This window comes from Mustela nivalis, assembly GCF_964662115.1.
Source record: "Mustela nivalis genome assembly, chromosome: 10".
Lineage (NCBI taxonomy): Eukaryota > Metazoa > Chordata > Mammalia > Carnivora > Mustelidae > Mustela > Mustela nivalis.
Genome location: NC_139029.1, coordinates 77,854,423 through 77,998,601, shown reverse-complemented (window position 1 = coordinate 77,998,601; position 144,179 = coordinate 77,854,423). Strand labels below are relative to the sequence as shown.

The 144,179-nt window shown below is 39.5% G+C and overlaps 2 protein-coding genes and 2 long non-coding RNA genes across 6 annotated transcripts; 1 reads left to right on the top strand and 3 right to left on the bottom strand.

The window, feature by feature from the left end:
- Window positions 1-31,939: 31,939 nt before the first annotated feature.
- LOC309843338 lies at window positions 31,940-32,679 on the bottom strand. Its single transcript, XR_014300074.1, has 2 exons — window positions 32,451-32,679; window positions 31,940-32,166 (listed from the first exon to the last, which is right to left on the bottom strand). It is a non-coding gene; the product is annotated as an uncharacterized lncRNA (long non-coding RNA).
- Window positions 32,680-32,691: 12 nt separating this feature from the next.
- F3 (coagulation factor III, tissue factor) lies at window positions 32,692-44,662 on the top strand. 2 transcript variants are annotated; one of them, XM_082688745.1, is made up of 6 exons: window positions 32,692-33,016; window positions 34,197-34,308; window positions 38,781-38,971; window positions 41,245-41,423; window positions 41,971-42,118; window positions 43,677-44,662. In XM_082688745.1, the coding sequence occupies exons 1-6, from the start codon at window positions 32,917-32,919 to the stop codon at window positions 43,811-43,813; spliced, it is 867 nt and encodes a 288-aa protein (XP_082544871.1). In that variant the 5' UTR covers window positions 32,692-32,916; the 3' UTR covers window positions 43,814-44,662. The 2 variants fall into 2 exon arrangements, with proteins under 2 accessions (XP_082544871.1, XP_082544870.1); XM_082688744.1 differs by having other exon boundaries at window positions 41,971-42,130.
- A 20,703-nt stretch (window positions 44,663-65,365) lies between these two features.
- Window positions 65,366-141,339, bottom strand: ABCD3 (ATP binding cassette subfamily D member 3). Of its 2 annotated transcripts, XM_082688740.1 has the most exons (24): window positions 140,819-141,318; window positions 140,415-140,639; window positions 115,564-115,600; window positions 108,884-108,982; window positions 105,031-105,119; window positions 97,948-98,017; window positions 96,535-96,632; window positions 96,055-96,178; window positions 93,893-93,949; window positions 91,614-91,756; window positions 88,820-88,889; window positions 84,053-84,122; window positions 83,865-83,962; window positions 83,654-83,745; window positions 81,997-82,088; window positions 81,840-81,915; window positions 81,651-81,714; window positions 79,757-79,834; window positions 79,585-79,650; window positions 79,399-79,488; window positions 78,837-78,956; window positions 72,479-72,583; window positions 68,808-68,864; window positions 65,366-66,852 (listed from the first exon to the last, which is right to left on the bottom strand). In XM_082688740.1, the coding sequence occupies exons 4-24, from the start codon at window positions 108,908-108,910 to the stop codon at window positions 66,775-66,777; spliced, it is 1,764 nt and encodes a 587-aa protein (XP_082544866.1). In that variant the 5' UTR covers window positions 108,911-108,982; window positions 115,564-115,600; window positions 140,415-140,639; window positions 140,819-141,318; the 3' UTR covers window positions 65,366-66,774. The 2 variants fall into 2 exon arrangements, with proteins under 2 accessions (XP_082544866.1, XP_082544865.1); XM_082688739.1 differs by lacking the exon at window positions 140,415-140,639 and having other exon boundaries at window positions 140,819-141,339.
- LOC309843346 lies at window positions 117,049-121,366 on the bottom strand. The gene is made up of 2 exons (XR_014300089.1): window positions 119,219-121,366; window positions 117,049-119,000 (listed from the first exon to the last, which is right to left on the bottom strand). It is a non-coding gene; the product is annotated as an uncharacterized lncRNA (long non-coding RNA).
- Window positions 141,340-144,179: the final 2,840 nt, after the last annotated feature.

Sequence of the window (144,179 nt, the reverse complement as noted above, 5' to 3'; positions counted from 1 at the left end):
ATGGAGCACTGGATGTGGTGTATAAACAATGAATTCTGGTACACTGAAAAGAAATTTAAAAAAAAATTTTTTTAATTGAGCAGGAAAAAACAAAAAAAGAAAAAATGAGATCATGAACTCTTTATTTGATCCAATGAGGCTTAAATCAGGCCCCATCAGACTAACCTTCCTGTTTTTAATAGTGATCTGACCAAACGCTTTCTCCGGCACATACATTCCTAAATACTTCCTGTTTTCTTCCTTCTCCAAGATCACAACTACCCTGCTTCAGATCTTCAGGGCTTCTAAAATACTAACTGCTCACTAGGTTTCCAACAATTTGAGGCAAAGCTAGTATATTTTCAGACAGTCTCTCTTTATCTGAGTGCACTGGTTTAAAATACATCAGGTTGCCCTCATTGGAGGTTTCAGTAACCCGTGGTCTGGAGCTAGAAGATCCTCCTAATGTATCATCAGAAGGTCAGTAGTCGCCTAACACTGTGTCACAACACTGACGTCATTCACCTTGCTTCATCTCCTCATGTAGGCATTTTATCATCTCACATCACCTCAAGAAGGAGGTGAATGCAATACAATAAGGTATTTTGAGAGAGAGAGAGAGAGACAGACCCCACATTCACATAACTTTTGTTAGAGTTACATTATAATTATTCTATTTTATTACTGTTCAACATTGTGAATCTCTCACTGGGACTAATAACTTATAAATTAAACTTTATCAGAGGTGTGTACGTAGAGGAAGAAGCATAGTCTATCTGGGGTTCAGTACCTTCACAGTCTGTGCTTTCAGACATCCACTCAGGGTCTTGGGACATATCCCCTGTGGAAATGGGAAACTACTGTATTCCTAAATACTTAAGAGAAGAGACTCTTAATATTTGACCCTCCAATCACCAGCACATAAATCCAAAGTGCCTTTGGGATCTAGAGATAACAAGAGTCCTCATTTGAAGGAGGAAGGCTGGGAAAATAGAAGGAAGTAAAGTGTTTAGACTCACTGGTTTGGAAAGACTTTAAAAATTTTTATATCAGTAGCAAGAACTTATTTATGTTTTATTTCTTGAAAAAGCTTTGGAGATATTACATGTAAATCTTCAAAGATTTTAAGCATTATTTCATAAAGAATGTGCTACTGTTTATAAATACAAATGTATGAGATGGGAGCAAATATTTTTTAAAAGAATTATGACTTTTTTTTAAAAAGATTTTATTCATTTATTTGACAGACAGAAATCACAAGTATGCGGAGAGGCAAGCAGAGAGCCGAGCAGAGAGCCCGATGCGGGGCTTGATCCCAGAATGCTGGGATCATGACCTGAGCCAAAGGCAGAGGCTTTAACCCACTGAGCCACCCAGGTGCCCCAAGAACTATGACTTTTAATGATCTTTTTTCTTCTTGATCTTCCTTGACTGCATCCATCTTTTGACTTGTTTTTTTCCAAACTTTCTAAGCCCTCAATGATGAGGGATGCTGGTTTATGGGACTTTCTAAAAGGACATCTAAAAGACAAATTAATGATTTCTTGGGTTGCTCAAGTACCCATGATTCACAAGCACCTAAATCTCTTGATGATGTTAAAGTACAAAGGGTTAAAGTATGTGGATATGATAATAATATTTAAAATAATTATTACAGTATTATAAATTATTATAAAAATGTAATAAATATCATTGTTATAGTAGGATGTATAAATCTTAAAAAAGTAAAAGAAATACAAAGTTCTTCCTGCCCATGACTTTCAGTTCTTTGAGCTAACATTTTCTGTGCTTTCCACTTTTGTGCCCATCCTTGTGTACTTTCATGCCTTTTAAAAACTGATCTTCATGGGGCACCTGGGTGGCTCAGTGAGTTAAAGCCTCTGCCTTCAGCTCAGGTCATGATCCCAGAGTCCTGGGATCGAGCCCCGACCTGGGCTCTCTGCTTAGCGGGGAGTCTGCTTCCTCCTCTCTCTCTGCCTGCCTCTCTGCCTACTTGTGGTCTCTGTCTGTCAAACAAATAAAAATCTTTTTTAAAAAAAATAAAAACTGATCTTCACAATGACTCTGAGGTTTGAGAAAACTGGACTTCAAGAGGTGAAGAGCTCGCCAAAGTTCTAAGATTGTGAGTGACAGAGGCAGAGCTTAAATCCAGCACTGGTGCAGCCTGAGCCTCCCTCCTCTTGTTAGCTGCTGCTGGCCTCGTACCTACAAGCTGTCCATGAAGGCTGATGCCAAGGCAGTTAGCCTGAATACTATGCTCTGGGGAGACAAAGGCTTAAACTGTTAACTCCCAAAGTGAGTAAAATTTCCACTGAATTTATTGAAAATCATGAGCTCTAGATCTCCAACAATTAAAGGGACAAAGTCAGTATGAAAATTGGATCTTGATTTTGTCTCTCTTTTTCATCAGGTAACATAAAGAAAATTCCATTTGGAGAATAAGGACTATGATGTCCACTGAATGTCTGTTCTGTCTGTGCTGTGTGGTGCTAGGAATAGAGAAATTTACAAAATGTGGCTCCTGCCTCAAAGTACAGTAACATGAGATTACTGTATCTGTGACACTGGGCAAATGAAGGTTCTGTCTCTTGACTCTGAATTTACTTCCTGTCCATGACTATCAGGGATTAATAACCCACAATGGATCCTTCTTTGTCTAAATGCTAAACTGAGTTCTTTCTTACTGTATGTGAGGAACTTATGAATAACACCATCAAAAGACAGCCTCAGAGTGCACATATTTTGTTCCTTTAAAGGCTCATTTCCAAGTTTTCTCCCCCAAACATTTATCCCATGTATGTATCTCTCTGCTCCCAACTTCCCAACTGGAGCATCTTGTGCTGATATCAGCATTAAAAATACAGATTCTTTCTTAGCCAGAATCTGCACTCCACTCTCAGTGGAGATTTCTAGAAGATGAGAGACAAAAATGTGGAACTAACCATATAGAACACCTGATCTGTCCTTTCTTTTAAAAATGGAATAACTAAGACTCTGAGAAGCTAAGTAGCGTGTCTATGGTCAGAGGTAAATAAACAATAAACCTCAGACTTAAATTCAGGCCCTTTTCCCCCTATAATGCTTTAGTACATGCCACAACCTTTGGTCAGAGAAGTTTCTGATAGGAGCTCTGGCCCATCACTTGGCACAATTCTCAGATTCTTGGTGAAAGCTGGTTAAGTAAATACATGTGAAGGGTCTCCTAGCTTCTGGTATACCCCTTGTTACCCCACCCCCACTAGGCCTGTCCTGCACTGCCTCTTCCCTTCCTTCCTGAACTATACTGCCCAACAATACTACTACTATTCTTGCCTGATCAGCAATAGCAGGGACAGCATCTCTGCAAATACGTATATTACGCAGGCAGAGATGGAGAACACTCAGAACTATTTAGTCAGTACATTAACCAGGATACATTTTCCTAGTGGACCCCTACATGTGCCACATAGAGCTGAAGTAGGATGTTTTAGTAGGAGGGGTCAGTGACAAATCCAGGGCCTAGAGGGTAGAGGGACATGAAAGAGAAGTGAAAGAATACAAAAGCTAGAGAAAAATCAGTGAGTTAACTGACTTGCTCAAGGTCACACAAACTAGCAGGTATCAGAGTGGGAATTTGAACTCTGGCACTGAGATTACTCTGGAAGCTCCACACAGTGCTGCTCTCCCAATGGACCAGAAACCACTGTGCCTAGTTTGAGGTGTTACAGAGGAATAAAGGACGGTACACAAACATAAATGACAAGGAACAAAAAAGGATGCATATCATCTATAGAAATGTTTATGGAGAACCCACTTATTGTGTTAGAAACTTGTTACAAACTGAACTGCATCCGCCCTCCCAACCATTCATATGTTGAAACCCTAACCCCCAATGAGACTATATTTGGAGACAGGGCCTTAAGGAGATAATTAAGATTAAATGGGATCACAAGTATGGGGCCCTAATCCAATAGGGTTGGTGTCCTCATAAGAAGAAGAAGATACAACAGGAGCATGTGTGAACAGAGGAAAAGCCATAGGACACAATGAGACAGCAGCCATTGACAGGCCAAAGAGAGACCTCAGGAGAAACCAAACCTGTTGGTACATTAATCTTGAACTTCAAACTTCCAGAACTGTGAGAAAATAAATTTGTTATTTAAGCCACCCAGTCTGTGGTATTTTGTTATGGCCACCTGACCTAATACAATAAAGATGGCCAAAGTGAAGGGGCTGCTGAAGACTACTTCAGTCTCACTCTGTTCCATGCTTACCTGGGCCCAGGGAGAAGATGCGGAACTGATGCACAGCTGAACTGCAATCCGGTAGTTTCAAAGTAAGCAGGTCCATGCTAAAATAAAAAGCAAAAGGACATAAATAACAGTGAAAGTTGTAGACAGACATGAACAATTTCTTTTTTCCTGTGGCTTATCAGTCTTTCATCCTTTAATTGCCTTGTTTCCATGGTAGTTTTATAAGGATAAACATTTGTTTCAAAAACCTCATTTCCTGACAATTTAGAACAAATGTAAACTATTTGAGACTTTAGATGGTCAATGTTTAGAAAATGTTTATGCCAAGGAAAAGATAAATTCCACTGAAAGAATCTGTGGAGGAACATTAGCAGAAGTGGCAGAGAATGGACCTCTGAAAATCTCCATAAAAGCAGTGAGAACATTTGTAAAAATTGTCAGAATTAACTTTTTTCAGAACTCTTAAAATTAATCAAAGGCTTATGGCAATCTGGGAAGAGTCTATTCAGGAAGAAAGGCTCAAACTCAATTAAGACCAGCAAGCTTTATGACATTTTAACTTGCTCTATCTCCATTACTTCTCTGCAACCCAAAAGTAGACTTGAAAATCAGTGGCCCTCAAGCACAGTGGAAACCAGCAGTGTGGCAACCACTGGAGGGGGCAGAATGGGGTTGGGGTTCCTTCAAAATTCTATTTTCAGAGAATTGGCAGTATTTGGTCTATCTGGTCATTCTTAGAAGACTCTGCTTACAAAACTGTCTTTACTTGGATTGACTTGCAACTTACCCACTAAGAAAAATATTTTCCCAGGATCATTAGTTGAAAACATGACAGCTGCCCAGGGTGGCAGATAAGAGTTGGGTCAAACAACAGCCTAACCAAAAAGCTTAAAAGAAAAAGGTGGGAACTGAGATATCTATAGGGAGCTTTGAAAAGCTTTCATATATCTGTGGGAATCTAGAAGGCTTCATGCATGGCCAAAGTCATGAACATGTCAAAAAAGACCCGAGAATGGGCTTAAATTCTCACCTCTGACTGACCTTCAGGCTTTACATAAGCAGAAAGTGAAGGCTAAGAGTTGGAAACTGCCAGGGTACATGGGTGGCTCAGTTGGCTAAGTATTCAACTCTTGATTTCAACTCAGGTCATGCTGTCAGGGTCATGAGATCAAACCCCATGTCAGGTTCTGTGAAGATCATGGAAACTGCTTAAGATTCTCTCCCTCTCTCTCTCTGCATCCCCCAAATAAAGATAGATTTGGAAATCACCTATCTGAATGTTGAAGGCGTGCCCCCAAATACTCATACAGAGCTCCTCAGAAATCTCCCACACATTTAGTGAAATTTCTATTGAATCACAAACTGGCCACTAAGTTAAATGAGCAAAGAATTCAGTGGACACACATGACAAAACATACAGAATTCAACTGCAGACTCAGTTCAGAAAAGCCACCTAAACAAATCAACGGCAACAGCACATGCTGGGAGAGGACAGAATGATTCTCAGCCTCACAACATTATATTATTTAAACATAGAATTTTCAATAAAAAAAATATGAAACATGCAAAGAAACAAGACCATATGGCCTATATGGCCTTTTTTCAGGGGAAAAATGCAGTCAGTAGAAACCACCTCTGAGGAAGCCTAAATGCTGGGCTTACTAGACAAAGACTTCAAATCAGCTACCTTAAACATGTTCAAAGAACTAAAGAAAACCATGTCTAAAGAACTAAAGGCAAGTAAGAGAAGGATGTCTCACCAAATAGATAAGAATTATAAAAAAGAACCAAATAGGAACTCCAAAGTTATAAAGTACAATAACTGAAATGTAAAAATTCACCACAGGAGTTCAATAGCATATTTAGATTATCAGAAGAAAGAAGCAATTTAGGTTGGCAGAAGAAAGAAGAAAGAATGAATTTTAATATAGGTTAACTGAGGTTATACAGTCTGAGGAAAAGAAAAAACATAAAGAATGAAGAAAGACTAACAGAGCCCCTGGAGACCTACGGGACACCATCAAACATATCAAGATATGCATAATGACAGTTCCAAAGAAAAGGACTGAAAGGGATAGGGAAAATTTTTAAAGAAATATTTACTGAAAACTTTCCAAATTTCATGAAAAACATAATCTACACATTCAAGAAGCTAAAAAGGAAGGAAGGAAAGAAGGAAGAAAAAATGTTCAAGTAGAATAAGCTGAAAATGATTAACACTTAAATCATAATCAAACTGCTAAACTCTAAAGACAAAGAGAGAAGCTTGAAGTCAGCAAGAGAGTCTTGGTAACATTAACAGCTGATTTCTCATCCATGACTATAGAGACCAGAAGGCAGTGAGGGATGTCATATTCAGGGATGACATTCAGAGTACTGAGAAAGACCATCATGAGAATTCTATATCTAGCAAAACTATAAAGAAATTGGGACACTCCCAGATAAAAACTGAGAGAATGTGTCACTAGTAAACCTGACCTACAAAACACAGTCCTTCCTTCAGGCTTAGGTGAAAGTACTCTAGACAATAACTTGAATCCATATGGAGAAATAAAAAGCACTCGTAAAGATAACTGCATTGTAAATACGAAAGACAGTATTTATGTATTTTTTTTGTAACTCGTTTTCTTCTATTTGATTTTTTAAAAATATTTATTTATTTATTTATTTATTTATTTATTTATTTGAGAAAGAGAGTGTGGGTGGGGGGAGGCAGGGGCAGAGAGAAAGGGAAAGAGAGAATCCCAAGCAGACTATCCACTGAGCCCAGCACAGGGCTCAATATCACAACCCTGAGATCATGACCTGAGCCAAAACCAAGAGTCAGATGCTTAACCAACTGAGCCACCCAGGTGCCCCTTCTCCTATTTGATTTAAAAGACAACTGCATAAAACAATAACCATAAACCTTTGCTGATAGGCATATAATGTATTAAGATATAATTTTTATGATGATAATAGTAAAGGAATGGGAAGAGAATGAAGCTATAAAAGAGCAAAATTTTTATATACTTTTAAAAGTATGTTGTTATTCATTCACATGAAAATTTTACAAGACGTCATTGTAACTCCCAGGGCAATCATTAAGAAAATAACTTGGAAGAATCCATGGTACAGATGGTTTACTTATATCCAGCAAAGTTTTACCGGTATATATAAAACAATGCTAGAGCCAGTATGAATTAGTAAAATCTCTGAAGAAAGGAAGTTCTTCACTGAGGACGTCATTTTTATTGATTTCTCAACATACAGTGATTAGAAAAGCAAACAAAGTGTCCTTTCATTCACTTTAAATCAATCTATTCTGTGGGCCTATTATGTGTCAGGTTCTGTTTGATGCTGTAAAGTAGAGGCTTAGTGGAGACTGTCTTAATGAAAAGCTCTCTATTTTGTTATTTTAATTTCCTAATGACTCAGATCTCTCTTGATCAGCTGTCTCATTAATCACCACCACACTCAATCTAATCTATTTATTCACTCAGCAAATATGTGTTGAGCTCCTGTTATGTGTCACCCATTGGAGATACAGTGGTAAACAAGATGGACAGAGTTTGTGTTCTCCTGGCCTCAGGAAATTTACATGTAACGTATTATAAAATGTATAGTATATATAAGGTAATCGCGGGGTGGGGGGGTTGGTGGGTGAGTGTGCTGGAAAGAAAAACAAAATAAGGGTACAGGGTGGAATGCTTCTAGATAATGGAGTCAGGAAAGACCTCTCTAAAGAAAGAACTTCTCGGAGCACCTGGGTGGCTCAGTGGGTTAAAGCCTCTGCTTTCAGCTCAGGTCATGATCCCAGCATCCTGGGATCGAGCCCCACATCAGGCTCTCTGCTCCACAGGGAGCCTGCTTCCTCCTCTCTCTCTGCCTGCCTCTCTGCCTACTTGTGATCTTTGTCTGTCAAATAAATAAATAAAAATTTAAAAAGAAAGAAAGAACTTCTGATAGATTCACAGAAACCTAAATGAAATGCAAAGATCTGGGGAAGAAGAGTTGCAGAAAGCCTGCGAGATGAGTAGGGAGGCCGGTGTCCTTGGAGAAATAGTGACCAAGTGGGTAGTGTGAAGTGGTCTGAGGTGGTTTGGAAAATCTGGGGCCTGGGTCTTTCTGGGAGTGGGAAGAACAGGTGCCAAGGCTCTAACATGGGCCCTTCTGGGGGAAGGGTTAGGGCACCTCCTGTGGGATGTGTCCCCAGCACACTAGGGAAACAGCCTACCTCTCCTCGGAGTGACTAAACACAGTGACCATATTTCTATTTGTGTGCCTGTCAACATAGTCAAGTTTGTCTCTCTCCGATAGGCTCTGGGGCCATTGACTATAAACAGCATATCTAATTCATATTATGCTCCCTGGAGCACTGTATGTCACTGATAAACATCCTTGCACATGGAGTAAATGGAGCTTAGGGTCCCAGCGTGGCAGGTAAAGCCATGCATTACTGAGCTCCCGTCCAACCTTCACTCACATTCCTGGCTCTTTGTAAGCCAGTGAGTGTCCTCACACCCTAGTTCTCTGTGGGTAAAGCCTGAAACAGGCATCCCCTGCCTTCTGAAAAAGCCTGCTTTGTTGTTTTTGTTTTTTAGGAAAAAACATATCCTCCACTATATTAGTGTTGTTTTTGTTTTTTAGGAAAAAACATATCCTCCACTATATTAGTGGAATATACCCTTGGCTTTATGCCATTTGAGCTTATGAAAGTTTCATAGGAACCCTCTACTTTCTAATAGCAGAGGATATCTGCATTTCATGAATATAAAATTCTGGAACATAAATTATTGTTTGCCTGGTTAGAATCACTTTCTTCTCAAGAATTAACATGGTTTAATTCCTGGATTGAATTAGTTGATGATCTCTTTCAGAAACAGTTTAAACTTTTGAAATGGATAGGAATCAATGTTTTAGCTTGATTTAGTAGTTTTGCTTAAAGATGTTGTTGAAAGACTGTCATTGATCTATTCATCCAACTATTGCTATTAGTAGTCAATATGATTTTATATCTCTCTACATGCTAGGTATATACATGCTCCTGGGTATATAAGGATGAATAAAATACATATGTTCTGTTGCCCTTATGGGCTTTATAGTCTGTCTAGTCAGGGACACAGGTAAGAAACAAAAAACCCAATGGATAGTAACTCCTACTATTCAAGAAACAAACAGCATACAGGAGCGAGAATAACGGACAATTTTGCATAGTGTGGTACAGAATGCCTGACATTTAAATCGTGACTCAGCTGTGCAAGAAATCTTACAACTTCTAATAAATTCTAAATACTTTCTTAATTCTGACAGGCAGTTTCTAATGTCCTGTGGCCATTAAATTTTTCTAGGTCCTTATAAAAAAAAAGGTGTTCGAGGTTTGTCCTCCACGAGTGAGCACTTTCTGTGCGTTCACTGTATCCTGTCAACGGAAAGTAAGAATGCCTACCAGGGAGATGACGCTCTCTTCTCGGCCTCCTAAGGAGCACGTGCTTAATCATGGAGCGCCCCAGGTTGAGATGCACCTGTGGCTGTGTTTCCTAAGGATGGTGTTCCTTCGAGTGGCTCCAAGCATGCAGACCTCTGTGGGCTCACACTGGGCCAGTCCCACAGCCAACACATCCACCCGTTAGGTTACGCGGTTCACCTGGTGAGAACACGATGTGTGGGGCACGCGTGGGGGGTGTTCAGGTTAGATGCTGGTGTGACCTTGTGAGTCCCAGGGCCACGGATTTCGTTCCACCCCTGACCCGCGACTTCGTGGCTCAGTGCTGTGGGCCCTGGAAAAGGCCCTGCCAGAGCGTAGGCTAATTAAGGTAGATACTCCACAACCTTACAGAGGTAAAGCCGGAGGGCTTTTATAAAGCCAGCTTTGGAGTTCATTGGTAAGCAGCTCCTGCATTCTGCTCGGAAGCGCGACAAAGGACACGCAGCAGCTGGAGGTGCAGGAAACTGGGGAGGCTGGCTGCGTCTGCGCATGCCCCAGCCAGACCGGAAATGAGCAGAGACCTGAAAAACCAATGTGGAGGCTTTCCCATCCCCCACCCCTGCATTCCGGAAGGGAATGTATGTAAAAACTAATTAATAAAGAGAAGGACCAGCAGTCACGGGACGGGAATTCTTTGACCGAGATTACTGATCCGGTTTTAAGCAATCTGAGGTGCTGTGAGCGGACACCCCGGCAACACAGCACATCCAAGAGTTTGGTGGCTGTCAGTTTGTGATTCATCAAATAAAAAACACAGGGTGTCTAATCTGGGCCTGTAACAGCTGAGAAGTGATAAAAGAGCAATACTGGAGTAGGGAGAGAGAGCCCGAGTGAGGCGGGGTGACCTTGGATAAGAGGCCCAACGCGTTTCTGTTCAGAGGAGTTCTTTACCACGGGGGGAAACGCTTGGTTCCAAGACTAAACTCAAATAAGTATCTTAAATATAAATCTGTTATTGTTATAAGAGCCTATAATTCCTGTACGCATTTCTTACCCAGTTGGATTCCTTCTTTTATCCATTCACCAGTGTTTGATAAACACCTACTACGTGCCAGATACTATTGCTGCTGGGACTTCAGCACCTCCAGTGGAAACAGAGGAAGTCTAGTAGGATGGGGGTGGGGGAGACAGAAAATGAACTAAGCAACAATTAAGAGCTAGGAAATAAGGCAGGTCATAAGTGGGTGAGGATGCAGAGTGATAAGAAAAGCCTCAAGAGAACCCCTCTTTAAGGGCTATTATATAGAATGGTCAAGGAAGGCTCTTCTGATAAGTGCCATTTCGTGGTGAACCCTGGGAAGATGTGGGGGAACGCATTCCAAGCAGAAGGGAAGAAGCAAGTGTAAAGTCTTGGGGCAGGAGTGTGCTTGGTGTGGTCAGGGAGCAGCAACAAAGTCATTTGGCTGCACAAATGAGGGACAGAATGGTAAGAAATGAGACAGAAATGGAGGCAGGGGCCAGTCTTGTAGGCTATGAAAAGACGGGGATGGGAAGCTGTGGAAAGGTTTTGACCAGAGGAGTGAAGTATCTAACTTAGACTTTAGGGGGATCACTCAACTGTGCGTGCTACATAGAGGGAAGCAGAATACCCCAGGGATGAGGCTAGAGTGGTAGATAACACATTATGAACATGAACTTCATCAACCATACCAGGAAGCCCTGGTCAAGGTGAGTTAATAAAGCTTTCCTTGAGCTGGAATTCAAAACCATGGAACTTCAATGAATCAGGACATTTGTGGGATGGAATAGTCTTATTATCAGACTGTCCAAGTAGCAGCCATCAGCCACATGTGGCTATTGAGAATTTGCATTGCAGCTGGTCTGAATGGAGACGTTCTAGAAGCATAAATTACACTGGGTTTCAAAGACTTGCTAAAAAAAAAAAAAAAAAAGAAACCCAAAAACCAGAATGTAAGAGATCTCATTAGTTTTTTTTTATGACTATCTATTGAAATGATGTTTTGGTTATACTGGGTTAAGTAAAACATACTTTTTTTTTCCTCTCCTCAAAACCCTTATTACATATAGTGTAAATGTCCCATAATTAGCATTTTATTAGATATTATGTTGTTTCCTTTTTTAAAGGTTTTATTTATTTATTTGAGAGAGAGAGAGAGAGAGAGCATGAGCAGGAGCAGAGGGAGAAGCAGTCTCCCCACTGAGCAGGGAGCCAGATGCAGGGCTCAATCCCTGGACTCCAGATCACCACCTGAGCTGAAGGCATTAACCCACTGAGCCACCCAGGCACCCCACCCCTATTGTTTTCTAACAAAAGCCTAACTCAGCAAAATGACAAGGGTTTGTCTTCTTTTTAGACATCACAGGGCTCAGCACACCTTTGTGTTTTGTAAATGCTTGATCTTAGGACAAAAGGAAGGCCATGAACGCCAAGCTGTTGGCAAGCTGCTCATAGAATTCTCAGGATCTGGTTAGCCTTACTACATATGGGCATTCCCACAGCAACACCTAGACAAGTTGCAATAAAAAGAATAATGTGGCTTCTCTTCTCAAAGGAGTTAATCTGACAAAGCAATGATAAAGGAAAGTAGTCTCCCTGGTAAGTTAGGACCACATTTTCCAAATGAAGTCAGAGGTTTTGATTACGGACTTTTTTCTTCTATCTCTGGTCCCCACGGCCTGCTAATCATTCCTTGCTCCAGAATTCAGTCCTGAATTTCCCCTGCTGTCAGTGATGAACATAGATAAGACCTGCCTTTGTCGCATGGAATCCGGATATTAAGACTAAGGTTTACCTCCACAACAGGGAAGAGGAAAGTTCTGCTCAGGACTGGAAAATCATACTTTTGAAATTAACTTTGCGTGTTTCTTTTTACTTTTTTCATATTTTATCTTTTATGACATTTAACAAAAGTAGATAGGAAATTTTCTTTTAATGTGACCACTAGAAAATTTTAAATCACATTTGTGGCTCACATTATATTTCTATTGGACAGCACTATCCAAACAAATCCTTGTTATTTCAAGACTTGATGAAAATGTTTCTAAATGTATCATCCTTTTCCTAGTTTTTATAAACAAAATCATGCAAAGTATAACTAATGTGATTAAATTTACTTTCATTTATGTAGTGAGTGTGTCAGTTCCCTTCCATCATCAAAGGTTTATTCTAAACATGACTCAGGGGCTGTATCCTTGTGAAAATGGTAACAGTGGCTCATCCACATTGGCTCTGCCCTTGGAGAGGCCCCCAGCTTGGGGTCCTTCACTTCACAGGTTCAGAGCATGAACTTAATAGGTTTCTCCGCTGAGACCATAGGGACCTATTTCTCAAGAGTTAGTGTGAGAACTGTTACTTCCCAGAAGGACAAGCTTTTCTGGATCATTCTATCTGTCATCTTGCTAATTCAGCTTTTAACCTCCCAAAGGTATATATGTCATGGGTTGGGCCCCAAACTTAGGCAGGGCCATGAAAACTACAGGGTGGATCCACCCTATGGGGGCTTAGACGTTCTTAAGGTGGGAGGAGCTGCATAAGCAAGAGGGGCTGTGGTGTGGGAATGGGGTGGGGAACCCGTGCAGAGACAGCCACTAATGTGAACCACCCTCAGGCCACATCTCTCTCAATCCTACGGTGACTTTCCAATGTCCCAGGAATGATCCCGCTCCAGAGGAAAAAGCTGAACTCACTAGAGGGGAGGCTGCCTCACTGAAGATGGCCATATACCCTCGAAAGACAACTTACTGGGGTCACCTGGGGATCACAGTCAATTAAGTATCTTTGGCTTTGGCTCAGGTCATGATCCCAGGGTTGAGAGATCCAGCCCCATATTGGGCTCTGCGCTCAGACTCTCTCTTACTCTCCCTCTGCCCCCCTCCCAACTCGGTCTGTTTCTTTCTCTCTAAAATAGATAACTAAATCTTGAAAAATAAATAAAAAATAAAAAGACAGCTTAATGACTTATAGGAAGAAACTAATCATCAGGGATCAAAACGTTTGGGTCAGAGAGTCACTTTGCTCTGCTCTCTGTGGGAGAGGTTGCTCAGGAGGACAAATCCATTAATATCTGAAGCTTACCTAATAGGCAAAGACTGTGAATAGCAGAGACAGAAGGGCAGCCCAAACATTTGGAAATGACAGAAATCAATACTCTCTGAAGAGTTAAACTATAAAGTCAAATCACCCAATGGTTAGAGAAGAGCCATTAGGACTGGTTAGCTGGGAGTGAACACTCATGCATGCTCAATCTAAGAGTTAGTGAGACAGAATGATTCCTAGGCCAGAACAAGACTTGACTGGAGCATTAACATATTTCATGGAGGAATGTGTTAATCACCCACAGAAGCACAGAAAAGGGGGGGTTTCAGAAATAAATTTGCCTGGCCCATCCACACCAAACCAAGAGGACAGGAGGGTTCCTGACTGGAGGTCGAATGGTGAAAGACATGTTGGAGTGTGGCTATCCAACATCTGAGTTCTAGAACTAAGTTCCCTGGTTCTGAACCCAGCATCCCTAGGCTGATCGTCTTCCTGGGCAGCTTTTCAATGGGAGCGACCATGCTCGTGAGCTTGGCTTCTTTATCTTGTCTGCCTGAGTTATGTTATGCCTGATAAATTAATTGAATTTATGATTGGAGATAGCAGTCTCTTACGAATTTTTTTTTAAAAGATTTTATTTATTTATTTGACAGAGAGAAATCACAAGTAGATGGATAGGCAGGCAGAGAGAGAGAGAGAGAGAGGGAAGCAGGCTCCCTGCCAAGCAGAGAGCCCGATGCGGGACTCGATCCCAGGACCCTGAGATCATGACCTGAGCCGAAGGCAGCAGCTTAACCCACTGAGCCACCCAGGCGCCCCTCTCTTACGAATTTTTAAGCATGGAGTTCATTTATGTAATGAAGCATGTAAATGAATTGTGTTTCTCAATCTATAAGATTTATTCAAGTGGCAAATTCACCAACTTCAGCTAGCATATCCCTCCCATTGAGAGCCCTCTGTGTTTCTGATTTCCACTGCCTTCCAGTACAATCTTCAGCAGTGAGCACAAAGAATCATGTTCCAATTTGGTTAAGATGCCCAACTTGGAATCTGCAAGTCCAACAGCTGACCATAGCCCCACATTATGGACAGCTGTATTGATCATAGGTTTAGAGAGGGAATAGACACTAAGCTGAATTTTTACTTACCCAGAGACAATTCTTGAATGTTTTATAAGTATAAGGCTCTGTTATTATCCTTGAGATATATTAAAAATATAAAACCAGGATTACATTTTATTCACTCATGCAACCAACAAATATTTATTGAAGATCTGCTATGGTTCAAGCCCTGTTCTAAGTTTTGGGGACATGTGTCAGCAAATAAAACACAAAAAGATATCTATTCTCAAAGAAATTATAGTTCAGGAGGGTGGGCAGGAAAGAGACCATCAGTTAACAAAATTAAAAAAAATATATATATGTAGTATTTGGAAAGAGATAAGTATTATTCCAATTTTTGAAACTAACAGTAGAATCGGGGAAGGAGAATCCAGAGTGCTTAGTTGTCAGACTGCAGAACTAAAAAGTCTACATCAGGGGTGCCTGGGTGGCTCAGTGGTTTGGGCTGCTGCCTTCGGCTCGGGTCATGATCTCAGGATCCTGGGATCGAGCCCCGCATCGGGCTCTCTGCTCCGCAGGAAGCCTGCTTCCCTCTCTCTCTCTCTCTCTCTCTGCCTGCCTCTGCCTACTTGTGATCTCTGTCTGTCAAATAAATAAATAAAATCTTTTTAAAAAATAAATAAATAAATAAATAAAATAAAAAGTCTCCATCAAGTGCTGTCTGGTTTAGGCCCATGAGAGTGAACACGTGACCGCATATGTTCCTCCAAGGTTCCTTTGCAAAACCTGCAGCCTGAGGAAGAAAGCTGAAAAGAGAAGCTGAGGGTACTCAAGGGTATTCACCACATCTACGCTACATAAGGGCCCTTTCCCTTGGGCTTTCACTGTGTTCTCATTAGGAGCTCCCTTAGGAGCTCCCCATGTTGCTTGTTGAATGATTGTTTTTGGAATCAGAAGTACTTTGGCTCTCTGCTGTTTATCCATATGCATTCCCACAAACCAGCAACTCCTCACACCCCCTGGCTCACTTTTCTCCCCTCTCCCCTTCTCAAAGGGCAAGAAGGGGAAAGGCTTCTTTCAGCTGCCCCAAAAGGTGGTCCCTGGACCACCCCCCCCCATGGCAAAAGCCCTCTTTGACGAGGGCTGAAGCTCTGTGCCACTTCATCTGAGAACATCTCAGTCGTAGATCTGTGATAACTCTTTGACAATGCTGTGCCCTAGATTCTTTCTCGGCCATGCCTTTCAAATCTATGTAAATCAGCACTCACTCAGAAGGGTGGTTTGCTACATGGGATTCCTCCTCCTCCACCTTCCTATTCATCTACCTGGGTTTGCTTTTTAGATCAGAATGTAGCTTGACTGGCTTACATTTCCCCTTTTAAATAGTGAAAGCACTGGCTTACAACATTTGACAGTTATTACATAAAATTAAGTTAACAGTGCATTTTGCCCATCCCCCCAAATGGCAGAAATTGATTCCTTTCAAGGGAGCTCAAAACAGAAGCATAACCATCATAGGATGTTCTCCAGCTTCGAGTCTGATCAAGCCAGAACTTAGACTACCTCTCATAACACAAGAGACCTGTCTAGTCCTTCCAGGTCAGATATTCGGGACCTGGATTCCTGTCAACACCATCCAATATTCACCAGGTCTGAAATCAGAGCTACACAAAGCTAAACATTCCTTCTCTCTTCCTTTTCCTATCCTATTTGCAAAGGATAAGCAACTGAATGTGTTTAATAAATAGGCAAGGCGAACAAACACAGAAAAGAAGTAAATTAAGGAGGCTGATGTTTTCACAGAAACAGAATTCCTATATCCATTAAAAAGGCTTTGGTTCTGGGCCCATCTGGATAGGGATAGACGCAGGCTTTGGGTTCTTGATAGACCCTACAGAACATGTACTACTTTACATAGAGCGTTGATGGGAGAGAAGAGTCAGCTCTCAGTAGCCAGGTCTCATGATTTGTAAACTCTGATTGCGGCCTTAAGGCAGATCTTTCTCTTTGAGACACCATCTAATGTAAAGCCTGATGTAAAACTTTCTTCTCTTCATTAAACATTAGGGGGGGAAAAAGGGTTTTATGGAAGTTTAGAAATTTTTCCAAACTTACACAGCTCTGGAGATAACAAAGCTGAGATTCAAACCCTAGTGTGACTGACCCCAAATCCATGTTCAGCCCAAACCCCTAACCCTGAGCCATTTGCCAGATACCTTGGGTTAGCTACCCTAAGTATAGGTTTGGCTGCTGACTGGCATCCAAAGCTGAGAGGATAAGTGGCTTTGGGACATATACAAGGTGACCCAGCATTGAACGAGTGATAAGTCAGGTACCACAGCTGCTCCCAGGCTTAGAAGCCAAGCAAGACCGTTGTCAAGGGAGTACCCACACCTCTTCAGCTGGGGACCGTTCAAATAGTTTCTCTTGTAAGAAGAGAAATTAAACCTACTTTAGTAAGCAGAGAATATTTGGATGAATGCTAATTCATGACCGATTGCACTTACTTATAACTTACAAGCCACTCCAGGATCTCGGAGCTCTTCCACAAACAACTTATTATGACACTATCTTGTTGAGGTAAGTTCTTCATTCCACAGAACAGTCAGAGGAAAAGCGAGGAGCCCACATGAAGTCTGCAGGAGTATTTGCATGCTGTGTCTATTCAAGTCTAGTAAAAAATCAGGAACCACCCTAGGTTTTGCAAGCAGAGTGGATTTAATACAGGATATTGGTTACAAAGGTCAGGGAAGAGCTGAGAAACCAAAGAGAACATAGGGAAGCAATCTCAAGAGGCACAAGAGCAGACATCTGCCACTCTCCCTGGGGATAAAGGGACAATAGATAGTGCTACCAGATCCCAGGGGTAGGACTGCCTTGTTGGGTCCCGGAAGGGGGTGCAGCCAACAGGAGCATGCTGACTGAAGTGGGGGCTGGGGATGGAGAGAAACACTCTGGCTCCTTGCTTGTCCTCTGGTCTTCTACCAGCTCCTCCCAATGACTGACCTAAGACTCTGGAAGGGAGTTTGAGAAACATACGTCCCTACCATACGGGGCTGGACAGAGAAGGACCAATCCCGAATCTAATGGCAAGTACATGCTATGCAGAAATCGACAATGAGGTGGTAGATAGCTGCAGATATGGCAACGGGTGGGATGGGCTGGGGAAAGGAGAGATTGAAAGTATTACCATAGGCCACTGATTAAAGAGGATTAGGTAGCACCTAAGGACTTTTTCCTTCTGGTCCCTGGCAAGCCTGATTATCCAGTATCTTAAAGCATTTTCAGGAAAGTGAGGAAGGGGCCCATAAGAACAGGCTGAAATCCAGGAAGCATGACCTCGAAGGGAGTATTAAAAAATAATACACGCTTGTGTTGCAAAATAGAAGATTTAGAAGCAGCACAGAACTAACTTCCTATGGACACAGCTCATTATAATAAAGCTGCTCTCGAAGGATAGAGATTGAAAGCAGCAGCTGACTAAGGAGCCACCACTGGAGAGAATCCGCCCCAGCTCTGGCAGATGATGGACAGCTGCATATCTGTCATCTCTGGCCAGGATCACAGGGGCAGGACCCTCGCTTCCCCGGGGCCAGGACCCATGATTTATTCCTTCCTTCCGCAGAAACTCACTGAACCCCTGCAGGATACCAGGCACTATTCTGCACACTGCAGTGAAAAAGCAGACAAATGGGGACGTCCCAACCCTTCCAGTGAGCCTGAGCTATACCATGCACTACATCTGGAGCAGAGGGAAGGGGGTTGTCCCGCAGGATATGGTCAAAGAGAATCTGAAACCCCTACTTCCTCTGTTATTCCTGGCTCCGCAGGACACATTTACGGCCGTCACTCACACAGAAGGGCACACATCTGTGTCATTAATAGAGATCTTTCTATAAAGAACAATGAGACTTCCTCCCCTGGATCCTAGTTTGTTTGGTTCAACAGAGCAAACCACGGGATGCCCATTGTCTGCCCGGAACAGGAGCCACAGAGATGAAGTTTATTAGAAAAGTACTGCCCCTGCCCTCTGTAGAGTAAGATTGGTGCATCCGTGCGATGTCCAATGCAGAAACTGCTGCTGGGGACCTGAGTCCTCCACAGATTCATGTGGAGGGGGAGACTGGTTTTGCCACCAGGGCAAAGTGGTGGTGATGCTGAGCAGGTAATGCAAAGCTGACCCGAGCCAGCTCTGCAGACCTCCCGTCACTGAGGGCTGATTTTTCATGAGGGAGAGCCTTTAAGATTTTGCCTCTTGAGATGTTCAGTGCTCTCCTCGGCTGCACACATACCGAAGCTAGAAGCATACAGAGGAGATCAGCACGGCCCCTGGGCAAGGATGACATGCATGTTCATGAAGCATCTCCTCTTTTTGTGACTAGGTTGAACACAGAGGAGATTTAAGGTAATGTAATTCTCTTTACGAAACCACAATATTGGATACGTGTCATGACACATTTGTCTGAACCCATATGATATATACCACCAGCAGTGGACCAAAACGTCAGCTCTGGACCTGGGATGACAATGATGCGTTGGTGGAGCTCTGCCTATTGTAAGAAAGGTACCATCGTGGTGGGGGGTACTGATGAGGGAGGAAGCTATGCAGGGGGTTGAGGGGGGCTGAGGGATGGGGGGGGATCTAGGGTATTTGGGAAATCTTTGCATCTTCTGTTCAATTTTGCTGTGAACCTGAAACTGCTTTCATAAAAAATAAAGTCTTAGAACACCTGGGTGGTTCAGTCAGTTAAGTGGCTGCCTTCAGCTCAGGTCATGATCCTGGGGTCCTGGGATCAAGCCCTGTGTTGGGCTCCCTGCTCAACAGAAAGTCTGCTTTTCCTTCTCCCTTTGCTATTCCCTGTGCTTGTGCTCTCTGTCAAATAAATAGATAAAAGTCTTTAAAAAATAATAAAGTCTGAATTTTTAAAAAATGACTAAATAGAAGGAAGAAGTTCAGGCAAGAAAGCAGCTGAGTAAACCCTGGACCAGCCAGACACACATGAGACAGACGCCTGAGCTGTTCTGCTGGGGCCTGAGGAAGTTCCAACAGTCCCGAGGGGCTGGGTAGGCCTCAGAGTCCTTCTCTTCCCATCTGGAGGGGGCAAGGAGTGGACACTGGTGTATCCGAGTCCAATTTCCTCCTTTTATTAATGCCTGGCAAAAAAAAAAAAAAAAAAAAGCAACCACCTAAGTAATTTAACTAGTCCAGTAGTACAATTTATTAATTAGAAAGAAAAAATACATCTGAACAAGATTTCTTACACTGCAAATCTTTTTTTTTTTTTTTTTTAATGTGTTCCTCTGATTTTTTTAGTGTGTTCCTCTAACAAGGAAAAACAAAGACTCCATTCCTTATTTAAGATTCTTGTCTCTCCTGGTATTATGCTCTCCTGGGACAATACTGTTGTTATCTTAAAAGTTTCTGTTTCATAAGAGAGTAATTCGGGCACCTGGGTGGTGCAGTTGGTTAAGTGTCTGTCTTTGGCTCAGGTCATGATCCCAGGGTCCTGGGAACAAGCCCTGCATTGGGCTCCCTGGGGAGTCTGCTTCTCTCTTTCCCTTTGCCCCTCCCACCTGTTCAAGCTCGCTCTCTCGCGCTCTCTCTCTCTCCCACCCTCTCTCTCTCTCAAATGAATTAATTTAAAAGAAGAAGAAGAAGAAGAAGAGCAAGAATAGATTATCTCCGAACTTGGACATCCTGGGTGTAGAATCTCTGCTTCCCTGTGTATCTGTTTGCCTTGAGTGAGAAGTTAAATTTTTTTAAAATTTTATTTATTTATTTGACAGAGAGAGATCACAAGTAGGCAGAGTGGCAGGCAGAGAGGGAGGGAAGCAGGCTCCCTGCTGAGCAGAGAGCCCGATGTGGGGCTCAATCCCAGGACTCTGGGATCATGACCTGAGCCAAAGGCAGAGGCTTAACCCACTGAGCCACCCAGGAGCCGCGAGAAGTTAAATTTTTAAGCATAATCAAGGCTTTAGCTAGCCATGTCCCTTTACTCAGACACAGGACATTGGGTGTCATGTAGAAATTTGTACTGTGCCCTCAACCCCTTTGTGTTTTCCAGAAAGGATAAGGGCCATTGGAGGCCTGCTGGCAGGGTGGGGCTTCCCTATCCCCACCCTCATCCAGACTTGCAGTCTGGAGCTCAGCTAGACTGCCCATGAAGTCTCTTCTCTTGTGACCCCGGGCAGACCTGCTCACCCATCCCACCTGTGGCTTGCTGCTGCCTCATTCTCGGTGAATTTGTCTAGAGACAAAGTTCATCTGCTCAGCCCCGTTTCTACTTTGCATCTTAACCATGACACGCAACTAAGGGATTTTGTTCCTTTCAGCACCTGGAGACATCACTGAAGTTTTTGGGCTTTGTCTCTAAGCTCAACACAGTGTCACTGCTGTCATTGGCTAGAGCACCAAGTCCACATCATACATTCATCCAGCAACTGTTTTGGAATTAACCTGAAAGCTGGGTGGATTTTCAGTTTATTTGCTTCTCTGGCTTGCTGATGGAAGCTGCTGGAGTAGTTTAACAGGTATGGGCAGGCAGGAACAGCTTCAGAGCTTGCCTTCCTCCTCAGTGTTAATTAGAAAATTTTATATCAAGGTTAATGCCTTGGGACGCAATGAAGTTAACTGTTGAAGGAAGCAGAATTCACACTTGGGCAGAATAGATCACACACACACACACACACACACACACTAATAATAATAATAATGAGGAGAATGATAAATAAATAAATAAACAGGACATCCAAAACTTCCTGCTGCTCACCAGGGGATGCAAATAAGGAGAAATTTTATTTAAAGCCATAAAATTTTTTCTTTTTTCTATTTTTGAGTAAAAGGACTCTTCCTAGTTTTCAAAGTCTGAGTCATATTTTTAATACACAAAAATTCAAATTGGCCAGGTGAGATAGAAAGATAAAATAGTTCCCCACGGAGAACCAAGGACTCTTTTCTCAGGGACCTGTAGCACTTTTTGCTCTTCCTGGGTCACCGACCCAGCGCAGTGTCTCCTACCTTAGAGTCTTCACCTCCCTGGGCCCCCTTGAGGGCAGGGGGAACATCATGACCTTCCTAGTACCCTGAGCTGGGGCACAGTGAGTGCTCAGGCTGGGATGCCAGCAGGCTGGGTCATGATCAAGTGTACACACTCTAGAACCCAACAACCAGATTTGAGCTCCCAGCTCTGCCCCATCCCAGTGTGTGATCCTAAACAAATTACTTTAGCCTGGCTACACCTCCCTTTTCTCCAGGGGGAACTTATAGTACCTGTGATCCAGGATTTTCATCAGAAGAAAATCAAGATCATCCTAGTACATGGTGATTGTGACTAAATCATGATGATCTAGACAGAAAAGTTCATGGTAGTAAAACCATGGTAGTAAACCATCCATGGTAGTAAAACAATTTCTTATTTACAAGTGTTTGGGCAAAAGGAAACCTACTGGTTTGGATGGCCCTTCAGGAAGATGGGAGTGTTCAAAGGTGGGTACTGGGGAGAAACCACCGACTTGTCCAGGGTCATCAAGAAGGCTTGAACATTCAGGTCTCAGGAGCTCTCAGTTGAGGGGAGAATCCAGTGAGTCTGCCCGGAAGAGTCTTACAGACAAGTAGGAGAATCTCAGAAAATTGTTCTGAGTCTCACTCTCAAGTTCTCTTCCCCAGAAAGCCCTTCTCAGAAGGCACCTCCCCGCTGACCTTGGAAGAAATGGACATGAAGAAGCAGGTGCAGAGCTTGTCATGTAATCAGCCACCAAGCCTTCCTCCAGGATGTCACCTATCGAGTCCCCTATGGGTAATGTGCCCTATAGGTGTACCTGGGTAATTTTTTTTGCTCCAAGAGTTGTGCATCCATTATGTACCAACTGCATGTCGAAGACTGTGCTAACCATACTACCACATATGCTGGTGCTAAAATAAAACACTCAGACCTGCAAGAAAATGGTCCTTAATATCTGAAGATTGCCAGTGACAAAGAAATGGTGGGTCTGAATTTGGTCTCAAACTCCCACAACCAGTTTGGCTGCTTTGAACCAAATCAGTTTATAGGAGGTATGTTCACAAAAACTATAAACAGTTATCCTTAGAAGAAGATAAATGCCCATTTAAAGCTCTTTTAAAAATCAAAAATAGTAACTGTTTGATAGAACAAGCATAGAGCTGCCATGAACATAAGCTCTGGTCCACATGTCTGTGTCTAAGATAGCAAAGCAAAGATTATGAGATCTGGACCACCGATCTATTGTGCCCCTTTTACAGATAGGAAAATGAAAAGCCTGAGAAATCCCATGGCTTGTGCGCATGCGGGGGCACACACACACACACACTCACCATATAAATGTCTCCTTCTTAGTGGAAGGTGTAGGTGCCTCTTTTCCACGACCATTTTCGATTTTAAGACTTGGTTACTTCACATGATCTCAAAACCCAGTACACTTTGCTCTTGGATTAACTGAACTATTTGAACTCAGGGCTTAACTTGTTCTTAATCTTCTCTTTGAAATGCTGACTTAAAGAATTAGTGCCTTGCCCAACAGGTCACTGGCCCAGAAAGAAGCAGGGAGCCCGCATGCACCCTTCTTTAGTGCCACAAGGTTCCTGGTCAGAGATCCGTGACTAGATTTTCTTGGACCCCATGTCAAATCCCGCATACCATGGTTAGAGACCAAAGCAGAGGCGGAGATAAGTGGAGGCTATCGGGAGAGGCACCAGATACTATCAGGAGAGAGCATGGTGGCCCCAGACGAGGCTAGACTGTAGGAAGCAGCTCTCTGGGGTAAGTCAGCATGGGTGGAACTCTTGGCAGGAGACCCACAGAAATGGCATCTTCCCCACTCCTGGTGTTCTTGGTGCCCATCACTGCGTGATGGCATGGTAACCATCCCTACCCCTCAGGGCTAAGCAGCAACTGTGAATCAGAGTTTGCAAGGACTGCCTGGTAGCATTAGAGTCATGTAAGCCATTCATAACCTGACATTTCTGCCCCACGTAGAAAGAGGCCAGGTGACTTCCTCGGGTTTGAGACAAGGGGTTCACATACCTTGAAGTACCTCTTGGAGGGTTCTGCAGTGGCTCCAGGGAACCTGGGGTCTGTGTCACATGGTCAGATCCAGACCCCTCCCTATTACAAAACAGAGTTCTCTCTATCTTCCCGCATGAGTCCCTAACATCACACACTCTGTCTCATTCAAATCCTGCAGCCCCCATGGCGTTTCTATCTCGTGGATGCCCTTAATGATCATTGGAACCTGACTGCCAACTGATACAATGTGTCCAATGAAAGGGAGAAGAGTCGTTGGTGGTTTTCTCCTGGGATCAGCTTCCGGTTTTCTCCTGGGATCAGCTTCCGGGATAGGTTCTCAGATAACATCAACATTTTTCCAAGATGCTTTAAAGGTGACGTGGAAATGACCACATAGGAAAGGCACAAAGACAGTAGCTGTTCAGCTAAGAAAGGGCCTGATTACCCCAGCACTGATGCCACCTGACCTGCTTCAGGCTCACAGGTTAGCATGAGGCAACCTGCAGTCGGGTTGGGGAAGTGAGGGACCACAGAGAAGTCAGGTCCATGGTGGGGATGACCGTCCTCCCCTGTGGGAGAGAGCTCAACTGCCTGAGCATCCCTTCTGGGCTCCCAGGGTTCATCGGACACACCGACTGGCAGAAATATAAATGACTCTGTGATAAGTTTCATCTCAAGCCTGGACACACGTATTCCGATGACAAATAGGATGTCATAGAATTCACACATGAGGAAAGGCATGTGGAAGGTAAATAGATCAGTGGAAGTGATTCTAGGTTAAACTAGCTCATCAGCTCAATTATGGCATAAGCAAGAAGTGAGTCAGAAGGGCTCTCCTAAATGCAACTCGTTTATTCATTATAATCATGTCCCCTATTTCTTAATGAGTAACAGAAATAGGGAAGAGCATTTGTTTCACGTTGTCAGGGGAAAATAAGGCATTTTTAGGCTAGGGTCTCCTTTCTTTTCTGCTCTGGAGACAAAAAGAATTTGGTTGTCAAAAAACATTAAGGACTAAATGAATTGGAAACAAAGCAAAAGAAAGAACCATTCATTCTCAACTAAGGGCTGGCTTTGGCTTGGCTTTCTATTGGAAATTCCCCTTATTTCAAAGCCAGGAATCCCAGAGAGGGCCAGCTTCCCAAGGCTGAAAACAGAAAAGGGGGAAAAAGAAAAAGGAGCTAGAATCCATGCAGTGGGAAATGTGCACACCTTAATGCTCTCACTGTGAAAGGTGGCATGGTCTTATATTGGCTGTGGACGTGCACCCTGAAGCTAACTGCCTGTGTTCAAATCCCAGTTCTGCCACATCCCCACTGTGTAACGCTGGGTGAGTGAATTAACCTCTCTGGGCTCTGGGTTAAATCTTGACCTGTGCTACCTCTCACAGGATTGCTGTGAGGATTAAATCAGCTAATTCCTAGAGGATGCTAGACTAGTATTTTCAGGTTGTTTTTATTGGTCACAAATAACAGAAACAGCTCCTGAAAGCTGCTGAAGGCTTCTTAATGATCATTTGCTTTTCTACTGGGAGCATGACATCAGCTAAGAATAAATAAAAGGCTCAACGTAGAGAGAACATGTTCTGGATGCTCAGAAAATGGCAATGTGTTAGGGCTATGCATAGTTTGCTGTTTCCTCATTTGGCAACTATCTGATGGTAGCGTCTAGGGGTTAGAGGTACTGGCCTTCAGTGAAGAACCAAGGCAGACGCATTCCCGCCCGCATGATGCTTAGACCAAAGCAGAAGACCATGACCCCATGATTAACTTCATTATAGGGCAATGACTGTGGTAGGAGGATGAGGATTCTGGCCACTGACCAGGCGAAAGGCTGGACTCCCCAGGTACCCAGCCCAAGTCAAGTGTACAGTAGGTGCTCCATAAGCATTCCTGGGATTGATGGACACGGCACATACCGTGCTTTATTGTTTGTTTCATGTTGTCCTTCATCTCATAATCTTCAGAGCAAGAATAGATCTCCTTTATTTTTGTGTCCCCGGCACCTAACTTCATGCCCTACATGTTGGGCGTGGGAGGGAGGAGACAGCAACAAATGTTTGTTGAATTGATCTAAATGACTGAGAAACCCTGATGCGTGTCTCCCCTACTCAGCTGTGCAGATCTTTCTAGTTCCCCCCCCCCCCCAAAGAAGTGAAAAACTTGACAAGATCAGTAGCCAAGTTAATTTTAGGAGTTAGGTGTTTTAGCACCCATTAAAATTCCATATATAACTGGCTTTCTGCTCATTCTAGGCTGTCATGACCTCTTCTTTCTTATGAAAACTCTGCTCCTTTAGTGTTAGGGTCCATCTGTCTTCCCCATCTCTCTGGACTTTCCTTTACTTTTTTTCCATGTCATCTTCCTTCTCCAGTCTCAGTCCTAGGCTCACTGGTAGCTACTGTTTCCATCCAACTGCTGACTTTCTCAGTCTGCTCCTGGAGGAGCAGACCCACTCCCCGGCCCCAGGAGCAGACACATGGCCAGACCTGGTATTCCTCTGGCAATGGTGATTGGCCAAAGGGTGGGCAAGTGCCCCAAAGACAGATACTCAAAGTCCTTCCCTGGCACGATGGCCGGACCCTGATGTGATGGAGCAGAGAAAATGTCACTCTGTGCTATTGGCCATAACCAGGCCCTACCACGTGGGAGTCCGTGTGCAGACACAAATGGAGACCAGCTGCATTGAGACATGGGAGAAAGAGCAGGCAAGGGCAGGAGAGAGACCCAGGCTCAGAAGCCCTGGTTTCTGCAGTCCTTCCACTAGACTATGAGCTTCCCAGTCCCATGAACTTATACACACCCCTTTGGTTGGAGCTATGGGATTTGCTGTTACTATAGACCCTCCTTTGGAGACCTTATCTACTTTTACATCTTTCACCAAACCTAGGCAAATGTCTCCCAGTTTCTAACACTAGCCTCAATCTCTTCCCAAGCCTTGGTGCCCCATTTCCAACTCTTCGTGCTGGGCAGCTTTCTTAGGGGTCCACTACACCCTCACCCTCAACACATGTAAAATTGACAGTTTCTGAGCTGCCAACCCTCTCTTCCAGGCTCTATCTTGACCTGTGCTGCCACCTTTCTCTGTCCCAAGACCTTACCACGCTGTCTCCTTTCTGCCCTCCAGCCACAATCTGTCACTGAGTCCCACAGCTTCTTCCTTCAGACTGTCTGTCCTTTCTATTCCTCAGCTGCCATGCAAGTTAGGGGTCTAGCTTCCTCCTGCACCCCCTGACTCAATGCTTCTGACAAACCAGAAGAGTGAGTTTCTTAAGGTACAGTCAGCTGCATCAAGTCCAGACTTGATGAAGCCTGCAGAGATGTCCATGAGCCAACGTTCCAGCTTCAAACAACACCTGTCACCTGCAGGATGCCTAAACCCATTATGTGAGGACAGGCCTCAGCTCTTGGCTCATCCTTTCTCCCCTCAGCCCCTCCCCTATGGTCCAGCTCAGACAGTGCTTTCCTCCAGGGAACCTTCTCTCATCACCCCAGTGAAATGTGAATTCTCTCTTTGGAGGTCCCAAATCCCTTCTCTATCTTTAAACAAAGCTTTATGGGTGCGGAGGACACACCACATGCTAGGCACTGTGCCAGGACCTGGGGATATTAGTAAAGATAAAGCATCCTCTGGCACAGAGCTCTCCATCTACTAGTGAGAGACATGGCAACATATCCTACCTCACTTATCGCGCCTTCTCCTGTGGAAGCTTCCACTTGGGCCTCAGTTCTCTGACGAGCTTGCAAGATATTTTCGCAAAAGGACACCTAAGACAGTTTCTGGTACATTGCCCTGTACAGGGTAATCCCTCAGTAAGTATTTATTAGCCTGCAGAAGGCAAGATTTTGGTTGACAAATCCATAAAGAAGATGTAAGACAAATACTATTCTTAAAATCAAGGGCCAGGGGACTCGCCTGGATGGCCCAATCCATTAAGTATCTGCCTTTGGCTCCAGTCATGATCCCAGGGTCCTGGGATTGAGTCCCACATTGGGTTCCTTGCTCAGCGGGGAACCTGCTTCTCTTTCTGCCTGCTGCTCCCCCTGCTTGTGCTCTCCCTCTCTCTCTGACAAATGAATAACACCTTAAAAAAAAAAAAAAATCAAGGGCCAGACTTGAGATCCATTCAGTTTGGTCATTTTAACAGCTGTCTTTAAGGTTTACCAAATTCTGAAAACCCAGTCCCTGTAACGGTGCCACAAGCCCTGTCTAGAGCATATATCCTGTCCAGCTCCTCATGACAGGGAATAGGAGGCATTTCATGGCTGGTCCATAGCTGATTTAGACCCGTGAGTTGCTGCCATATAAAAACCAGAGGTAGTGGTTTAGGGTGGCAGTCACCACTTCACCACTAGCCAAACATTATACACATGCCTCCAGTGTGGACACAACTTTCCTTATTCAGCAGTGACTTCCCAGCCAGCAAGCTCTGTTTGAAGGAGGCATTGGTGTCACAGGATGGAGAATCCGCCATGAACAGCTGCAAGTGGCTGGATGGTTTACGGGCTAAGATGTTAGAGCATCTGTGAACCATGCTGGTTTATAAAATGTCAACAACTGAATAAAAAGAATAAAGCCTCCAGGTGCAAATACTCTTAAACTGTTTATTTCCCTTTTCTTCTTTTTTTTTTCTCTTCATCTAGGGTACAACCCACTGCCACCACCAACCTAGCTATTGTTTGCCTTTTTCTAGAGTTGGCTTTCTATACTGGGATTCACTTTTTTTCCCCATGTGCTAAACTTTGAAAATTCACTTGTACTTTCAAATGGATAACGCACATGTATTTCAAGCCTAATTTTCTGAGTTGAAGATTTCTGTCTGACCATTACATTACATGCCTAACCTTGTTTTGGGGGTTTTTGGCATGCTACAAAATTTTTAAATAAGTAATATCATTTTATAACCAATCCAAAATGCTGACAGGAAATCATTCAAACAATTAAAATCAGGACAGTAAGTAGGAGTGCTGATATATTCAATAGGAAAGGGACTCTTGGTTTTATTCTGTATGCCCAAAGTCTAAAGAGAACTCAACATCAGGTAAATAATCAAGTATTTACTGAATGAATGGGTTTCTGTTCATCAAGTTAAGGAGCTACAGAAATTAGGAGTTAAAGGATGCTTACATAAAATTATACCATATTGAAACTTTAAAATTATATGTTATATTCATGAGATCATACATTATATGTTTTCATTTGAATGACTTTTTGTTACTAAAACAATATCCACAACTTACATTTATGATTTACCTATTTTGTCAAAATTGTATATACAGAGTAAGAATAATATTTACTGCCCACCAAAATGGAAGTTGACAGACTGTTTGAAAAGCCTTAGGTTTATAAAGATACTTTTGTGCTTAAAATATTAATCCTATCTAAGGCTTGAACTGGAAGCTTTTTCTCTAAAATTTTGCTTTTTAAAATACATGCTTTGTGATAACTTACTTGGTAAAGCTTCTTGCAAACTATTTTAGACAGCTAATAAAAGTATTTTCAAATAATGAAGATAGATAGTAGATCTCATTGTACAGGCTCTCCACTATTTAATTTCCATCCGAATGTTAACTGTTGGACTAGCACATAATTATTTTCATAAAATGCACACTCATGACTGCCAATTTTTCCATGACTAACTATACCCTGCCAGATGTTTTTTTAAGTTTTGCTAAGTCATATTTTCTTTTTCCAGAACTCTGTGTTCCCCACTCCCTAAGTCCCTCTGGCCTTTTGTCAGAGTTTGCCTTTTACCTGGATTTGGGGTAAAATGGATTCACTGCTCTTTTTACCACTTTTACATGAACATAATAGTTCTATGTAAATTACTCTCAAGTTCACAGACCCCAAAGCTTAACCTATCCCCTTCCCGGGGAGATATACCTTTTGTACAATTTACTCTAAAAAGTCAGGAAGCCTTGCCATGCAACAACAGCCTCATCATATGACTGAAAATCTTCTGAATCATCCTAGAACCAAGGCTATTAGAAAAATGCTCACCAGTTCCCAAACTTCCACATTTGTTTTCCTGCTATCCAGCTACCTCTCCTCGTGCTCACATTTTCTGGCAGTAGCAAGAATCATTATTTACTATTTAGCCCGCTGGAGCTTGCTGTCAAGTAATACTATGCAACCCATGACGGATTTGCATTTTCTTACCCATCTGAGCATTATGGAACACTCGCTGCCCAGCACTAGACAGAAAAATTTCAATGAAAAAAATTTTTTTGCCTCTTGAATGCCAATGAAAATATTTGGTTGCATGCACAGTTCTCAGAAAAATGTTCATTGATTCAAATGTATTAAAATAAAAGCCTACCATGTGCTGGTAATTGTGCAAAGGGTTGAGACACGTAAAGGAAAAAAATCCAGTCCCTAGTGCCCCAAGGAGCTCTAGGGCGGAGGAAAGACGACAAACACGCAGTTGAAATCAAGTGAAGAACTCGATAAAACCAAGTCAGTGCAGTTAGTGGGGGCTACCGAGGAAGCGCTGCAAAGCTGCCCAGTCATTTCTAGACTCCTCATCAAGCACAGTGCATCACTGTTTATGCAAAAGGAACACGACCTCTCCTACATGGATCCGTACATGCATGCATCAAGGAACGGTGTGTTCCCCAAACTGCCAGCGTTTTCTACACCGACTGTAGAGCACTGTTGAATGTCTATGGACGAGTAAATTAATCAAGTAAGCTTGGGTTTATGACCCAATCTTACTTCCATGTATTTGGAGTAGAAGAAAGCATGGTTGTGGAAAAAAAAAAGAAAAGTCTGTGAGGCCAGCAGACCAGATCTGCTCTGTGAGGCTGGTCATAGGCTTCTCATCCTTAGAAGGATGTCTGTGAGGTCCCCTCCAGCCCTCTGGTACTCTAAGATCTAATCATAAAGGGACTGATCAGGCCAGCCTGATTAGCATTATCGTTTAGGCATGTTTCACACTTCTCAGAATCTTCCAAGATACATCAGGTAGGAGGGAGTTTTGGTAACCACTAAGCTCAAGTTCACGGAAGGAGGTTTAAAAAAAAATGTAAGAATAGGGAATAATTTTAACAATTAATTTGTTTCTTCGTAATAAATATCAATAGTAAAACTTCAGGAATGTACTCTTAACAGTGCCAAGCAACAGTGATCTAGAAGTTGTCTGGCCACTGTCTGATCGACAGTGGTATCACAGAGATATTATTTACTATAGCCAGTCTGCTTCCTCTTTTTCTTGAAAACAGCAATAAATTTTTATAACATTTTTCAAACTTTTAAGAATGTTAATTCCACATTTACTCAAAAACCTCCCCAGAAACCCAAGGAATTCTTCTCTTCCTTGTCTGATAATTTTAGTGAATATGCAAAATAAAAATTTATCTAATTTATCAACCTTTACATCCCTTTTTGTGTCACCTTCTAACATTAAACATATTTTCCTTGCCAAAATGCTGATCTTGACATAACTTAAAGCCCTTTATAATTTCAGGACAGTCAGTGGCCCCAAATGGAACCAATTACTCTGTAGATAGAGCAACAGTTCCCTGGTCTTGGGAAGCAAGTATAACATTTTCTTGTAGGTACCTTCAACTTCAGTGCAGAGAATCGCATCCCAGGCTGGGCTAAATCTCTGTTAGGGAAAATGACTCAGGCCCAGAGACTACAAAAAAAGAGGCTTGCATGGTCTCATTTTGCAAATATAAATTCTGTGGGTTTTAGGCCTGGAAGAGGTCTCAAAGAGGAAACCATCAAGTGCAGCTTTCAGCTTCCAGGAAAGATGGACAAGAGCTAAACCTGGAGGTGCTATTTCAGTTCAGGCAGAGGGAGAAAAAAAATTTTTGCAGGATTTTATTTCTTTTAAAATGAGTGTATTGCTATGGCTCAACAGGCATTATGGAAATGTGTATGTAGTATGTACTAAAAGGCAAGGCTAAATTCCCTAGAAAAAAGTGGGAGACTCTGCTTGCTCCCTAAAACCTCTCCAGTCTATCTTGGAGGCAACTACATAGTAATAAAACAGAATGATGTCAAGTACTTTGACAACACCTCTAACAATGCCACTTAGAATAGGAGTTAACCTTCTCTTGCCTGACAATTTTACAGGAAAGCCCAGAAGAGGAAGCCAGAAATAGATTCCAAAAAAAACAAAAAAACAAAACAAACAAAAAAACAATGCTTAAGACCGGCAAAAAATAAAATAAAAGTCTGATGCTATTTTTTAATTTCATTTTTGATTTCTCTACACTTGGACGGAACTCAGTCCCACGACCGTCTTCTTCAGTGTGAGAACAATCCTTTCCGGAACCACCAAGCTGCAGATGTCATGCTGGAATTCTCCCAAGGGCAAACCGCCAGACTACCGCAGCTCTTCCTCGGTCACTACCCCTGCTGGGCTGGGCTGGGCTGCGCCTGGGCTAAATGACCTCCGGACCTGTGGGCAGACACCTGCATGAGGCCGAACCTCAGGTGGGAGAGAGCCCAGCTCGCCGTCAGCCCCTACTTGGCGACAGATTCCGAGGCTCGGCCCCAGGTGCTCGGCGCGCCGGGCGAATGCTCCCCGCCACGCCAGCGAGCCCGGAGCCGCTACGTGCGGTTCAACTTGTCAGTGCTGCCGCTCCCGCCGCCGGGGACAGCACCGACACCAGAGTAGGGGAGAATCCTTGCCTCCACCTTGAGAACTCCTCCCGAAGCGCCCCCGCTTTCTTCCCCACAGACCTGCCCACTCAGGTCGGACGTTGGGGTCGCCGGCCTGGGTGGCCCGGGGGTGACGGGGCCGGGAAGCCGGGGGGACCCTGTCCCCCGCCGCACCTGGAGCCGCCGGGGCCGAAGGGAAGCATCGCGCTCTGCAGCGCGATTGAATCACGGGTGAATCACCGCTGGGAGTTTCCTCCCCGGAGGAGGCGGGACAGGGGCGGGGACTGGCCTGGGGCCGCCCACCGCGATGGCCAGTAGCCCGGCCGGAGGCAGGAGTGGGGAGGAGCGGCGGGGGCGGACCGGGGGGCACACGAGGAGCGGGCGGTCGCGCGGCTCCTTAAAGCGCGCCCGAGCGCGGGCTTCCCCAGAATCAGGGTTCCCAGCACCCCTTCCCGCTCTAGCACGCTGCCACCGGCGCCTCCAGAGCAACCTCCCTAGTCTTCGGGGCGCAACGGAGTCCTCCCGACCTCGCCGCCAGCTCGTGGACATGGAGACCCCCACCTGGCCCCGGGTACCCAGCCCCGAGGCCGCGGTCGCTAGGATGCTCCTGCTTATCTGGGTCCTCCTGCAGGTGGCCAGAACGTCAGGTGAGTGGCACCCGCTCCCGAAACCCAGCGGCGCGCGGCCGGAGGAGGGGGCTCGCTCTGCTGCCCGGAGGTGCCCCGCACCCCCTTGAGGCGGCCGAGTCCTCTCTCAAGCAGCGAAGTCCGAACGTAGCCGAAGCCGGGCCCCGAGGCGCGCAGGCGGGTGATGGAGGGTAGTAGTTGGCGTCCCTTCTGCTGGAGAAGCTTGCTCCCGAGTCCGTCATTATGGCATACAGGGATTTGTGGCTCCCGCTTTGAGTTTAGGGAAGGTGTTTTCCAGTGATCACCACTTGGCCTGGTCAGCGTGCCGTGTTGGTATATTATCCTTCATTGCACGTGCACTTGCCTGGATAAAGATCCGCCCTTGCGGTCTTTTCTTGGACATCTTTGTTTTAGATTGAGTTAGAGGCAATCTTGCTCCAAAAAGTCGCTTAGATTGGAGCAGACACCACATTGTGCATGCCCCATATGCTTATTCCGTGTGCGCGGCATCGCAGAGACTGACCTGCTGAGTATTGGCAAAACAGACCTTAATAATAACGCATCCTAATGAAACCCATCCCATGGTGTGACAGGCCACACCTCTGACTAGCTGTCCGGAATTTTCTATATAGAGACATGTTAGATAAAAATGGAAAAAAGTCAAGATTTGGCTTTCTTATGGTATTCAGCCCTAACCTCTCTCACACGCGTGGGATCTGCCCTTGTCCATAACTTACCCAAACCCTTCTTACCTGGCCTTCCCTGGTGAGTTGAACCTCTGAGTCCTGTACTTCCTGGGCTGGGTCTTAGATATAGCAAGAGGCTGAAGGCTCCTGCGCTGTGGTTTTAGGTCAAGTTATCTCAGGGCTTCCCACCATTCTAACCCCACCTCCTGCATCCACACACACACACACACACACACACCCCTGAGTAATTTCAAACTAGGATTTTGAGATCCTTATCTTTTTTCTTAGATTACCAGGTAGATCTTGCCATGAGGAACTTCAAAGACTTTAATTAAGAAAATAAAAACTTGAAAATCTTTTTTGTCTTGATAATTCAGTAATGAAGCTTTTGTGGTTGGAAAAAAATTGATATGAAGTTAATGGTGATTTTGGGGGGGGGGAAGAGGTTTTATACCATCAACGTGAAATCATATGCTGAGTTCATGTAATAATAGTTGTTTCTCTATTGTTTAAAGGCACTACAGAGGTAGTGGTAGCATATAACTTAACTTGGAAATCAACTAATTTCAAGACAATTTTGGAGTGGGAACCCAAACCCATCAATCATGTCTACACGGTTCAGATAAGGTAAGCTAGGTACAAAAAAAAAAAAAAAAAGAAAGAAAGAAAGAAAAAGAAAATTAAAGTTTTTGATGTTTCCACTTCCCTGTGCTGAATACAAATGTCTTTAAAGCTGATGAATGGATGAGAGTATTTAACAGATGACAAAGGGCATTCCTGGTCATTTGCAGGCGAGAGCTATACTCCGTGAAGCCTGCAACATTGTCACAGCTTAAACTGATAGACTGTTTCACTTGTTTTTGGACACTATGGAAATATTCTTAAATGGAGTCTAAGCTGGCGGTAGATGAACCTTCTTGAGCCGCTGTGGTAGCATGGGAACATGTTGTCCTGAATGGATACTAATCCCATTTAAGCACACATTTTTTTCCTCCCTGTCTAGACTGAGCCGGATCTAACATGTTGTGGAGGGGGCGGGGAGGAGTCCAAATGTAGACATTGCCCTAAAGCAGTGTTTGATTCACTCATCTTTGGACACTGATTGAAAATTCGGTTGCATACATATACTCAGAGGAGGTCAAAGTTGTGACTCACTAAAGCCTGGAAGAAATGCTCCTCTGTCTATATTCTGGGTTGTTGGAGCCACGCTGCTTGGCCAAATCTGAGTGTCAGACGCTTGCTGCCCATCTTCCTTGACGGTTTTTACCATTTTCTTGGGGGAGTTTTTGGTTTCTGAAATGTTCTAGGAGGCTCAATAGAGTTCTTATTAAATAGAGGAGAGCTAGTTGAAAAAAGGCACAATGGAATCACTGGCTCCAAATTCAAGGTGTTTTGCTGTTTTGTTTTAGCTTGTGTCAAACCTTTTATATGGTATTCGGAACACAGCTCCTAAGGACAGAGAGTCTCTATGAGGTAGATGTTCTTTTTCAAAAATGAACTTCATGATGACTATTGCTAAACAGGGAAGAGAACTTGTGTATGTGCGTGCTGTGGGCACAGATATAGAAAGAGAACGACAGGAGTTTCAGAACCCCAGGTAATAATTATGGTTATGGTCCAACTCGTCCATTCAGCGTCCCCTAATTGAGAATTGGTAATTAATTCCTCTGATACAGCACTGAGGTTTACCTTAGTAAAACATCTTCCTTCTGGATAACAAAAATAGGATTTTAGGAGGAATGCTTACTCCTACATATATTCAGTCTTGGGTTTGGTGAATATGTGGCAACTGTTACCACCAACCTGATTTTTAAACAGAAGCCTTGATGGGCTCTAAGTTCTCAGACTTTCCAAGACTGCTGCTATTTCTTTATTTTTTTTTTAAAGATTTCATTTATTTATTTGACAGAGATCACAAGTAGGCAGAGAGGTAGGCAGAGAGAGAGGGGGAAGCAGGCTCCCCTCTGAGCAGAGAGCCCGATGCGTGGGGAGGGGGGGCTCGATCCCAGGACCCCAGGACCATGACCTGAGCCAAAGGCAGAAGCTTTAACCCACTGAGCCACCCAGACGCCCCGCTGCTGCTATTTCAGTAACACATCCTAGCAGAGCCGTGGCTCGCAGGTGCCTGCAGCCAGGGATGAGGGATTCCTGCCAAGACAGTGACCTCCCCATACTCCTGCCCCTGCACTAAAGGCCCTGGGGGCTGTCCCCCAACCCCACACTCTTCTTTAGCCTCCCCGTGGGTAAATAAAATTCCTGGGTGAGAAGGATGATGGCAGTCCAGGAAGAGGAAACTTGCCTGGGGGAGGAGAGGGATTGATTCTGACTGCCCCTATAGTGAGTGCTCAGGCTCTTCTGGAACTGGATCTCCCCAGTACCTCAGACCACCAGCTGCCTAGGTGGGTTGGCCATAGTCAGATGGGAGCCCGCAAAGCTGGGAGGAGGAAGGAAGGCCCTCTGTGGGTTTTCCTCCTTCCTGGCTTTCTGCCCCTAGAGAAAGCATTTTAACCTGCTGCTCTTCTTCACCCGCCTGTCCCCATCTCAGGGCACCCCTGCTGTGCCTGGAGCCCCTACTTAGAGCTCTAGCAGCGTTTGCCCCTCCCTCCCCAAAAGTTTTCAGTGGTAGCTGGGAAGTGCTATTGGCTCAAGCCATTGTGCCCAACCATCACCTGTAATATTGATTCTGTGGAAATGTTCTGAATGCTAAGACGAAACTTCCAAAGCTTCTAGAGAGCAACCTGCTTTTAAATTGTTGAATCTGGCTTCTGTTGGAATTTCTTAGTAATTCAAGTGGGACATTTATTATTTCCAAACCGGGAGGTGTTGCAATACCTAGAGGAAGCTTGAAGCCTTTTAAAGTGTTATTGCTGACAATAGCATTTAGAGGAACTTAGTACAGAACCCCTTCATTACCCTTTCACAAAACTTTACTGCTTTCGGGGATCTAGGCGCTTGTGCTAATTTCACCAGAAGAGTACTGTGATTTCTGTGTGTGAGCTGGGACAAATGGAATCCCTGTCTCTCAGATGGATGGAGGTCGCAGAGCGCAGCAGGCTTTCTCCTGTTAACCCAAATAGTAGGTGTGCCATAGCGATGGAGAAGAATCGTTATGTTCTCTCTCACTTTTTAGAATAGAAGTGATATTATTATTAAAAATGCATTTTGGTCATTCTGGAATTAAGACAGCCTCTCTACTTTTATCACAGAAATTTAGAGAAATGTAAGAAACCAAAATATTTCTGTATCCATCTCAGTTTGTGGATCTTAGGACAAAGAGTGTATTTGCCCATGCCCTCTTAGCCCCGAGAGTTAGTTCAGATTTAAAAAAAAAAAAAAAAATGTACTTAGGGCTCTTATGCATGAACTGAGAGAGCTGAAACCACATGGCAGTTTGTTTTCCCCTGATTCAGCCCACAAGTGCAAACCACCTAACACTCAGCAAGGCCTAGCTACATGAGCCCTCCGGTTTAGCCGTGCTGCTTCAGGGTGCATGGGCCACAAGGGCATGGACCCTGGTACCAGGTTTGTAGTAAGTGCTTCGTTGGACATGTCAGTGCTAGGGTACAGAGAAGGGAGAGGCCAATTGTGAGAAAGGAGATACGGAGATTCTTGGAGAAATCAGGATTGGAGCACGGTCTTGAATGCTGGGCAGGGCTCTCTGGTGGTCTGTGATGCTAAAGGGAAAAGCAGTGTGGCTGTCAATGTACATGGCACAGGTGTTTGGATCCAGTGGCTGGGACACTCATCTACAAATATTTCCATCCTTTAGAAGAATGTCGTGTTTAGCAGTTCCTTAAATTATTTCCTCTTCAATAATGTCTCGCAAAGGAAAGCTCTATCTTAGCCTCTTTGTCTCTCAGACTGTTAGATCCTACCGGTATTGTAATGTGATCATCTTTGATGGGCTGTACTCACATAGAAGTGAGGAAGGCATGTAGTATAATGAGACGGACACATCCGTTCTCACTGCATTAGCTATGTTACCTTGTACAAGGTACTTAATGGCTCTGAGCTTGTGTCCTTATATGTGAAAAAGATCCAATACCTTCTTGGAAAGATTATATCAAATGAAGTTGCCTGAGTAAAAGGCCCTGTATGATTCCTAGCATATGGTAGATTCAGTGATAAATAACCACACCAACAGTGGTCACAATCAAATATAATATATAGAATATACAGTTATGTAGTACCTAACCTATTATTAGTACATTGACTATATTTCACATAAAAATATATTGACTGTATTTCACATAGAATATATAATGTGATAAAATAAGTGTGTAGTAGGGACTCCTGGGTGGCTCAGTCAGTAGGGTGTCTGACTCTTGATTTCGGCTCAGGTCATCATCTCAAGGCCATGAGATCGAGCCTCACATCAGGCTCTACACTCCATATGGAGCTCCCTTGGGATTCTCTCCCTCTCCTTTTTTCCCTCCCCCTGCTCATGCTTTCGCTCTCCCTTTAAACTAAATTAAAAAAAAATCAGTGTGTTATAGAATGATATAATAAGTAGACTATAACAAATAATTGGGTCTTGATGGGAAATTGTTCTCTCTCCCATGTAACCATAAGAAATTGTCTGCATTTTAAGAAGGAAATTTCTTTCTTTCTTAAGAAAGAAAGCCAGCACCTGGCTGGCTCAGTCAGTTGAACATCTGTCTTCGGTTCAGGTCACAGTGTTGGGGTCCCAGGTTAGGCTCCCTGCTCAGCAGGGAGTCTGCTTCTCCCTCTGCCCTTCCCCTTTCCCCCACCCCATTGTGCTCTCTGTCTCAAATAAATAAAATCTTAGGAAAGAAAGAAAAAAAGAAAGAAAGAAAGGAAGAAAGAAAGGAAGCTACTTCATAAATGGTTGAGAGCACAGACCCAGCAGGCAAGCTGCTGTGTGACTTCGAGAGGGACACCCGTTCTCACCTTGCCCCATAGCCTTATCTGTGAAAAGTGAGTCATTGCAAAGCCATCCCTAGGCTGCTGCAAGGACCACTGCCTGCTTGGACCCCGTGTGGGGGCTGGTAGTATAACACCCAACCCCAGCCAGAAAGCAAACTGCCTCCGATGCAGGTCCTCTCCTTTCATTTCTCTGCCTCTTTTCCTCCCTGTAGCCCTAGACTTGGAAATTGGAAGAGCAAATGCTTCTACACCACAGACACGGAGTGTGACCTCACCGACGAGATTGGGAATGACGTGAATCAGACATACCAGGCGCGGGTCCTCTCCTACCCGGCGGACACCACCGATTACTCTGGGGAGCCTCCATTTACAAACTCCCCAGAGTTCACACCGTACCTGGAGAGTAAGTACTCTTTGTAATAACCTTTCATGCTTGAGCTGAATATTCTGTGAGCTTGTGACTCTTAGGCGCTATCACATTAAAGACTAGTATCCATACACAGATCCTCTTCCTCCGGAACTGGTAAGTGCCACGGCCCTCTTGGCTCACTCCTGGTGTGGTGGGAGGTTAAACTCTGCACTTGTTAACAGTGTCATCGTGTAACTCCCCTCCCCCCTTCCCTATCCCCAGGCCCAGTGGAGGGGCTGGGGAGGCATCAGGGAGGGGCCGGGAATGGGTCGGGGAGGAGGAAATCCACCAAAGCTGGAGATTGAGCATTTCCCCCGTGGATATTTAGGAGATTATAAGAGACGGAATCGCATGAATCTCCGGAATATTCTCTTCCATCATGAGACCAGAAGTCCCAGGTTAGGGTTTTCACCAGCAGTCACAGATCTCTGTAGGTCTAGTTCCCCTCTGAGCCCACAATGAGGCCTGCTGACCTTTTCAAATAACCTGAGCAGGCCTGGAGTCTCGGGATGCGGTGGTGGTGTGCCAGCCCTTGCCTGGCCCGCCCCAGCCTGCCTCCTTCATGCCGGCTTGGAAAATGAGGAATGCTTCCCTCCCCAGCCTTTGCCCCAGTAAGCTGACCTTAGAACCTAACAAGGGAATGCAGAGGATTCCAGCCAAGCAGGAGAGTTAGAATTTTTTTTTTTTTTTTTTTTTTTGGTCAGGACTAGAGTTCTGAGCTAGGTATTTTTAATGAACAGATGTAGCACATTGAGGAGAGGGAAATCAGCTGCTCTTTCAAAAGGAATTAGAACAAAAGGTTAGAATGAAAGGGTGTTGTGTTTTTTGTTTGTTGTTTAAAGTTTTATCTATTTATATGAGAGAAGAGAGAGAGAAAGAGAGCACAAGTACAGGGAGCTGCAGAGGGGGAGGGAGAAACAGACTCCCACTGAGCAGAGAGACAGATGTGGGGCTCGATTCCAAGACCCTGGGATCATGACCAGAGCCGAAGATGGACGTCTAACTGAGCCACCCCAGCACCCTGGGTGTTACGTTTTTTATCCGGTGCTTTTTGTATTGACCCTCTGACTGCCCAGTGAGGGAGATTGCTCTCTCCCAGCAGGGACGGTGAGAGGCTGAGGGACGGTCCACCAACTTTCCCCTCTGCTGTCTACAGTGAGAGTGGAAATAGAAAGTAACCTAAACCCCGAGTGAGTCTGTCTGCCCTCCCTGAGCCCCCGGTTGCCAGAGCCTGTCTTCAGACTCCTGTGTGGCCCTTACTGGTGTGTCTCTCACAGGGGCTCAGCCACAGCCACACTTCAGGGACCGTGCAGGGTCCGTGTCACTCATTCCCCCTTTGGTCAGATCCTCATGATTTCCTTTTATAGTTCTTGAGTTTTTTTGTAAGCCACTTCAAATCCTTTTTTGGTATAAGAGAGAAAATATTTTATAGGGGTGCCTGGGTGGCTCAGTCGGTTAAGTGTCTGCCTTCGACTCAGGTTCTCCCTCTTCCTCTTCCTCTCCCACTGCTCGTGCGCTTGTTCTCTCTCTATCAAATCAATAAATAAAATCTTTAAAGAAAGAAAGAAAGAAAAACAAAATATTTTATGTATTAATTTTGCATGCACACACACACACACACACACACACACACATACACTTGCTGGTAATTTGTGTTGAATTACTGGGATTTCTACAGTCACACAGCCTAAGCACAGCAGACTGCTGAGCCATTGCAGAGACCCTATGGTTGACACTGGCTCCCTGAGGTCCTGAGGACTTATCCTGCTCTTTCCCTCAGCCCCTAATTTACTGTATCTAAAATATGGAATCTTATACAACTGCATCATTTACTACAACAGCCACTAGCCACAGATGGCTACGGAGCACTTGAAATACAGCTAATGCCATACACCCTGGATTTTGAAAAATATCTCCAAAATTTTTTATATTGATTACATGTTAAATGATAATATTTTAGCTATTGGGGTTTAAACAATGTATTATTAAAAGTAATTTCAGTTGTTCCTTTTTGCATTTCCTGCTGTGACAACAAGGAAATTTAAAGTGACGTCTGTGGCTCCATTATATTTGCGCAGAGATGGCAGTGCCCTGGGAAGTCTCGGGGTTCGGCTGCAGAGCCACTTAGCTCCCGACCGCCGGGGAGCCCATTCTGTACGGCCACTCCACGAGGGATGGCTGGGCTGCTATTAACCGTGACAACTGAATGGGCTTCTGCTTGGTAGAGAATTCTTTGGTTCTAGCGGAGCTCATTTTCTATGTTTCAGCCAAGCTCGGACGGCCAACAATCCAGAGTTGCAAACAAGTTGGGACAAAGCTGAATGTGACCATACGAGATATGTGCACATTAATTAGGAGGAACGGCACCTTCCTCAGCCTCCGGGATGTTTTTGGCAAGAACTTAATTTACACACTTTATTACTGGAAAGCTTCAAGTACAGGAAAGGTGAGGATTCTTTCATCTGTTTTTATGACTTGTTTTAAATTATGGCTCCTTGACTTTACAGCCCACTTCCCCCTTAGTTCAGAAACTCCATAGTGGGATGGATGAGAGAGCAGCGTGGGCGAGGGGCGGGGGGCGGGCTGTTTTCCTGGGACTCCAGGCGGACCCCTCCGATCCGCAGGCTCCTCAGCCAAGGATTGCGCCGGGTCGTCTCTGAGGCTCCTGCCAGCCCTCCCATTTCTTTCTCTCTGGAGGATCCCAGAGACAAAATCGGTTTTCCATTCAACGATGATTGCTTCATTCCTTTTTCCCTTTATGGCACATCTCTTCTAGAGGAGCTCAATTGGGTTGGATGTACCTAAATTGGATATTTGTGGTCTTGGAAGAAACGCCCTTAGCAGTTACCAGGGGGAACAGAGCAGCCAAGTCACTTCTAATCCTTTCTATGTCAGGTGTGTCCCTGCAGGCTTTTCCTTCCACAGTGACTTAGTAATGGGGAAAGAATTCACTCTGAGCCCAGATGAATTCAGAACTCTTCATCTTTTAACAGAAAACAGCCAAGACAAGCACTAATGAGTTTTTGATTGATGTGGATGAAGGAGAAAGCTACTGTTTCAGTGTTCAAGCAGTGATTCCATCACGGAAGGCTAACCAGAAGAGTCCAGAAAGTCCTATTGAGTGCACTAGCCATGAGAAAGGTACATTCACAGGTGAGTGGCTCTGCCTAGCATTCACCTGGGAGGCACGGATGCCTTCCAGAAGACTGGTTCCACCCTCAGAACCAGGATGGATTTTTGTTCTGGGAAAAACAGCCTAGTTGTTGTTGTTGTTTGTTTGTTTGTATTGTTCTGGGGGTTCCCTTACAATTTTAGGCATTTAGAAATGCTTCTGTGTTGTCCCTTTATATTAGTGTGTTCTTGAGCCCCTGCCATGTACCAAGCTCTCCACTGAGCACTGGACACTCGATGCAAGTTTACAATTTAACATCAAAGCACAGATTTCTCTGCGTATTTTTTCATACTTAAATTCGATCCTGGGAGTTATGGGGAAGTGTCTGAACCAGCGGCAGCAGCACCCACTAGACATTTGTGAGCATGCGCCATGGGCCGTTGTCACAGGGTCTGGAAGTCTAACCCAGAAAGGAAGAGACTGAATCTACCAGATAGTCCCTCATGCAGGTGTTTGCACACCTGGGGCCCAGACCCCTTGTGAGGAGTGGCTCCTAGCTGGAAGTGCCATGGGGGGTTCAGTGTCCAGTGAAGCTGAAATCCTGAGTTGCCCTCCAGGCTTTATAGGGAAAGGACTCTGAGGACATTCAGGGAACAAAAGAGTCATAGGATAGCTCCTTGCTAAGGCGAGATTTGAGTATTTAAAAACACTTTTTAAAAAAATATTTTATTCATTTATTTATTTGAGAGAGAGCATGAGAGAGAAGGTCAGAGGGAGAAGCAGACTCCCCACTGAGCAGGGAGCCTCATGCGGGACTTGATCCCAGGACTCTGGGATCATGACCTGAGTGGAAGGCCATCGCTTAACCAACTGAGCCACCCAGGTGCCCTAAAAACACTTTACAGTAAATTCTCTCCTATTGATTGACCACGATGGAAGTGGGGAAGAAGAGGGCTCTCCTTCCATCTGGTCCTGCACCCCTCTGCGCCATCAGACCCCCAGTCCTCACATCCATCTCCCTCAAGCCAGCTGGGGTTCTGCTGCCTCTTGTCCTCATACACACCCAGATCACTTCTTCCCTGCCTCTTTTTCTTCTACTGAAATGTGTCCTTTAGAACCATTTCAGATGCCACCTCCACCAGGAAGCCTTCCTATTGCCCCAACCAATTATCTACTGTCCTTCACCTGAACCCCGCTAGCACTCTGTGTCTCGCTCTTTGCACTGACCTTCATCTTCTACGATTGTAATCCTGGCCACCAAACCAGCATTAGTTTTAGCCTCTTGTTTCTAACAATGGTTCCTGCTCCCACTTAAATGTACCCTTTCTAGGCTGTCAACATTATCCGGTTTATTAAACAGCCCATTAAATCACGTTCACCACCATCAGCAGCCCTAAAACAGTGAGGGCTTGACTCATTCTTTCCTAATCGAAATGTGTTGCCATGGAAAGAGCGGAGGAAAAAAATTTCAAATTACACAAAACATTAATTTGGTGTCATTTGGGGTTATTGCCCTCTGTTCTGCCCACTGATGAATGGGATGCAAGCTCTCCAAGTGGAAGTTGATTGGTACCCTTTGTCTTTCAGGAGCGCTCCTCATCATTGTAATTGTGGTGCTCGTGGTCCTCATCCTCATCATCATCCTGTCTGTGACCCTGTACAAGTGCAGGAAGGTGCGCGCGCGGCAGAGCGGGAAGGAGAGCTCCCCACTCAATGCTGCGTGAGGCGTGTGTCCTGGGAGCTGCCGTCCGCGACGGAGTGTAGGCGCACTGCGACCAAGAACTTGTAAGACAACTTCCAGACAAATGGAAACACAAATGAGTATCTTGGAGCATAGAGACTCGGGCTCAGAGATAGCTCTTGATCTGACCAGTTCTCACGATTAGGATTCTGGTTTCAACGACAGCATTAGACACTTTGGAATGTAACGAAAGGTACAACCAATTCCAAGATTTAAAAATTTCTATTTTAACACTATGGCAACTTTTGCACATATCATATGTTAGAATGTACATTCTATACCCCAAATGAAACCAAATCACGTAATCAAAACAGATGAACAAGAATCTTGGATAGGTTTTTGGAAAACTTTTGAGAAGCTGACTTCAAATCATAGGGGAGAGTGAAATGGAAATTGGGTGAAATTTTCTAACATAGAGAATTCTTTTGTGATATATGGTATTTAGGTTCTTATTTTCTGAGTTCTTTAGAGTTCCAAAACAATTGGCAACTTTTATATGAATGTGTTAAATGCAGAAGACTTCTGTTTTGGGGCACATTCCTAAAGCACCTTACAGTTTAGCACTTTAATTGACTCAGATGCTGTGGATTAAGCACTTGACAGCCGACTATATATATATTTTTTTATAAGACTACTATACAGACCACATAGAGGTGATGATTTAAGGTACTGCAAGTTTTTATGGTCAATATTGTATATATTTATATAATTTTCTAAAAGGTTTTATACATGGGGATATTCTATTTATAGAAGTAATATGGTTCTATTTGTATATATTGAAATAATTTATTTAATATACTTTTATACAAATAAAGGTGGCTGGGAATTGTGACTGTTGTATTTATTATACCTTCCATTTTCTTATTTATGATTTGGACTTTGTATTAGTTGGCTCTGCTGCAGGAACAAATGACCTGAAAATTCTCAGTGGCTCACATAACGCTATCTTAAAACAACAATAAGAACAACAACAACAACAACAACGCTATCTTGAATTCTCAATTACATTAGTTTGGTGGCTGCCAAGTTGACTGAAGCTCTTCTTAATTACATTCTCATTCTAGACCCGAACCCAAGGGGAAGACTCTATTTGGGTCAGGGCAGAGGGAATACAAAAAATGAGTACTAACAGCAGCCATGTCTTCAAGCTTTGAGCCACCTCTTAGAACTTCTGCTCACCCGTCACTGGCAGGCAACATCTGATCACACCTGACAACACTGCCTACTGGGGGACACCACCAATCACACAGCAATGGCAGGGGCACACGATGTCCTGGGAAGGGAGAAAATCATCCAGCAGACTGCAGATGGGAGGGAGTGACTTCTTTTTGTGGGCATGGGGTGGAGTTGCAGATGAAGGCCAGAGAGGAGAAAGGACCAATTCTTTGGACTATCATCTTGAAAGAAAATTGGATGAAAGGGCAATAGAAGATAGGCAGAGAGAGAAGTAGAGTCTCTGGAGTTCGTGAAAAGCAAACTAAATTGAGAGCTCTTTGTGGCTAGGACTGGGTCTGGCTCGTGTTCACAGCCCTTTGAAGGAGGCAGTGACAGTAGGCTCGCAGTCATCGCTGAGTCCAGCTGACCACGTTACCTCCCTCTAGAGTATAGAAATAGGGAGTCCACCATTCAAACACAAATAAAACACGGCAGAACAGTCTTGATCTCACAAGAGTATTGAAAGGGGATTCTAGCTAGACACGGAAATGAGGTTCCCGGCACCTACTACGGCCACAGCTGTGTTTGCTCCCCACTGTGAAAGGCTGGGCCAGTGCAGGCTAGAAAGAGCACCCAGATGGCCCACCCTCCTGGAAGGGGTCCTCCACAGACACCCTGAGCAAGCATTAAAATAAGAGAAAAAGCAGGTCACTGTCCAGTTGTTCATGAATTTCAAATCCCTCTCTTCCTCTGCTCCAAAGAATTCCAAGGGTTATCAACAAAACTCTAAACATGACATGTTTGATATAACATCATATTCTCTGGAAGGATGGGAAAATCAAACCTTTGCTGTCCCCTAAAAAATAGTAGCCTGAAAGGAAAAAAGTGGTAGAAACTTCAGAGAAATAAAGGAAAACAGACCCATAGTGTATTGGGTTCATTTTATTGGTTTGCTTGCCACGAACAATCGGTATCAGTATGGGAGAAGCTGTCATACACTTGGCAGTGTTTCATTATGCCAGAGAAAGAAGGCGTGCCTTTATACCCGAGTCAACAGAAGAGAGCTTGGCATGGGGGCGTGTCCTGCAGTAAAGTGTGCTTTGGCCATTACCTTGAATTCCTGCTCTCACAGGGCTCCCTGGGACAGAGCTTAGTCCACCATGTGGGGGAGGGGGTGATAGAACAAGTCCCAGAGAGGGCATCTGACTGCCTGTTTCCATTAGGCTGCTCCTACCTTGCCAGGAACAACTACGTCATTATGTGATTCTGAGGCCTCATAATCTAAGGAATGTGAATGGATCCACTAAAGAAGGGAAAGCCAGTCTGGATAGTAACGAGGTGTCTGGCTGTTCACAGGGAAGGAATGCATTTCAGATCTGAATGAGACCACACTGCGATGATCAGGAGGATTCCTGATTGCACTTTAAAAAAAAAAAAAAAATTATTTATTTTTTAAATTTCTTTTCAGTGTTCCAGAATTCATTGTTTATGCACCACACCCAGTACTCCATGCAATACGTGCCCTACATAATACCCACCACCAGGCTCACCCACCTCCCACCCCCCTGCCCTCCAAAACCCTCAGATTGTATTTTCAGAGTCCCTAGTCTCGTGTTTCTCCACCTGTCCTTATTGCTGAGACTGAACACCTGCTGCTAAAATCCACACTGTCCGTAGTACTCGGAGCAGAAAAGCCTATTAATTTTTTCCTGGTATCCAGAAACTGCTGCCCTCCTGTGGGCCAAATTATACTTCATTACTTATCCTGGCCCTTGATGTATCATAAAGCTAACTGTTAGTAAACAAACATTCAAAAAAAAAAAAAAATTCAGGCTTTGAAAATAGACCTTTATGATCTCAAATTATTGAATAAGTTTGACTTACATATAAGTAGTCAGTACTGGTGAAATCCAAAGACATTTTACCCTAGTTACAGCTAATGACCTATAAAAGTACCTATCTCTTAAGTAAAATAAGGAACAATTATCCCTGCCCATGAAATAGGAGATAAACTCATTCCCAAGTGCAATTCTTACTTGTTCTAAGACATGAGTATTTAGCAGGTGTTATTTCTTCTTTAACGGTTGTCTGATGTTTGTTACTGTTACCATGTAACTTTAGTTCAGAAACTTATAGTGGGCACTTGTTCCCCATGCCATAGCCCCTGCTTTTCATCTGGGGTCTAGGTGATTCTGGCTTTGCCATTCAATACATTCCTTCCTTGTTACTGCAGGCATTGGTTTAGGCACAGGATCTAACCTCATCTAGGAAAGATGAATCTCAGGGCTTTTTCTGGGACTGTGGGCACACTCTTTCTTGGGGAATATAATGAAGAAACCTGTGGCCCCCAGAGCTGCAGGCAGTTATCTCAAGACCACAAAGGGAGCCAGCTTCAGCTGGAGATAACACACTGGAGAGCAGTGCAGGGTGAAGGAAAGAAACTAAGTCACCAAGCTACTGGATCAAACCTTGCCTGAAGTTCTCCCTACCCATGGACTTTTCACAGGATATAAGCCACTTAATTGTCTAAGTAAGCTTTGGCTCAGGTTGTTTTTGCCAAAAGCACCTGAACTGAAGCTGGGAAAGCACTGACCATGGAGTATAAACAGAAAGAAGGACGTTTATACTATAAATGTCTGTGTTCATGCCCTCCCAACTACTAAATGATTTTGCCCTGAAATAATCCCTGCTTGCTGGCACTGTAAAGATAGCCTTTTCCATCCAGCTATTTCTATCAGAACACAAACATACTGTATTATTCTCTACCTTAAAAAATGAATCTTTCTTTGACCTGATAGAAGCCCTCATCTGGATTTCCTTCTCATTTCCTGCTTCTTGGACACCATCCTCAATTTGTAAATATTGGATCACCTTAGTGTTCCAACCTATTGTCTATCAATAATCATTCTCTGTGAAATATAGCCAAGCCCATGGCTCTATCATTTCACTCTATCCTGCTGTATGCCCTTATCATCTGTATGCAGATGACTCCCAGTGCCCCCAGGCTCTTTCCGACACTCCCGAGCTATGCAGCAGACCTAACTACTACAGCATCTCTACCCATATGTCCAATTAGCACCTCAATCTTAATATGGCCAAAGAGAATCTGTAATTCCGCCCCCTCCCAAACCTGTTTCTTCCCATCTTTCCTACATCAAAAAATGGCACCACTTCTGGCTCAGGCCCAAACCCTTTGTGTCACCGCTGACTTCTCTTTCTTCTCCCATTCAATCTATTAGCAAAGAGGTCAGCTCTACCTTTAAAATACCCCAGTTCCAGAGATGCCTGGGTGGCTCAGTAGGTTAAGCATCAGGCTTAGGTCATGATCAGGGTCTTGGGATAGGGCCCTGCCTTGGGGGGGGTGTCTATGCTCCGTGGGGAGTCTTCCGGTCCCTCTCTCTCTGCTCCCAACCCCCCTCTTAGCTCACCCTAGCTCTCACTCTCTTTCTGGAATAAAGAAATAAATCTTTAAAAAAAGAATACTCCAGTTACAAAAGTTAACCTCCTCCTCAGCTATCCCGCTAACGCCAGCCATTCTCATCTCCTATTGGATTATTTCCACAACCTCCTAGCTGGAGGCCTCCCTATTCCCACGCCGGGTCCCTATATTCCATTTTCCTCACAGCGATCATAGCTATCCTTTTAAAATTATATATTATGTTTTCAGGGGTACTGCTCTCAACCCTCCAAGAGGACTCTGGGGTGGGGGGAGTTGGAATGATTCCAGATTAGAGTTAATCAAGGGGAAATGCTCACAAGGTGTGAACAGGCACACTGAAGCCCCAGCCTGTGTGAAGGTTGGCGTGAAGGCCAGCGCGCTTAGAGAGGGGTTCGGGCCGGATGCCGCAGGTTCCCCTCGGTCCTCACCCTCTCCTACTCTAACTGGCTTTTCCCGCCCGACTTCTCCCTCTGCCACCCAGAGGCCCTGGGCCCTGCGCCAGATGCAGAGGGAACAATTTTCTCTAGGGTTTTCTACCAGGTCTCTCTCAGAGTTCAAAGAGAAAATGGGCATGGTCCTTTGTGTGGATTCTCGAAGGCCTCAAGGAAGAGGCAGGTGGGAGCTGGCAGGGGTCTCACCCCCCTCCCATCCCGTCTCCCTGGGGCTCCTCCTTCTCCCCGACTTCCCGGGGGGCTGCCCTGGCAGCAAGAAGCCCAAAAGGTCGTTGAGCTCAGGCACAGGGGCGCCTGCCCAGCCCGACCCGGGCCCAGGCCTCCACCCCTGCTCCACCCCTGCTCCAACCCCCCACCCGCGCTCCAACCCGGTCTCCCACACCCACCCCTGGCCTTGGTCCCTGCTCTGGAGCCGCAGGGCGCTGCGATGGTACAGACAGTGGGTCAAGGCCCATGGATACAGCAGTTGTAACTTTCTTCACTTTTTTAACCCTTGATATAATTTTAATTTAGGCTCCCTTTCCACCAGCTAGTAGAAACCCTTCTGAGTGATTTGGCGATTCCCTGGAACCTCCGCTTTTTCCCTGTGTCCAGTCTGCCACCCCCACTGCCAGGACCTGACTACAGGGCCCTCCACTTCCCTCTGGCTGGCCTTTCCCTCCAGCCTGGGAAATCTATGCTAGGCAGAGATCGCTGGGCTGGAGGTTGGGGGAGCCTCACTCCTACTTGTTGCCTGTCCTCAGTACATCTGCTGGCTGTGCACTAGTCCTGTCTGTCCAGGCTGCCCTGAACCAGAGCAAACCTCATGTCCCTCTGCTTTGTGCTTCTCTCTCCCCCCCTGAACACTGATCATACAACTTCGGACTAAGTGGGAAGAAGGGTCAAGGCTGAAAGGATCCCTCCAGCCACATGGTTGAAGCAGGAGCATTCCTCTTCTTACAGGGTGACCCAGACCCCTGGGGAGAGTTCTTTTGTCTCAGACTGGGTATCTGGATCAACTGTGGCCAGGGACAAAGATACTATAATTGGTCCACTTTGAGACAAGCTCTCACCCCAGACCAAGAGCAGCCATGTGGATAGTGGTAGGAAACAGGGCCTCTGAGATGACAAGAGGAAGAAATGCTGGGTAGATGATCTCGGAAGTGCCCTGTACATGTCCCAGACGAGGCAGGAGGTAATGGCAAAGACGACGACTTAATGAGAAGACAACAGCAAAAGCTGTAAAGGGTGGTAAGACAAGATAGTACAAAAAAGAACTGAGGAAACTGGCAGGAAGAAACCTGGTTAGGGCCTATCCTCTGTCCCAAGAGCTCTGGCAATATTCTGGGATGGCGGGGGTAGGGGGAGATAGTAATTAGAAAATGGAAATCAACTAGTATCTTGTGAAGATTTTTGACCATTACTCAAATGATCTATTAGAATTAGAGATACTGAAGCACAGATATGAACAGGAAGAAGTCCAGCCTAGTGTTACACATGTGGAACTAGAAACGTAAACTGATGGTCAATTTCTAACAACAAGTCCACAAGTCCACAGGTCAAGTGACAAAAATTCAAATTTCTGTTCTTTTCCTGAAATCAGCCTGCAAAATTCATACAAAATCTTTATAAGACACACTAAGTTGGCCAAAGCACCTCACAAAAATAATAGAGAAAATTAAACAACTGTAGTTAAAGCTATTATAAGAACTCTAATTTTCTCAAAAAAGCTCTTAGTAATTATATGCTGTTATGTCCATCAAAACAATTCTATATAAATATGCTAAGATTCAAAACTCAACAAATCAACTCATAATTTGTAAAACGAAAATTAAGAACCTTGCCTTACTAAGACTTGAATACAGATCAACTGCACCTTACAAAACTTTTCTACTTCTTGTGTAAGCAGATGTAATCCTTTTAATCAGGATTAGAGTCTAAATTGCTGAAGTCTTTGTCTATGTGCTTCTGGGTCTAAGAGAATTTCCTTGAAAACATATCCAATACAAAAGTAAAACTTCTAGATCTCAATATCATCAGCATTTCTATTCAATGTAAGCACTTTTAATATAAAAAAAATTATCAGTTATCAGTTACTGGAGATACTCCTCATAGAGGTATTTAGTTAGTCTTACTCGGAAGCATAGATTGAGCTCATTTAACTCAAACTTCAAGAAGTTATTAAGTACAGAGATCTGAAACAAACATCTACTACTGGTTTTACTACATTTCCATTCACAAAATTATAATTTATTGCTCTAGCATTGGCTCTGTCCCAAATCCTAAGATTTTTATAAATGATCGTCCAAATTGATAATGATTCGCTTCTGTTTTACTCAGAGTGTGCAAAGATACAAAGAGAACATCCCAAAGCAAATGCAATTGGCTCTATTATGCTGATATATTAAGACTCTACTTGAAACTCAGTTTTTAATATGTTAATAACACTAGTTATGAGAAGCATCTTGACACTTCTTTTGTCAACAAACAAAAAGCCAAATCTGTCCCCTTTGGATTCAGTGTAAAGGAGTCCTGACATTTATGTTTGTATCTTCTGTTTCCTTCTATAAGCACTACGACCCTAGACAATGAATTCTATTTGCATTTGCTAAAAAAAATTTTTAATTTCATACCAACTAATACCATAATTTCTAGAGTCATCTTTACTTCTTGTTCCCATCATTATATTGAAATCAAGTCTTCCATAGTTCCAAACTCAGATTTACGTAAACATTTTCTCAAGAAAACAATGGTTGCCCACTGAATCTCCATCTCTTAATGACATCTACAATTCTTATCTCAACTTTTTCTAAAGTCTAAAAGCCATGTACATGTATCCTCAAGCTTTATTTATTTTCTGACATATTCTCTAATTAGCTGGAGTTTAAAATCAAGCTTTTTTTTTTTACTCCCATATTTATGACACTAAAATTCTTATAGTAGCAATAAAAGAAAGAACCAAGCTGAGAATATCACTTATGATTTAACAAACACTGACCTTTATTTTTAATGAATTCAGATATTAAATTCCAATTTCACTTAAATGACATCAGTGGTTCAAGTTACTATAATAGTTTATGGCTTAAAGCAATGGTTCCCAGTCAGGGTGATTTTGCCACCATGCCTACCCAAGCCCTAGCCTTCTCAGGACATTTGCCAATGTCCTGGAGACATTTGGGGTTGTTAAAACTGGGGGGAGGGGCACTACTGCCATCAAGTGGGATGCTACTAAACATCACAGAAATCCTGGCCTAAAGGTTAGAACAAAATAACACATATGGACACATCCATATATGTATACAATGAAACTGAACCCAATCTAATTCCTTTTTTACTATCTCATATAAAGGTTTACATTGCAAAACTCTGCTCTAAGTTATAAAATGAAACTTGAGATAGGAACTTAGTACCATAAATCTTTAAAGTAAACTTAAGAAGCAAAAATCTCTGAAGGTTTTAGGAAGATCCAAGATTTTCCTTATGTAAAGATTTTTTAAAAATTACACTTACGAGAGGCATGGCGGCGATGAAGTTGAATAAGTATCTCTTGAAATCTTTCCTGCTATGACCAATGATACCACTGCAAACCAGCACATGCAATGCATTAGTTGCAAAAGAAGCAATATCGAACTCAAAGAAAAGCTCTAAAATTACTCTTGGAAGTTTTTATTGACTCAAAAGATTCAGTAAGGAAAAAAAGATGCCAAAAAGCATTTTCTTGCAGAATCGGGTTTCCAACTTTGAAATTTGACATTTGAAACAGGCTTCTTGAACATCACTCTATGAATGGCAAAATTAAATAACAACAATTTCCTTAGTTCTTTTCCTTCATAAAAAATGGTAATTTAAAGAAAGGCTCATGCTGCCACAAAAGGGATTTAGATGGCAAAACAATTAACAACTTTATAGAGCCAGAAATGGGTTATTATGGATGAAATAAACTAGTATTTGTTTTCAAATATTTTAATACCCTGATTCTCATTTGTATGAACTAATGGCAGAGATACCCCAATGACAGATCAGCAAACTCTCAGAGTAAAAGATCAAGAGTAAATATTTTAAGCTCCTGTGGGCCAGAAGAGCTCTGTTCCAATTACTGTGTTCTGCTATGGCAGAGGAAAAACAGCCAAGAATGAGACTAGCTGCATCCTAATAAAATTTTCCCAAACAGATGGCAGTGGGATTGGACCCATGGAGCCTTATCTGCTGACACTAGGACTAAATCATAGATCAGAGAGTAGACTAGTGGGGTCCCCAGAGCCTCGGAATGGTTCTCTAGCTGCTTCAGATCTGTTAACACACTTCAACTAGACCAACTCCTCTTTCACCTTTTTAATGTATTTTACGTATTTACCTGTTCTAAAAATATCCATTAGGAACTTATTTAAAGGATGCCAGTTTAAGCGGCTGCCTTCAGCTCTGGTCATAATCCTGGTGTCCTGAGATTGAATCCCACATCAGGCTCCTTGCTCAGAGGAGAGCCTGCTTCTCCCTCTGCCTGTTGCTCCCCCTGCTTGTGTTCTCTCTGACAAATAAATAAATAAAATCCTTTAAAAGAGAACTTATTTAAAGTAAGAATCCTACTTTTTGAAAATCTTAATATAATATAAGGAACTTTGAGTACCATATACTAGGATTTTAAAAAGATATAACTTATTTGATCACATACTGTTTTTTAAAAAAATATTTATTTATTTATTTATTTGACAGAGAGAGAGAGAGAGAGAGAGAGATCGAGATCACAAGTAGGCAGAGAGGCAGGCGGGGGGCGGGGGAGCCTGCTTCTCCCTCTACCCCTCCCCACTGCTCATGTTTGCTCTCCTCTCTCTCTCTCAAATAACAAAAATACTTTAAAAAAGAAAAGAAATTTCCCCTTGTGCTGAGAACTCTTAGGACCGACCCTCCTAACAGGGTTCTTGTGTATCATGCGGAGTCTAGCTAGTCAACCTGTCATGCATTGCACCCTGCCTAGTGCTGCCTCTGTCTTACTGGGACTCTGTGCCTTTTGACCACCTTCTGTCAATTCCCCTTTCCCCTCCAACAACCCTCAAGTAACCACAAGTCTGACCTCTTTTTCTACGATACTGGCCATGGTGCTGGTGTTAGATTTCACATATACATGAGATCATACAGTATTAGTGTTTCTCTGACTTACTCCACGGAGCATAATGCTTTCAAGGTATATCCATGGTGTTGCAAATGGTAGAATTTTATTTTTTTATGGCTGAATAATATTTCATTGTGCCACAACCTCTTTACCCATCCACCAGTGGTCAATGGACAATTTGTTTCCATGTCTTGGCTATTGTCAATAATCCTGCTCTGAACGTGGGGGGTTGCAGACATCTTTTTCGAGTTACTGCTTTTATTTCCTTTAGATACATTCCCAGAAGTGGAATTGCTGGATCATATGGTATCTCTATTTTTTTTAATCTTTGGAGAATCCTCCATACTGCTTTCCATAGCAGCTGCACTGATTTACATTTCCACCAACAGTGCACAAGGGCTTCCTTTTCTCCGTATGCACACCAGCATTTCTTATCCCTTGTCTTCTTGATGATGGCCATTCTAACAGGTGTGAGGGGAGATCCCATCGTGATTTTAATTTGCATTTCCCTGATTACTAGCCATGTTGAGCATCTTTTCATGTAATTGTTGATTATCTGTATGTCTTTGGAACAATGTCTTTTCAGGTTCTTTGTCCATTTTTTTAGTTTTTGGTTTTGGGGTTTTTTTTGGTTGTTGTTTTGGGATTTTTTTTTCCCCCAGGGTTGTTTTTTGTTTGTTTGCTGTTGCTCTGTATGAGTTCTGTATATATTTTGGATATTAACCCCTCATCAGATACATGGTTTGAAAATATTTTTTCCCATTCTTTTCATCTTGTTGATGGTTTCCCTTGTTGTGGAGAAGCTTTATATTTTGATGTAGTCCCAGTTGTTTATTTTTTATTTTGTTGCTTGTGCTTTGAGTATGATTTCCAAAAGGTCATGACTAAGGAGCTTTATTCCTGTTTTCTTCTAGGAGGTTCATGGTTTCAGATTTTACACTGAAGTTTTTAATCCATTCTGAGTCCATTTTTCTGAGTGGTGTAAGATAGGGTTCAGTCATCCGTGCTGTACTGAGAAGCCAAGTAATTTTAATGCCTAATAAATTTTGAGAACCACTGGCTTAATCTCTTTTTTACTACAATAAGAGTAGCTAGAGATCCACATGGCCTAGCCCTTGAAGAGGTCAGAATACACCCTCTTGTGAGGCCAAAATCAAAATAATACATAAAGCACAGATAAGATTCTCCCTCCGCAGGCTGTGCCCTGCCCAGGAGAACGTTTGTCACAGATGAGTCTGTCAGTATTTTTCGGGTTGCAAGGAACAGAAAGTCTCTCAAGAGAACTTCAGTGAAATTGGGAAGCCTGTTTTCTCTTTTGTCAAGTACACTAACTGGCCCAAAGCTCTTCAGCTCATTTAAGCCTCATTCAGTCATTTACAAGATTACCATTATTAGAGCCTCAATAATGAACAACTAAAAATAACACTTTTCCTGTGGAGTAATAGAAATACTAAAAAATAAAAAGAAAATACAGGAATTTGGAAAGTGAGAAATTTCAACTCATGTTGAATGTGCAAAATTTAATAAACCTTTAAATAGGGTTCTAAGAAAAAATCTTTAAGGAAAAGGTTCTTGACATAACATTGTCTCTCCAATGTAATTTTTCAAAAACTACCAAAAAAGTCTGCTCCATCTGCAAGGTAACTTTTGTTCCCTGAGCATTCACCAAACCAGAGAATTTAAAAAGTAACATTTAGGGATGCCTGGGTGGCTCAGTAGGTTAAAAGTCTCTGCCTTCTGCTTGGGTGTTGGTCCTGGGGTCCTGGAATCGAGCCCCGCATTGGGCTCTTTGCTCAGCAGGGAGCCTGCTTCCCTTCCTCTCTCTCTCTCTCTGCCTGCCTCTCTGACTACTTGTGATCCCTGTCTGTCAAATAAATAATAAATAAAATCTGAAAGAAAGAAAGAAAGAAAGAAAGAAAGAAAGAAAGAAAGAAAGAAAGAAAGAAAGGAAGAAAGAAAGAAAGAAAGAAAGAAAGAAAGAAAGAAAAGAAGAGAAAAGTAACATTTAGAGGCGCCCAGAGTGTGCTTTTCTCCCTCACAGCAGCCTGAAAGGGAAGTGTGGTTTATAACTAAAATTGTGGCGCCACCTTCAGTTCATAGGGTGGATTGACAATTTGACCCGATGCTTCTAAACTGGATTGTAAAAAGAAAGGAGTCTTAAAACCAAATACCTGTAAATGATTAAGCATGAAGGCGCATGGCAGCAGGGTGGGGTGGGGGGCAGAATCATTAAACCAAACTACCTTCTGCAGCATGCTGCAACTCTACCTGTGCGGGGGTCTCTTTAGTCCAGAGTGAGACCTCCACCCTAGCTCCTGCTCCTTCAAGTATACTCGGGGTTCAGCAGCTTCGGCATCATTTGAGACCCAGCGAGAGATGGAAATTCTCAAGCCCAACTCCAGACCTACTGAATCAGAACGTTCATTTTCCAGATGATGTGTGCACTCACCAATGTCGGAAAAGCTATGTTCTATGTACTTTCCCAACCATTCTGTCCATATTCCCAATTTCACAAATCCAGGGTAAAGGGCGCAGGGCGGAAAATGCACAGACACTTTATCGACAGAATTACACAGCCTTGATGAGAAGATGTCATTTACTGAACTTACATTTCAGCAAGCCAAAAGTATAGGCAGAGTCCCAAATATATTACAAATATTACACTTTCCGATTATGTATTTTGTCATTTTCCAAACATAAGACTTTGAGGACTTCTGCCTCATCTGCAGCTCTCTAAAGACCAAAAGCTCTCCTGCTTCAGCTGCACTGATTCACGTGCCTTGCTTGTACCCACCTTTCAGAGTAGCTCAGAATGTTCCCTGGGTCTCAGCCAGGTGCTTTCCTTCCCTGGATTCCCAGCACTCTCCCCACCACCTCACAATACTCTTACACTCCTCCACAGGACCCTTAATGTTGTACAAAATAGTTCTTTACCTGTCTTGGCTCCTTTTCTGGATCATAATTGCCTTCAAAAAGCCAAGATAATACATTGGAATTCACTCACTTATTCATTAATTTATTCTAATACTAAACACCTACTATGGGCCAAGCATTGTGGATTTGATTGAAAAACACTGAGCACAATCCCAGCATTTATAGAGCTCACATGTTTGTAGGGTAAAAGGTCAAACAAGTGGGTGCCTGGGAGGCTCAGTTGTTAGGTGGCTGCCTTCAGCTCAAGTCATGACCCCAGGGTCCTGGGATTGAGGCCCACATTGGCCTTCCTGCTCAGGGGGAAGCCCACTTCTCCCTCTCCCGCTCCCACAGGGAGTAATTCCCAAAGCCATGACTCCCTGAACAAGAGACCGAAGGCTCCCTTTTATTAGGACTTGGGACGAATTTTCAGAGGGTCATCTTAACCTTATCATAAGGCTGAGACATTTCTGGCACTTTGATTCATCTGCTCAGGGGTTTTCCTCAAATATTTCTTTTTCTGTTCCATCACTTTGTTAGTTTCTAAAGGTAACGCTGAGATGGAAGCTTCTAGGAGCTTCCTGAGTTCAGGAGGTCAGACTGGTGACAAAAATGCCTCCTCTGGTTTTATTCCGCTCCTCCTTCTGAAGGGGCCCAGGGTGGAGGGACATCTTCTGTAGCTTCTACCTGTCAGACATGGCGTGTCCTCGCAGGGATTCAGAAAGGAGCAGAACTGTTTCCCCCCTCGTTTGAGATCTGTGTGTCACCAGATTTTACCCCTAGCTGTTTGCCCCCTCATGTTACTCCCAACCCTCTCTACGCTTGGCCACAGACTGCACTGAATAGTTGAGTATGCAGGTTCCAAAGAGTAGTAAGCCGAGCAGGATTACCAGGGGCCCCAGGAAGGAGAGGAACCACATTGCGCTGGGTAGGGCCCTTCTGACGGCCTCCCTGTCCCCCTCAGGAAAGCCTCCTCCTCTTTGTTTGAGGGTAGGCAGCCAAGCTGCCTGATCAAAGATTTTCTTTTAATTTTTAAAAAGATTTTATTTATTGCAGCACCTGGGTGGCTCAGTGGGTTAAGCCGCTGCCTTCGGCTCAGGTCATGATCCCAGGGTCCTGGAATGGAGCCCCGCATCGGGCTCTCTGCTCAGTGGGGAGCCTGCTTCCCTCTTTCTCTCTGCCTGCCTCTCTGCCTACTTGTGATCTCTGTCAAATAAATAAATATCTTTTTAAAAAAGATTTTATTAATTTGCTTGTCAGAGAGCAAGCGAGCGAGTGCACGCACACAAGCATGAGCAGGGGGAGGGGCAGGGGGAAGAGCAGAAGGAAAGAAAGGCTCTCTGCTGAGCAAGAGGCCCCATGCGGGACTTGATCCCAAGGCTCTGGGATCATGACCTGAGCCGAAGGCGGACGCCTAACCGACTGAGCCACCCAAGCGTCCCATCAAAGATTTTCTTAATATTGACTTTGATTGCAGGCACAACACGAAGTATTAAGTACTGGCCAGACCCCCTCCCACTAGCAGGTGGTGCAGAGCCAGTCTATCATCACCTACTTACATTCCCCAGGGCGCTCCAGTGTGTCTGGAGTTTGCTCGTTTCAGATATCCTAGAAAAACGGGGACAACGACTCCTACCAGGACAGGGTTCATTTCAAGATCGGAAGGCTCAGAGCATCAAAGCCCGTCTCTAAAAGCCGAGGAGCAAAGCAAAGGCAGCCAGAAAACGCTCCGTTCTACCAGGTGCTAACAATGACCTGTGCCGCTCACGACTGAACAGTCCTAGAAAACGCTGCAGGCCACTCAGGGGCCGGCAGCAGACAGGACTGCAGAAACCAGAGCAGCAGAGCCAGGATCCTTTACACTGAGCGCCCCTACCCCTGGGGGCTTCACCTACCTCGCGGATGAGACGGACAGAAGGGTCAGCGGTGTCGGTGGCTCACGGGCGTGTTTGTCGTCCTCTGTCGTGGGAGCGCCGCGTCCCGAGGTTCTGGCAAGGGAGAGCGGCCTTTCCACCCCGCAGTGGTGGGTCCGGGGCGGGCCCCCCTCTAATTTTAGAGATGTGTGGCTCACTGCAAGAGGTGGGGTCCTGTCTATACTGGGTGTAATTGGGCCTGTGGCGACTGGTTTCTCCCCGTCTTGAAGTACACCCCACCCCAGGTTCACGTGGCTGATTTCAGTGGGGCATGTGAGGGGTAGGCAGACGGCTCCACCACCTGGTCAAGGTCCACTGTGTGCTTCAAACCCGAGAAACCCCTGCGTCGGGAGGTGGGGAGTAGAGCCTGGAGGAAAGGGCCTCCCCTGGGTCATCTCGAAGGAGCTGAGTTTTAGTTTAAGCCTTTGGGGCAGCTCCTATCCTAGTGGGAGCTCCTGGTAATAGTCTGGGTTTCGTGGGTCTTTTTCAGGGTTCGGTGAGCCCCTTCTGTCCTTCAGGGTAGCTCCTGGAAGCATGCAGCAGCTCCCACTCGTGGCAGCACCTGACTGACCCTTCTTAGCGCCATTCGAAGGTCCCCTCTCGCTCTCAGCTGCCCGCTCTGGGTTCCGCAGTGACCTCTGGGACAGAGCGCCTCCCACTTCTCTTTCGGAGCTCTATGCCTTTCCCCGGTCTTGCCTAGGTAATTCTTCACTGCATGTTGGCTCTAGGATGCCTTGAAGAGGTGGCTTTTTAAGTTCTGTCCAATCTTTTAAATTGTTTTCAGCAAATCTTATCATTTCTCCTTTCAAAATACTTCCAGAATTCTACCCCTTCTCACCACGCTCACTGCCACTCCCCTGCTGCGGTTGCCCCTCACCACCACTGACCTGATTATGGCAAGGACCTCCTTACCTGCTTCCACCCCTCTGCTGTCAGCGCCTCAGCACAGCGGCCTGAGAGCCCACAAAACCTAAGCCAGATCAAGTCCACCCCTTTGTTCATGTCTCTAATAACGTCCCATCGGACACGAACCTACAAAGTCCCACATAATCTGGAGCCTCTGTCTCTGAATTTATCCCCTGCTCCTTGCCCCACACTCACTCCCTTACTATTTGTGCCTCTTCAGTGTTTCCTAAGGCATTAGGACTCCAGGGCCATATCATTAAGCATCCCAAATCTGACAGCTTAACACAACCAAAGCCACACTTTCTGTTGGTCAAGAATTCGGAAAGGGATTAAGAAGCACTTCCCACTCAGAGTTATTCAAGAGACGTGCAGTCAAGATATCCTCTGGGGCTGCAGGTATCTCTGAAGGCAACCCAGGGGCTGGGGACCCATGTTCAAGATGGCCTACTAACAGGCTGGCAAGTCAGCCCAGGCTAGGGCCTGGGACCTTCCTTCCAGCCACCAGGGGGTCCTTACTAGGAGCTGGTTTCCCTCAGAGCGAGACATCCAAGCAGGAGAGGGGAAGCCACAGTGCCCCGATGCCTTGGCCTCCAACGCTGCACATGGTCACTTCTGTTGTGTTCCTTCATCACACCCGGCCAGCACGAACTCAGCATGAGGGCACATGATATACAGGTGAGACTACCCGGGGTGAGAATCTTGGGGGCTATCAGGGAGGCCACTTCTCATACGTTAACAGGCCAGGCATGGCCCACCTCCTGGTTTTTCTATTTACCACTGCCTTCGGCTTAAAATGTCCTTGCGTCAAATATCCATATGGCTAGCTCCCTCAGTTCCTTTACAACTTTCACTCAAGTATTATCTTTTCAGTGAGGCCTGCCCACCCCCAACCCCCCCCTGCCTAAAATGGAAACATATTTATCCATATTTCTTCATGCATCCCTGTTGGAACCCCTGCATCCAACAGGGGTTCACTTCTAAGATCTTTGTGACTGCAGTAAACTGGATCACATGCTTTAATCTCACTCAAACAGGTCTGTCTCAGGTCCACAAAGCTCATCTTAGAGGGTTTTGCAACTGGTGAAGTTAGGAATCCAGATGTGACAAAATTCGGTCACTCCCCAAAACCTACACAACTATTTGTGGGTCCTTGGTGGGGCGAGTTGACATATTGCTATTTTCCTTTCTGAGGAAGACCTACCTCATTGCCCCTCAGACATAATAAACTCCAAGTATTTTACAGCTTCTTTAGATACTGGGCCCTTTTCTTTTGATACCTTATGTAGCCCTTGCTAGCTATAGTATTTTGTGACACACAACACCTCATAATCAGAATTACAAGTGATGACATTATACCGGGACATACTAGAACTTCAGGGACTTTAGATAATTTCTGGAACAGCCAGAGCATTTACCCACACAATATAATCTAAGAAGATTTATCATCACTTAGTTGATAATGCTTTCCATACCAAATAAATAAGCCTAACTAGTCAAAAAGTTTTCATTTTTTGGAGAAGCTGTCAAAAATATCAGAAGCTTTTAAAGTACACATCTAGGGCACCTAGGTGGCTCAGTGGGTTAAAGCCTCTACCTTCAGCTCAGGTCATGATCCCAGGGTCCTGGGATAGAGCCCCCCATCAGGCTCTCTGCTCAGCAGAGAGCCTCTTCCCCCTCTCTCTCTGCCTGCCTCTCTGCCTACTTGTGATCTCTGTCTGTCAAATAAATAATAAATAAAATCTTTTAAAAAGTAAATAAATAAAGTACACATCTAAGTGGGATTGCAGATCATCACAAAACTTTTAAACAAGTTGGCAATAAGAGATTCTATGGGCGTTTATTGTTGCTAACCAAACTTAGTTCTTTTAATATTAAGAAGATTGGATTTTCTTAAGTAATCCAAGACCTGATAAAGACAAAGCATAGAAACTATTTTTCCTGGGTAGATAAAGAAAATTGGTTTACAATTTCTCATCAAAAGTAAACCAAATTCCAGCCTATACCAGTGTGTTTTTTTAAGTTTATTTTTTTAGTAAACTTTATACCCAAGATGGGGCTTGAACTCGTGACCCCAAGAACAAGAGTCACATGCTCCTCTGAGCCAGCCAGGGGCCCCTATACCAGTGTACTCTTAAAATTCATTCCCATCTCAGTCTCAATCACATATAAAATATAAAACTCCTTTCCAGAGATTCCTTTTTCTTAGACTTTCTACAGCTCTTTTTACATTCAGATTTTGTCCTAAGTTTCCCATATCCCATACAACCAGTCTCATTTTAGGACAAAGTCACTTTCTTTTCCCCCAACAAAAGCGTATTTCTGTTTCTCATACCTTAATTACCAAAAACACCCATCTTTCTTTCCTTGAATATACAGCTGTTTCCCATATTATTCCCAGTAGTCCTAATTACATTTATTATAATTCTTTATGTTTAGAGATCTTAATTTATTTTTTTCTTTTTTAATAGATTTTATTGATTTGAGAGAGAGAGAACATGAGAGGGGGAGGGGTGGAAGGAGAGGGAGAAACAGACTCCCTGCTGAACAGGGACACACTCCACCTCCCCCCACACCCCAGCAAAGAACTTAATTGAGTAGAGCCTGGGTATCTGGTTGTTTGGTCTACCTGTCAGGGGCACCTGATGCTGTGCTGTTTAAAAACCCATCAGCCTTCCCAGAAAGCCTGTGGGATTGTCTGAAAAGGCATACAAATTGGGACCCCAAGGCCCAAGTTAATCAAATGGTCCTTAATACCTATATCATATCTCAAAGTGTTCCAGATATCCGCAGAAAGCTTCAAAAATTAGCAACAGGTCCCAACACTAACTCCACTCAGCAAAGACAGCTTTTAGGGTATTCAATAACAGATGGGACAGAGGATGAAAAAGAAGATAAGAAAATGAAAAGGCAAGCTGCCCTTCTGACAGTAGCTCTAGTCTTCATGAGGTAATCCAGGAGAAGAAAGGAAGTCCCCATGCGTAAGTGTCCCCAGCCCCAATCCTGGGACCAAGAGACCAGACACAAAACTGGGTTACAATCACTTCACATACTGTAAGCACGAGGGGCACTGGAAATCAGATTGCTCTAACTGCCTGGGAAAGGGAAGTGGGATGGCAAAACCAAATCACTCCAGTGCCCCTTGTAGAAAACCAGATCCTCATCTCCCCTGAGGAGTCCTCTGGCCTTAGCAGTAGGAGAAGAGCCAGTTGAATCTCCTTGAGACAAGAACCACCTTTCCTCTATGGAACACCCAGAATGGTAGCCTTTCCAATAGAAATGTAACATAAGAGAGTCTCAGTAAAAGAAGAGACCAAATGATTTCTGGAGCCTTTGACCTGTGAAATGGGCCAAGATTAAACACCCCTGTTCAAAACCTGGCTCTCAGCTTCCATAAAGTTACTTGTTGTCAAGGATAAGTACAAATCATAACAATAAGGTGTTTTGTGTGTCTGTTTGTCTGTCTAGGTGGTATTTTTGACATTTGGATGGTATTGCAAAAAGTCATTTATAAAAGAACTCTATTAGGTTTAAAGGCAAGTGCTTGTAAACATTATGCATTCTAAAACTCAAAGCTTCTATTGGTTCTTGAGTTCAGGAGGTCAGTCCTGAGTTCAGGGGGTCAGGCCAATGACAAAATGGGGAATAGGAAATATCTAAAATTAATTTATCAAGAAACAGCTGTATGTAGCATATTACTTTTTAAAAAAAGGGGGGGGGAAATGCAATCACCACAAGACAATTAAAAATGGTTGCTCCTAGGGATGAAAAGGAAACTGGTTTTCAATTTTTTTAAGCAACATGCATATGGTATGTTTATGGGTCAGAATATTTCAATTATTCACACAGGAAAAATGACTGATGTAAACAGTTTCCTACAGCTAACAATGCTGAAGTTCACCTGACAGAATTCACTCTGCCTTTAGGCAAATTATACTTTTAAACACCAAGTTTAGAAGTTTAAGAAGTCCATAAGGAAATGATAGACACTACAGTCTCACTAGTTTTAAGTCCCATGCTGATCACTAAGAGAAGGGAGCAAGGTGAAGGGTGGCAATACGCCACCCCAGAATACAGCACTTTAATGGAACCACTGTTTCTGAGCTAAAAACACTTAAAAAAACAGGTGCAGGGGCGCCTGGGGGGCTCAGTCTGTTAAGCAGCTGCCTTCAGCTCTGGTCATAATCCCAGGATCCTGGGATTGAACCAAGCACTAGGCTCCTTGCTCAACGGGGAGCCTGCTTCTCTCTGTCTGTTGCTCCTCTTGCTTCTGCTCTAATAAATAATTTAAAAAAAGAAAAAAAAAAAAACACAGGTGCAAGAAGGGTACTCTCTCTCCCCTTTCTTCCTGAAAATAGGCTAATATTTGCCATCTCCATATGGAGGATGTCCTCTCTAAACCAGAAGGAAAGTATCATTCTCATCATCAAGGATGTCAGGTCAAGACAGAATTCTACATAAACCTTATTTATTTCTTACCTTCGCTTGGCTTCCTCACGTAGTTTACTTTTCCACGATTGCCTCTCTTTGTTCAACCTGGTATAAAAAGCCTTTAGGTTTTGCCACTTCTTTGAGCCATCTCCTTATGAGGGCTTCCATAGCACCTAAAATTTGTATTAAATAAACGTGTATCGTTTTTTCCTATTTACCTATCTTATGTCAACTTAATTCTCAGGACCAACCAAAAACCCAAAGATGGTAGAGGTAAAACTTTGCCTCCCCTGCAGAGGCAAACCCTATATATATTTTATTCTGTTAATGCACAGCAAACAAATGTAGTTGTTTACACCCCTATTTTCTGTTGTAGGAAAAATAGAAGCTTGGTATTAGAACACAGAGTGGTACCCTTGGGATGCAGTATGTTGCTCAGGAATGGAATTTATTCTCTAGCTTATTGTTCAGATTAAGCTGCCATTTCCCAGTGAGGCCTACAGAATATGCTAAGAGGAACTGTGAGGAAAAAGATGTTTCACGGTAATCATATTTTAGAAACGTTTGATTTCTTTACTGTAGGTCTTCACAGAACCACCATTATGTTAGTGTATATGGTGATTTTCCAGGAAAAGGATATTCCTCTATGCCTCAAACAGTAAAGCACTTTAATGTTTGTTAAATTTTAAAAGGAAGAAAAAAAGAAAAAAAAGGAACCCCAATTGGTTTTTTGATGGTAAAAATCCATTACAGAAGGAATAAAGAGGCAGCTGCTAGTAGGTTCAGGGTAATCTAGAAATCTGAAAATCTCAAAATTCCCCCAGAACTTAAAATCCTTCCCAGGACTGATAGTATCTTTTAAAGTCTCCTGGCTATTTGGTTGCATTTGTGAGGTACACCGATGTTTATGGGGGTCTCACCTTTTGTTTTGTTTTGTTTTTTCGTAATCTCTATACCCAGTGTGGGGCTCAAACTCATGACCCTAAGATGAAGAGTTACAGGCTCCACCAACTGAATCAGCCAGGTACTCTGGCAAACAGAAGGTTTTATGTGGATTTTCTAAAAGAGAAATTCATTTTGCTAAAAATCACATTTGACATACTTTTTGAAAAAGAGACTTTGGGTGCTAAAATGGATTTCTGAATGTCAATTTATTTTCATGTTTTTTAAGTCAAGATTATATGAACTAGGTTTGAACTACCCGGTTTTTAGATACCAGAATAAAAAGAACAAGCAAAAGTTGTACAGGATAACTGATTCTTTTTAATCTGAACAGAAAATAAGTAAGTAGACAAGTTTGCCAAAGAGAGTGGTAAAAACTGAATGTTACATATTATGGAATCAGTACATCAAGTTTTACTTTGGTAGCCGGTGATTCTTATAGTTAATTGTGCGAAAAAAATAAAATCAGTTATACTGAAACAAGATTATAAAATGCCCATTTCTGAACCCTAGTCTGATAAAACTGATTTCATATCTAGCTTATTGATAAAATCCCATTTCAGTTTTCCCTGTGCAAAAAATACATGTAAGTCATTAATGGTGGCTTGGTGAGGTGAAATCAATTTCTCTTGGGATAGTTCAACATAACGACCCAAATATAAAAAGTTATTCAAGATTCACAGAGATAAACCAGTGCCTAGGAAACATAATTCACCCATGTGCGTAATTATAACGTTTTTTAAACATAAAATCACAGTCAAAGACAGTGATAACATTGCATACTCAGTGCATTACTTCATGTAGTGCATTCCTATGGCTCATTTGGAGTTTAACAAATGTAACCACCACACTTCTAATGAATGGGCTTCTAACATACACAGATTCATCCAATTCTTTTAAAAAATCTGAAACTCTTATTAAAGAGCTTGAGCTTGACATGTAAGGACTTTATGCCTTAATATCCCAAACATTGGGAAGATTAGGTGTGAAACATGGTAACCACCCCTTGTAAGCAAGACTGCACATAAACTTCTGTTATATTCCCACAAAGAACCCTCAGAACAACTCAATACTGCAGACTGAGAGGGGCACACTTATTATTTAGCCAAAGAAATTTCAAATGGCTTTCCTGGAGTCAAATGTACCCCAAGATCTATACAAGGAATGAGTTTAACGGTGGCAGCTAAAGCAATCTGCCACTGCGTGATAAATGCTATTATGCATCAGGTTATATGTTTTGATAAAATACTATGATTTGTTTCCTACAATCATGGAGCACAAGAAAATGAAGCTCAAGACTATCTTGTAAGAACAGGATAAATGATGACCCCAGTTTTCAATAGGGTTCTTCATTGAAGGAAAAGATAGAGCCATAAAAGTCAAATTAGCTGACTTCAAATGGTTTACATCCCAGGATGAATCAGATTACACTGATTTAAGCCCAATTTAATTTAGGCAGGTTTTTAACCACAAGAATAAGGACATTCTTAGTACATATTAATAATTAAACCAACATATACACAATTAGCAAGATCCTATATAATATTAAATGGTTTAACAACTTGTTCTCAATTATTTCATATCTAATTATTTGTTGTTTTAAGAAAAAAATAAAAACAAAACCCAAGCTCAGCTTTATTTTACAACATACTGTGTATTTCTAAGTGTGTTCTTTAATGATTTCATTGAAGCAGAACAGCTCTCCAGATTCTAAGAGCCAAACTCAACCGTATCTTCTGTTATCTGTTTAAATTCATAATTGCCTCTGCCATCCATATGCAGGTAGTACTATGGGAAAGAAGTGGGGGGAAAGAAATCAATGACTAAGATAATTTCATTTTTGTCAGGAATTTATGCAGAGGTTATTATACAAGAAAATGGAAATTATTTTAAGCTACTAATACCTTCAAAAGTTTTATACCCAGAAAGGTAAGACTAAATGAAGAAGTCCATTCTCTTTAATATAGCAACAATGTGATTCTGCTTGGAGTGGACAGAGTACTTTCCTTTATAAAAACTAAAATACCAAAATTCCTCATTATTTTGAAGGAAACAAACGTACAGGCATCCTACATATCAGAATGCTTCCATAACTCCACATCCAATCCAATGTACCACAGGCTGAACTGCACTAAGGATAAGCCTAATCAACGGGGAATTCTTGAATATTTCCTTTATCTGGTTTCCTGGATTAGTTTGGAACCTCTAACTTAAGGCTTTTTATTTGTTTGTGGTCTTAGTAGAGGAGTAAAAGAGCTATACGGTATGCCTGTATATCCCATCCTATGAAGACACTTAGGACAACAGCTAGAAAGACTTCTGTTTTATTTAGCAGCTTTTTATTTACAGAAAAGATATGTTTTCCCATCTTCTATCTATTCTGGCCTCTGACATTAACATCCCTCCGTCACACAATCTCTGCTTGGTACTCTGCACTTGTCTCCCCCACCAGAAGAAGAGGGGAGGTCAAATCCAAAAACTCTCACAGCTCTGTCGCTATGATATTTATGAGCTCCTGAGAAAACACCAAGGCTTGGATACTTTTTAAACTGCTTTGATTATTAGTTATTCAATTTCTCATTTCATTCTGAAAAATGGACAAATTATAAGAATTAATGGACAAATTATAAGAATAAAAAGTATCTTTAAAAGTCACACAGCTATACAGAATTCCATTATTTTTCCTAAATACTTTCACAGAGGCTACCTCTTCGATATTCATGGTAATCTAAGAGACAGGAAGGCAAGGATCAATAACTTTATTATATGAAGGAAGCAACGGATGCCAGTCATGCTTGAAGCCAGGTTTTCTGAGTTCAAATCCCATACTTCTCATCTTATCTGTATACTATCATCTTAACCATAGGGTTATTGAGGTTAAAGAAAGCACTCTGTATCCCCCAAGGACATTTGACTCAGTACTTGGGGAAAAAGTTGCTCCATCAGGTATGTATTTTATGGACCAAGATACCCTGTACATTTGTTCTAATTTTTCTCAAACCCTTTCTTTTACCTGGAATGTCTTTATCATTTAGGAAGGAAGAAAGAGAAGAAGGAAGGTAAGAGAAAAAGAGAGGGGAAGGGAAAAGGAGGAGAGAGGCAAGGGAAGAGTTGAGTTAACAGGCTTTAGTTTGGGGTTTGATCATGAAGATCTTGAAGAGCTGAAAAGAACTGCCATACTGAGAACGGCACTGTTAGCACACCAGGATACATAAGGGATCCATACCAGTGCAAACCTCACTGTAATGGCTATGTAAATTATAGTAACTACTTAATGATTCTGTTTTATTACAGTCCAATGATAAACACAGCTGACATTATTCAGATCCCCTTACAGCCATGATCTCACTAAAAATGTCCTTAAACTTTCTGCCATCTAATCCTTCCTAAGACTCTTTCCCTTCTGTCAATACTGAGTGGTGAGAAAACTTCACTTAGCCATAGCTGCGATAAGGTTGTGTAAAGTTTAGTCAGCTATTATACAATAGTGATTTCTAAAAATGGAAAACCACTAACTGGTTCTCTACTATCTCTCCAATCAGTTAGGGCTTATTAAATATGTATTAGAGCTTTCAAAACTGATAACTACAATATTTAAGGAAAATTTAGAATCACGTTTTGTCCTTCAAGGTATATATTTGTAAGAGAACATACACCAGGAAATCTAAAACCATAATCACCTGAATTTAAGTATTTAAATGAGATAAAATTCCACTATACCATTCAATATAAGAAATACAAACCTCATGGTGTTTCCAAAGAGACTTTCTATGTGACACAGTGAAGAGGGTGATGCCAACCTAATACAAAGAAAATGATTTAAGTTTTTATCAGTAATACAGAATCACAAATTAAACTCATCTACATATTTAAATTATTAAAATGACTGTTTTCAGAAGCTATAATTAAAAATCAATGTAAAAGAGAAAAAATAACAAATGATGCCGATGTTCAAAGTAATGCAAAGTACAGACCATCAACCACATAATAAAAACACACAAGTATCCATAAATTCTTTAAAAAACAAACAAACAAACAAAAACAACCTAACAGGTACTAGCATTAAGTGTACTATTTTGTTTGGGGCAGAAAATATATATCCTGACCCAGATTCTATTTTATTGTGAAAAATATGCGAAAAGAGTATAGGAATAGTAAAAATAGCAAGAGGTCAAAGTCAGGAAAATTAAATCAACATGGTACTATCTACAGTCAATCTGTTTTTCAAATACAGGGTCACACTCCTTTATTGGAACCTGTTTTGGATTATGTCTGGGGCAAAATTCTCGGGCAGAAAATTGAATGTTTCTGTGGCAACGTTATAACACCGACACTGAGATAAGTTAAGAGTTTAAATATCTTCTGCGGTTTAGGCAAGGTTTAACTACCCTATTAAGCATGCTACAAAATAATGAAAAATCTTTTAGTTTTGAGACCTTATTGGGTTTTTTTGTTGTTTGTTTGTTTTGTTTTGTTTATTTGAGAGAGAGAGAGAGCATCAGGAGGAGGACGGGCAGAGAGAGAAGCAGACTCCCCACTAATCAGGGAGCCTGACATGGGGCTTAATCCTGGGACCCTGGGATCATGACCTGAGCTGACAGCAGATGCCTAACCAAATAAGCCATCCAGGTGCCCCAAAATCTTACTGGTTTTTAAACTCTAAATAAAGATTCAGAGATTTCTAATAACGATTAAAACAACAACAACAACAACCCACCAATCAATATAACTGCAGAGGCTCTGGATCAGTGGTTCTCAACTTGGGGCTGTGGGGAGGAGTTCTATCCATCAGGGGACACTTGGCAATGTCTGGAGATGTCTGGAGATATTTTTGATTGTCACAATTGAGAGTGCTACTAGCATCTAATGAACAGAGGTCAGATATGCTATCAAATATCCTATAAAGAAAGGACAGCTCCTCACAACTGAGGATTAGCTGATCCAAAATGTCAACAGAGCTGAGACTGAGAAACCCTGCTCTAGATTGTAGTTACTTAAAATGGATATCTTCAGGCTGAGAGATAAATGCTTGAGTATCCAGATAATTCCAACATGAGTTCTAATTTTATTTTAATTAATAAATTTTTAAAAATTAGCCAAAGTATATTCTGGACCATTTCTACCATGAGATTTAAGTGCCCAAGTCTGTGTTTGTACTTTGCTGATACAAAGTGATTACTTCAAGTGAGAGCAGTTGGGATGCCTGGGTGGCTCAGTCAGTAAAGTGTCCGACTCTTGATTTTGGCTTAGGTCATTACTTGAATGAGATGGAGCCCCAAGTTGGACTCTGTGCTGGGTGTGGAGCCTGCTTAAGATTCTCTCTCCCTCTGTTTCTTCGTTCCCTACTCTCTCTCTAGAAATAAATAAGCAAATAAAGTGATAGCACTTAACACGTTTAATGTGCCATAACTTTGAATGCCATGTGGAAAAGTTTTCAAATTGGTTACAAACTGCATGACAAAATAAGTTATTAGTAACACATTTCAATGGTACGCTTACTTTTTTCTTTTTTTTTTTTTAAAGATTTTATTTATTTGACAGAGATCACAAGTAGGCAGAGAGGCAGGGAGAGAGAGAGGAAGGGAAGCAGGCTCCCCGCTGAGCAGAGAACCCGATGAGGGGCTGGATCCCAGGACCCTGAAATCATGACCTGAGCCAAAGGCAGAGGCTTTAACCCACTGAGCCACCCCCACTTACTTGATTTTTGAAAGCTCTCTTCAGATAACCTTATTTTATGATTCTACAGTAATTGGATCAGGTCTCAGCTTAATGAAAGCATTCTTTCTGATAGAATTACTTAAATAGGATACAGAAGCAAAATTCAAAATATAAGATCTGGACCTCAGACTGTATCTTTCCATAATTAAATCCCAAACTGGTGGTTTAGTTTCAGCAAAACAGTATCAGAGGTCTCTTTAATGTTACCAAATTGAAACTGTGTTTTGTCTGTACTTAATTTGTAAATTTTTATTTGTTTTGTGGCTATAAATGAGCTCTAAGTTCAAGGAGTTCATATCTCATTTCAACTGTTATTACAGGAATATAATTAAAACTGGAAACTGAGGACCCCGTAAGAATTTTCTTTTATTTATTTTAATTTTTTTATAAGATTTTATTTATTTATTTGACAGAGATCACAAGTAGGCAGAGAGGCAGGCAGAGAAAGAGGAGGGAGCAGGCTCCCCGCTGAGCAGAGAGCCTGATGTGAGGCTTGATCCCAGAACTCTGGGATCCTGACCTGAGCCGAAGGCAAAGGCTTTAACCCACTGAGCCACCCAGGCACCCCAAATTTTCTTCTTTTAAGCAGAATCTACACTTTTATTGGAAAATTGCATCTTTTGTGGGGAAATATAGCTTATAACTAAACATAAGGGGACAGCACACAGTCAAGACTACCACCAAAGAGCCTCTAAATCACTGATCAAATAGAGACTATACCTCCAATACCTATAAATTTGAAAGTTTATAGGAACAGATACATAAAAATATTATAAATGAACATAACTGATTCAAGAATAGAAAACAAACCATTAAAGAAATAAAATCAGTACAGAAAAATCTTCCTACAAAGATTCATGTAGCAAATTTATTCTTTCCTCATTATACCAATGCTTCTCAAATTATAATATGCATTTGAATCCTCTGGGAATTTAGTTAAAATGTGGACTCTAATTTGGTAGGGCCAGAGAAGCTGCATTCTAACAAGCTCCCAGGAGATGCTGATCAATGACCACACTCTTAACAGTACGAATTCATGCTGTAAATATGCAACATGACCTTTTATATTTACTGTAAACCCCCGATAACACTTACAAATTGTTAAAAGAATCCTGTACTTCCTTTACTTACATAACACTAAAAAACAGTTAGGATATACTGCTCTTACTCTCCAAATCCAACAAGAGTATAGATGGTATGACAACCACCACGGAACTACCAAAGAGTTAAAGAACAGTATCAATACACACAGCCTCAGAAAGGCTACCACAAGAAACTCTGGTAAAATGTTGCCCAGGCCAGAGGAGGGGGAAAAAAAGGACAAACTGAAAACTACCAAATGACTACTGTCAAGGTTTCCTGATTTAAAAAAAAGAGATATTTAGGCTTCATTCTTAATGGAACACATTAAGAATATCTCAGTTTATTAACTCTGAGTATAGGGAATGAGGTAAAAGAGAAGTAAATTTAGATAGAGTATTTGTTTCAAATCTAAGATATAGCCAAAGAGAATTATATACAGAATTCATTTATAATTTTTTAACTCATATCATTAATTATCATTTGAAATCTTTATTAAAGCAGAGAGAACACCCTTTGATAGTCATTTTGAAATCTCTTTGGATAGACATCTGGTTGGATACACAGTAAACCAAGAATGACAGGGACCCTCAAACTAAGAACCTGAAATGCTTACCTTTCGACAATGACTGTAAATGTAACCTTCCACATCCACACTAACTGCACTTGTGCATTCATCCAAAATAGCAAACTGGGGTTTATGATAAAATAATCTTGCCATCTGAAGCATAAAAGGAAATATTTTTATAATCACATGCAGAAATTAATAAGCTAAAATAGATTTACCTTAAATTAAATATGCATTGAGTCTTGGAAAGCAAGAATGAAAATTATTTTACCTCAAAAAATCTACTTCCCCAAAAGAGAAATATATTTAAAAGAAACAAAACCTATGTGTCTTTACTATCGTCCCAAAGGGGAAAATGTAACACACAGGAAATTTACTGTTAAGAGTTAATCTAAAACATTTAAGACTGATGTGAAATGTGACTAAGATTTAAACTATTATAGAATGTTCTCTAAACAAGATTAGAGGGTACATATTTTAACCAAATCTTAGAATTCAGACTCCAGATGGCTTAAATGAAAAAAATGTATTTATTTCTGAACATTTTATTGCTTAAGTAATGTCAATTAATATTAAGCTGCCAATTAATATTTACACCAATCATTTTTTAAAATATTTTATTTATTTATTTGACAGAGATCACAAGTAGGCAGAAAGGCAGGCAGAGAGAGAGAAGGAAGCAGGCTCCCTGCTGAGCAGAGAGCCCGATGCGGGGCTCTATCCCAGGACCCTGGGATCATGACCTGAGCCGAAGGCAGAGGCTTTAACCCACTGAGCCACCCAGGCGCCCCTACACCAATAATTTTTGAGTGCACCCATTTTGTGTCCCTGAGGTTAATACTAAATGTGCTCATTTTTAAGCGTCTACTAATTTTATAAGTAAAATTAACACCAAGAATGTTATAGCTTCCATTTCTTCAATTAGCAAAAATGCTGAACACCTTCTCACTTATTTTCCATATGTATTTTATTTTCGGGGAATTATTTACTCTGATCCTTTGTCTAACAGGTATTCCAACTGGTCATATGCTCCTAGCAACAATCACCATGTGCCAAGACCAATGGACAATTTTATATTCTTGCCCAGTTTATCTTTTCTGCTACATGCAATTCAGATGACCACTTCCTCCTCCATGAGAAAGTGACAGTGAAACATAGTCTTAACATTTCTTCTCACTTCTTAAGCTGCTTCCTCAGTTTCTTTACCAGCCTTTTCTTCTTCACTTGACCATTAAATTTTGGGGTTCCTCAGGGCAAATTTGTAAGTCCTTTATCCTATATTGTATTTGTAAGTCCTATATCCTATATTGTCTCTCCCTGAATGATCTCATTGATTCCCATGATTCCAAATATTATTTACATTTGTGGACTCTCCATACCTTCTGCTCTTCAAATTTCTAGACTGCTAAATAAAAATTCCTATTTGATATTTCCATCAAATTTCACCGAATTTTCCCCTTAAAATCCATCCATCTACCCCACTGCACTTTAAACATTTCAGAAAATAACACTATCAAACAGCTGCTCAAGCTTGAAGGCCACAAGTCCTCGCTTCTCTCCCTCCCTTTCACACATCCACCCTCATATTTTTTAGTCCAGTCGAGTAAGTGCTTCAGAGTTTGTAGTCCACTCACTTTCTCCCTTCTCCACAATCATGCTCTCAGCCCAGAACACAACCATCTCCTGCTTATAGCCTACTTCCTCTTTCACTCCCCTCCAATCCATTCTCCCTATAACCAGAAAGGAGTTTTCAGAAATGTAAATCAAATGTCACTCTCCTCTTCAACTTCCCACTTTACTTTGAACAAAATCCACTTCTTACTGGGGCATCCCTGCAGAATCAGATTCCTTCTTGTTTTCTAACCTCAACATTCAGGCCAAAATTGCCTCTTCTTAACTACCAGACACAAGGGGTCTTACGCCAGAGAGGTTTAGCACATGTCACTTTCCTTTTGTCTCAAACACTTTCCTTTTGTCTGCTTTTTACATCTTTGAAATTACTCCTCAAAACTACCCTGAGCCCTCCACCTCAAACCAAGTGGGTGCCTACTGCAACTTCTCTGCAGCCCTTCGTATGCTGTGAACTGTATGTTCTCTTTGTCTACTCTTCTAGGCTATTATATTCATTTAAGTAGAAACTCTATTTTAACCACTACTGTACACCCAACACTTGCATGAAGGAAACATGTAGATATTTGATAAATTAAAACATAAGCAGTACTCCCTATCTGATGAGATAAGAAAGGGGAAGCAGCAAGTATAGACTACTAGAAGTTCAGCTGTGCAGAGAACGCCAGAGGATCTTTGGTTAAGGCAGAGTTTGCTTTTTACATCAGGGAGATCTAAAAATGTTTTTCTGAAAGAGAAAGACCAGAAGAGATTAAATATAGGGTGTGAAGGAAAGAGTATGATATACTGAAGGAAAGAGTATGATACAGTCAAGAGGAGTGAAGGCCCAAAAAACATGGAGACATTTAGCCTTTCTCAAGAGGAAGGATGACATATCCCCCACAGACAGAAGCAGGGAGGTCAGGACAGTCCAGTGTGAACTTCATTAAGAGGACTGATTATCTGACGGCATGCCACAAATGCCCTCCCGCCATGGTTCCATGGATTTCATCATCACATTTGGCATACTGGATGGCAATTTTCTCATGTATCTCTCTCCCACCATGCTGTCAGTCCTTGCTACCACAGTACGAGAAGACTGTAAGGTGAGCAAGCACGTGAACTTTGCAATGGTACTACCACCTGAGCTCGGCCGGCCCCTACCCCCACCCCACATGGTAACCTGTACTAGTGGATCCTTGCTTGGCAGCCTACTTCACGGTGCTACAGTTCAATTTCCTCTGTACAAGGGGACACTCAACAGTTCCTGCCTCAAAGGACTGACAAGAATTCAATGTAAAGGGCCTAGCCTACCACCTATCTATTATGCACTCAATAAAAATGAGCTGTCAGTAACTGACATAATACCAGCTTTTTAAAGAAGGAAGTGAGCTGTTCTGCTGGGAGTAGGAAATGGGGTAGAAAGCCTGAGACTGGTAGTTTTTAAGTGATTATCGTGAAAAATGAGAAAGAGGGGCAAAAGGAAGATGATCACCAGGGAACATGAAAGGTGGTGGCACCAAACAAATTCTGATCTTTCAGCTGCGCTCAGAGGCCTATATACAGAAACTGTTCAGACAAAGAACTGTTTGCCTCAGGCCTACATACAGAAAGAACTGTATATAAGCAAAGAACTGTTCTTGGGCTGCAGCTAAGGTAATATGAGGAAACAAAAAGCAGGAAAGGAAGTTAAGGGAAAAGGAGCATTTGTTCATTCCTTTACGAAATACTTCCTGACTACCTCCTATGTGCCAGGCCCTGGATTATTAAATCTATGCTGGACAGGAAAGGAGGTAGAGTCACAAGGGGACTGAGTAATCATAAGAAAAGGGAGGGGGTCAATATTCAAGATATCTGTAAGTCTGAAGAAGGGAGACAGTTGCCAATTTCTAAAGGAAAAAGAATTAATTACAAAATTGGTTTTATAAAATACTAACAATTTTATGAGAGTGTTATCTCTAGTAAGTGGTTTTGACCCTTCTTTTCTTTAATTAAAGATTTATTTATTTATTAGAGAGAGATAGAGAGCACAAGTAGGCAGAGCAGTAGGCAGAGGAAGAGGGGGAAGCAAGCTCTCCACTGAGCAGGGAGCCTGATGCAGGGCTCGATCCCACGACCCTGGGATCATGACCTGAGCTGAAGGCAGCTGCTTAACCAACTGAGACACCCAGGTACTCTGGTTTTGGCCCTTCTTTATACTTTTATAAATATTCCAACTTTTTAATCTTACATACTTTTTCATAATTCATAATAAAAAAAGACCACTACTAAATAGGAAGGACAAGTAGAGTGGAGTGGGAAAGAGAACTATCAGTCAGAGAAATAAGATATCGCAACTTATGATATTGGGTAGAGCAACCCTGGGTGGTAATGGCTGGGCCGAAAGGGGTGCAATGAGTTAAGAAAAATGTTCCTTGAGACTCTGAGGGGCAGTGAGAGAAGAGAACTGGAGAGGCAGTCCATCAGCACATCAGAGGCTATATAATGTACTAGTCAGGAGCAAGAAGTCTGACATCACACCCCCCTGCACTTTAATCTCCATTCTGCCACTCAGTAGCCACATGGCATTAGGAGGCTACTTAGGCCCTACAAGTCCTTCCCTTGACTGTACCTTAATTCACAGGGCTGTTGGGAGAATTACATCGAGTCTGCCATTCAAAACCAATGCTTCCTTCATCATTATTCCAGTGTACTTTTATTATAGCTATAATTGAAGACTGCCTTGTGTTACAGTTAGTTGAGAATACTAGGATCTCCTACCTAGATTATTAAGGGCAGACACCTATCTCAGAGCCTTGCAAAGAGTAGACCCCCAGCTGAGAGTGAACTCTGGGGAAATTATACCATGATTAAGTTTTTCACTAAAATTATGGAATAATTATCTTATTTCCTTTCATTTACTCACTTTCCTCAAGGAATTTTAGAAATGTGTTCACCAGACCTCCCTTTTATTCAGTAGTATTATTCCATTCCCTCCAATTCAAATCTGACTTTCCTTACCCAAAAGTTCCCTTGTTTCATCTGTTTACACCAACCAACCTCCAGTCTTATATATTCACTGTTTTGTGTGGTTAGACCTTTCAATCTATTTTTCCTTAAAAAGTATAATTTTTATAATTTATAAACTATTAATTTTTATAATTTATAAAAATTACATCCTCACTTCCCTCATTTTTTACTTTGCAGATTTTCAAGCCTAACCAAAAACTGTAAGAGCATTAAAATGACCATACACAAACTTCACCCAATTTCACCAGCCTCGACATTTGTTGTATTAGCCTTCCCTGTCTCCCCACAAAACTTCTGAAGGTAGCAAAACAATAAGCTCTCTTTTAAATTTCACAACCAATTCTCCAAATATTGGTCTATACAGAACACACGTGCCAGCGACTTGGTCATGCAGCAGTGTCATGGGTGAGTTTCTCCATTTCCCAATCAACTCTATCATGGTTCATCTGGCTTTACAGGGCTCCTCCTTCCACTCCTTCCCTCTCCCCCAAGAAATCCCCTCACTCCTCTAGGCCTTGAATTTCTTATCTTCAAATAAAATCTATCCCCTCTGTACCCTTATACCCCCATCCACAGGATTCCTTAGTTAAGCACATTTATTTTTCTTTCTCTGCATTTATACTGTGTGCCTTTGTGAATCCTGACCTATCCTTCCATAGTCTTTGAAGTCATAGTAACAGGAACTTAAATTTGTTCTCTTGACTTGCAGTTATTTCTATATCATCTTCTAATTAAGTGCAGAAACCTCAATCACTTCAAATTCTCACTCCTGCCATCCAATTTTCACTTTGAGTATGGCTGACATCTCTTTTCTTTTGTTTATGATTCATTCTTCACTCTATAGATTAATCTCATGTTCCAGCACTAGCCAGACAAAATCACAAGAGCAGGCTGACATGAAGTTCATACAGAATAGGTATGTTCTGGGAAAAATAACCGGCACTATCAGGGAATAAGAGGCAACAAAAAAAAGGGAGAATATAATTTAAAGATAATGAGTAAGCAATTCGGCAATAAGCCATTTCTCTTGCTGTTTTTCTTTGGTTACAGTTTTCTCTAATTCCTACAAGATTAACACTCTGGGGAAAAAAAAAAAATTCCTCTGCAGCTGCTCAAACTATGGTCTGCATAGTTAGAAAATGACTCTTTAAAAGTTAACCCTCTTAACAGGGTATTCAAAGTATCACTCTTAAAAGGCAGAGTTTTGTAGTCATGTTTGACCAGGAATAAGTTTAGACAATCATAAAATTAAAACAGCTCTTTTCAGATGCTTCTATTAGGAAAATGTAAAAGTTCTAAATAACTCTGGGTTAGATACTAAGACCTGAAATCAGGATAGATATAATGGCATAACAGTAGAGGGGAGGGCAGGAGCTGAATAAAGTGGGAACAGAGTGGATCGTCTCTAACACCTTCAGAAACTTCAGAGAAAACAGCTTAAGTGAGGGGTCAGTAGGGAAAAGATATTAAGACATCTTGGGACTACCATATTACCCAGGATCAATATGCTAAAAGGCTCCCCCACTTCAATTAATCCTCAATGGATTAATGGTATATAATTGGAAAACTTATGAATTTTTAAGAATTCTAAATGCATATGCAAGTTATACATTTTCAAGTACTTCTATTATCATTTAAACTAATCTGTACTATAACAGTTGCTAAATGAAAAGACTAAAATAATAATTTTAAATTAACCAATTAATAAAAATAATCAAAATACTGGACTCTAAAAGTGACTTTATGCAACCAGTTACACTGTCATGAAATGTGTTCAGAATATACTTACCGCCATTCTTTGTTTTTCTCCACCACTGAGGACATCCATCCAATCCTGAACACTGTCCCAGCCTCCTTCACGTTCAAGGATATGACCCAACTGGACATTATCTAAGTATTCCTTTAGTACCTTTTAGCACAATGATTAAAGATGAAATCAAACATAATGTAGGCCAACATTCTCTATCTTGCTTTTATTTTTTAAACTACAATCACTATAATTCTATTGCCAATATCACTTCACAAAAGAATATGACACAAAGATAGCCCTGAACCTTCATTTCCTGTCTATACTAATTCTGACAAAACGTATCTAGTAGTTTAAATAAAATAACACTACTGTACATAATTAAAGGATGAGAGACAAGGTTAAATACTCACTAAGCCTTATTTAAGCAGAGTAGTTAACATCTTACTTCCACTTGGAAAGTTATAAGTAATGACAATGTTTTAGAAGTTTTTACAGGATAGGGTAAACTACCTGGCAGTTAAAATACTTAACTAATCTGATTAAGATAAATAATCTGAAATGGAGGATTTCCAGTAGATCTAAGTCATAAACATTTCCTTACTAGATCAGATATCCCCTTCCTTCTCTGATCTTCTCTTCCATCTGGATATATCACTTGGTCTCGAAGTGTTCCAAGGGTCATATAAGGTCTCTGATAGTGACAGAGCAAAAATCACTGTAAGTGACCTTTTAAAAAATAAAAGATCTTTACATCAAAGATTACAAAATAACTCAAACAAGGTCTTACCTGAGGAACATAAAACAACTTTCCTCTCTCAGGTTTAGTTAGACGTCCTCCAAAAAGAGGCCATAACTATAAAAGGAAAAGGAGTGAGGAGAAAAGCAGTTGTAAATTTCACAATGTGACAGATTGTATGGCAAAACAAGACCACAAAATCTTGAGACCAACTTGTACTTACTTCACCAAGAACACGGAAAAGTGAACTCTTCCCACAGCCATTTGGGCCACAAATTAAAACATTGGCCCCAGATCGAACCTGAAAGAAAATCAGTCTATGAATTTATAGTGAATATATACTCAGTGAACATTTCCTTACAGTCAAATTGTTTTTTGCTAATGCTAAGCTTTCTTTTTAGCTATAAATGTGATCACTGAATAAAATCAACTTAATCAGAATACAGAACAACAGCTTATAAATTTTGAGGATTCTCAAAAACAAGTATGTGTGTATATGGTCTCGTTTTTAAAAAATGGAATCATACGATATATGTTCTACATGTTACTGTTTAACAATATATCACAAATATTCTTCCAAGTCAGTATATTCAGATGCCCCCATTCTATTTTTTAAATGTCTACAGTGTATTCCATTCTAAGAATGTACCATAATTTATTTAAAAACTTCCTTTTTGTTCATTGTTTAGGTCATTTGTATTTTGCTTTGCTCTTTTAGATAATACTGCAATGAACCAGAACCAGTGAGCGAATTTATGTATTAGTGAGAAATGTTTCTGTGGATCAGGTTCTTAGAAATCTACATATATTATAAATATTTACCAGTGCTACCAAATCGCTCTGCAACAATGTAAAGTTAAATGAGAAAATGTGATTAAATTCTGAGCTTACAGTCTCATGTAAGTATTTAATAAACTCTGTGAAGAATCAGAAATCTGGGTTACAATTACAGTATCACAGTATCACACAGCAGTGTATCACAGAAGGAAAGAAGACAACAAAGATGTGAGTTACTCTGGTTGTGGAACCTGCTTTGACAATTTTCAGGCCCTACATTCCTATTATTTAACTCAGTGAATATTTATTGAATGCTCACAGTTAGGCTCTGCTCTAGGTAATGGGGCTACACTAACTAAACAAAACAAAACAAAACCTGCTCTTACCACCTTACATTTTAGTAGGAGAGACATATAATAGAGAATACACACAATAAATGAGTAAATTACAGTGTATTGGAAAGTAAGTGCTATGGAGAAAAAAATATATCAAGGTAAGGAAATTTGGGAGTTGGTAGGGGAGGTTACATTTTTAAGGTGGTCAGGCCAGGTCTCACTGAAAATGGTAACTGGGGGCACCTGGGTGGCTCAGTAGTTAGGTGTCTGCCTTCAGCTCAGGTCATGATCCCAGCGGCCCCGGAGTCCTGAGATCCAGCCAAGTACTGAACAGAGTAGTTCTAAACAAGTGGTATTGAGTGGGCTCTAGACTTGGGAGACGGCCTACATGGTAGGAATCTATTACTAATCATCAAGACTTTCTGATCTGAACTACTCATAAAGTCATAATAGACATATATCCTAATGGTAACCCTTGGGTCTGGGAGTGTCTTACAAATATACAAAAATACTCCTCTTTCTTTTTCTTTTTAATTGGGTCTGCCATAGTCCCATTTGATTAGGAGACTAGACTGAATCAGCATCACTCTTCACTGAGCATGAGCTATTACCCACTGCTACCGTTCGGCTCTCCCACTGTTTCCGTGACAGCAGAGTCTATATTTGGCTTGTAAAGGGACAGAGCCTCCTGCACAATCAAAACAATACCTAACTCTAATTTTTTTGAACTTAAACTAAAATTATATTGAATGTTTAAATATTCATTTCCCACTAGAAATTACAATCAACTATATCTTCTGAGACAGACTTTATCTGCAAAAGATTTTTTTGTAAGTCTTAACAACTAAGAAAAGTAGATTTCTAAGTATTTCAAAGACTTACTTTTTAAAAGAATTTTGTGGATTCAGAGACTAAGTCAAACCTTACAGTTATTTTATAATATTAGACTAGCTTTTCATTTCACATTTTAAATCTAAGCTTATATACAATCATTTAGTAACTTACTTCAAAATTAAGGTCTCGGATCAAAATATCTCCATTTGGCGTTGCTAAAGGAACATGATCAAATCTACAGAAGAAATCGATAAAAAATTACAATTTTACATTAAACATTAAGCAAACATAGCTGAAAGAGAATGCCACTACATGGTTTAACAAATGTTTATGGTGCTAAAGAACTTTTCCTATACATACTTTATAATGTTATCAGCATTGATGATTTCTCCAGCACCAGGTATCAACGGAATGACTTGTGCTCCTTCTTCAGTTCCTTAAGTGGAAAATAAGTATTAGAGCATCACAGGACGTCAGCCAAAACTTAAACTATGGGAGCTAGTGCATTCATATTTACCCCTTTCCTGTTGTGAGACCATTGTGCGCTCATATTTGCCTTGATTTAAATCCTTTAATACTTGCATTAATTCTGTAATCCGAGCAGTAAAACTGAAATTTAAAAAAAAAAGTCATAATGAAAACTCCAAAGGCCATCATATCTTTTACTATTATTTTTGCTACTTATTTGAGATGGAACTGACATACAGCATTGTCTAAGTTCAAAACTTTTATGCAAACTTAACTGAAATTCCTAAAAATTATAATTTAGTTTAAATGAAATAACCTAAAAGAAGTTTCTTTATCATAAAGTATGAGTGATAGTGTATGCATGCTTTATTATCATGTTTCAGTAGGACAGGAGAATGAGGATAAGGGAAGAGGATTCATAGGCTCTCCACCTCAAGAGATAATTACTTCATTAACAGTTGAGTCAAGAAGGTTGTTTGCCACTAGAATTTAAAGGTTTCTAGTAGACACTACACAAGGACTAGTACTAGTTAGTACCCTCCACCGACATAGGAAGTACGGACCGAGTTCCTCCTGGAGTGAGTGATAGCCAGGTATAAAGTTAGTCTTCTTGTGTGAGGAAGGCATTTATTACACATATGCCAATTCCCTGCAAACATGGAAGAATATGGAAGATTCCTCTCTTTCCTACTCCAAAATTGGAGAAAAGCTGAAGTGTTCTTAATATGAGATAGAATCACTGAAGCAAGAGAGAGAAATCAACACTTATGCCAAGACATCAAGGAAATAAAAATAACATGATGGTCAAAGAGAAAGCAATCTGCATCAAAGAAGCAAAAGAGAAATTTTCTGTGGAAATCAAGCAGAAACCTCCTGAAGGAAGAGAAGCACCTCATTTACCATGAACCGTAAAGGCATAAGAAAAGTTATTAACAACTAGGAAGAATGTCTATATTCTCAAGAAAGACAGACTCCTCATAGTAGTTGACAATCAACTCCATTTTGCCATAAAGACTTAAATTGCCGTAGAAAAGGAGGAATAAAGAAGAAATATGTGGATGAGTCACAGGTCTGGGAAGGATCTGAAATAATCCAATTTCTTTAGATGTACTTTTTACATTATGGTGTTCTTTTATGCCATACCAAAGCCCTTTATATTAGAGTTTAAAATACTGAAATACTTAATTCCATATTATGCTCTAAGAACAATTTTACTAAACAGAATGATCATATTTGCAATTGCATCTACAGATACCAAAAAGTGACTTTTCACTTTTTTCCCCATTAAAATCAACTTCATCTTTATCTTTTGCTAGGTTGCCAGTTTCAAAAACCTAAGAGGAAAAAAATACAGTGGAGGACAAAAAAGTTCAAATACAAAAAATTCTATTCATTAACTTAATTTCCCATGAATTCAGAATAGACTGCCATGACTTAACATTTTCTAACTTACTAAATACTACTGTCCATGGAGCAAATAGCTTGAGAACCATTAACCTGGCTGAAGACTCAAAACAGCTCTTAAGGAAACATGAAAAACTCAGAGAAAAATCTTCTTTAATTTGTCTATCAAAATCAGCTTGCAGGAGTAAGAAATGGGGCTTCCGTTGCCCCTTATCTTAACCTCACCAGGGCACAATCATTAAGTATAACATATTCTTAAAACTTATTTTCTGCAATTGCTTAGTATTACTAATCTTACTTACCCAGCCAATCTAGTCATCTCACGGCCAGCCAAAACTATCCGACCCAGAGCTTGAGACATTCGCAAAAGCATTCTTCCACTTTGGTAGTAATCCTTAAATAGAAATAAATAGTAGTTTTCACTTGTATTTCTAAGACTAAAAACTACCTTTTATTTGTTTTTATATTTAAATTTCAATTTATTATGACTATGACTACTAATACTTTCTTTACCTCTAGAAGTTCTGAATGTGTACTCTTGAGATGTCGAGGATGAGACAAATCTAGGAAAGGACGACTTACAACAAGGTAACCAACAACAGTGGCAAGATCTGAAACAAAACCGTTAAAATTTAAACATTTAATAATACTTCACTTTCTCCCTAAATTTCATTCCACTATCTCTTTGAAAGCATACTTACATTTGGCAACTATGCTATCAATGAAGCCCATAGAAAACCGAAACAAAATGAAATTATGGAGATGCTCCACCTGGCAGAAAACAAAAACAATAAAATATATATTATATGTGTACATAAGAAAATGAATCTACCCTGAAAATAAAAAGAACTGCATGAGCTATTTATTCCACAAATACTTACTGAAAATTTTTTAAAAATGTATAATTTACTGATTCCACAAATATTGTCTGATTTCTGATTATACTGTACATCACATTTCATGTACAATACTTATCACAGAGCAGATGCCAAATACTTCATGAAACCATTTTTATGCAAACAGAATGGAAATTACATATAAATGTTAATGTGGTATCATTTGTATATAATACTCTATTCACAATATTATCAGATACACACTTCACAATATTATCAGATACATACTTGCATTAAAAATGGCCAATAATCAAAACAACAACAATAACACGGAAGGATGAGCTAATTTAGGTAAAACACTACAGTCTAGATTGGCACTCAGTGCTTTGCTTTAGCTGGAGACATCTGGTCTATGTTTTCCTTAAGAATCTTACTACACTCGATCTGAAGGAAGTGCTAATTTCATCAAGGCTGTACAGCCCTAGTCTGCAGCTTTAATCGAGCACACTCTACCTCAAAATTACAAGTCTAAAAAATGTTTTATATTCTGCCTTTTCAGTGTTCTCAACTTTTGTATCTATCAGGTTATTATTCAAGGCCCTGCATGATCTGGCACTGGGTTCCATCATAAACTTCATCTGCTTCCATGTTCCTTCTCACTCAGCTCCAGAATTACTGGTTCCTCAAACTGCCTTAAGGCTTTCCTCTTGTTGTTCTCTCTGTCAGGAATACTGTTGCTGTCGCAGACAGTTTTATTTTGTGACTAATTCCCTCATTCCATGTGGGTTTCCGATAAAATGTCACCTCAAGAAAAGACCTCCCTGGGGCGCCTGGGTGGCTCAGCAGTTTAGAGCCTCTGCCTTCGGCTCAGGTCATGGTACCAGGGTCCTGGGATGGAGCCCCACATCAGGCTCTCTGCTCAGCGGGGAGCCTGCTTCCTCCTCTCTCTCTCTGCCTGCCACTCTGCCTACCTGTGATATCTCTCTCTGTCAAATAAATAAATAAAATCTTAAAAAAAAAAAGACAAGACCTACTTGCCATCCTACCCAAAATAGTGAGGCAACCACTCCATCACACTGTACCATGTCATCCCATTTTATTTTTGATCATAGAATTCATAACTACCTAAAAGCATATAAAATAGTCAGTCGTTATTTACTATCTCCCCCACTAAAATGTGAGTTTTCTGAGTACAGGGTGGCCTCCTCTTCCTATCTTTTGTAAAAGCACAATGACTGAAACATTAATCAGTGAATGCCATTTGTTACATGCTGTGCTCAATGCTGGAGATACAATGAACAAAACAGAAAAGGTCTCTGAGTTCATGAAGTATACATTTTTTTTTAATTTTTTATAAACATATAATATATTTTTATCCCCAGCGGTACAGGTCTGTGAATCGCCCAGTTTACACACTTCACAGCACTCACCCAAGCACATACCCTCCCCAATGTCCATAACCCCACCCCCTTCTCCCAAACACCCTCCCCCCAGCAACCCTCAGTTTGTTTTGTGAGATTAAGAGTCACTTATGGTTTGTCTCCCTCCCAATCCCATCTTGTTTCATTTTAATGAAACAGACAAACTAGGAAACAAATAAGATAATTATAAATTGCAATACATCTTTTAAAGAAACAGATCATTAAATTGGGAACTGGAGGAAGCCATTTCAGACAGACTAACCAGAGAAAAGCAAGGCCACAGTAAGTTGTTAACTTTGGGGCTAAAATCTAAAGGTAAGAGTAAGTAAGCCATGTGACGAGTGAGCTGATATAACAGCAGATCCCTGGAAAATTACCTTAAATGCATTTTCTCAGCACTATCAAAATTCAGTCATATTAAATCTAAATAACACAAAAAATTCAAAGTCTAAAATAATTCATTTTTTAAAAAAAGATTTACTTATTTATTTTAGAGAGAGAGACAGAGAGAACTTGAGCATATGTGAGGTGGGGAGGGACAGAGGGAGAGAAACTTCAAGCAGACTTCCTCTTGAACATGAGCCCCCGGTGTGCTACTCAGTCCCACAACCTATGAGATCATGACCTAAGCCAAAACCAACAGTTGGATGCTCAACCAACTGAGCCATCCAGGTGCCCTGAAATCATTTAAAATGTCTATTTCTTTAAGCTTTTTAAGTCACCTTCATGTAGATTTAATTTCACAAGCTTCTACTAAAATGTAAGCTCCTTGGAGGCAGGATTTTGTACGTTATATCTACCACTATTATTACTAGCACCTGGAATAAGCAAAGGCATCTAGATGGCACTCAGTATCTTTTAAATGAAGTAATAAAATTACTTGAATTTTCCCAATTTTCCAAATGGCAAGAAAATAAAAACTGATATATGTATAGTTTTCACAAGAAACAATGTTTTTAACTCTAAATTATGGGTCAACAAACTGGCCCACAATCCAAATCCAGCCTGCCATTTATTTTTATAAAAAAGCATTACTGGAACATAGCTACACCTACTTATTTACAAAGAGTATATGCCTTTTTAAAAAATTAATATATGATGTATTATTTGTTCCAGGGGTACAGGTCTGTGATTCATCAGTCTTACACAGTTCACAGAACTCACCATAGCATATATCCTTCCCAATGTCCATCACCCAATCTCCCCATTCTTCCCCCCCACCCCTCCAGCAACCCTCAGTTTGTTTCCTGAGATTAAGAGTCTCTTATGGTTTGTCTCCCTCTCTAGTTTCATCTTGTGTCATTTTTCCCTCCCTTCCCCTATGATCCTGTTTTCTTTCCCAAATCCTTCACATCAGGGAGATTATATGATAACTGTCTTTCTCTGACTGACTTATTTCACTTAGCATACTACCCTCTAGTTCCATGTTGCTGCAAGGGGCAAGATTTCAATTTAATTATTTTTTTAAAGATTTTCTTTATTTATTTGACAGACAGACATCACAAGTGGGCAGAGAGGGAGGCAAAGAGAGAGGGGGTAGCAGGCTCCCCGCTGAGCAGAGAGCTGATGTGGGGCTTGATCCCAGGTCCCTGGGATCATCATCTGAGCCGAAAGCAGAGGCTTTAACCCACTGAGCCACCCAGGCACCCAAAGATTTCAATTTTTGATGGCTGCATAGTATTCCATTGTGTGTATGTATATATACACACATCACATCTTCTTTATCCATTCATCTGTAGATGGGCATCTAGGCTCTTTCCATGGTTTGGCTATTGTGGACATTGTTCCTATAAACATTCAGGTGCACGTGCCTCTTTGGATCACTACATTTCACTACATTTGTATCTTTAGGGTAAATACCCAGTAGTGTGATTGCTGAGTTGTAGGGCTATTTTCAACTTTTATGGTTTGTCTCCCTCCCAATCCCATCTTGTTTCATTTTAATGAAACAGACAAACTAGGAAACAAATAAGATAATTATAAATTGCAATACATCTTTTAAAGCATACTTATTTACAAAGAGTATATGCCTTTTTAAAAAATTAATATATAATGTATTATTTGTTCCAGGGGTACAGGTCTGTGATTCGTCAGTCTTACACAGTTCATAGAACTCACCATAGCATATATCCTTCCCAATGTCCATCACCCAATCTCCCCATTCTTCCCCCCCACCCCTCCAGCAACCCTCAGTTTGTTTCCTGAGATTAAATAATAAATAAATGGCAGGCTGGATTTGGATTGTGCACCTGAATGTTCACCGGGGCTATTTTCAACTTTTTAAGGAACCTCCATGCTGTTTTCTAGAGTGGCTGCACCAGCTTGCATTCCCACTAACAGTACAGGAGGGTTCCCCTTTCTCAGCATCCTTGCCAGCATCTGTCATTTCCTGACTTGTTAATTTTAGCCATTCTGACTGGTGTGAGGTGGGATCTCATTGTGGTTTTGATTTGTAGCTCCCTGATGCTGAGTAATGTGGAGCCCTTTTCATATGTCTGTTGGCCATCTCGATGTCTTCTTTGCAGAAATGTCTATTCATGTCTTCTGCCCATTTCTTGAATGGATTATTTGTCCTTTCCATGTTGAGTTTGATAAGTTCTTTATAGATTTTGAATACTAGTCCTTTATCTGATATGTCATCTGCAAATATCTTCTCCCATTCTGTCAGCTGTCTTTTGGTTTTGTTAACTATTTCCTTTGCTGTGCAAAAACTTTTTATCTTGATGAAGTCCCAATAGTTCATTTTTGCCTTTGCTTCCCTTGGAGTATATGGCTACTTTTGAGTGTCAATACAGACGATAAGGTCTGAAAAGTCTGAACTACATATGTACTATCTTGTCTTTTATAGAAATAGTTTGCTGACCCCTACTGTAAATAATAAACATAACCATCATAGTATCTTCAAGAATGCTACAGAAACAAAGTAATTTATCACTAAATAAAACTTCTAAGCAACCTCTAAAAATACACTGACTTTTATTTTAAAAAATCAACCTATTTTTATAACTGGGCAGCTTAATATACTGGCATGATAGTTTTTATTCTTTTATTTTGTATAAAAATACTCACAGTTACTTAAAAATAAATATCTTAGAGATTAGAGATTGAAGATATATATACCTATATAGATAGATACAGATATACATCAGCAAATGCCAAGAAAAAAAAATTTTTTTCCCTAAATACATGAGTCTCAAGCATGCTACCTTACCAGCTTTCGGAAGACTGAGTGGATTGTCTGCTTTTCTCTCTTATTCCCATTGTAAAAGGCAATTTCTTCACTATTAAAGAAAATAATTTAGTAATTAATTTTGATATTACTGGTGCCTGAAAAATAATTGAAATATAGTATTTGATGACTGAATATTTTATTTAAATATTAATATAAATATATTTATGTTTATATATATAACATATATATATAAACATTAAATAAATATAAAAGACACTTAAGACTGTAAGCTTAGTGGGTGCGTCTGGCTACAGTCCTGTACTTGAGAGTCTGCTCCTTGCCTGACTGATTAGAGGGCAAAGAAACACATGCCTAAACTGGATCAGAGACTGAACAGGAGCCACGTGTTGGATATGCTATATATAGCTGGAAAAGATATGCTGGGCTAGTTCTCAGAAAATTAATTTAATTTCTTTAATAAGAAATAAGAAGGAGGTTGCTATGATGTATAGGAAGGCAGGGCTGGGACAGCCATTACAGATGACAAATGGAATACAGACCTTATAGAAGGGAGAGGAGAAAACAACAGCTAATAGAAGCTATGGAGTGATGCCATGACATACAGCCTTTGAAAGACAGAAAAGCAAACCAAGTATGAATGACTTCACAGTGCCAGCTTCCAGGAGCCTTGGACAGTCATTGCACAGTCATTCTTTTGCTGGGAATCTCACCATACCCTCACAACAACCCCCCTTTTCTTGAGCTGGCCTGAATGGGTCCATAAGGGCCACAAGAATCGTGACTAGAAGAAAAAGGGCATTCTTACAGATGAAGACACTGTAGTTAAGAAAAGTCTGTCAAAGTCTTACAGCTAGCAAGTCAAGCAGCTAAGACTATAACTCATATCTGACATTCCACTCCCAATTCAGTACAATGTAAAAAATCCCAGGAAAATAACTCTTACAGCAGAGAAAAGTAAAGATTCGCACAGGAGTCTATAGGGTACAGTTAAAAAGCCTTCAATAAACACCCAATCTTCAAAGTCTATTTTTTCCCCTTAAAAATGTATGTGAATTTAATATTCTACTCCAAAATATATCTGCATCTTTTCCATTACAAAAGCAAGGTAGCTCTTACCTCAATCCTTTCAAACAAAATTAACTTTGTATAAAGATAAATCATGTTTGACCTGTGTTTCACCATTTCCTTGACACAATAACACGGAGACCCAGGGTATCACAATTACGGTTTAATAAATAATTTTATACCTATATTACTTTTCTTACTTCCTTCCAACCCCTCTGCATGTTTAAGCCCATGGAAGATGAGAAAAGCATTCTACTTCCTTCTCATTTTAGCCCCAATCTAAAACCTGAAAGGGCAAAAATAACCCAGAATTCTATGGCTGCCTATCCATCACTGTTTTCTCTTCCACAACCTTCTTATGTAAGAGAACTCCACTTTTCTTAGCTACCCGTTTATCCCTTACTATGCACCAAAGGGTTTAGGAATGGCCGCAACCCCATCTCTAAGGAATTATGAGTTCCTTTTGGTCTAAGCCAATCACTTGGCTGTGACTGCTTCAGGCAAGGGCCAGTGATCATTCTGACCAAAGAGAGGTGAAACAAAGTCAAGGGTGGGGCTTCGGAGAAAGTTTCCCTGCTCTCCTGAAGAAATGGCCTCTTTTTATTTCTGGGCTTTTTACAGAGGAGGAGGGCTGGTGAGATCTGAAACTGCTTTGCCATCTTGTGATCATAAGAAAAATTAGGCTGAGGAAGGCAGCAACATACAAAGGAGGGCTGAGCCAAGAGAACATCAAAGGACCAGAGCCCTGATCATGTTGTACCTGGAATGGGGCTACCTTAAGAGTTCTTATGTCAAGTAGTAAATGTCCTTATTGTTATTGCTACCTAAATCAGGGTTTTCTGTTTCTTGCAAAAGAAAGCATTCTAGCTGATACCATCTTTCATTCACTTGGCAGATCACCTCTCCACTTAACCAAAAATCTATTCCTCCGCCTCCCTAAAGCACTGAACTCTATTTAAAACTGGTACCATTTTAGCAATATAAGGAAACAAAGGAAGAAGGAACTGTTAAAAAAGTAATCTTCTAAGTAGTTCTATAAATGCTTTAGGGTCTCCATAAAGATTAGGACCCTCAAAATGACTTAAAGTTTACAGATCAGTATGTGAGAAAATTTATCAAGTACCTACTACATATCAAAACTTAGGCTGAAAGCTTTGTATGTATTTCATATTTAATACTTATGATAGTCCTATATTCTCTATTACAAACAAGAAAAGTAAAGCTATAACTAACTTGCCAGAAGTCATATAATATATAATTGATAAGAAGAGGAGGCAGATTTTGAAACTAATCAGGCTCGCTCCAGAGCCTAATACTTTTTCTTCCTATTTTGGAAACTATCAGGAAAATAGATAGACACATGTGCAGTTAGACTGAATTACTGAGCATACACAGTCTCAAAATAAAAGTATTTGTGGATAAACTGAGAATTTTCTTTGAAGAAATATTGTAAGTAAACTTGAATTTGAATGTATTTTGAGTGTGTTTAAAGTGAAATTAACGGAAAATTAGTCAATAAAAGAGATGAGGAGGTGAACCAGGGATACTACACAATTAAGAAAAAGAGAAATGTTGAGGATTACTACTTTATAAAACTGGTATTTTTTATAATCTATTATTCAAAAGAGGTAAATAAAGAAACAATTTTGGTAATAGTGTCTCCCAGACATTTTGGAGTAAACTTATATGACATCAATATCCATAAAAACAGTTTTAGTACAGCTAAATTTAACACATTTCTTCTTACCTGTTTGTGATGAGCCGGGAATTAACGAACCTATACTCTCCCTCATACTTTTGCTCAGTTATTGTCATCTTACCAATAGGTCTTCTAAGTCGAGTTAGGAGTAGCCCAGAAATAATCAAGTAGGCCATCATACTTGTTGGGCCCTATTGTTATTGGAAGAGAATATACAATGTTCAAGGATATCATAATAAATTCACTGGATGCAACATGCACAATTTCTATAAATAACTGCAGTGACTTGGCTAATTTCCCCCCTTAATTATTTCTTTTTTGGGAAAATACACATTGTTCACACTTTTCACTACTCGTCTATTCTGTTCCTCTTCCAACACTGTATCTCATCCCCAGCTCTTCTGAATTTGCTTACCTAAAAAACTCCTAATTGTGGGTGCTTGGGTGGCCTAGACTAGTCTGTTGAGTGTCTGCCTTTGGCTCAGGTCATGATCCCAAGGGTCCTAGGATCGAGCTCCGCATTAGGCTTCCTGCTCAGTTCTGCCTGCCACTTCCCCTGCTTGTGCTCTTTCCCTCTCCCTCTTTTTGTCAAATAAGTAAATGAAATCTTTAAAAGAAATTAATAAATAAAAATAAAAACCCCTAATTGCATCCTTACTCTTCCTACGGCATCTAAAACTCTTCTGATGGAACTCTACCTGATATTCCCTTAATATTCCACAGACACTCTCAGACGTTCTCTTAGAATGTTAATATTCCCTGAGATTTCTTCCTTAGATCTTTCCTACTTTTTATCTCTACTCCAATCACTCTTAAAAATCCAAGATAGTATTTACAAGTAAGTGTCAAGTACTACAGAGTACTTAGCTCACTACTCTGTAGGGTGTCAAGCTAAAGTCTCCCAAATAAGCTCTACCTGGTTTTCCCTTCTCCTACATCTTGCTTGTAGCTGCCATACTTTCTAACTTGGTGAGTAACCTCATCACCCATTGACCAACGTAAGAGGAAAGCTTTAAGCTTACCTTCCCAAATCATCACAGGCACTTTTCTCATTCCCATCTATATACTGTATTCTGCCATACTGAATAAACTATTTCCTAAACATGCCATTTAAGGAAGCCAGTATTGTGCCTAGCAAGCCTGACATATCTAATGGACACCTACTCATCCTCCTCAGAGCAACTCAAATATCACCTCCAATTCTTCTGGACACTAAATATGTTTATCAAACTTCTGTCACTTATAATTCTGCATTAAAACTGAATACCTATTCTTTCACTGGACTGTAAACCTTCTTCAGCTGGAACTATGCCTTCCTTACTCATCTTTTTTCCCCACTACCTAGTACAACATGTGTGGACTATGATTTGTATTCAGTATTTTTAAAATTAAATATGATTGATTCAAATGTATTTCAACAGTCAATGCAAGAATGGGCAAAGGAGAGAACTAAAACATAGTTTCTACCTTTGAGAAATGCAGAATCAGATAACAGGAATACATGGAGAGATATTTAGGTATTATAAAAATGTAATAAGTACCATAAAAATATTATAGTACAAAGACAAAAGGGATTAGGTCTATTCATCTGCTTAGAGTAAAAACAAGCTAGAAGAATGATTAAACCCAGATCATAGGATAGCAGATTAGGACGGTAGACAAGAAATTCAAATAAAGCCTACTTTCTCCAGTGTTCTGGAAAGTAGCAAAAACTACTATATAAATTGTATGTTAATCAACTATAAGATGTGTATGCATATACATGTACATATATACATAGTACAGCCACACTATTACATGGTTGTATAATAAATATGTAAGAGTGACATCACATATTACACGATTAAAGTTGTATTTCAACATGAATACTCAAAGAAAATTTAAAGGTCATTCTTACCAACACAAATATTAAAGAGACAGGGTATGGCTCAGGAGATAGTCAACCATTTATATAATTATAAAATTACATATTATATAAAAAAACCCATTATATTTAAAGGTATTTCTCATATTTTAACATTCAAGTTTCATATTAAAATGGCTGTCTCCAAATCTCTTTTTAGACATTACTTTACAATAGTAAGTACATGATGTCAATATTTAAGTACTTCTCGTTATTAATGCCACAAAAATTTTCCAAGTATCTGACTTAAGGAAAATTCAAACACCAAATTAGAGGACTTTTTTAAGTCTCTAATACAGTATTATTTTATAACTAGACTTTCTTAGGTACATGTTGTAAAAACACATTCTTTGAGATACATAAAAATTTCTACAATCCAGCTATTTACAACATAGAACTATAGCAATTTAAAAGATAAACTCACCTGAGCTCCTATTGCACTTGTTAACTTGAAGATATACAAAACTATGTCTAAAAATGGCTGTAAATATTAAAAGGTAAAGAATTAAAAAGAAGTAGATTGTATAGACTGAAAGCTAATAAAACATGATAAATATAAAATGCTATTTAACATTTAACACATAATTGTCAACATGCAGAGTTCCCACCATATATAATGTACTATAAACAGCATACAGACCAACAAAAACATAAAATAAACAGTTCTTATTCTCAAGAAACTTAAAATAGAGATAGCACGACCAAAGGCTACTGATAATCAAGTGGGAAAAACATTTTCCATTTTCCAACAATTAAGGTAGTTCAACTATGATAATTAACCATTAGAACTTAGTAATTTCTCAATGCAGTGTAAAGACAATGAATAAAAGGCACTGTATCCTCAAATCTACTACCAGCTTTCCAGGTTTCCATAGATCTACACCAATAAAATGAAAGACTCTTCCTGCTTGTAACATTGCTTTAATTCTATTACTTTATCACAATATCCGTATGTTGAAATAATTGAGCCTATAATTTTCTGATATAAAACTCAAGGGTCTAGAACTAAGACATTAATATACTGTTCCTTACACATGGAGACAACTCAAATGACTTATCAAAAGTTTATACATATTTTGAAGTGTTTTTAAAAAACCCCTATATTCTTTCACTTTAAGTCTACAGCCATCCCTTTCTTGGCTTCTATTAAGATTAACCTGTTCTTTTTTGACTTATAAATTATCAAAAAGATAGACACATTTATAAAATGTAAGTAGATTTAAAAGTTGACAAAAATGACTCATCACTTAAGTCACAGTTCAAACAATGAGATATTAAAAACAGTAAAAATACTGTAGTACAGGGCCCACTACAATTATATTTTTCTCTATTACCAATGTGACAACACCTGAGCTATAGAGTGTCAAGATGTAAGGAATACAAAACAGTATGTACAGAATTACAAAAATATTTGTATATACACTCCCCTGACCCTAGACACACATATACAACAAACATCAAAATGTGGTAATGAATTAATCAATAATTGATAGTTGTCAGAATTCCTCCAGTAAAGAATAAGTTAGCAAAGGCTTCTGGAAAGCTGAATAAAAAGTATGGCATGAAGTGAAAAGGCATCCTACTAATGGGCCTGTCATAAGTGGGGGAATTCTTGCAGATCAATAGCACTTTTCTAAGAATTGCCTATCCTCCCTCCAGCCACATGGTTGAAGCAGGAGCATTCCTCTTCTTACAGGGTGACCCAGACCCCTGGGGAGAGTTCTTTTGTCTCAGACTGGGTATCTGGATCAACTGTAGCCAGGGACAAAGATACTATAATTGGTCCACTTTGAGACAAGCTCTCACCCCAGACCAAGAGCAGCCATGTGGATAGTGGTAGGAAACAGGGCCTCTGAGATGACAAGAGGAAGAAATGCTGGGTAGATGATCTCGGAGGTGCCCTGTACATGTCCCAGACGAGGCAGGAGGTAATGGCAAAGACGACGACTTAATGAGAAGACAACAGCAAAAGCTGTAAAGGGTGGTAAGACAAGATAGTACAAAAAAGAACTGAGGAAACTGGCAGGAAGAAACCTGGTTAGGGCCTATCCTCTGTCCCAAGAGCTCTGGCAATATTCTGGGATGGCGGGGGTAGGGGGAGATAGTAATTAGAAAATGGAAATCAACTAGTATCTTGTGAAGATTTTTGACCATTACTCAAATGATCTATTAGAATTAGAGATACTGAAGCACAGACATGAACAGGAAGAAGTCCAGCCTAGTGTTACACATGTGGAACTAGAAACATAAACTGATGGTCAATTTCTAACAAGTCCACAGGTCAAGTGACAAAAATTCAAATTTCTGTTCTTTTCCTGAAATCAGCCTACAAAATTCATACAAAATCTTTGTAAGACACACTAAGTTGGCCCAAGCACCTCACAAAAATAATAGAGAAAATTAAACAACTGTAGTTAAAGCTATTATAACAACTCTAATTTTCTCAAAAAAGCACTTAGTAGTTATGCTGTTATGTCCATCAAAACAATTCTATATAAATATGCTAACAACTCTATATAAATATGCTAAGATTCAAAACTCAACAAATCAACACATAATTTTTAAAAAGAAAATAGAGAAACTTACCTTACTAAGATTTGAATACAGATCAACTACACTGTTACAAAACTTTTCTACATCTTGAGTAAGCAGCTGGTCTGGGTTGGCTATTCTGTTGTCCAGATTTCCCATTTTATAATATGTGAAAGCTCTGAAACAGATGAAAGAAAATGACATGAAAACTGAGGATTTTAAAAACAAAAAAATTCACATTCTAGCACACAGGGCAAATTCATAGAAATGGAAAGGTCTGGAGCTGGAAGAGGCCGTAAAGATTGTCCTTACTTTAAAGATAAGGAAGCAAGACCAGAGAAGGATGACTTGCAAATTAACCGAAGAGCTAGGATTAAAGTCTAAACTGCTGAGGTCTTTGCCTATGTGCTTCTGGGTCTAAGAAAATTTCCTTGAAAACATATCCAATACAAGAGAAAAACTTCTAGATCTCAATATCATCAACATTTCTATTCAGTTCAAGTATGTTTAATATAAAAATAAATTATCACTTACTGGAGATACTCCTCATAGAGGTATTTAGTTAGTCTTACTCGGAAGCATAGTTTGAGCTCATTTAACCCAAACTTCAAGAAGTTGTTAACTACAGAGATCTGAAACAAACAAACACATATTACTGGCTTTGCTATATTTCCATTCACAAAATTATTATTTATTGCTCTAGCATTGGCTCTGTCCCCAAATCCTATGACTTTTATAACTGATTGTCCAAATTGATAATGATTTGCTTCTGTTTTACTCAGAGTGTACAAAGATACAAAGAGAACATCCCAAAGCAAATGCAATTGGCTCTATTATGCTGATATATTAAAACTCTACTTGAAACTCAATTTTTTAATATGTTAATAACATTAATTACGAGAAGCATCTTGATACTTCTTTTGTCAACAAATAAAAGCCAAATCTGTCCCCTTTGGATTCAGTGTAAAGGAGTCCTGACATTTATGTTTGTATCTTCTGTTTCCTTCTATAAGCACTACGACCCTAGACAATGAATTCTATTTGCATTTTTTTAAAAAAATTTTTAATTTCATACCAACTAATACCATAATTTCTAGAGTCATCTTTACTTCTTGTTCCCATCATTATATTGAAATTAAGTCTTCCATAGTTCCAAACTCAGATTTACGTAAACATTTTCTCAAGAAAACAATGGTTGCCCACTGAATCTCCATCTCTTAATGACATCTACAATTCTTATCTCAACTTTTTCTAAAGTCTAAAAACCGTGTACATGTATCCTCATGCTTTATTAAATTTCTGACATATTCTCTAATTAGCTGGAGTTTAAAATCAAGTTTTTCACTCTCATATTTATAATAATTAAATTCTTGTAGTAGCAATAAAAGAAAGAACCAAGCTGAGAATATCACTTATGATTTAAACCAAACACTGACCTTTATTTTTAATAAATTCAGATACTAAATTCTAATTTCACTTAAATGACATCAGTGGTTCAAGTTACTCCAATAGTTTAGGGCCTAAAGCAATGGTTCCATTCAGAGTGATTTTGCCACCACACCTACCCAAGCCCTACCCACCTCAGGACATTTGCCAATGTCCTGGAGACATTTGGGGTTGTCAAAACTGGGGGGAGGGGCACTACTGCCATCAAGTGGGATGCTACTAAACATCACAGAAATCCTGGCCTAAAGGTTAGAACAAAACAACACATATGGATACATCCACATATGTATACAATGAAACTAAACCCAACTTCAGTCCCTTTTTACTATCTAGTAAAAAGGTTTACATTGCAAAATTCTGCTCTAAGTTATAAAACCAAACTTGAGATAGGAATTTAGTACCATAAATCTTTAAAGTAAACTTAAGCAAAAATCTCTGAAGATTCTAGGTAGATCCAAGTTTTTCCCTATGTAAAGATTTTTTTTAAAGAATTACACTTACGAGAGGCATGGCGGCGATGAAGTTGAATAAGTATCTCTTGAAATCTTTCCTGCTACGACCAATGATACCACTGCAAACCACCACATGCAATGCATTAGTTGCAAAAGAAGCAATATCGAACTCTAAGAAAAGCTGTAAAGCTCTAAAATTACTCTTGGAAGTTTTTATTGACTCAAAAGATTCAGTAAGAAAAAAAGATGCCAAAAAACATCTTCTTGCAGAAACGGGTTTCCAACTTTTGAAATCTGACATTTGAAACAGGCTTCTTGAACATCACTCTATGAATGGCAAAATTAAATAACAATGATTTCCTTAGTTCTTTTCCTTCATAAAAAATGGTAATTTAAAGAAAGACTCATGCTGCCACAAAAGGGATTTAGATGGCAAAACAATTAACAACTTTATAGAGCCAGAAATGGGCTATTATGGATGAAATAAACTAGTATTTGTTTTCAAATATTTTAATACCCTGATTCTCATTTGTATGAACTAATGGCAGAGATAGCCCAATGACAGATCAGCAAACTCTCAGAGTAAAAGATCAAGAGTAAATATTTTAAGCTCCTGTGGGCCAGAAGAGCTCTGTTCCAATTACTGTGTTCTGCTATGGCAGAGGAAAAACAGCCAAGAATGAGACTAGCTGCATCCTAAAAACATTTTCCCAAACAGATGGCAGTGGGATTAGACCCATGGAGCCTTATCTGCTGACACTAGAACTAATCACTGATCAGAGAGTAGACTAGTGGGGTTCACCAGAGCCTCTGAATGGTTCTCTAGCTGCTTCAGATCTGTTAACACACTTCAACTAGACCAACTCCTCTTTCACCTTTTTAATGTATTTTACATATTTACCTGTTCTAAAAATATCCATTAAGAACTTATTTAAAGTTAAGAATTCTACTACTTTTTGAAAACCATTATATCATATAAGTAAAGGATCTCTGAGTACCATACATCTATGATCTTTAAAAAGATATAACTTATTTGATCATACACTCTTTTTTCAATGAGTGTCAGTAAAATATATTTTGAAAAGTATTGTGCTAAATGATTTAAACCTAGCTCCACATAGAAAAGAAGATATGGTATATGATACAGAAATAATCTGATTTTTATGAGGGAGTAGGGGAATAATGCCAAGTAATGTTAGCTGGTGTTTTAGAGCAAAAAAAGATGCACGGTCAAGTAAGTTTGAGAAAACCTGGGTTAAGCAAAACTAACAAATGTCTTTTTAAAAGACCTCAAAGACCTTAACATAATATAAAACTTGTGCATTCAAACTCTCTGAAAGGGCTTTACAGCAGGTATCATTTCCTCTGTCATGGCTGGCATTCCTTGGAACATACTCTGGGAAATGCTACTTCAGACGGATAGAAAAATCTGTAGTCCAATTTTGATAGAACTGCTAAATAATTGTTTTTAAAGTTTAAGTTGAGCTAGTAAATACCTAAAACTGAACCACATAAAAATGTTTTTTCTAGAAATCAGAATATTAAAAACAAGAGCACTTAAGACAGTACAAAAAGTTTAGAGGTTTAGATTAAACTTGTTTGAACTAAACTTCACATAAAACCAAAGTGCTTTTAGTGCTGCCCAAGCTGTGAAACACACAAAGATTATAAAGCTTGGTGAATCACATGCTATCATTCAGCAACAGTTTACCATTGGAGTGGCAGCTATAAATTTAAAAAATGGTTTCTTGAATAAAGTCTTATTTCTGCTTATTATTCCGCTGCAAAAGAAAAATAATAATAAAGAGTAATTTTACAGTTTATATCATATTACTTCTAAAACACATAAGGATCTTTATAAAAGATGATTTCGTGATTTTAAAATGCTTGTTGGCAAAAGGCTGTAAATAAAATATATCTTTATAAGTACATTATAACAGCAACAGGTAGGAAGGATTCTCCTCCACATCATGGAAATTTCCAGTGTCTACCTTGAAGAAAGAAGTCTGTCCCATTAAAATTTGCCCATATTCCAAAGTCTTTAGCCACCACTAACAAATAAGCCAAAGAGATGTAAAGGATATTAAAATGTACATTAAAGACCAGAATGTGTTTCTTTCACTTTTTTTTTTGTAAGCAGAAATAGATGAATCTAAACCTCTTTGGAAAAAGCAGAAAGGAAAAAAGCACAACCAATTTATAATGTAGCTTTAGTAGCAAGTTAAAGCAATGTGTTGTTTTTCAAATAAAACTGTTCCAAATTATGAATTCACAATGTTTAAAAATGTTAAATTTAACTAAGTATCAAAGATCTCATACACAGAAGCTCAAAACTACTTATGAAGGAGAAATTTAACAAATTATGTTAAAATGATTGCTTCACAATTGATGAATATGAGTTAAGAATATATGAAAGTGGGGCATCAGGGTGTCTCAGTAGTTTAAGCATCTGCCTTTGGCTCAGGTTGTAATCCCAGGGTCCTGGGATCAAGCCCCACATCAGGCTCCCTGTTTGGTGGAGAATCTGCTTCTTCCTCTGTCCTTCCCCACTGCTCATGCTTGATCTCTCTCTGCCTCTATCAAATAAATAAAATCTTTTAAAAAAATTTTTCTTTAAAAAAAACTTTCCTAAAAAAAAGAGTATATGGAAGTTTTTTACTGTTTCTGCACTTTTCTGTAAGTTTAGTAATATCAAAATAATGTTTTTTAGAAACTCTACTTTTTTTTTTTTCATTTTTTCTTTATGTCATATCTAAATTTTAAAATTGGGTACCCAATGGGGTGCCTGGGTGGCTCAGTGGGTTAAAGCCTCTGCTTTCGGCTTAGGTCATGATCTCAGGGTCCTGGAATCAAGCCCTTCATCAGACTCTCTGCTCGGCGGGGAGCCTGCTTCCCCCCCCTCTCTCTGCCTACTTGTGATCTCTCTCTCTCTCTCTGCCAAATACATAAATAAAATCTTTAAAAACAAACAAACAAACAAAAAAAACCCTGGGTACTCAACAAATTGATTACTCTAGTAAAATTATAGGTTGGCTCATGCTACTCTCGGCAGTGCATTTTCTCCAGGGCATTTAAGACTATGAGAAAATTAAAATCAGCATCTATTCAATTAAAGTTGGAAATGCCTAGTTTAGAAGAGTAAGTATTATTCTTTTAGATTACAAAAACATGAAATCATAAAATGTGGAAAGTAAAGTTTAAAAAATAAACCACTCTTCTACACTATACCAAGGTTGTAGACGGTTCTTTATATGCAATATGTGACTTTCTACACAGACAGCTAATATGATGATTATAGTAGATATAAACTGCATATTTTTGTTATTAACAAAATATATTTTGTATAAATACATTATATATATATTATATATATAATACACTTATATTTTGTATTGTTGGGGGATCCCATATCTTTATTAATAGATAGGGTACTTAGATAATAAAGTTATCAAAGGAAAAAATATAAAATTTTATAATCATATAAAAGGACATATATGTCTTCTCTACCGTATACAAAGGACTCAAATTATTTATGCACACAGCTTATATAAGCAGAACTTAGCAGTAAAATTGATCTTCCAAAGCTGATATGCTAGCAGCAACCAATAAACACTTCTATTATGTTTATAACAAATTTCTTGGAATTTCTAAGAGGATTCCACACTAGGGCACATACACAAAAATGACCAGACTCTCGTCAAACACCATTCAGGAAAACCAACAATCAGTAAGTCCTCAAGTTGGCTTCTAGCAAGTTTTTAGCCCTTCATTTTTATAATTTTTTAAAAGATTTTATTTATTTTATTTGACACAGAGATCACAAATAGGCAGAGAGGCAGGCAGAGAGAGAGGGGGAAGTCAGCTCTCTGCCAAGCAGAGAGCCCGATGGACGGTTCAATCCCCAGACCCTGAGACCATGACCTGAGCCAAAGGGAGAGGCTTAACCCACTAAGCCATCCAGGCACCCCCACCCCTTCACTTTTAAAGACGAATAGACAGGGAAAGAGTGACAGACTTAAGGAAAGCCTCTAAAATGAACCAAAAAAATGAGAACAAAAAACCAAGAAAAAACACAAACAATGCAGGAAGCTTAAAAAAAAAAAAAAAAAAAAGCACACACTTGCAAGAATGACTGCTCTAAAAATGAACATCTATACAAAAAGATAACTCTTAGAAATAAAATGATGACAATATACATTCACTGGATGATAAAGTAAAAAGAAATTTCCTAGAAAATAAAATGTCAGAGATGAAACAGTAGGGAAATTATAACTTGAGTTCCAACACTCAAGTAGTAAAGATTCCAGAAAAAAATAAAGAAAAAAAAGAGAGGAAGAATTTTTTAAAAGCACAAGAAAACTTCTCAGAATGCAGAATGAGTTTTTCAATTGAAAAGAGCCCACCTAGGCCCAGCACAGTAAAAAAAAAAAAAAAAAAAAAAAAAAAAAAATCACAGTAACATTCAGTAAAAATACTAAACACCAGCAATACACCAAAACAACAACAAACGATCATAAAAGCTTCCACAGGGCTCTAACAAGAGACCCACCATTAAGGAAGGGCAAGCAGCACAGAAGTGGACCTCCATACCCAATGCAGCAACTAGACTAGCAGTGTTTAACCATGGCTACACATTAGAATCACCTGGGATATCTCAAAAACTAATGACTAATTGAATCAGGATCTCTAGGGGGTGGGCCCAGGTATTAATGGTTCTCAAAATTCCCCAGATGATTCTAATCATCCTGCAACCAAGGCTGAGAACTGCTGAGCTCTACAGAAGACAACAGAGTGATGCTTTCAAAATTCTAACAAAAAATGGTTTCCAAGTTGGATTGTATAAATATAGCTAAACTATCAATCAAATATAAGGGTTCAGGTCTCAAAAATTTACTTCTATTGTGCCCTTTCTCAGAAAAACAATGTACATGCCAAAATGATAAAGTAAATTAAGAAAAAGTAAGACAGAGGTTTCAGAAAACAGGTTATTTAATGCACAAGAGAAAGATACAAGAAATTCCCAAGATGGGGTGCCTGGGTGGCTCAGTGGGTTAAACCTCTGCCTTCAGGCTCAGGTCATGATCTCAGGGTCCTGAGACTGAGCCCCACATCGGGCTCTCTGCTCAGTGGAGAGCCTGCTTTCCCTCTCTCTCTCTCTCTCTGCCTTCCCCTCTGCCTACTTGTGATCTCTGTCAAATAAATAAATAAGTAATCTTAAAAAAAAAAAAAAAAAGATGGGGGCACCTGGGTGGCTTAGTTGGCTAAGCAACTGCCTTCGGCTCAGGTCATGATTCCAGGGTCCTGGGATCGAACCCCACATAAGGCTGGCTCCCCGCTCAGCAGAGAGCCTGCTTCTCTCTCTCCCTCTGCCTATTGCTCTGCTTACTTGTGCTCTCTCTCTGTCAAATAAACAAATAAAATCTTAAAAAAAAAAAAAAATTAAAAAAAAAAGAAAGAAAAGAAAAGAAAAAAAGAAACTCCCAAGATCATAATTAAAGAAAATTCAAAGTGGACTGCTCTTTAGTTGGCTTAAGGTGCAATCAGTACAGATTAGGGCAGGAAGACAAGAAACTAACAAGAGGTATAGGGTGCAGTGGTAATAGACAAAAATCAAAAGATCACCTAGTGTGTATGACCATATTACAATACTGAGAAGATGTTACAATGTTGTCAAATAAGCTTAAGCCGAATTAGTAAGAAGTAGGCAAAGAACTAAGGTACACAAACAAAAACTTGCAATTTTCAAATGCCAGGAAAAACAAAAAGTTGTTTATCAAAGAAACTACCAAAATACAGCATGTGGCTCAGCAGTAAACATGAAAAATCACGTAAACAATAAATTCTAACGACAAAAAATGCGATAAAACAACTTAAGAGGATGAGCGTGGTCATGGGTAGGAATGTAAAAGAGCTAATTCTCATCTTTCAAAGTAGGAAATAAATGCATACTCTCTAAAACTGAAAAATTTAGGACAATAAACAAGTTACACTGAAATACAGAGGTACAGATGAACAGTAAAAAGAAAAGAAAACAACTGGCTCCAGGAATGGCAGTTACAAGTACAAGAATGGGGAAGAGAAGTGATGTGTTTCCAGTAACACTATTTGACATTGAGCTGTGTTCATGAATTCCTTTTCAAGCTGTTCACATATTACTACAATTAGAAAAAAAAAAAAAAAAAAGGCAGGGCACTGACCACAGGTTTCAGGGAGAGCTGTATTAAATACAAAAGCCTGCACAATTACACGTGTTCTGAAGCATGTAGTTAGGGTTTTAGTCCTATGCAAATAACTTTCTCTATTTGCCAAGAGAGATGAGTCAGAAAACATGTGCATAAAGCGTTCTTCCTCATCCTACAAATCCTAAGAAACAAATCAAGAATATGAGGGGGGGGGAAGCACTTTATTTCAAAATTTGGGAGCATTCAAAAATTTTAAGTAGTGTCTTCAAAAAGTTATTAGATTAAGTACTTTAAGAAATTTTCTGATAAAATACTGCATGCCAGGAAAGAGAATTCCAAGAAAAATGTTTTACTCTAACATTCAAATTGGTATCATCGGGAATAAAATCTTTAACAGATAAATGTTAATATCCCAACTGTTACTATAAGTTTTTAAATTCAAAATTATCAATTATAATGATAATATGTACGAAGACTATAATGAAAAAAAATGTACAAAGCACTACCTTCAGAAACTGAAGGAAATGTCTACAAATTGTTTTTTTCCTTCTAATAAACATTCTCAATATGATTCTCTGAAGTGCTTTGATATTTTCCTCCAAATTATCTCATTAATTTTAGACATCCTACTTGGTGATTTTTTTAACCCTTGCTCCAGCAATTATACTGCATTTTAATTTGTTTCCTTGTCCCTAACTCTCTAAAACTGTCAGCTCTGCAGGACTTGGTACAAAGTCTCTCCTGTTCCCCAGTATATCCCTATCACAGAGTAGCAGGATGCCTGGCACATGGGAGACACTCAATAAACATCTGTTAAGTAAATGAACAAATACATAATTTGACTTAAATATTTATACCTAATTGAGAATCTAATTTTTGCTTAAGATAATGTTAAATATGAGACAAATCAGTATTTTGTACATATAGGAGGAAGGTGAATAGAAAAGTACCTTTCAATGAGTGTCCCATTTTGAATCATCCAAACATCACAATATGTTCGAGACACCAGCATAACAGCAATAAGTATCAAGTAACCTGTCTAAAATAAACCAGGTATAGTAAATTAAATAAATGCATTTTTAAAAGTTAAAAGAAACATTACCTTGGCAAAGATTTTTTTATTTCTAAATTCAAATCTTTATTCTAGCTTTAATACAATGGCTGACATTTTACGTATAGGCCATTTTTAAATATAATTTTAAAAGAATTTAAAAATATAATATAAATGAAAAAGACATATATATCATTTAATCTAACTTTCTCTTCCAGAATTCAAAAGTGAATCCCAGGCAGGTCAAATAATTTGTCTTCCTACAAATAATTTGTCTTCATACTAGAAGGTAGTAGTATAACTTCAATTACCTGAATCACAGTTTACTGTGATTGTCTCAGATTTCTAATATAGAAGTCTAAAACAAAAAATGATAGTAACTATTAATGTACAGTTAAGCAAATATTGAAGGCTAAATTGTGCCTAATGCAATAAACTTGGTTCAGTTTGTTGGAAAAATCTCTAATACTGCCCCTGCCCTCAATTTTGTGATGAAAATTTATACACAGAAAATGAGAAAACAGCATAGTAGGTAAGTATATTTGCATCACTTCGTGGAACAAGTGGCAGAATAGGAAAGCCTCAGTGGCAGAAGAGGATTATGATGTTAGAAATATATTAAACAGACCAAGTAAAACAAAGGAGAGCATGACAATTATGAGTTAAAAAAGATAAAGGATTTAATGAGAAATAGGAAATAGACTGAAACCATATGAATAACAGTACTGCATATCCAGCAGACTTTAGCAATATTAAACTACTGCAAGCCTCTAGGTAGAACAAAATATTAAAAAGTGTCATTTTGACATTACTTAAGCAATGCTGTGGAAGATGGATTTACCAAGGGGAAAAGATGAGAGGCTGAGTCAGAAGTCCATTCTCTCTCTCTGAGATGGGAACCTATCCTCTAACCTCTAAAACACACACACACACACACACACACACACACACACACACACACACATGCATTCAAAGCTGACCCTATTCAAATCTTCTAAATTGGAAGAATAATGACCTTAAGATACAAGCTAAAGTCAGGGAAGAGGGCATATAGCAGCAGGGACATTTGTTGGATAATATATTTAAACTCAAAATGATGGTGCTGCATGGCAACTGCAATATTACTTGTGTAATTTTTGCAAAACAAATATTTTTGTTAAAAAATATGAAGGTACTAGAAGTATAGTGCTGTAGGTGTAGTCGAGGCAGGGAGTCATAAACACAGAATAATGAAGCCACAAGAAAAGATAATGTCAAAGAAAGCTTCTGTGACTGAGCAATGATAGGTGCTACACCCAAGTCAGCCAGAAAACAAAGATCCCATCTTCCTAATCTAGTCCCTGTTTGAAAGTTAGGTATTCAACTGGCAACAGAAGAACCTCTTAATTGTAATAAACAGTATCTGTAGATGTCATTTTAACTGTAATACTAACTTTTAATTCAGACCTTAAATACAGTCTCAATCCTAAATTAATCATTTGACATATAAAGGTAACACCAGACAAAGATTGTTTATTTTGCCTTGATTTTCTGCTCTCAGTTTAATTTTTCCTTAAAATAAGTACCAACTTTACTTGTCTTAGCAAAATCTGGCAAACTTTGATTACTGACAATCCTGAAATGCCTTTCTACAAAGGATGGCCTTAGAATCACTACTATTTCCATGATGAATGGGTTTGTGGAATATGTCAGAAACCAAAGAACTGCACTGATTTAGGCAGCCCCTCACCTCATGATATGTATGAACTTCCATTTATTCGTATGCAACATTATCATTTCTTTATTTCCTAAATTGGTTAGTCTCTCTATCCCTACTTCCAATCTTCTGTCATTTCTATGAGAGTTTATTTCTAAGTGAAACCCCCAGTGAACTGAGGTTAAACTTGGATTTTTATAATTCTCAAAGATCATGTGTAAAATGACTCTGCAGCATGGCTGGGCCTAGAGAAAGCTGGAGGTTGGATAAGTTAGGCCCTGGTATCTCCCTTACTAACTCCCAGAGATCTATGCAAAATCTCATATTAGCATCTGCTAAAAAGTCAAATGAGCACTGAACTCTTAATGGATTAAGAGGGAAATATGTAAATCTTTCCAGAGAAGATCATATTTTAAACAGGAATTCTTCAATCAGGTGGGTTGTAGAAAGAGAAAACTTAAAGAAATTAATGAGCATCAAGCTATTTTTTTAATAAGTATCTGTTTTTGTTGGCGGGAGGGGACAGATGTCACAGACATGAGGTCATGAAAGCATAAGAGTACACAGTCTGATGACAAAATTGCAAACTCTTCTAAGCAGATGATAGTGAAAGAAAGATCAAAGTTAGGTTGTGATTTACCCTACAAGAAAAAAAGAAGACAAATGCTTTTATTAGGGTTTTAGAAAAAAGACTATTATGAAAACAAGAAGAGGCAAAAGGACCAATTAAGTGATGATGATAATCCAGGTAAGAAAACTATAGTGAGAACAGTAGGAATGGAAAGCAAGACTAATTCAAGAGAAACACAAAGAGAAAATATTTAAAAATAAAGAAGGGAGCAGATTTATAAAGTCTCGGTGTGATTTCATTTTCATTAAAATATATTCTGGACACTGAAATACTGATAGAATTTCTGAGTGAGAGGTTAAGAGGCACCAAGAAGGAAAAAGAAATCTATCTGCATTTTCTAACTTTTCTTCAAGGAAAATGTATTATCTCTATCTTATTAGGGGAAAAAAAGTTATTAAATTATGTTTTAGAGGCTGGTAAGGGTGGAATATACAAGCCATGATGCAGAAATGAGGGAGAAAGAGAGCAAGTCCAGTGTGATAGGGAGATATGGGTTCTCTTTGAGGATTACAGTACTTTGGGAATATCTTATCTTTTTGTTGCTATTAATAGATTGTAAGTCCAATGGTTTTTAAAATTGGAACAATGGAAAACATTACATTTCAAGAAAATAAATTTGGCAGAGAAGTTAAAAAGGGAAGCTTCTTTGAAGTGAGAACAACGAACACTACAAAATCCATGTTAAGAATGTTTAGAACGAAAAATGACCCAATACCAGTGGCTGAAAGGATGAAGTATGGGGAGTAAAGAGACAAAGGTGATGATATTTCTGGTTCTACAAAAGGTGATTAAAGATGGAGAACACAGCATTATCTTATTTTTTAATCATTAAAAGTACTCCTCAGATAATGATAAAGATAATCTTGGTAAAAGGGCAAAGGAAACGATATAAAAACTTTATTCCTAAAACCAGCTCACCTCCTGAAAATACTGGAAGAATTCATATATCATTCTGGGTATCTCAAAACATATTTAATCAAATATGAAAGAACAACCTTCAAACATATTCCATATCAATGTGACTTATGAAGATCTCAATGTAATAAAAAGGTCTGTCTTTCTAAATTTAATCTTGTTTTTATTAATAGAACTTAGTTATAATAAAACAACACCATTTAGAGTAGCTGCACTGAAATAGTCTAATATTTCAAATAAAATATAATGAAATCCTATTTCATAAACAAGAGGAAAGAAACTATTTAAAATCTGGCACCAAACAACAAGGGTACTTGCAAGGATAACAGACAATTTAAAGAAAAAAATTTAGTAGTCTTTATTACCTACACAAAAAAACATGATAGGAGTCTTTATTACCTACATAAAAAAACATCTGATCTGTAGTATAACAAAAGCTTTCTAATTTTATTGTTCTGATCTCACGTGAGCTTAAAAGTTAGACACTTAACATTATAATTCAAGACTTACCTCCTTACAAAATGTTCTAGGAACCATGATTTTCAGAATCCGTGTGAGTCTTAAAAAAAACACCTTGTCCACCACAGCTCGCTCTTTTTTCCCCTCTTTCTACATTAAAACAAAAAAATTAAGATATTTATAACAAGAAATATTAAAGAACCACATTTCACCTAAGTCAGTAATAACAACTATCAAAATGGATATTGCGTTTAGAGAGTGCTAACTTGCACTGCTCTTCAAATATGCTTTCAAGAAAATAAGATGTTATCAAAAACTAAATAAGGAAGTGAGAAGTTCTGGGGCCATGCAAGTATCTGGGAGATGAATACTGCAAGCAGAAGAAACAGCAAGTACAAAATGCCAAGGTATAAGCTCATTTAATTGCTTGAGAAGCAACAAAATGGCCGGTCTGACTGGAACTATAAAGCAAGGGATGGTAGCAGAAGATGAGATCAAAGAGATACTTAACATCAGAAATGTTAAGTACTTACTGACTGTTTATTATCCACTTCCTGATTAACAGCAGAATGTTTTTAAAATCCTGAACAGGAATTTTGCTGATAGAAATTACTGGAAACATTTAGATTCCTAGATTTAGCATTTAGCATTTCCAGTATGCAATCTACCAATTCACTCTCTCTTCTTCAAACTCAAAGACAGACAAGGTTTCTTCACTCCTACAGCTCACATTCTAGCAGGATAAATACAGATAAAAATAAACCAATAAGTTGTTACAGATACATTAGGTAGGGCCATGAGCAAAAGACTGATTCAGACAGAATGACAAGCCAGAGTTCTTTGGGGAGGTGATATTTAAGCTGAGACATAAATAAAGTGAAGCCATGTGATAACCTCAGGGAAGGAAGGTAGTCAAGCACAGGGAACATCAAGCACAAAACCAAGTGTCGAGAATAAATTTAGTGCACACACTGAAGAACAAGACAGTAGAATTGCTAAAACAATAAAAATAAGAGAAGCTGAAGAGGTTGACAAGACCTACAAAAGACAGACCCTTAAAACCACAGTAAAGATTTAAAGTTTATTTAGTCAGTGTAGTGGGAAACTACCAGAGAAACTTAAAAGCAGTAATTAATCTTATCACCCTCAGACATTTCTTTTGAAGGAATAAGAAAAAGTGACATAACTTGGACATGTTAGAGGCTATTTACTTCATTACACCTGAACTGTTTAGAAGAACATACAGGAGAAACTTCTTGCAACAGGAAACAGACACGAGAAGGATGCGACCCCCCTATTGAGATCCTCCCCCAACTCCTATAATCACAATTCCCTTATTTGTTAAATACTATGCACCTGATAAATACCCATGGTTTAGTAAATTCTGTAATTAGATAAACTTTAGTGTAAGTTTTATCTAAGTTGAGGAACCTGAAATGAATAGTTTGTATACTGAATTAGAACAATAATAAGCTACCAACTATATGTCAGACACTTTGCTAAGTGCTTAATATTTATATGATCCTAACAGGCACTGAATGCATTACAGATTCATAGATCAAGAAGTCAGAAGGCATTGTGTGTGTAGAGTTAGATCAGGAAGACTAAGGTAAGAATCAGTCTATCCTGTAACTCTTATAACAGAGTTCAGGTCTTTGAAACCTTATGAAGGTTGCAAACCTCATCCTACTGAATTAGAGGCCCAGTTACTTCAATCACACATGCATGTGTTCCTTCATTCATTCAATAAATATTCCCAAGCACTGTTTTGAATGACAGGAACACACCAGAAATTGAAACAGGCCAAAAGCACTACTCACAGTATATTTACTTCAGCCTATTTTCTTCAAGCCAAACACTACAACTTCAACCAAAATCCTCCCTTTTACTTCCCCAAACCGAGAAAATACAGGAAGAAAACAAAGATAAGGCAACAGATACCAAGTACTTTAAAAAAAAAAAAAGAAAATTAAACTTCAAGTTTACTTTTACTAATTTCAAGTTTTTCCTATCACTGCCTTCCTACCTTACCCCACTGCACATGTAATGAACACCCTTGAATAGATAGAGTAATAATAAAATGGCCACCTTCTGACTTAAACAGAGGATTACCTACTTCTAGCGTCTAGCTGCGTTCAAGAAATGATCTAGGGAAAACAATGAAGAAGGTTTAAAAAAGGTTATAAGAAAATCACATTGAAGGAATTTAAAATATTAACTGCTACATGCTATGTAATTCTTCCTCCTCTTTTATTTCTATTCCTATTGTCATCACTTCTAAATCACAAACTGTCTGAAAGCCTGACTTGATTTCCATTACCTTTCAGGCCATGAAGGAATTGCATATATGTTTCCTAAAGTCATTACAGCATAGTCTGCAAAGAAACACCTGAACTAGAGGGCTGGCTCAGAAAGGATGAAGAAATACCATGACACTCTACCATTCTTGACACTAATAAAATTCTTATCTGAAACCAAATCTAACGGAGAGTACCTACAGAGACAGTATATTTCATAAACACAACTAGCCTCTCCAATGAATTCATTTTAATTTCACAACTGACTTTCCTCTACCTGTGAACTTTCCAGTATTTCTTTAAAAATTAAAAAAAAACACTTTAAGGATATAAATTTAAAATGTAAACTACAGAAAAAGCAAATCATTAGATAAAGACCATTTAAATAGTTAAAGAAATACTGCAAACAGAAAATAATGTACCTAACATTCAGGAGGCAACAAGGTCAAAGGGCAAAGTGTCAATCCACTTAGAAAAGTGAGATGAACTAGAACGGAGAGAGACCTTTGAAACGACAAATAATAAGCCATGTGGCGCTGACAAGAGTATAAGCATTCCTGTACATTGCTGGAGAAAGTGTAAATCAACACAACTATTAGGTAGATCTATAATAGCACCTATTATCATGGTTTTTTTAAAACTATTTTTCTTATTTATTTGAGAGAGAGAGAAAGAGCATGAGAGGAAAGAGGTTAGTTAGAAGCAGACTCCTTGCCAAGCAGGGAGCCCGAAGTGGGACTGGATCCCAGGACTCCAGGATCATGACCTGAGCCGAAGGCAGTTGCTTAACCAACTGAGTCACCCAGGTACCCTATCAAAATGTAAAAGGCACACAGACTGTAAAATAACTCAGCAAATTTACTTTCAGGTACTTATCCTACTGGTATTCCTGCACATATGCCTAAACACATAAATGAAAAAACATCTGCACACTATTTATATTATAGTAAAAATCAAAAACCTAAATATGCATCTTAATGAAATTATATAAACTATACAAAATTTATGAAATGAAAATTCTACACAATAAAAAGGAAGCAGCTCCTATTTATACAACAGAATTCTGTCAAACCGTTAAACAGACTAGATCTACAGCTATCAACATAAACATTAACATAGGACCTAAAAAATATGCTGAAAGTAGAATGATACTTACCATGATCAACTTATAAAATTTAATAAGCAAAATAATTCTACCTATATGGTTTATGAAGATTGAGGCGCCTGGATGGCTCAGTGGTTAAGTGTCTGCCTTAGGCTCAGGTCATGATCTCAGAATCCTGGGATCAAGCCCCACATCAGGCTCTCTGCTCAGTGGGAAGCCTGCTCCCCCCCCCCCTGCCTACTTGTGATCTCTTTCTCTGTCAAATAAATAAATAAATAAATAAAATCTTTAAAAAAATTATTCTAAAAGTTATACAAACATACACACACCTCATCAGTATAAAATATGCACAGGAATGCTAAGTTCCCCATCTAAGTTTATAGTTCCCCAGCAGTGTTTATTTTGAATTTTATATCATGTATACTACCATCAAAATTAAGTATTTTTAAATCCAGTCAACTACCTCTTTACACTACTAACTCTATTAAATCTTTCTCTCCTTCCTAAATCTCATGTCTTGTGAAAACTTTACCATCTTACCAAACATTATAAAAAAGTTCAATAAAAAAATTCCCTTTTTATCTGTCTGTGTTCATAAATAACACATTAACTATAGAAAAATTAGAAAATTCTGATTAGCAAAAATAAGGAGCCTATACCTACCATTTAGAGATACCAACTGTTAATATCTGGCACATAATCCTACCAGATTTCATTTTAGCATATACATGTATATGTGTATGTACATTCACTTCCTATAAAGTCTTCAAATGTGCTGTAAGTGTACATACTATATTATATCTTCTTTTTGTCCAAAATTTAATCTAACCTAAAGTTATCTTGCTCATACTATACAATGAGCAAATAAGTATATGCTAAAAGAAGTTGTACAAAAAATAGATTAAAAAAAAAATCACTGGATGAATTTAGTTGTACTGACAAGTTTTAATGATGCCCTAGAATTTGAAGATTTGATAATATGCAAATGGTAGCTATAACTAAGATAATTAAGGTTTGATTACTCAGATATAATTTAGGTAAGAGAGATTATGAAGATGGAGATATGCCAGACAAGAAGAAAAGCATCCCTTGTCCCATTTTTCAAAGCCAGAGAAAAAGATCACAGAAACTAAAGAACAGCAATTTTCTTATCAATCTCCACGATATTCAGAGAACAGACATTATATGGAGGATGTAGAAAGATTTAAGAGACACTAAACACTAGAAGCTAGCATGAATTTCCTAGGAATAAAAGTCATGTCCTTTTTTTTTTTTAAGTATATTCACTGACATGTATACTCTAAGCTCCACAGGGGCAGGGACTTATATTTATATCTGCTATACACCCAGAGCCAAAACCAATAACTAGGCATTTAAGAGGGTTCAATCAATATTTGTTGAGAGAATGACTTAATGAAAGAATTAATAAATTACTCAAGGGTTTGAAGTTTCTTATAAAATTACTGTGGTCCTTAATAAGAAATATGAACCAGATTTTGCTATGTTGGATATAATCATAACCAAATAAACCATAACCAAAAATAAGCAAGCAAACAAAGATTAAGAGATGCCAGAGTCATTTCTTTGGTCCTTTACACACTCAATATTATCAGCAATCATGAGGAAAAAAGAGAAGGCCAATTTAAATTATGGATAATGACCTCTACTAAAATACTAAATGCTAGAATTACATTCAAAATTACACTAACAGTACAGACATACTAGAGTATAGACTATTAGTACAGATCCAATAAGCTGCCATATATAGGAATAAACTAATGTTATTCAAAACAAATCAAGTGAGTTACCATATGAACCAGCAATTCCACTCCTGGGTATATACCAAAAGAAATGAAAACACAGGTTCACACAAAAACCTGCATATGAATGTTCATAGCAGCCTTATTTATAATAGCCTAAAAATGAAAACAACCTAAATTTCCCTCAACTGACAGATGGATAAATGTGGTCAATTTATACAAAGGAATATTATTTGGTAATAAAAAGAAATGAAGTATTGATACATGCAACAGCACAAATAGACCTTAAAAACATCATGCTAAGTTAAAGCCAGGGACAAAAGACCACATATTATCTGACTCTTCTTATAGAATATGTCTGAAGTAGGCAAATCATAGAAACAGAAAGCAGATTACTGGTTACTAAGGACTAGGAAAAGAGGGCAACAAGGAGTGATTTTTAATGGGCATGGAATTTCTTTTTGGGAAGATGAAAATCTTCTAAAATTAGTTAGCCGCACAACTCTTTTGTGAATACACTAAAACCACTGAATTGTATTCTTAAATGGATAAATTTTATGGTCTTTGAGCTCTATCTCAGTAAAGTCGTTATTAAAAAGAAAGAAAGATATCAACTAATGAATACAGTTACAGGCAATCTGCCAACATAGTTGTTCATCAGATACTTGAAGGTTATAATTTATAATAACTCAACTCAATGTAAACAGCAGTTAGGGCTAAAGAAATAAAAGCAATTTTAGGCTGAATTTCAACAATATGGCTTTCATAACAAGATATTTGTAATAGTGCTGATGCTTTCCATCCCAGTCAGACATCTGGACAACTATGTTCTAGACTAAAAATAATGTCTAGGGAAACTAAGCAGTATAGGTCCTTAAAAATGTATACAGAATTGAAAAAGGACTGGAAACCATGACAGATTAAGAAACTTGAAGGAATGAGGGGCTGCTTAGCATGGAAAAAAAAAAAAAGACTCAGAAGATACAACTATCTTCAAACAATGAGAGTCAATTAGAAAAAATAGAGCAGTCCTGTCCTAGGTGGCTACAAAAGACAAAAATAGAATCAATCACTAAGAGAGCAGAGGGGAAGATTAATCTCATCATGGGCTAGAACTAATACGGTAATGGTTGCCTCCTAGGTACTTCTTCATCAAATGAACAGATTCAAGTAAATACTAGAAGTCACCTATGAAGAAATCCTATTTCAAAAAGAACTGCTATAATATACAGTAGAGTAAAGATAATAGTTAAGTTCCCTTCTAATTCTAAAATTATGATTCAAAATTATGTAACAAGGAGCGCCTGAGTGACTTAGTTAGTATATTGAGCCTCTGACTCTTGGTTTCACCTCAGGTCATGATCTCATGGGTCTGGGATCGAGCCCCTAGGGGGCTTTGCACTCAGTGAGGGAATCTGCTTGAAGATTCTCTCCCTCTGCTCCCCCACCATGCTCACGCATGGGCTCTTTTCTATCTCTAAAATAAATAAATAAAACTTCAAAATTATGTAACAAAATAAATAAAATAAATACATGAAATCCCAAAGAATCAAGTACTTAAAATTTTACCTCATTGTTCTGTAATGGTGGTTTTCCATTTTTCTTACTGTAGAGAAAAGAAAAGAGAGCTTTATTTGCAAAGTGTTCCCATCATAAAAATTGTTTTAAGATATCAGAAGAATACACCAAATTCTCCAAGTGAATTCCTTCTTTTTCATATCATACAGAGATAGAATATATTAAATATAGGGCACCTGGGTGGCTCAGTCAGTTAAGCATCTGCCTTCAGCTCAGGCCATGATCCTGGGTCCTGGGATTGAGTTGTGCTTCTCCCTCTGCCCTTCCCCCCACTTGTGCTCACTCGCTCGCTCTCTCTCTCCCAAAAATAAGTAAAATCTTAAAAAAAAAAGAATATATTAAATAAAATAGTCCACTTGTCCCTTACTCAATATTATTTATAAAAAGTGATTAATAAATATTAACTACTACCATATCAAGCATCATATTAGTAATTTTTAATACACACACACTCATTTTACAAATTTCCCCATGGAGAGGTGGAATCTATTTCTCTATCTTTGAATCAAGGTTTGCCATGCGAACTGCTTAAGTCAATGGGATATAGCAAACTGATGCAAGCAAGGGCTTGAAAAATGTGCATTGGGCCCTCTCTCTCTTGCTGCTTGGACTCTTCTCCTAGCCATGTGAGCAATCCCAGATTAATAGCCTAAAGCAGGGAAGACCACATTACAAATTTAAAAACTGGCTTGGTTAGTGGTATGGTTCATGCTACTCAAAGTGATTAATTTGGCAACTGTACCCAGGTCTGACCACTATTCCAGGTTACCTCCCTTAACAATGTAACAAGCAGGCTTAGGTTCTTTTTATAACACACTACTATAGCACCCTATGCTCTGTACAACATTGATATCATTTTAAATCTCCTGTTTGATTGGTATTTCCTCCCAGTAAGTCAGTTTCATGAGATCAGGAGCTATTGCAGGTTGGTCTCTCCAAAATAAACATAAGGTAGTACCTGGGATACAAAATGTTTACTGCGGACCAACACCTATGAAATGAAGGCAAGGAAAGCTAAAACTGTGAAGCAGGTCCAGTAAAATTTCAATCAGGCAGGAAGCCCTGTAGCAAGTATTGTCCATCAGAGTAGTCTGTGAAAGGCTGAAACAGCCAGGTCTTGTAGACTGCTCAGTCTACAAACCCATGCTGCTCCAGGGAGGTCATGAGCTCAGGGAAGGTGGCTCTGCAGCTAAGGCAGACCTTAAGGTGTGTCCAGAAAGGGTTACTTGGTGATCCAACTCCTTTCAGCTGGACAGTAGGCCCTTCTTTGAAGGAGAATCTAGGTAGCACAACTTCACATCTACTCTTGAGGGCATATATTATTCAACCCTCTATGTTCAACGCTTAGTTTAGTTGAGCTCCAACAATCTGTAGAATGAATACTTCCAGTAATAAGATACCAGGGTCACTGAAAAAGGATAGAAAGCCAAACTTAATTACAATTCAGTAGATGCTCTTATTCTAAGAGTGCTTGGGTTTATTATTTTTTTTCTATTTTTAACTGCATTACAGGATTATGTACCTGTTTTAAAGTTTTTATGAGGTTGTAAAACTGTTTCAGAAAATTCCTTTATATATATGTTCAGGCATGTGCAGTTAACTATGAGCCCCTTTTATAAGGATTTCTGAATTTCTCTTTTTAAAGAATTCTTTAATGTTTTCCATTGATGTTCTCAACACTGAAGACATTAACTATATAAATATATATAGATCCTTTAGGATAAATTAGAACAGTATGCTAGAATCCTAATTATTGGGTTACATTTTTTTCACTGGAAATGTGATGCTAAAGACTGGAGAGGAGTTAATTCACTTCCAAAAACATAATCTACTAGTAGGTAGATTCAATTCTAACAAATACTCAGTATTTTTTTATCCTATGAAACTAAAAAAAGCTTGAAACAAACAAGACATGTCTTCTACTCTTGTGTATTCCTTCTGGCTACCGAAAAGATCAACTTATCAGCTAAATACATTAAAATAAAGGTATTCAACATGTTCAAACTATATTGTTGATTCGCACACTAATGGCAAGGTCATCTGTAATATATACAACAATCATTACTCATCAGTTTTCTTGTTACGCTTCAGGGTATAACAAAATTCATTTAAAGATAATACATATATTACATGTTAAATAAATTTTTTATAAAAAGAACTGTATTTTCCCAAACAAAAAAATTTAGTAAGGAAAGTAGCACTGTTTTATATTTTGGAAAATCTCATTAATGTCTGACTTAATAAAAGAAAACTGGGTTTTTGTATGAGAGTCTGAATTCTTTTTATCTATTGTGATAGAGATACATTAGTTGTAAAACAGGAGTATTTTCATAACCGTGGATATTCTTCCTTGATATTGTAATGTTACAATGCAGTCTGAAACCCTATCAATGAACTTTGTATCTTATACAATAAAATCCATTGGTCTGTATTATATCACACTTCCAATTAATCCTTTGCCCACACAAAATTTTGTAATACGCGTTAGTCTGTTGGAAAATAGTGATTCAGGACGCCTGGGCGGCTCAGTCAGTTAAGTGTCTGCATTCTGCTCAGGTCATGATCCCAGGATCCTGAGGCTGAGTTCCACATCAAGCTCCTTGCTCAGCAGGGAGTCTGCTTCTCCCCCTGCCTGCCACTCTCCAGCTTGTGTGCTCTTTGACAAATAAATAGATAAAATCTTAAAAAGAAAAAAAGGAAAATAATGATTCACTGAGTTGTATAGTAGACTTTCCAAATGTAATATATTTTACTGTGCAATATTTTTTAGAATTACATTTGTCAATACTCCCACCTATCTCATCAGCAAAGTCTTAACCATGAGGAAGCTATTAAGCTCAAACTTGTCTCTGGTATCAGAGACAAGTTTTCCAAATTTTAATTATCACTTAAAAGCTTAAATTGTAACATCAGCAACAAACACTACTGTTTTTCCTCAAGGGCACTACAAGAGAATGTCTGCAATATTCAAGGCCAAATAACTACAGTGATTTAGTCATTCTTCCAAGTAAAAACGATGTTCCACAAAATTAAAAAAAAAAAAAAAAAAGGCTAGTTTCATTCAGAATTCAAACAACTACAAGTGCATACTCTCAAGACAACCTTTGCATTTTGGTATAATGCAAGAAGTGCTTTGTGCTAGCTTCTTTTTCTTTGGCAAATGCATTATTAAAAAAGACTAATAATCAACTATTTATAAAAAGTATAGGATGGGAGGAATTTACCCAAGAAATGGAAGAACAGGTTAACATTTGAAAATCAATCCATAACTCATCCATATTAACAGTCTAAAAAAAGCCCATATGATCATATCAGTAAATATACAGGAAAGGCTTTGACAAAATCTAACACCAATTCATCATAAAAACTCTTACCAAACAAGGAATAAAAAGAACTTCCTCAATCTGATAAAGGACATCAATAAAAACCTACAGCTATCGGGCGCCTGGGTGGCTCAGTGGGTTAAGCCGCTGCCTTCGGCTCAGGTCATGATCTCAGGGTCCTGGGATCGAGTCCCGCATCGGGCTCTCTGCTCAGCGGGGAGCCTGCTTCCCTCTCTCTCTCTCTCTGCCTGCCTCTCCATCTACTTGTGATTTCTCTCTGTCAAATAAATAAATAAATAAAATCTTAAAAAAAAAAAAAAAACCTACAGCTATGGAGCACCTGGGTGGCTTAGCTGGTTAAGCATCTGCCTTTGGCTCAGGTCATGATCTCAGGATCTTGGGACTGAGCCCCCCTCAGGCTCCCTGCTCAGTGGGAAGTCTGCTTCTCTCTCTTCTCTGCACCCGCCTCCTACTCGAGCCAACACTCTTGCTCTCAAATAATCTTAAAAAACAAACAAACAAACAAACCCTACAGCTATCATTGTATTTATTGATGAAAGTCTAAGTCTCTGTGATCCAGAATATGACAAAGATAGCAACTCTCACTACTTCTATTCAACACTGTTATTGGAAAACACCGTGCAAAAAGGTAAGAAAAATAAAAGGCACACAGAATTGAAAGGACAAAGTAAAACTATCTTTATTGCAAATTCTATAAACATCTGTATAGAAAATCGTAAGGCATCTATCTATTAAAAAGCTAAGCAAGTTCAGCCAGGTTCTAGGATACAATATACAAATATCAACTGTATTTCTACATATAGGAAAAGAATAATTGTAATTAGAATTTTATGCATATCATTTACAAAAGCACCCAAAATAGTAATTATTTCACAATAAACTTGGAAAGAAAAAGAAGATATGTAAGACCTATATGCTGAAAACTATAATACACTGCAGAGAAATCACTGATGATTAAATAGAGATATAACATGCTCACAGAAGACTCAATATTGTTAACATGTCAATTCTCCCAAAATTGATTTAGAAATTCAATGGGATCCCAATCAAAATCCCATCAGGCTTTTTTGCAGAGTAACAAGGTTATTTTAAAATTCATTTATAATTGCAAAGGACCTAGAATAATCCATACATTTTGGAAAAAAACGAAGTCTGAAGAACTGTATCTCATTTCAAGGCTTATTATAAAGCTACAATAAACAAGAGTGTATGATACTAGAGTACAAATATAGATCAAAGGAACAGAAGAGTTCAGAAACAGACCCACACATACACAGCTAACTGATTTAAGGCAAAGGTGCTAAGGCAATTCAATGGGCAAAGAATAATCTTTGTAGCAAATAGTACCAGATCAAGTGGGTGTGATATGTAAAAAAAAAAATAAGTTAACCTCAACACTTGCTGCACACCATCTACGAAAAAAAATTGACTTGAAATGGAATACAAACCTAAATGTAAGAGCTAAAACTATGAGAGAAAAGGAAAGAGGAAAAAAAAACCTGTAATTTTGAGTTAAAGATTTATTAAATTGGACCCACAGTATCAGCTGCACCAAAAAAAAAAAAAAAACCAACAAACTGGACTTCATCAAAATTTTGCTCTTTAAAATACTATTAAGAAAATATCTATAAAACATACAAGAAAAACCTTATATTCAGAATACATAAAAAACTCTTAGAGTAGACTAAGACAATTCATTTGAAGATTTAAATGGACACTGTGTCAAAGAAAATGTATGGATGGAAAATAAACAGATGAAAATGTTCAAATGTTCCCTTTTAAGACCACAGTGAGAAACCACTGCATACATCCACTAGAATGGCTCAGATTAAAAAGACAGATCACACCAAGAGTTACCAAGGATGTGGAACACCTGGAATCTTCCATACTGCTAACGGGAATATAAAAGGATACAAAAACACTTTGGAAAACAGTGGCAAGTTTCCTATAAAGTTAACATCTACCATACAATCCAGCCATTCCACTACTAAGTATCTACTCAAGGGACATGAAAGCATATGTCCATATATGAACTCTACACAAATATTCATAGCAGCTTTACTTTTTTAATGTTTTTTTTTAACATATAATGTATTATTAGCCCCAGGGGTACAGGTCTGTGAATCGCCAGGTTTATACACTTCACAGCACTCACCATAGCCCATTCCTTCCCCAATGTTCATAACCCCACCATCCTCTCCCTCTCCCCTCCCTCCCCGCAACCCTCGGTTTGTTTTGTGAGATTAAGAGCCTCTTATGGTTTGTCTCCCTCCCGATCCCAATTTGTTTCATTTATTCTTTTCCTACCCCCATCCCCCCCCACATTGCTTCTCAACTTCTTTGTATCAGGGAGATCATATGATAATTGTCTTTCTCTGATTGACTTATTTCGCTAAGCATAACACCCTCTATTTCCATCCATGCCATTGTAAATGGCAAGATTTCATTTCTTTTGATGGCTGCATAGTATTCCAGTGTGTGTGTGTGTGTGTGTGTGTGTGTGTGTGTGTGTACCACCTCTTCTTTATCCATTCATCTGTTGATGGACATCTAGGTTCTTTCCATAGTTTGGCTATTGTGGACATTGCTGCTATAAACATTCAGATGCATGTGCCCCTTCGGATCACTACATTTGTATATTTAGGGTAAATACCCAGTAGTGCTACTGCTGGGTCACAGAGTAGCTCTATTTTCAACTTTTTGAGGAACCTCCATGCTGTTTTCCAGAGTGGCTGCACCAGCTTGTATTCCCACCAACAGTGTAGGAGGGTTCCCCTTTCTCCACATCCTCGTCAGCACCTGTCATTTCTTGACTTGTTAATTTTAGCCATTCTGACTGGTGTGAGATGGTATCTCATTGTGGTTTTGATTTATATTTCCCTGATGCCGAGTGATGTGAGCACTTTTTCATGTGTCTGTTGGCCATCTGGATGTCTTCTTTGCAGAAAAGTCTGTTCATGTCCTCTGCCCAATTCTTGATTGGATTATTTGTTCTTTGGGTGTTGAGTTTGATAAGTTCTTTATAGATTTTGGATACTAGCCCTTTATCTGATATGTGGTTTGCAAATATCTTCTCCCATTCTGTCAGTAGTCTTTTGGTTTTGTTAACTGTTTCCTTTGCTGTGCAAAAGCTTTTGATCTTGATGAAGTCCCAATAGTTCATTTTTGCCCTCACTTCCCTTGCTTTTGGCGATGTTCCTAGGAAGAAGTTGCTGCGGCTGAGGTCGAAGAGGTTGCTGCCTCTGTTCTCCTCAAGGATTTTGATGGATTCCTTTCTCACACTGAGGTCCTTCATCCATTTCGAGTCTATTTTCAAGTGTGGTGTAAGGAGCAGCTTTATTTTTAATAGTCAAAGCCTGGAAACAATCCAAATGTCCACCAACAACAATGGATTAAAAATTGTGGTATGTCCATAAAATGTACTCAACAATTAAAAAAAAAAATGATAAACCCAACATGGATGAATCTCAAAAGCATTATTCTGACTGAAAGTAGCTAGACAAAACCATGTATAGTATACGATTCCACTTATGAAATTTGAGAGGAACCAAAACTAACCTGTAGTTATAGAAAGCAGATCAGTAGTTCAAGCAAGGAGCAGGGAGAGGACTGACTAGAAGGGGCCACAAGGGAACTTCGGGGTGATAAAATGTTCATTATCTTGATTGTAGTAATTGTTTCACAGGTATTACATGTCAGAACTCACCACGTTGTGTAATTTAAATATCAACAGTTTACTGTATATCAGTAATGTTTCAACAACCTAGGAAATACTTTTTCCTAAGGACATAACAGAATAGTGTTTTGTTAGTTCCTTATTTTTAGAAGAAGTGAGGAATAGGGAGATGAGTTCCTTGGTATTGCCAGCAAAACGTAAAATTAATAGGCAGGAACTTCCCCTAAAGATGGAAGGAGGCAATGATAAGACTAGGAAAAAGAAATTGTCAAAAATTAAAATAGAGAAGTTTTTAGAGAAGAGATTTCAGAGAAAGTGAAAAAGGAAGAAAACTAGAAACTATAACCAGAATTTAATTAACTGGAAATTAAATTTAATTAACCAGAACAGTAATTTTGACTCTAACACTTTTCTCACCTAGCTCATTCTAAGTAAACGAGTCCAGTATATCCTAGACTTAGTAATATAGTAAGTAAGTACTACTCTAAGTAGTAGAGTAATATATGAATGTCTTCTGAAGGGGAAAAAAAAAATCTTACAGATACTGCTATTGTCTGAAAGTGGTGTTTCCTTAAATATGTATAAGCATGAAATTAAGCATACATTACTTTTTTTTTTTTTACAGTTCTTCTACACATTTATCATTTAAAAAACAAGCAAAAGTTCGAGGCCAATAAAAATGGAATCAACATTCATTTAAAGTGGTAGGAGAAATAATACAGTTACAACTAAACACCAGTGCTGGGATAAAAGAATAGAAAGAATTATCTATTCTAGTTGATGTCTAAGATATTTTTATAATCATTATTTTTCTTTTGTAAACAGTGAATTGGTTTTAAATAAGTGCTTCAGGGGCACCTGGGTAGCTCAATGGGTTAAGCCTCTGCCTTCAGCTCAGGTCATGATCTCAGGGTCCTGGGACCGAGACCCCGCCTCGGGCTCTCTGCTCAACAGGGAGCCTGCTTCCCCCTCTCTGCCTGCTGCTCTGCCTACTTGTGAACTCTCTGTCAAATAAATAAAATTACAATAAATAAATAAATCACTGCTTCATTAATGTTGATGAGATAATCAATTTATTAGTATATTCCAAAACAAAATTCTAAAAATTAAATAATAGTCAATGAATATGTCTGAATTCACTTTTCCACCCCCAATTTGTTTTTCCATCTTCTCATACTGAACCTGGACATTAATTCAGTGAATGTACCTTCATCTATAAAACCATCTGAACCAGAAACTTAGGAATTATTCTTAGGCATTTTCCCTTTCTCATACTCTTTATACCCAATTGCTCTCTATGCTCTTCTTTTCTCTATTGCCAGGACTTCAACTCAAGCCATCAAAATTTCTCACATATACTACCATAACTATTCCACCTGCTTTCTAAGTAGTTTCCTTATCATCTCTAACTTCTTTCAATTCATATCCATAGCCATATCAAATACTGTATGTATGTGTGTACATGGCACCCACTCAACTGAGGTCAATTAGGGCTGAACACAGGCAGCAGCTTCTGGGAATGGAAAGACAGACACAAAAAAACTGCCAGAAATGACAGGGTAAGGGAGGAGATCAGAACAACACAGGTTTTGAACTGTGCAGGTCCACTTATTCACAGATTATTTACAGTATAGGACTGTAAATGTATTTTCTTATGATTTTCTGATTAATCATTTATTTTCTCTAGTGTTACTGAAAGAATACAGTACATAAGACATATAACACACTAAGTAAGTGTTAATGTTTATATTATCAGTAAGCTTCTGGTCAGTTTTATAGTAGGATATTAATCATTAAATTTAGGGAGAGTCCAAAGTTATACAGACTATCAACTGTTCAGGGGTTCAGTGTCCCTAATCCCTACATTATTCAAGGTTCAACTGAACATGGAAATGAGTAGAGAAGAGCACAGATTAAGAACTGTGTAAGGATAGAGGAGGTATTAGAAACCATTAGCTCCAAACTGATGCCATTGAAAGGCACAGATCATTTTCCTCAGGTTTCACAAATAATTTACACTGAGTGATTAGAGGACACAGATTCCATTAACCACAAAAAGAATAACAGTAGTAAAAGCATTTAAGAGAAATAATAATTGGACTCATTGTAAACTTTTTTGATTTTAAGCCCCAGTTGGATAACTATATGGAATCGTCCAGGAGACAATTTTCTAGAAGTTTTGATTTGAAGTACAAGAGTAGAGATACTGATCTGAAAGGCACTAACATGACAATGATGGTGGACATACAATGACATAACTCGTTTGAGAAACAAAACCATAGCATCTGAAATGTGAGTCTTCCACCTCTTTATCAAAATGCTGTATTAAAATTTTCAGAATTTACTCTCAAGGACTTCATTTAAGTTGTTCCCTGAAAATTGTTCCCAGGCACTGTAAGAAGCAAACTTTCCTCTTAAAAAAAAGAGTATGTTTACTATAAGCCTCAAAATTATTCCCAGGCCTAATTAAAATAAAATACCCAGACCAAAATCAAAAATAACCAAGCACACAGCAAACTAGACTCCATAATCAGGAACTAGCAGAAATTAAAGAAAACAGGAGACCCAAGAAGATTTAGCATGTTGGACTTTCCAAACACATCCATTAAGACAATGCAGAATGTATTTAAAGAAATAAATACACAAAATAAAACAAAGTTACCTACCAAAACAAGAAAATTATTTTAAAAAAAGAGAAAGAGAGAGAGAGAGACCTAAGAGAACCAAACAGATTTTTGTTTTGTTTTGTTTTGTTTTTTAAAGACAGAAGTGGGGAGGGGCAGAGGGAAAACAAAAAACAAAACAACAAAAAACCTTAAGCAGGCTCCATGCTCAGCACAGGCTCTATCTCAAACCCCAAGATCATGACCCGAGCTGAGATCAAGAGCCCGCGCTTAAAGGACGGAGCTACTCTGGTGCCCCAGAGCCAAATGTAATTTTAATAAATACCACAAACAACAAATGAACTTAATAGTTAATAGTTAATATTTAATAGTTTTAGTAGATTTCACACAGCCAAAGAGACAACTAAAAATCTAGGAGCTAAATCAGAATTTATTATTCAGAGTGTAGCAAAAAGTAAACAAAAAGATGGAAACAAAGAAATAAACTGCTCACTTCATCAACAATGTTCTAAAATTGTAATTATACAGAAATCAGCAGGCCACCCCCAGAAGGATGAAACACAAATCTATGAAGTTAAAAAAAAAAAAAAAAGGTAAGAGACAGTTGTTACAATGAGACCATCTTAGTTGGTGTCCAGGAAGAATAAAGAGAACCAGGCATAGATAATGGCTGAGAATCTTACAAAATGGAAGAGATAACAATCCACAAAGTAAAAAAGGCCTAGTGAGTCCTAAGCAGGATAGATTTAAAAATCCACACCTCACCAAATAAGAATGAGTTCCAGAAAAATTAAAGAGAAAGATAAATCCTCAAAAGCAGCTACAGAAAAAAAAAGACACACTACCTTCAAAGGGGCAACAGTTACAAACTGGTAACTGACTTTTCCATATCAGTAATGGAAACCACAAGATGGCAGAATCAAATATTCAATGGGCAAAGAAAATCATTGCCAATCAAGAATTAAATGTTCAAACCATAAATGACTCTTAATCTCACAAAACAAACTGAGGGTTGCTGGGGGGAGGGGGGTTGGGAGAAGGGGGGTGGGGTTATGGACATTGGGGAGGGTATGTGCTTTGGTGAGTGCTGTGAAGTGTGTAAACCTGGCGATTCACAGACCTGTACCCCTGGGGATAAAAATATATGTTTATAAAAAATAAAAAATTAAAAACAAAAAAGAATTAAATGTTCAGGGGAAAAAAAACCACTTTCATGAATGAAGGCAAATACAGATATTATCTGACAAAATGGAGAAAGTTCATTATCAGTAAATTTGTAACTAAAGGTTATATTGGTGGTAGCTGGGAGGGTGATACCAGCTGGAAGGTTCAGGCTGCAAAAATGAATGAAGAGCAACCAAAGTAGTAAATCTATAGTTAACTCTAAATGGATATTAGATAAAACAATAATAATGTCTTTTAGTACTTTATCAAATAAATAAATAAAATCTAAAAAAAACCCTTAAAAATATACACACATATATTTATAATATATAATAATAAAATATAAATATAAATGCATATAAATCAGGAGTAAACTAACCAGAGCCACTGCTCTTAAAGTCATTTTACTGTTTAAGAGGGGGATGAAGTATTACTGATTAATGTTTAGACTTAAAAATTTTAACACATGTTGGGGCGCCTGGGTGGCTCAGTGGGTTAAAGCCTCTGCTTTCGGCTCAGGTCATGATCCCACGGTCTTGGGATCGAGTCCCACATCGGGTTCTCTGCTCAGCAGGGAGCCTGCTTTCCTTCCTCTCTCTCTGCCTGCCTCTCTGCCTACTTGTGAACTCTGACAAATAATTTTTTTAAAAAGTTAAAAAAAAAATTTAACACGTTAAAATCTCTAGAGTAACCAGTAAAAGGAACGTAAAATAAATAATTTCCAAACTACTAGAAGGTATAAAAATAATGAAAAAATAATTACAAAGCAATTTTGCTGTTTAATCAACAACAAAAAGAAAAAATTTACAAGAAAAATTCCCAAATGTTTGGTAATTATGGTAAATTAAATATGAAACAAATCCTTTGTGTTTCTCTTAAAAAGAAGGAATCTACTTTCTCATTCCTGAATCTGGGCCAAGCTTGTAACTTGCTCTAACCAACAGAACGGGGCAGAAACCTTTTTGCTTTTATTTTGGCCCCTTGGAGTGCTGACCTGAGACTACAAATGGGGAAACTGGTATAGTTTACTAGATGATAAAAAGTCACTTAGATGAGAACAAAGGCACCCCAGCCACTAACTAGTACCATCAGCCAAACATGAGTGAAGCCTTCTTAAAACTTCCCCCATGTAGACAATCCTGTAGTTGAATGCAGCCTCAAGCAAACCCAAAACAAAACCAGCCAAGGAACCACCCAGCAACCCACAGAACTAAGGGGAGAAATAATTATTTGAAGCTATTAAATTTTGAGGTGGTTTGTTATCCAACAATAGATAACTGACATATATAAAGAGATAAATTTGTGAAAAGTCATGGGTCAACGAAAAAATTTTTGAAATGTATGATATACACATCAAATGATATGCTTAAAATGGTATAGTCTATATATCAAAAAAAAACTGTGTGCTGCCGCTAAAGCATTGCTTAGCGAGAACTTTATAACCTCAAATGCATACTTCAGAAAAGAAAGGCTGGAAATTCATATCACTCTCAGAACATTAGAAAAATAAAATTCAGGGGCGCCTGGGTGGCTCAGTGGGTTAATGGCTCTGCCTTCGGCTCAGGTCATGATCCCAGGGTCCTGGGATCCAGCCCCGCATCAGGCTCTCTACTCAGCAGGGAACCCGCTTCCTCCTCTCTCTCTCTGCCTACCTCTCCATCTGCTTGTGATCTCCGTCTGTCAAATAAATAAAAAAATAAATCTTTAAAAAAAAAAAAAAGAAAAAGAAAATTCAGCAAGGAAAGTGTAAAGAATAAAAGAATACAGAGGGAGGCAAAAAAGAAAAGGGGGGAAATAAGAGACAGTAAATAGAGGTAAAGCAAAACTGAAAGCTGGATTTTTGAAAAAAATCACACATTTTTACACATTTATGGCTAGATTAATTTTTTTTAAAAAAGGAAGGCAATCATACATTAATCTAAAGATTAAAAGTAATCCTCATCAAAATCCCAACATGCTGATCCTAAAAATTATACAGAATAGTTGAAAGAGCTGATAACCAAGGCACATTTTATATTTTGTTGTTAAGATCCACTGCATTCATAAAATAGGGTTTCTCCAAAGAATCTATAAAATAGAGAGCATTAAATCAGTAGTTACTTGTTGTAAATCAAGAGATTCATAATGACACTTAAGAACTCGCTGGTCACCTTCAGAGAATAACAGATAACTAATGGAGTATTCTAAAAATTGGTCAAATTAAGAACAAATATCTATCCTACCTTTCCTAATTGAACTGTACCACTGGGTAACCAAATAGTAGATGAAGGGAAGTTCCTTTTTATGGAAGCATTCTACCTTATAAAGGAAGAATAACGAATTCAAATACTACCATTTTGTAAGCCCTAATAAATAAAAATTCACTGATTTATGCATTAAGCAATAGTGGCTGCTAAAAATCACAAAGAGAAACAACCACATCAACACCTAGGAAGCATTCTTTTCCAAAAACAAAACAAAACAAAATCTAAGCTTTGATCAAGCTTTTAGATCCAACTACTAATTTACAGGAAATACAGAGAATGAAGAAAAAATATGCAATCAGCATAACCTAGATGGCAGAATCTGTATGGGTCAAAATAGTTGACTGCTTCAACAAATGGTAAGAAAGAAAGGGAAAGACGAATGGCAGCAGCACATGCAAATTAAGAGAAACAAATAAGAAAACACACATCTAAATTATACTGCTTAAGAATGCACATTTGGGCAATAAAATTAGAAAGAAATGTAGAGATGCAATACTATAGAAGTCAAGATAGCAGTTAACAGCAAGGAAGAGGGATGGGCTCTGACCTGGAAAAGGGAACAGGGAAGACTTGTGGTGTGGTGGGCAAAGATTTATTTTTTGACCTGTGCAGTAGTTACAAGGGTGTTTATCTTAAAAACTAAAAAAGTCATTAGATTATATATGATTTTATGTAATTTCTTTCAGTTGTGGTATAATATATAATAAAAAAGGTATTTAAAATCTTAGAATATTTCACCATGACTCTAACATTTTAACAACATATTACCACAAAATTTTAAAAATTAACTTAACATAAAACTTTTTCTTAACCCCTGAATGATTGTTGACTGTTTTTTTAATTTAAGTCCATCTGAAGGATTTGATAAAAAATACTTGATTCCATCTTCTACCTTCCACATCGCTAATTCAAACAAACTTAAAAACTCTCATAAGCAGGTACCATTTTTACCCTTCTGATTCCTCACTGGTAAAATGAATAAAACAACTATCCCAAAAGACTATTTGTGAAGAATAAATATAAAATACAGTAATGCTTAAAATATGGTAAGTGCTCAATAAATAGTTCATAGTAAAATTTCCAGGGACTCCTTGGAGTCCCTTCTCAAATCGTTAACTCCATTAACTCCATACCTTTGCTCAACCTGTTTTCCCCCACCTAAAACGCCTTCTACCTCTTAGCAAAATACTACAAATCTATTAAAGTCAGGCTCAAATGGGAAGCCTCCTTAGATAACAACAATCAAATTAGCTGAATATGCTTTGATAACTTTATTTTCAATTCTGTACTTCATTAATTTAATTGTATTCATTCAGGTCTGCTAATTTAGCAAAAGGATTACATTGGTGTGTTTTTTAAAAAAACACTTTTTAAGCACACTCAAAGCTTCAAACTCTCTTAATATGTACAATAACTCCCACTGAAGAGCATAACCATCAGCTATCAAAAGTATTTTATCCTTACATTTATAGATGGTGATACCATTGGCAGAGATGCCTAAAACAAGTGTTTTTTTTTTTCCATAAAAAGAATGCACAAAGAGAGCCATGTCCATAAGCAAGAGCCTGATAAAAAGTTTTTTGTAGAAATAACTATAAATGCTTATGTGTCTGGGTGGCTCAGTCAGTTAAGCATCTGCCTTCAGCTCAGATCATGATCCCAGCATCTCAGGACCCAGCCACAGCTGGGTCTGACTCCCTGGTCAGTGGGGAGTCTGCTTCTCCCTCTTCCTGTGCTCCTCCCCCTACTTCTGTGCACTCTTACTCACTCTCTCTCTCAAATGCATAAAATCTTTAAAAAAAAAGAACTACAAATGGCATTCTTAAAGAACTCCGACATTCCATACAAATCATTCCAAAAGAAAGAACAATAAAGAAATATAATAACCATTTTTATAAAATTTAATTTGGCATATATAATTGTAAAGAAAACTGCAAAAAAAGTATCATTCTTCTTCATAATTCCAGTTTGTATTTTACTATAACAGATTAGAAGGTGAAGCTATTCATCAGGTCATGGATGAGACTGATGTTGATCCTAGGAAAAAAATTACAAATTATTTATGCAAATGGACAATATGACACCAGTACTTGGAAGAAGCTGTAAATTCTATGAACAAGCACAAGTTCACCAAAAAGTCATGTTGGACCAAATTCATTTTCTTTTCTGAAGGGATCATGAAAATTCTATAAACTTAGTTTATTATGCTACAAAGCATTTGATGATGGACTAAATCAGTTCTCCACCTTTTCCATGCAAAAAAACAGATGCCACATACAGCTCTAGGGTCTCATCTTCACTGCTCCATAACCAGAAAAGAAAGACTTATTCCCAAGGTTGCCTGGGTGGCTCTGCTGGTTAAGCATCTGCCTTGGGCTCAGGTCATGGTCCCCGGGTCCTGGGATTGAGCCCCGTGTTGGGCTCCATTCTCAGCAGGGGGCCTGCTTCTCTTTCTCCCTCTGCTGCACCCCCTCCTTGTGCCTGCTCGCTCTCTGTCAAATAAATACATAAATCTGGGGAGGAAAAAAAAAAAAAGACCCTTCCTTACCAGCTCCAGCAGAAACATCTCAAAGGAGGACTCCCACTGGCCCAATATGGATTTGATGCCTAGTCCTATGGTCAGAATGCCAGGTCATTACCAGAAGGAAAGGTGTAAAAAAGTGCTAGGTAAGTTTGAAGATGAGAAATAATAACAACACCCCAAGGGTGTCAAATAATAGAAAGGTTACAGAGTTATGTGTAAACACATGTTCTATACTTGACCCTGTCCAATAACTTAAATTCACTGGGAAAATACAGAAAAGGAATACTAATTAAACATACAGGATCAAAAAAAAATTAGAGGAAGTAATACATCCCAAGATAAGTCTAAATATGTGCACCCAGGTTTAATTTTTTTAAAAAGTCAAACACAAGAAGTTGAGGAGGGCAAATGAAGGGGAAACAACTGCGTAAGCTAAATCCAAATGAAGAGTATAGATGGTCACAAAAATAATACATGTAACCTCATCTATTTTTTAAAAAGTTTAGGATCTACAAAGCAAGTAATAAGCCATTCTACTGTGTGTCAGTCAGACCACACTTAGAATAATAAATTTAGTTTTGGACTTCTTCTTTAAGAGGTGGAGAAATAAAGAATATCATTCAGGAAGCAGCAAATGAAAAAACACAAGAGGCCCTGAAGCCATGTCACATGAAAGTAAATACTTTCTAACTCTAAAAAAGGCTTCTTTAGGGAGATTTTCATGGGCACATTTGAGGAAATTTTTAGGAAGGCTTAATGGTTTTTGAGAACCTAATAGTGGCATGTTTGGCTGTCATTTTAGTTTTCCTTTCAGCAAGCACAAGGAACTAAAGCTATCTTCTATTTATTGAGCTTTGTTCCAGTGACTACTGAGTTAAGACAATTTCTGATTTAATCCTCAAACCACTGAGTTAAATAAATACTATTATCCCTGTTTTGCTGGCGAGAATACTGAGGCTCAGAGGCTGAGTAAACTTTGGACAAGGTCACAGATCTAGCAAATAGCTGCACAGAAATTTGAACCCATGGGCACCTGGGTGGCTCAGTGGGTTAAGCCTCTGCCTTCAGCTCAGGTCATGATCTCAGGATCCTGGGATCAAGGCCTACATCAGGCTCTCTGCTCAGCAGGGAGCCTGGTGTTCCCCCCCACACACCCCGGCCTATCTCTATGCCTACTTGTGATCTCTCTCTGTCAAATAAACACATAAAATCTTAAAAAAAAAAAAAAAAAAAAAATTTTGAACCCATATCTAACTCCAAAGACCATACCATGTTTTATAGTATGCTAAACCATCTCCATAATAAAGATCAAGTTGCTGCATATAAAAATGTGCATTCTTGCAAATTAAAATGTCATGACATTATTTTATACCTTTAAAGAAGTAAAAAAAAAAAATCACCCTTTATTGATGAGATAATTAAATTTACACTCATTTCAGAGTATTCTACGGCAGAACTCTTTTTGAGAAGTAACAGGTGTAATTTGTGTAGCTCCACAATGTTCACACCTTTTCCATAAACACTAAGGAAAGTTCATTAGCTTTCATTCTATAACCCTATTTCTGGCAATCTAGTCCAAGGAAATAATTCAGCAGAGACAGAAAAGTTACCAGCAAAAAAATTTAGCATTATCTAGAAAAATTACAGAAGAAATCTAGATGCCCCAAATAAATTATGATATAGTCACACAAAGAAGTGTTTATGTATTTCTTTAAAGTACAGTTACAGGGGCACCTAGGTGGTTCAGTGGATTGAGCATCTGTCTTCTGCTCAGGAGTCCTAGGATCCAACAAAGTAGCACACGCAACTCCCTGCTCAGCCAGGAGTTGGCTTCTGCCTTTCCCTCTGCCCCTCCCCCTGGCGTGTGAGGGCTCTCTTTCTCTCTCTCTTTCTCTCGCAAATAAAATCTTCAAAGAAAAAAGTATAGTTATGAAGTCCATGTAGAAACATAGGGAAGATGTCTACACATTAAATGAAAATAGCAAAACAAGTACACTATAATTATGTAAAAATGCATGCATATAAATGAGAAATAAGAAGTAACAAAAATAAAATAATACATATGTTATAGTGATCACACTATGGATAATTTGATTTTTTAATTATTTTTATTGTTTCAACTGTATTGTTAACTGTGAAAAGGTTATAAAACAATAATGATACCATTTTTATAAATTTCTAAGACTTGTTTTACCCATGCATCTATAATGGGCCCAGCTCCAAACAGCTCATAATATCCTTAAGAAGACATTAACATTTGTTACAAGAAAAATTTGTTATTTAAAACAGTAACCACAGCCCTAAGAAAGGAGCATCTCAGAGTGAGAGTCAGTCAACAAACTTTTTTTGAGAGCCAACTACATGTCAGCCACAGTTCTAGCCACTGGGACCATAAAATTGAACAAAACAGACAAAAATTCCTGCCGTCATGGAACTTACATCCTAGCAGCAGAGACATACAATAAGCAAGATAAATATGTAAAATAAATACCGCATTTGCTCATGATAAGGAAAAGCCAGGAAAGATGTTATTGTGCCAATAACAGAGAATTACAATTAATTAAACAGTCTGTACCCAGTTCCCGCCCAGCAGACCACAAACAGCTACAGAGTTCTGAGAATACTGCTTCTGGATCTGACCTGAATCAGGTGGTTTCAGTACACAGATGGTTTTCCTGGCAAATTCTTTGAGGACTTTTGCTTAACCATTCTCTTTATTCTGAGATCCAAATGGGGCCTATAACATCCACTCATGGCTCCTGCCAAGGGTCTCCTGCATCTCCAGCCCCTCACCTGACTCATGCTTGTACTTTGCAAAACATTCAGTGGGCCTGTGAAACTAAGCAAAGGGAAGCCAGCCTCTCCTAGAGCCTGATTCAAAAGGAGCAGGTCTCAGGAAGGAAAGCTGAATTTGAAGCATGCAGGAAAGCTGTAAAGTTAGTGGAGAGAGAGTACAGGGAATAAAAGCTAGAGATATGAGAACATTTAAGAGGTACAGAAAAGATCTAGCAAAAGACCAGAGGGCTGAGGCTCAGCGAAAAATAGTCAACAAACTGCCAACAGTGGAAATGTCAAAAGAACTTATAAATAAAAGAATGTCTCCATTTTAAGCTGTTTACTTGATTGAGATATAACTGCTGCCACCATTCCCAAATTTTCGATAAAATTCTACTACAATTACCTGCTTTGCGCCTGATAATTTATAGGAATCAAGGCAGATACCAAAAAGATAGGCTCAAGAAACAAGATGTAAGTAGAATCTAAAATAGAGCAAACACTTTTGCACAGGGAAATAAACTATCAACAAAACAAAAAGGCAACCTACTGAATGGGAGAAGATGTTTACAAATGACATATCTAAGAGGCCAATATCCAAAATATTAAAAAAAAAAAATTCTACAACTCAATACCAATAAAACCACAAATACTCCAATTTAAAATGAGCAGAGGACCTAAACAGACATTTTTCCAAAGAAGAAATACAGATGGCCAATAGACACATGAAAAGATGATCAACATCACTAATCATCAGCGAAATGCAAATAAAAGCCACAAGATATCATCCTACACCTGTCAGAATGGCTAGTATCAAAAAGGAAACAAGTGTTGGCATGGATGTGGAGAAAAAGGAACCCTCATGTACTGTTGGTAGGAATGTAAACTGGTACAGCCACTGTGGAACAGTATGGAGGTTCCTCAAAAAAATTAAAAAAAGAAGTACTACGTGATCCAGTAATTCCACTACTGGGTATTAACCCAAAGAAAACAAAAACACTAATTCAAAAAGATATATGCACCCTTATGTTTATTACAGGATTATTAACAATAGCCAAGATACAGACACAAACCAGTAGATGAATGGATAAAGATGTGATGTACACACACACACACACACACACACACACACACAATGGAATATTATTCAGCCATAAAAAAGAGATCTTGCCATTTGCAACAACATGGATGGACCAAGATAACACTATGCTAAATGAAATAATTCAGAGAAAGACAAACCTTATGATTTCACTTATATGTGGAATCCAAAAAAATACAAATTAACAAAAAGCAGAAAAAGACTCATACATAAAGAGAACTGATGGTCAAAAGAGGGAAAGGAGCTGGGCAAAATGGGTGAAGGGGAGTGGAAAGTACAGGTTTCCAGTTATAGAATGAATAAATCACAGATAAAAGGCACAGCATGGGGAATATAGTCAATGGTACTGTAATAACATTTGTATGGTAGCTATACTTGTGATGAGTATAGCATAACTAATAAACTTAAAGAATCACTGTGTTATATACCTGTGACTAATATAACAGTATATGTCAACTATACTTCAATTTAAAATATATATTTATATTAGGAACCCCTAGTTGGCTAAAATAGAAGAGTATATAACTCTTGATGTCCGGGCCATCAGTCCAAGCCCCACATTGGGTATAAAGATTACTTACAAATTAAATCTTTTAAAACAATAAATTGAAAAAATTTAAAAATATATATATTAAAATTTTAAAAATAAATAAAATGAAACAGAGCAGAGGCAAAAAAAAAAAAAAAAAAAAGTTAAATAAGGTGTCACTAAGAAAAATACAAGCTCCCTGAAACGCCTCAGAAATACCTGGAGGACAAAACTGTGTTCCCACCATCTACAGAGCGGGCTTTGAAAAGAATAAAGGATCACTCCATAAGCTGGGGGACTTGGCTACACCGTCATAGCTAAAAACTAGATCACACCCAGTCAAGTAATTAATAGATAAAACAAGAAAGGCACCTCAGCTTTTGACAACTGTGAAGCTGGAGAGATCCCAGCTAGGCTAAGGACATCAAATCTCACTGTCCTACCAGCCCACAGACCTTTTGCCCAGACCCTTCAATAAAATGGTTTGATTAAAAAATAATAGTAATAAATTTTAAAAAAATAAATAAGGTACCCAAATTGCTTCAGAAAGTTAAAAAGGATCATTATTTAGATCATCCAGAGTTGTTAAATGATACTTCATGGAATGGATGATGGTCACCTAACCCTTAAAGGATAAGAACTGAAGAACAGATAACATAAGGAGAGAGATTCCAGGTTTGGTTAATATGCGTAAAGCTCCAAAGTCTGGAATGAATGTGGCCTGTTCAGAGAACAGTGCAAAACTGCTCTGTTTGGAACAGAGGATACTGACTGGCAGGCAAAGGCATATAAGATCAGCCGGTAAGGTGAGACCAGGTAAGGGAATGCTCTGAAATCCAGGATGAGAAATCTGAACTTGACAAGCTTCATGGGAAGGGAAAGAAACTGCTTAGTTCTGTTTTTGTTCTTCGTGTTTGGTTTAAGATTATAAAATACTACAGCAGTGCAGACTGGTCTCTTTGCCCTCTAAAATTGACCCATAATTTCCTACTACCTCGCCCATGTGACATTCTCTCAGATATACAACTATTGCCTCTATTACCTAAAGCCTCAACTCATGTTTGAACTGGTCCTACATCCAGAACTGCCAGACAATTACCTTTAACCTTAAAAGTTCTTCAACTAAAAAAAAAAAAAAAGTTATTCAACTATCCTACATAATTTGTTCACCTTATACAACACTTAGTGTCTATCCCGTGACATGTGCAAACTAGGAATTTATACTTGAGGCAGTACATGACCTCAAGAAACTCAGATATAGGCAGAAGACAGGAAAGTAAACTAGTACAATACAGAGTGCTAATTAGTAGAGAAATGCTTAGCGTATCATGATAGCAAAGGACAACATCAGTTTGGAAATCAGGAAAAGACAGAAAACACCTAAGAGAAAGTGTTAAATGGACTGAATTTTGAAAGAAAATAAACACCAAAAGGTGGGAAAAAGTGCTGGGGGTGACAGTGATTATAATCAGACTGCAAAGGCTGAGCAGAGCCTGTCATACTCAAGAGACTGTTTATCCACAATGCTAGATGAGTATAGGAAGTAGTAAAGGACCAGATTACAAACATGATTTTCTCATGCCGAGAATTTTGTGTTTTAGAATAACTAAAAGACTCTAATGAAGGAATAACAAGATTATAATTGTGGGGTTTTTTAAAAATGATTTTATTTATTTGACAGAGATCACAAGTGGGCAGAAAGGCAGGCAGAGAGAGGGGGAAGCAGGCTCCCCGCCCGCTGAGCAGAGAGTCTGATGTGGGGCTGGATCCCAGGATCCTGGGATCATGACCTGAGCTGAAAGCAGAGGCATTAACCCACTGAGCCACCCAGGCTCCCCTATAATTGTGTTTCTTAAAAACAGCTCTGGTGGTAGTGAAAGATGGGCTGAAAGGGTACCACAAAACTTCCTCCTACCACAAGATGCAACAAAAATCTGATAAAGCTGCTATTAACATTCAATTTATCTGCAGTTATCCACTCCTACTCCTTTCCTAGGCTTAGCTCATATTTTTCATAAAGCCTTTCCAAACTCTTCCATAACACATTAATCTCTCCTTTCTCAGAACATCTAAGGCATGTCTGTCTATACACTGCATTCTGTCACCACCTTACAAGTTTAACTAATTCGTATTTAAATTTCTCCTCCCTAACAAGAATGTAAGCTCGCTATGAAAAGATGTCATATTTTTTTTTGACTGTATGTGTAATACACACATACACACACACCAATCCCCCCCACCCCACAGCACCTAGGGCAGTAATACAACATTTTAAAACAGATACTTCCTTTGAACTGAATATATGGTCTCCTTTATACCTGAGTACAGATTCCACTATTCCCCAAAAATAAAAAAATAAAATGTGTGATTCTCAAATGTATGATTTAAAATTAAGGGGAAAAAGTTATATGGTAATGGGAAATGAACTCAGGGCAACTTTCTAGGAAGATGAAAATGTTCTAATTTATGATAGGAGTGTGTTACACTGTTGCATTACATTTACTTAAAAAATGTATAACCAAGATTTATACTGTTTAATATATATAAATTTACCTAAAAACCTGTAAAAATAAGAGATAGGAGTAAGGGGTTATAGATGAAACATGAATGGCAAAATATGGATGACATTTCTTCAGTAAAACATATAGATGGTTCATAATATTATTCTGCTTACTTTGAAAAAAACATATTAACAAAACTAAAAAATAACTCAGAAAGTTAAATGAATTATTCTCCTAATGTTTGGTATAATGTGACATTGTAACTTTTAAAGTGGTTTTACTAGCTCTAGAATTACCTAGTTGATTCTAAGGACTATCTTCTAAGACAAATGTATTGTTAGTAGCATAGATGAAAAAAGGCCAAGCAGCCATAGGTTCCTTAATTAAGCATCAGATAGGAAAATTAATTAGTCTGTTACAAACGATACCCAAAAAGCCAATAAAATATAAAGTCAGAATTTTCTAATCTCCTAATCTTCAAACTGTGCACCGAAGATAGCATTTGAAATATGTCCAAAAGTTTCTGGAAATACAACAACTACAAAAATAGACTCAACACCACTCTTGAATGTTTTAAAATAATTCAATTAGTTTATCTCGGTAATTTAAACTTCGTGCTTATCTACTCTTTTATTTTCTTTTTTAAAAATTGTTATTAACATATAATGCATTATTTGCCCCAGGGGTACAGGTCTGTGAATCATCAGGCTTACACACTTCACAGCACTCACCATAGTACATACCCTCCCCAATGTCCATAATCCAGCCACCCTATTTACCCTCCTACATGCTTCTCTACTCTTAATTTGCATTCTCCTCCCACAAAATATTTTATGTGGAAAATAAAGATCTTCCTTATTCATGTCAATGCACAAGGTTAACAATCTTTTGTTCAGTAAATTAGTTGTTGTCTAACTCAATCCCTCAAAAAGTCCTAAGTTTCTCAAAAAGATTTCCAAAGCATTTTACAATAAAATGTAAATGAAAAAACACCTAAAATTTAGTAAGACAGTTTCTATTAGACTGTTTTGTTATTTCCCAGGAGATGATATTTAAAACTTTCCTTACAATAATCTACAGCCTTATAAATCACTAGCTATCTAAACTATGACCGGAACCGACATGAAGCGTTTCTGGGATACTAATAATGTTCTTATACGGGTGCAGATCTGAGTGCTGATTACATGGGTGAGTTCTATCTGTAAAAATTCTTCAAGCACTATACTTAATGTATACTCTTCTATATTCCTATTATACATGTAATACTCTGATAAAACAAAGTAAACCACAGTTGTTAGAGCTGTCCTCAAATTCCCTACCTCATACTAAAACACCTGTTCTATGCACTGAAACATTTCTCTAAAGTTATCTTACAACATTTGACATTTTCTGATATAGTCCCAGATAACAAATAACTTCCATTTGCAACGGGGAGCTCAGAAAGCACACAACAGAAAAAAACAACAAAAACAAAAACCTCTATGTTTTCCAGAAGAAATCATTTTAAAAGCTAACTGAATAGAAGAAAAGTGGATTGGCACTGTATTGTCTAGACAAAGATGTAAATCATTTTCAACTCTTAATCAAATTGAGAAAGGAAAAGAAAGACCACCACTTCAGACCTTAGTAAGGTAAGGAAGACAGGAGGTTAGTAAGAATTTCATGGATCAGAGTCCCCTTGTTAGTGATTTAGTCCCAAGTCTACTACTCATCAGATATGTCAAGCAAAACAAAAACAAGAGGCAACAGCATCTGCCCAGACAGATGAATGAAATAAAATACATGAAAGCAGCTTGCCAAGATTTAAGATGGAATATCCAATGACTGGCAAGAATGCTAGGAAGTAACCTTTCCTCATTCGCTTGCTGAAGCCAAGTGTCTCCCAGAGAATAAAATATTATGTCTGTAATCCCACAACAGTAACTCAATTCTCTCTTTTCCTTCCTCTAATCTTATAATCGCCCAAAAGCTAAACATTAAGATTCTCTCGAGGAGGAAGAAGTGGAGTATAATCAAAAAGAATCTTGATCTTCAGCTAAATCACACTTTAACCTTCCACCTCAACAGCCAGGGGAGGGAACCTTGCCTTCTAAATTCAGCCTTTCGGGGTGAAATGACCAGCTCCCACGGAACACCACCTTACAAAGCAATCTTACCCAAAAGACCCCGGGCAGTTCACATGTACAATGCTCACGACTTGGAACAGCAACTACTAAGGAATCGTGCCAAACCCCATCGAAGTGACTGAGGCAACAGTCTCCATCCTGGCGAGTCCAATCCTCAGCCTCAAATCACAAATACACATCCACAAAGCAAACCCACGGTCTTTCAGGAGATGAGATGACAAAACTAGAACGCACCCGGAAAGTTGATACAGGAGGTGGGCTGGAGGCGACAGCCTCTGGGTAGAGGCTCAGGGCTGCTAGCGGGCGCTGGGAAAAAACTCACGCTCTCGGAGTCAGAATTGGGCGTAGGGAGCACTAGGGACGAGGCCTGGGGGCAGGAGGTACAGGTTTCCTAGCGGGTGTGGCGGAGACCGACATTCCCGGGAGCAGAATGCTGGAAGCAGGGAACACTGGGGATGACTGCGCGAGAAAATCAGACACCTTGAAGTTAGAGCCTGGCAGCAGCCATGGCCCGCCCTCCCTACGCTTGACCCCTCCGGGCCAAGGGACCGGTCCGCCCGGCGCCAGGCTAGAAAAGAGAGCGCGTCGGGAGCGCCCGCTCGGGCCCGCGGAGGCAGCGCGGTCGAGGGCCCTCTTACCCGTGCAGGCCGAGGGCGCGGCGCCTCTTGTGGAGCAGGCAGAGCAGCAGAAGCGCGGCCCCGGCCAGCGTGGAGTTCCGCGCCGTCAAGTACTTGCTGAAGGCCGCCATGGAACCACCTGAGCGAGCGAGCCCGGAATGGGGCCGCGGCGGCGTCTGCTACCCTTAATGCAGGAAGCGCGGGGGAGACTGGGAGGAGAAGAGCGAGCGGAGGGAGGGCGGTGTCGGCAGCGCGGGACCGCCCCCTGGCGCGCGCCGCCGCGTCGTCCGCGCGCCGTAGCCCCCCACGGACTTGAGCTCGGCGGGAGCGCGCGGGAGCGCCACGGAGGACGGAACAGTTCTAGGACGCTCTCTGCGCACGCGTGGACCCCCGCAGGGTCACCCGGATTGCCCGCGCGGAGATGCTGCTGATCTTTTCTCTGGCGCTCCCTGGTTCTTCCCGGCCTGGTTGCTGTCCCTGCCTCACCCCTACTCCCACCTTCGTGCGCACACACCCACCCCAGCTTTCCCAACAACTGGAAGAGCAGGCCTACCCGGCGCGGAGGACAAAGTGTGACCTGCCACTCCGCCTCCCTCCCTCCCCCGCACCGTGAAGGGCCGTTACCACCCTCTTAAAGGGCTCGGGAAGAAGGGGAATAGCCCCATCATAGAGCATTTATACAGAACTGAAGGCACGGTGATTATTTAGACGAAAACACCGAAGAGGTGTAGGGAAATGTGGGAAGAATGACTATACAAATCGAAAACCTTTTTCCAAGCCAGGTTTTTTCCCTAAACCACGGGTTATAACTTCTAGCGGATTGTGGAGTGAGTTTGGTAGATTGAGACCACCACTCGTGTGTGTGTGTGTGTGTGTGTGTGTGTGTGATCGGTAGGAAGACAATAGAACACGCAGAGTGTGTCACGTGTAAACAAGTTGTTCTGAGAAATTTTTATTGCAGTCTTGTAGCCATGTGTCCCTAGCAGTGATATAGAGTGTATTTCTTTAATGTGGCTCTGATCAAACAGAAAGTTTGAGAAACACTGCTCTCCGCAAAGGGACATTCAGGAATAACAATCAACGCGTTGTGTGCATGCTGGCCTTACTCCCAGAATCAGAAGGGCATTGCAGATTACAGCATTCTTCTGACTGGCCCTATGCTACGGAAATCATGATCCCTAGCTTTTAGACTGGCATATGTACAGTAAGTTAGTGAATCCCTGTCTTCAGTTGAAGAAACTGGAGGAAGGAGTATCCGTCAGAAAGTAAGTACATAAAACCTTGCATAATACACACTCATGTTAAAGTCACCTACAAAACAGTGGTTTCCTAGGTGTTTACTTAATATGAACTGAGAGTTGCCTAATACAGATCACAAGAATCACAAGGGGTGTGTGTGTGGAGAGATGATCAAATGCCTAAATTTTGTTAAAGTGGAGCTTCTACTAAATTCTCAGTTTACCACATAGACATTTTCATTATCTCCTGTAACAGTTAGGCAATTTGGTATGCACCAAGGATACAAAGACAAAAACAGATCACAATCCCTGATCTCCAAAGGTTGGCAGAGGAGGAAAAATATGAAAAAACAATTATAACTATGTTAAGTGTCACGTTAGAGGCATGAACACATTTTGTGCTGTGATAGCACACAAAAAGAAATACTTAGTTTTGTCTGGAAGTAATTTTTAAATATTATTACAGAGAAGGATGGAGAATGTGAGAGAGAGAAAGAGAGCAAGATTCGGGGGAGGGACAGGGAGAAGCAGACTCCCCACTGAGCAGGGAGACATATGTGAGGCTCGATCCCAGGACCCTGAGAACGGAAAGGAGATGAGCAGAAAGCAGATCCTTAACTGACTGAGTCACCCAGGGATCCCTGTCTGGAACTTTCTATTAGAGCTTGACAGAAGATGACTTTGTAGCTAAAGCTTAATGGACCAGACAAAGAGCGGTGAGAAGGACAAGAGAGAAAATCACTAATTCACAGTAATGTAAAAGTGTTAGGAACTATGGGAGAAGGTGTATCATCTTGGCGTTTATAGCAATGAAGGAAGAGCATGCACAAGGGATGTGTGTGTGGAGAGGTAATCAAATGCCTTGCATTTGCCTAAATGCAAGGTTAAAGGAAAGACATATTTAGGAAATAGATTACAGTTCAGAGGAGAATAAGAATGACCAATTGGGCAACATATTCTAAAAGGTACCTGCACCCCATTGTTTATAGCAGCTACATCCATAATAGCCAAACTGTGCAAGAGCCCAGATGTCTGCCGACAAATGATTGGATAAAGATGTGGTATATATATATATATATATATACAATGGAATATTATTCAGTCCTTAAAAAAATGAGATCTTGCCATTTACAATGACATGGATAGAACTAGATGGTATTATGTTAAAGAAAATCAGAGAAAGACAATTATATGATTTCACTCATATGTGGAATTTAAGAAATAAAACAAAGTAGTAGGGAAAGAGAGGGAAAGATGAAATCAGAGAGGGAGACAAACCATAAAGACTCAGGAAACAAACGGAAGGTTGCTGGACAGATGGGAGGTGGGGGCATGGGGTGACTGAGTGATGGACATTAAGGGGGGCATGTGATGTAATGAACACTGGGTGTTATATAAGACTGACAAATCACTGAACTCTACCTCTGGAAGTAATAATGCACTATATGTTAATTAAATTTAAGTAAATTAAAAAATTAAAAATTAAAAATTAATTTTAGCTATTCATAAAGTCCGTCAGGTAAAGACCACTAGGGACAAACCTGTAACCCAACAAAGCTGAGTTCATTAACTTGTTACAGAAAGGATACCGCAGAGCAGAGGAATTATGGACATGTCTCCAAAAAAAAAAAAAAAAGGAAGAAATGGGGGTCATTACAGTATTAGAAGAAGGGAGGAGGTTAGGTAGAATTGAAATGAAATAGTATTTAATAAGCTCATAGCAAATCAGATCTTTATGCAAAGGAATTAATATCAGATCTGAGTTGAGAAGCATCTTCTGAGTTCTATTCCCTTGGAAACATAAATTTAACATTAATGTAGAATATTGTGTCCCAAAACCCCTTATCAGATCCTCTGCACTGTAAAGATATATTGTCTCGCGAACATGAGTTCGAACAACAGAGTTTCTGACAACTTAAGGTTTTAGAGAACAAAGTTCCTCAGTACTATGCCCTTTTATAATTAACCAAAACAAATTTTCCGGATCACAAAAATAGTTAATAATTAAGAAAAATGTCATTTTATTGGAAGATATCCAAGACCTCTGATTTTTTAATCTCATTCAACAATTAGGCAATTTGGTATGCACAGGACAGAGGGCAGAGAAAAGAGAGGACAGAAGAGTTGGCGAATCCAGAAATCCT

Bases quoted from the DNA above. Each gene is read 5' to 3' on its own strand.
- F3 (XM_082688744.1), top strand. From the start codon at position 32,917: ATGGAGACCCCCACCTGGCCCCGGGTACCCAGCCCCGAGGCCGCGGTC. The intron at 33,017-34,196 runs GTGAGTGGCACC...TATTGTTTAAAG, and splicing joins GCAGGTGGCCAGAACGTCAG to GCACTACAGAGGTAGTGGTA. The intron at 34,309-38,780 runs GTAAGCTAGGTA...TCCTCCCTGTAG, and splicing joins GTCTACACGGTTCAGATAAG to CCCTAGACTTGGAAATTGGA.
- ABCD3 (XM_082688739.1), bottom strand. From the start codon at position 140,928: ATGGCGGCCTTCAGCAAGTACTTGACGGCGCGGAACTCCACGCTGGCC. The intron at 82,089-83,653 runs GTAAGTAAGATT...TTTAAATTTCAG, and splicing joins GAGATGACTAGATTGGCTGG to TTTTACTGCTCGGATTACAG. The intron at 78,957-79,398 runs GTAAGGAAATGT...TTGTGCTAAAAG, and splicing joins GGAAGGGGATATCTGATCTA to GTACTAAAGGAATACTTAGA.